The 113,895-nt window shown below is 42.8% G+C and overlaps 1 protein-coding gene across 1 annotated transcript; it reads left to right on the forward strand.

Annotated features, from left to right (window-relative positions):
* The first annotated feature begins 35,291 nt into the window (after positions 1 to 35,291).
* On the forward strand, positions 35,292 to 110,956 carry LOC118362079 (transmembrane protein 121-like). Its single transcript, XM_035742284.2, has 4 exons — positions 35,292 to 35,650; positions 104,524 to 105,570; positions 108,082 to 108,252; positions 108,569 to 110,956. Exons 2-4 carry the CDS (start codon positions 105,457 to 105,459, stop codon positions 109,250 to 109,252), a joined length of 969 nt encoding a protein of 322 aa, XP_035598177.1. The 5' UTR covers positions 35,292 to 35,650; positions 104,524 to 105,456; the 3' UTR covers positions 109,253 to 110,956.
* Positions 110,957 to 113,895: the final 2,939 nt, after the last annotated feature.

Consider the following 113,895-nt stretch of genomic DNA (forward strand, 5'->3'; position numbering starts at 1 on the left):
GTATCAAGGCCATTTTGAAGTCTGCTATGAAGATCAGAGCTGTGTTCGAATACCCATACTAACATACTTTATACAACATACTTAATGAGTATATACTACAAACTGTATACTATTAGTTAATTTTAGTATACTGTAAACAAACCGTATCCTTTTAGTTGAGTGTACTAGCGGCCTGTGTCCCGGAAGTTGATGCTGTTGCTATGCAACCTCTTGCTAGCTTGTTAGCATAACAAATTACTAGCTAAACTTCATGGTGTGTTCGTAAATTCCATCTGGAATGCCAGAGAGCTTTGGGCATTCTGTCCGTTTGTGTCCATTAGTAAATTAAATTCAGAGCGTTTCGCTCTCGGAGTATTCAGAGCCACAGTGGACGCTCTGGCCCAAGGAGTTTGGATGACCCAGCAGTCAAGCACCCAATCTAACTGGCTAACTTGCTAGCTACTTCCAGACACAATTGAGAGAACACCTCACTCTGACCATTTTACTAACCCTAGCAGAGCTGGTTAAAAAGTGTTCATGTTGTCCAGAGCGTTGGTGACTGTAACTGTGCTGCTGGCAACAATTTAACTTAAAATATTTGCCTACGTTTACTGACACTGGCCACATTCAACCGGTGTTGAGCGTTTGTAAATTCATCAGTTATTCTGCACTCTGCCTCTGGCAGTTAGAAGAGAGCACCGCTGTATGTGCTTACTTGCAGACTTGATATACAGTAGACTGACTGTAATTGGGTATCAATTGAGCATCTCTCTCACTCTTTCACTCGCTCTCTCTTTCTCACCCTTCCTTCCTTCCTTCCTTTCCTTCATTCCTTCCTTCCATTCCTTCCTTCCATCCCTCTCTGAGCTCTTTCTTTATGATGACTTTTAGGACTGTGACCAGACCAGCCACTGTATGTGCTTACTGGCAGACTGGCTGTAATTGGGGATCAGTTGTTTAAATGGCCGAAAGCTTAGACTTCACTCTCACTAATTACTAACCACTAATGGGCTCGGCTCTCACAGTGAAGTATATGTGGTCAGGGGTAGATTACTGTTATTGACTTGAAGTGCACTGATCAGAGTGCTACTGTACCACCAACAACATCTCAACATGCAGCTGAAATAGGTCATAGGAAGCCACACGCGCACACACACACACACACACACACACACACACACACACACACACACACACACACACACACACACACACACACACACACACACACACACACACACACACACAGATCAGAGAGCTTCACTAACAACATCATCTCAAGCATACAGCTTCCATAGCTCATTACAAGTCGACCAACCCCCCTGCCTTTTGGAAGCATTTCATGTCATATTTTCAGAGCTCATAACTTATAAGCACGTTTCATCCTTCATTCTCATACTGTGCTTTTCATTCCGCTATCAAGTATCCAAATTGCTCTCACAGTCTCAGAATGAGATGTTCATCCATGTTTCTCAAACTTCAAATGTTGAAGTGTTTAAGGTTAAGTTTAGGCATTAACTCCGAGACCTTATGGTTAGGCATTCATTAAAAATGGTTAAGGTAAGGGTTAAGGTTTTGGATAGGCTTAAAACAAAAATCTGAAACTACTTTTTAATTGCTGGATTTGAAATTGCAACCTTTGGAATCAGAGGCAGAGGTAGATGCTTCCTGTCCACCTCTCCCTAGCAAAACTGAAACCTACTTGAAGGTAATGTTGCGCACTGTTGCCCCTAGTGGCCGGTTTCCATATCACTCTCGACATCCTCAGACATGAATGGACGTCGAATACTGACTTATATCACGGGTGACCTGGTAGGAGTATAGAAACAGCATTAGAAATAACCATATACTTATATTCCCTGGGCACATGACTGGAGCCTGGGGGAAAAGCAAGCTCAAGAAGAAGTGTTGGCCGACACTGTTTCCAACAACAAGCACTCCATTAATGGGAGTGACAGCAGCTTACTGGGGCAGGATTTAAAAGGGAGAAGGAGCTAAAAGCTCTGTGCATTTCAATGTAACTTCCTATCTCCTATGTCTAACTTCCTATGTGTCACACATGGATACATCTCAGCAGGAGCTTGTTTCAGTACATTAATCTGTGAGCTTCTCAACATGTACGCAAACCCGTACCTTTCTAAGTAACTCTCTCCTCTCTCTCTCTCTCCCACCTCTCTCTCTTTCACCATCTCTCCCTCTCATCAGCTACCAGAATTCCTCCCCTCCTACCTTCAGCTAGATGAAAAGGCAAAAGGTAATTCCTACAAATGCATCAAGTCTAGCAGGTGCACATCAAGCAGTTACTATGGGATTAAAGTATCAGAGGTCCTCTACAGGTTTTACCCCTCTAGCCAATCAGAAGTACCTTTTAATTCAGTTTTTCTTAACTACACAAAGTAAGCAAACACACAAACAGGCCTGCATGTAACACACAGACATGCACACCCAGGGCCAGCTCCAGACATAAGCGACATAAGCAGTATTTATATAGTCCAATTCATCCCAAAGGAATTCGATGGGGTTGATGTCAGGGCTCTGTGCAGGCAAGTCAAGTTCTTCCCACCAGTCTTTGCAAACCATTTCTGTATGGACCTTGCTTTGTTATTGGTGCCATTGTCATGCTGAAACAGGAAAAGGCCTTCCCAAAACTGTTGCCACAAAGTTGAAAACACAGAATCATCTAGAATGTCATTGTTATCTGTTGCTTTACAATTTCCCTTCACTGGAACTTAGGGGCCGAACCACGAAAAACAGCCGCAGAGCATTATTCCTCTTCTCCCAAACTTTACAGTTGGCACTATGCATTGTGGCAGGTAGCGTTCTCCTGACTGCCAGATGGTGAAGCGTTATTCATCACTCCAGAGAACATATTTCCACCACTCCAGAGTTCAATGGCAGCGAGCTTTCCACCACTTCAGCCAACGCTTGTCATTGTGAATGGTGATCTTAGGCTTGTGTGCGGATGCTCGGCCATGGAAACCCATTTCCTGAAGCTCCCGACGAACAGTTGTTGTGCTGACCTTGCTTCCAGAGGCAGTTTGGAACTTTATAGTGAGTGAGGACTGAGGACAGTGCTACTCGCTTCAGCATTCGGCGGTCCCGTTTTGTGAGCTTGTGAGGCCTACCACATCGCGGCTGAGATGTTGTTGCTCCTAGACATTTCTACTTCACAATAACAGCACTTACAGTTGACGAAGCAGCTCTAGCAGGGCAGAAATGTGACGAACTGGAGAGGTGGCATCCTATGACAGTGCCACGTTAATCAATCTATACACAATACCTGTAACACTTCAGGTGTCGTAGGTGTGTGGAGTCAAACGCAGGAGACAGTGAGTGCAAAGCTGTGCGTCTTTAATAGCGCCAACGCATCCCAGGGTGCTCACAATAGTAACGGCCCCAAACACAGGGAAAGAGAATGTACAACGGAAAAGTAACGACCAGGCACTAACACGTACTTCTAACAACAGAGCTGAAGGTTACACTGCAATAATCCCGCACAACAACCAGGCGGGCCGGCTGTCTAATAAAGACAAACTAATTACTTGATTAATCATGAACAGGTGCTACCACTAAACATACAAGGAGGGAGAGGAAAAACAATCAGTGGCAGCTAATAGGCCGGTGACGACGACCGCCGAGCGCCAACCGCCCGGGAAGGGGAAACACCCTCGGTCGGACTCGTGACAGTACCCCCTCCTGACGCGCGGCTCCCGCAGCGCCGACACCGGCCTCGAGGTCGCCCGGGAGGACGAGGTGCAGGGCGATCCGGATGGAGGCGATGGAAATCCCTCAACATGGATGGATCCAAGATGTCCCTCACCGGTACCCAGCACCTCTCCTCCGGACCGTACCCCTCCCAGTCCACGAGGTACTGCAGGCCCCTCACCCGGCGTCTTGAGTCCAGAATGGCCCGGATCGTGTACGCCGGGGTCCCCTCGATGTCCAGAGGGGGGAGGGACCTCCGGTACCTCACTGTCCTGCAGGGGACCAGCTACCACCGGCCTGAGGAGAGACACATGAAACGAGGGTTAATTCGATAATAGGAAGGGAGTTGTAATCGATAACACACCTCGTTTATTCTCCTCAGGACTTTAAAGGGCCCTACACACTGCGGACCCAGCTTCCGGCAGGGCAAGCGGAGAGGTAGGTTTCGGGTCGAGAGCCAGACCCTGTCCCCGGTACAAACACGGGGCCTCACTGCGGTGGCGGTCAGCACTCCTCTTCTGCCGTCCACTCGCTTGTCGTAGAGACTCCTGGACGGCCCTCCAGGTCTCCTTGGAGCGCTGTACCCATTCCTCCACCGCAGGAGCCTCGGTCTGGCTCGGATGCCATGGTGCCAGGACCGGCTGGTATCCCAACACACACTGAAACGGGGACACGTTAGTAGAGGAGTGGCGTAGTGAGTTCTGAGCCATTTCAGCCCAGGGAATGTATCGTGCCCACTCCCCTGGCCGATCCTGGCAATACGACCGCAGAAACCTACCCACCTCCTGGTTCAATCTCTCCACCTGCCCATTACTCTCGGGGTGATAACCGGAGGTCAGGCTGACAGAGACCCCCAAGCGTTCCATGAACGCTCTCCATACCCGAGACGTGAATTGGGGGCCCCGATCAGAAACGATGTCCTCCGGCACCCCGTAGTGCCGAAAGACATGGGTAAATAATGCCTCCGCAGTCTGCAGGGCTGTAGGGATACCGGGCAACGGGAGGAGACGGCAGGACTTAGAAAACCGATCCACAATCACTAGAACCGCGGTGTTCCCCTGAGACGGCGGAAGATCGGTCAGGAAATCTATGGACAGATGTGACCATGGCCGCTGTGGAACGGGGAGGGGTTGTAGCTTCCCTCTAGGAAGGTGCCTAGGAGCCTTACTCTGAGCGCACACTGAGCAAGAGGAGACATAACCCTTAACGTCCTTAACCAACGTAGGCCACCAATACCTCCCCTGAAGGCTCCCCACTGTCCTCGTCACCCCAGGGTGACCCGAGGAGGGTAGGACGTGAGCCCACCGAATCAGCTTGTCCCGAACATCAAGCGGCACGTACCTTCGCCCCGCTGGACACTGAGGAGGCGCGGGTTCAGCCCGTAACGCCCGCTCGATGTCCGAGTCCACCTCCCATACCACTGGGGCTACCAGCTTAGAGGCGGGAAGGATGGGAGTAGGTTCGGTGGACCCATCCTCGGTGTCGTAAAGGCGGGACAGTGCGTCAGCCTTCACGTTCTGGGAGCCCGGTCTATAAGACAAAGTAAACCGGAACCGGGTGAAGAATATGGCCCACCTTGCCTGACGTGGGTTAAGTCTCCTTGCAGCCCGAATATACTCCAGATTCTGGTGGTCGGTCCAGATGAGAAAAGGGTGCTTAGCCCCCTCAAGCCAGTGTCTCCACACCTTCAGAGCTCTAACCACCGCTAGCAACTCCCGGTCCCCACATCATAGTTACGCTCCGCTGGGCTGAGCTTCCTTGAGAAGAAAGCGCAGGGGCGGAGTTTTGGTGGCGTACCCAGCGCTGTGATAGCACGGCACCCACCCCAGCCTCGGACGCGTCCACCTCCACTATGAATGCTAGAGAGGGATCCGGATGCGCCAACACGGGCGCATCAGTGAACAGCGCCTTCAACTTGTTGAATGCCCTGTCCGCCTGTGCTGACCACTGCAATCGCACCGGGCCCCCCTCAGCAGTGAGGTAATGGGAGCCGCTATCTGGCCAAAACCCGGATAAACCTCCGGTAGTAGTTGGCAAAACCCAAAAACCGCTGCACCTCCTTTACCGTGGTTGGAGTCGGCCAATTACGCACGGCCCTAATGCGTTCACCCTCCATCACCACCCCCGAGGTGGAAATGCGATATCCCAGAAAAGAGACGGCTCGTTTAGAGAACACGCATTTCTCAGCCTTGACGTATAGGTCATGCTCCAGCAGTCTTCCAAGCACTTTGCGCACCAGAGACACATGCGCGGTGTGAGTGGCCGAGTAGATCAGAATGTCATCGATATAAACAACCACCCCTGACCGCACAGGTCCCTGAGAATCTCGTCTACAAAGGATTGGAAAACGGCTGGAGCATTCTTTAACCCATACGGCATGACGAGGTACTCATAGTGGCCGGATGTAGTACTAAATGCGGTTTTCCACTCGTCTCCCTTCCGAATACGCACCAGACTATACGCGCTCCTGAGATCCAGTTTTGTGAAGAACTGCGCTCCGTGGAACGATTCCACCGCCGTAGCGATGAGAGGTAGAGGGTAACTATACCCCACTGTGATGGCGTTTAGACCTCTATAATCGATACACGGACGCAAACCTCCCTCCTTTTCCTCACAAAAAGAAACTCGAGGAGACGGGTGAAATGGAGGGCCGAATGTACCCCTGTCCCAGCGACTCCGCGACATATGTCTCCATTGCCAACGTCTCCTCCTGGGACAGCGGGTACACATGACTCTTGGGAAGCGCAGCGTCTACCTGGAGATCTATCGTACAATCCCTTCCCGGTCGATAAGGTGGTAATTTAGTCGCTTTCACTTTACTGAAAGCGATTGCCAAATCGGCATACTCGGGGGAATGCACACCGTGGAACCCTGGTCTGGACTCTCCACCGACGTGGCACCGATGGAAACTCCCAAACACCTTCCAGAACACTCCTCTGACCACCCCTGGAGAACCCCTTGTCTCCACGAAATTTTAGGATTGTGCCGGGCCAGCCAGGGAGTCCCCAGCACCACTGGAAACGCAGGCGAATCAATAATAAAAAAACTGATACGCTCCCTATGATTCCCCTGCGTCACCATGTCCAGTGGGACCGTGGTCTCCCGACCATCCCTGACCCTAATGGCCGGCTATCTAGGGAGTGCACGGGGAAAGGAGAATCTATCGGCACCAGCGGAACCCCTAACTTAAGGGCGAGTCCGCGATCCATAAAGTTCCCAGCTGCGCCTGAATCGACTAGCGCCCTATGCTGGGAAGAGGGAAAAAAGTGAAGGAAAGAGATTAAGACAAACATATGGCCAACAAGGGATTCTGGGTGAGTCTGATGCTGACTCACCTGGGGTGACCGAGAAGCGTTCCGCCTGCCATCTCTACTCCCAGACGGACCCCCAGCACCGATCAGACGTGTGTCCTCTCCGACCACAGTTGGTGCAGGGAAGGCCTCCTCCTCCGGTACCCCTCGGCGCAGCCCCTCCCAACTCCATCGGAATGGGAGCGGAGGGACTGGGTGGTGGAACGCACAGGACCCTCTCTGAACGCCAGCGGGCAGCCAGCAGATTGTCCAGTCGAATGGACATGTCAATCAGCTGATCCAGTGACAGAGTGGTGTCCCGACACGCTAACTCCCGGCGGACGTCCTCTCGGAGACCACACCTGTAGTGGTCCATAAGGGCCCTGTCGTTCCACCCAGATCCGGCTGCCAAGGTCCGGAACTCCAGCGCGTAATCCTGGGCGCTCCTCCTCTCCTGCCTGAGATGAACAAGTCGTTCTCCCACCGCTCGGCCGTCTATAGGGTGATCAAATACGGCACGGAAGCGGCAGGAAAAACTCTGGGTAGTGCTCCCGCGCTGAGTCTGGGCCATTCCAGACTGCGTTCGCCCACTCCAGAGCACGACCCGTGAGGCAGGAGATGAGGACACTCACCCTCTCCGCTCCTGAGGGAGTGGGTCTAACGGTGGCCAGGTATAGCTCCAGCTGAAGCAGAAACCCCTGGCAACCCGCCGCCGCTCCATCATAAGCCCTCGGTAGCGTCAGACGAAGGGTGCTGGAGTCGAGTGATGGGGAGACCGGAGTCGGGGTGCCGAAGGTGGAGAGAGGAGACCACTCCTCTCCCATCGGTCCATTCTCTCCATCACTTGATCCATCGCGGATCCGATCCGATGGAGAATGGTGGTGTGGTGGAGAACCCGTTCCTCCATCGATGGGAGAGGGTTGGCTGCTGCTCCTGCTGACTCCATTCGATTTGATTTAGGTGCGGGATTCTGTAACACTTCAGGTGTCGTAGGTGTGTGAGTCAAACGCAGGAGACAGTGAGTGCAAAGCTGTGCGTCTTTAATAGCGCCAACGCATCCCAGGGTGCTCACAATAGTAACGGCCCCAAACACAGGGAAAGAGAATGTACAACGGAAAAGTAACGACCAGGCACTAACACGTACTTCTAACAACAGAGCTGAAGGTTACACTGCAATAATCCCGCACAACAACCAGGCGGGCCGGCTGTCTAATAAAGACAAACTAATTACTTGATTAATCATGAACAGGTGCTACCACTAAACATACAAGGAGGGAGAGGAAAAACAATCAGTGGCAGCTAATAGGCCGGTGACGACGACCGCCGAGCGCCAACCGCCCGGGAAGGGGAAACACCCTCGGTCGGACTCGTGACAATACCACATAATGACAAAGCAAAAACAGGTTTTTATACATTTTTAATATAACATTTCCATAAATATAACATTTCCATAAGTATGGAATAAATTTTGTAATTTATTCCATACTTATGGAAATGTTATACTTATGGAAATGTTATATTAAAAATGTATAAAAACCTGTTTTTGCTTTGTCATCATGTGGTATTGTATATAGATTGATTTGTCTGGGCTCTGGCTGAGCCACTCAAGGACATTGAGAGTTGTCCTGTTGGACCCCAGTCTAAGGTTCTGAGACTGAGTATTGTCCCCCCATTGCTCAGTTTGGCTGGGCGACCAGCTCTAGGAAGAGTGTTGGGGGTTCCAAAACGTCTTCCATTTAATAATGATGGAGGCCACTGTGTTCTTGAGGACTTTCAATGCTGCAGACATTTTTTGTTCCTCTTCCCCAGATTAGTGCCACGACGCAATCCTGTCTCAGAACTCTATGGACACTCCCTTCAACCTCATGACTTTGTTTTTGCTCTGACATGCACTGTCAACTGTGGGACATTATATAGACAGGTGTGTGCCTTTCCAAATCATGTTCAATCAATTACATTTACCACAGGTGGACTCTAAGTTTTAGAAACATCTCAAGGATGATCACTGGAAACTGGATACACCTGAGCTCAATTTCGAGTCTCACAGCAAAGGGTCTGAATACTCATTTCTGTTTCTTTGGATTAGTACATTTGCAAACATTTATAAAAACCTTTTTTCATTTTGTCATTATGGGGTATTGTATGTAGATTGGTGAGGAAAACATTTATTTGAATCAATTTTAGAATACGGCTGTAACGTAACAAAATGTGTAAAAGGTCAAGGGGTCTGAATACTTTCCGAATGCACGGTATGGTAACCTGGGATATTTTGAGTACTTTTCTTCTTGGATGCTTATTTGTTTTCATTGCTTTACTGGGAGGCTGAGCAGAAGTAGAAATGCTTATGTTATGTATGTAAGTGCAGGGTGAGCTGCACACAATGGACATCCTACAAGGGCACACCGCCTCAGTGCTAACAGTATAAATCTGGTTCATAGGCACATGATTACTGCATACAATAGCTGTAGGATCAGCAGAGGCATTCAGGGCAGTTAGAGGGACATAAATGAGGTTACTTACATTGTGTCTACCAACACGCCAATGGTATAATGTACATTTGTTGAAGCATTATGACAACTCAGCATCACAATGATAGGGATTAACTGAGCTGGGCTTGGGTCATTGATAAATCATTGTTTCAACACAGCTTATTATGCTGTGAAAGGATCATGGAACCCCAAAAAATTTGGGTGGATCCCATCCTCCTTATAAAATGTGTTTTGTTTCCAAAAGGTATCGAAGTTGTCAACAAAAGTTATTTAAAATCCAGTTTCAACTGTTTAGAGCTGCCCTTCATAATGTCATTAAAACCCACATGGACTATGATAGAATGGATTGCCATGTCCTGACGTAGTACATTCAGGAGCAGCTTAGTAATGTCATTTACTCGAACTCTGGCTTAGGACATTGATTTTGCACTAGGAATGCTCATATTTCTTGCCATGGAGTTGCTCAAAATCACAGCTGGCGAGGAAATACACCTCCTCCTATGCTTCACAGGGTTCGGAGCCATTTATGGATGGGCGAGAGGCAGGATAACTTGAGCCCGTTGCTCCCGGAGCCTGGTGCAGACCTCCGACAGGCAAGGGGGCTCTCGAGCAGCTAGATGTTCTTTACCATTCGGCCATTAGATTTGTCACCAATTCTCCTCATCGGACACACCACTGCGCTCTTTATTACTCTGTAAACTGGTCATCTCTGTATACCCATCGCAAGACCCGCTGGTTGATGCTTATTTATAAAACCCTCTTAGGCCTCACTACACCCTATCTGAGATACCTACTGCAGTCCTCATCCTCCACATACAACAACCATTCTGCCAGTCACATTCTGTTAACTTCTTACTGATCATTGGGACGCTACCGTTACACCTGACCAACATCCGGTGAAATTGCAGAGCGCCAAATTCAAATGACAGAAATCGTAATATTAAATATTCATGAAAATACAAGTGTCATACATCATTTAAAATCTTAACTTCTTGTTAATCCAGCTGCTTTGTCAGATTTCAAAAAGGCTTTATGGCGAAAGCACACCCCGCACACAAAAGCATTACATACATTTTCCAACCAAGCAGATGCGTCACACTACAGCCATAATGGGAGCCACTTAGAAAAACTACAAATATTATTTTTTTAAAACAAGCCTGAAACTCTTTCTAAAGACTGTTGACATCTAGTGGAAGCCTGACATATCATATCATATCGCATGCCATATCAGTTCTGTTATACTCACAGATATTATTTTAACAGTTTTGGAACCTTTAGAGTGTTTTCTATCCAATACTACCAATATGCATATCCTAGCTTCTGGGCCAGAGTAACATGCAGTTTACTTTGGGCACCTCATTAATCCAAACTTCGAATACTGCCCCCTAGCCCGAAGAAGTTAAAGGTCCCCAAAGCACACATATCCCTGGGTCAGTAATCTTTTCTGTTTGCTGCAGCTAGCCTGCAGTGGAAAGAGTCGCAAAAAAACACTCAAACTGTACCATTTTATCTCTGTCTCTTCATTCAAAGACTCAATCATGGACACTTACTGACAGTTGTGGTTGTTGTGTGATGGAGTGTTGTTTCTACCTTCTTGGCCTAATGTTTGTACCATGTTTTGTGCTGCTGCCATGTTGTGTTGCTACCATGTTGTTGTCATGTTGTGTTTCTGCCATGCTGTATTTTCATGCGTTTCTGCCATGCTGTATTTTCATGTGTTTCTGCCATGCTGTATTTTCATGCGTTTCTGCCATGCTGTATTTTCATGTGTTTCTGCCATGCTGTATTTTCATGTGTTTCTGCCATGCTGTACTTTCATGTGTATTTTCATGTGTTTCTGCCATGCTGTATTTTCATGTGTTTCTGCCATGCTGTATTTTCATGTGTTTCTGCCATGCTGTATTTTCATTTTCTGCCATGCTGTATTTTCATGCTGCATGCTGTATTTTCATGTGTTTCTGCCATGCTGTATTTTCATGCGTTTCTGCCATGCTGTATTTTCATGTGTTTCTGCCATGCTGTATTTTCATGTGTTTCTGCCATGCTGTATTTTCATGTGTTTCTGCCATGCTGTATTTTCATGTGTTTCTGCCATGCTGTATTTTCATGTGTTTCTGCCATGCTGTATTTTCATGTGTTTCTGCCATGCTGTATTTTCATGTGTTTCTGCCATGCTGTATTTTCATGTGTTGCTGCCATGCTATGGTGTTGTCTTAGGTCTCTCTTTATATAGTGTTGTGGTGTCTCTCTTGTCGGGATGTGTGTTTTGTCCTATATTTGTAATGCATTTTACATTTTTAATCCTAGCCCCCAATGTCGTGGAAATATGAAATCAAATATTTCCCCAGATACCGGAACTACCGGAATTCAAATAGACTTTATTACAAAGTAACAAAAGCCGAGCAATTACTTGGAACAACTGATCTCTCCAGTCTCAGCTCTCTGCTGTTATACAGTTTTACCCTTACATAACAAACATGGTCACTCCTCTCTATGTAAATTATTTATACAAACATGTCTTCCCAATACATAACATGACTTGTGGCGCCTGTATTGATGAACTAAAGTACACACTCAATGGCCTTCTCAAGTTCAGGCCTATGTTGTCTATGTATGATTAACCCACGTGCGTGTCTAATAGCCTTCACAAGATCAGACATAGCCCAGAATGGTCAAGTCTGTGTTGTTCCAGCTTGGCACATTCACATAGATTCTGCTTACATTCAGTTTTTACATGTCTAACATTTAGCCCTATATTGGTCCAGTTTTATACATTCACATGGATCCAGTCTATGTTATGCTTACACAATGATTAACCCCATGTTGATTCTACTCCCTACTTCTGACAAAACAATATAGATTCTGGAAAATCCCCTTAGGTCATGGAAATTCTCCAACACCAACCCCGAAGGAAGCCCTTTTTCCTTTTGGTAGGCTGTCCCTGTAAATAATAATTTGTTCTTAACTGACTTGCCTAGTTAAATAAATGTTCAATTTAAAAATTAAAAAAAGACTGAGAAGCCCCGCTCGATCCAGAGCAGGGACGGAAGGTTGCCGGCGTCGACTTCAAAATCTTAGGAGTAGGCACTGCGGCCACAGATACAGACACCCCCAGCGACGAAGGTGCAGTAAGCTCAGGCTCCAGGATGGTGAAACTATTCATGTTTGTACCCGCTCTGGGCCTCTCGTTGGGAGTGTAGACTGCTTTGCGGGATGCCGCTGTCATTGGCTTCCACGGCTCGTGACATGCGACCACCATTGATTGCCAAAGCGACTCTGCTTTCAGATGGGGGAGCTCAGGGAAACACTGGCCAGTCAGATAACGACAAAACGACAAGGTGATGTATCCAACCAGTGTCGGAAACCATTCAGCCACCAACTTAGAAAAGATAAACATTCCACTCCGTGTTTTCCCCAGTTTCTTACATAGGCTGGCGACCTGCGTGATCAAAGAAGCCACCTCAAAGCCTATAAAACTCAGCAAGCAAACAACTGCTGCATTGGAACTCTGAGTGATCCGTTTTGTTCTGAAACAAAGCGTAGTAGATACCGTTCCTACAGCGCAGGGAACCGTTCATTCATTTCTCCAGACTCAACTGCAAAACTAATCTGGGACTAACTTCATTAACTTGTTGGCTAGCAGTTTAGTGGCTCTGTGAAGCAGGCTTCACAGTGGCTCTGTGAAGCAGGCCTGTCTGTTAAGGTGGATTATAATAGCGGTCCTAGCTATTAAACGCTAACAACGTCGCGGAATCCATGCAAAAACAAGTTTTAGTCAAAAATAGCAAACTGGGTGTTTCCAGCATACAATGATAATGTTTGCCTAGGAACTCGCTTGGTGAAGGTATAACAGTTTTGCTTCAGGTTGTTTTTTGTTAGGGGTGCCAGTTAGGTTGATTTCTCCATTTTGTTTGCGAGGAAAGTCTACACCAATACAAAGGACTCATGTAAAAGTCAGCATGGAAATAGACTTTTCACAAACCCTTAAAACATTGGAAATCATTTTTAGTAGTTCTAATAGTTATTTTGCGTTGGATGTATTACCAAAATAAATGATCCCACACATAAAATAATGTCACAACACAGTGATCTCTGGTTCCTCAAGAAAAGTCCCATTCCTCAGGCCTAAAAATAGTACATCTCGGTAAACGAGTTCAATATTTGTCCATTCTTAAAGTGTAGCGTAAAACCAGTCTCAATCAATCAATCAATCAATCAATCAATCCAATCCAACAGAGCTACAGCGAAAAAAGACCACAGAGAAACAGTGGAGATCAAATGAGATGTTAAGTCCACAGGAAGAAATAAGTGGATCCAATCCTGGTTCATTTTGAGACAAAATTATAATAACAAATACAGTCATGGGTGGTCACAATTTACATGAAAGGGCAAGGCACTCTGGGAAATTACATTGGAGGCTTAGTGGGGGCGTTAATTCAAATGTTGAAGCTTATACAACTCAAATCTGGACCCCCTACATCAGTGGTGTCAAACTCATTACATGGAGGGCCTAGTGTCTGCTGGTTTTAGTTTTTTACTTTCAATTAAGACCTTGACAACACATCCAGGTGAAGGGAGTTCCTTACTAAACAGTGACCTTAATTTAGCAATCAATTACAGGAGAGGAGCGAAAACCCGCAAATGCTCGGCCCTCCATGGAATGAGTTCGGTATATGTGCCCTACATGGTCACAGTGACTGTCGGTTTGAGTCATGACTACAAAATCACTTTTAGTAACTGTACTCAGATATGTTAAGTGCAATGGGTTTCTTCAAAAGTTTTGAAAAAGGACAGCACATTGAACTTTACAGTGTTGCTTTACAGTGTTGCATATCACGGTGACCAGGGCACCACTCTGCCGTGCTGAGCTCAGCAACATCCTAGTTGTGAATAAATAAACGCATACAGTGCCTTCAGAAACTATTCACACCTCTTGACTTTTTCCACATTTTTTGTGTTACAGGCTGAATTAAAAACGGATTAAATAGATCATTTGTGTCACACAATACCCAATAATGTCAAAGTGGAATGATGTTTTTAGAGATTCTTACAAATTAATAAAAAATGAAAAGCTGAAATGGATTGAGTCAATAAGTATTCTAATCCTTTGTTATGGCAAGCCAAATAAATCCAGGAGTAAAAGTCACAATTTGCAACAATAGTGTTTAAATTAACATGATTTTTGAAGGACTCTCTCATCTCTGTTCCCAACACATACAATTATCTGAAATGATCCCTCAGTAGAGCAATGAATTTCAAACACAGATTCAATCACAAAAACAAAGGAGGTTTTCTAATGCCTCGCAAAGAAGGGGACCTATTGGATGGATAAAAAAGCAGAAATTGAATATCCATTTGAGCATGGTGAAGTTATTAATTACACGTTGGATGGTGTATCACTATAAAGATACAGGCATCCTTCCTAACTCAGTTGCCGGAGAGGAAGGAAACCGCTCAGGGATTTCAACATGAGGCCAATGGTGACTTTAAAACAGTTACAGAGTTAAATGGCTGTGATAGGAGAAAACTGAGGATGGATCAAAAACATTGTATATACTCCACAATACTAACCTAAATTACAGTAAAAAGAAGGAAGCGTGTACAGAATAAAAATATTAAAAAATGCATCCTGTATGCAATAAGGCACTAAAGTAAAACTGAAAGAAATGTGGCAAAGAAATGAACGTAATGTCCAGAATACAAAGTGTTATGTTTGGGTCAAATCCAACACAACACATCACTGAGTAGCATTATGTGTCATGTTATGGGTATTCTTGTCACCGGCAAGGACTCAGGAGTTTCTTAGGATAAAAATAAATAGAATAGAGCAAAGCACAGCCAAAATCCTGGTTCAGTATGCCTCCAAAAATACAATGGGAGACACATTCACCTTTCAGCAGCACAATAACATAAAACACAAGGCCAAATATTTGGAGTTACTTACCAAGATTAACTTTAATTTTCCTGACTAGCCTAGTTACAGTTTTGACTTAAATCGGCTTGTAAATCCATGGCAAGACTTGAAAATGGCTGTCTAGCAATGATCAACAACCAACTGACAGAGCTTGAATAATTATTTTGAAGAATAATGTGCAAATATAGTATAATACAGGTGTGCAAAGTTGCCAAAGGTGCTTCTAACATGTATTGAATCAGGAGTGTGAATACTTATGTAAATGAGACATTTCTGTATTTCATTTTCAATACATGTAAAACATGTTTTAAATCAAATCAAATTGTATTTGTCACATGTGCCGAATACAACAGGTATAGACCATACAGTGAAATGCTTACTTACAAGCCCTTAACAAACAATACAGTTTCAAGAAAAATACCTACAAAAATAAGAAATAAAAGTAACAAATAATTCAAGAGCAGCAGCACAATAACGATAGCGAGGCTATATACAGAGTCAATGTGCGGGGGCACAGGTTAGTTGAGGTAATTGAGGTAATATGTACACGTAGGTATTAAAGTTATTAAAGTGACTATGCATAGATAATAAACAGAGAGTAGCAGCGTGAAAGGAGGGCCAATGCAAATTGTCTGGGAAGCCATTTGATTAGATGTTCCGGAGTCTTATGGCTTGGGGGTAGAAGCTGTTCAGAAGCCTCTTGGACCTAGACTTGGCGCTCCTGTACTACTTTCCGTGCGGTTTCAGAGAGAACAGTCTATGACTTGGGTGACTTGAGTCTTTGACCATTTTTTGAGCCTTCTTCTGACCGCCTGGTATAGAGGTCCTGGATGGCAGGAAGCTTGACCCCAGTGATGTACTGGGCCGTACGCACTACCCTTTGTTGTGCCTTGCTGGCGGAGGCCGAGCAGTTGCCATACCAGGCAATGATGCTCTCGGTGGTACAGCTGTAGAACCTTTTGATGATCTGAGGACCCATGCCAATTCTTTTCAGTCTCCTGAGGGGGAATATGTTTTGTCGTGCCCTCTTCACAACTGTCTTGGTGTGCTTGAACCGTGTTCGTTTGGTGGTAATGTGGACACCAAGGAACTTGAAACTCTCAGCCTGTTCCACTACAGCCTTGGCGATGAGAATGGGGGCGTGCTCAGTGCTCAGTTTTTCCTGTAGTCCACAATCATCTCCTTTGTCTTGACCTAGTTGAGGCAGAGGTTGTTGTCCTGGCACCATGCGGCCAGGTTTCTGACCTCCTCCCTATAGGCTGTCTAGCCATTGTCGGTGATCATGCCTACCACTGTTGTGTCATCTTCAAACTTAATGGTGTTGGAGTCGTGCCTGGCCATGCAGTCTTGAGTGAACATGGAGTACAGAAGGGGACCCCCTGAGGGGCCCCCGTGTTGAGGATCGTGGCGGATGTGTTGTTACCTACCCTTACCACCTGGGGGCGGCCCGTCAGGAAGTCCAGGATCCAGTTGCAGAGGGAAGTGTTTAATTTCAGGGTCCTTAGCCTAGTGATGAGCTTTGAGGGCACTATGGTGTTGAACGATGTGCTCTAGTCAAAGAATAGCATTCTCACATAGGTCCCTTTTGACCAGGTGGGAAAGGGCAGTGTGGAGTGCAATAGAGATTGCATCATCTGTGGATCTGTTGGGGCGGTATGCAAATTGGAGTTGGTTTCTGGGACAATGGTGTTGATGTGAGCCATGACCAGCCTTTCAAAGCACTTCATAGCTACAGACGTGTGTGCTACGGGTCTGTAGTCATTTAGTCCGGTTACCTTAGTGTTCTTGGACACAGGGACTATGGTGGTCTGCTTGAAACATGCTGGTATTACAGACTCAGACAGGGAGAGGTTGAACATGTCAATGAAGACACTTGCCAGTTGGTCAGCGGATGCTCTGAGTACATGTCATGGTCATCCGTCTGGCCCTGCGGCCTTGTGAATGTTGACCTGTTTAACCTCTTGCTCCTACCTGACACGCAGGCGTCCCATCTAGACATCTGGAAATGCAAATGCGCTACGCTAAATGCTAATAGTACTAGTTAAAACTCAAACGTTCATTAAAATACACATGCAGGGTATTGAATTAAGGCTACACTAGTTGTGAATCCAGGCAACAAGTCAGTTTTTAAAATGCTTTTCGCCTGGCATGAGAAGCTATTATCTGATAGCATGCAACCCCCAAAAGACTATGTTATTCATGTTGTTGTTCACAAACCGCACAAATAAAATATAAAACATTCATTACCTATTACCATCTTTTTGTTGGCACTCCTAGATGTCCCATAATAGGATTACGTGCTTTTTTCGATTAAATTGGTCCACTTTATTATCGATCAGAAGACTGTGTACATTTAGCCAATAACGTACCGAAATTAAAAGGTTGACAGAAACTTACAAAACATTCATACTTTTGTAATGCAACTTTAGGTATTAGTAAACGTTACAAGCAATCAAATTGATCACCGATCTCCTTTAGCTGTCCGTCTGGAAATAATCCATCTTTTTCTATCCGCGAATGACAGGGAAATGAGGGCCTCGTCTGTTGTCAAATAGTAGGCAAATGACAAGACTCTCAACATGTGGAATCTGACTCATTAAAGCCCCAAAATGTATTTGTCAAGGGTTCAAGTCGCGCATGGATATATTTTTCAATGTTCAGTGATCAGAATTCTCTTTTCGATGAAAGACACGTTCTGTTATAGTCATTATGATTTAAAAGTTTTATAAACAATGTCATTTTTAATCATATGATAAATACTATATTTGGTTAAGCAGCAGGGCGCTAAAATGGCAGCCAGAATGTTCAAAAAGTAGGGGGTAGGACCAGGTTAAATTTTAACATCGGTAGATAGCGTGAGACAAAGAACAGCTGATTTATGCATGTTTTGTTATTTGTCTGCAAAAACAAATGGAAAGTAGCTTAGCTCGCCTGGTATATGCCGAATAACTTTCTGCAGGCATATTATTCAAAGTTGTTCAAAATCAATGAAACATAAGATATTATAGATGACCACGGGCTTATAATACCTTATAACAGCCTAACTTCTTGTGTTGCAAATTAGTGCCCGTGTTGCCCCTGCCCACTTAGCTACATAGAAAATTCTCCAGTGTTAAAATAGCACTTACAGTATTACATTTAACAGTGGCCCATTTTCAACACAGGCCCACACTTGTTAGTGTTACATTAACACTCTGTTTAGTATAAAGCCTTATTTTCACATTTCCCAGTGCTTGGACTTTCTGTGGAATTGTAAAGTTCCCTCCCATGACCGTATTTGTTAGTGACAAAGATCTGTATGTTGCGGCCTTTATTTTATTATGTGGCCTTTGCCAAGAGAGATCCTTAGCAAATATGTCATCATTAAAATGACATGATTTAACACAATACAAGTATTTAATAAGACCTTGTCTTGTGGGCCTATGTTGGAAAATCGACATTAGGTTACACAGGCCAATTTTCTGTGCCTACAATAACTGCTTCAGCCTCAAATAGCATTCACTCTCTCCCATCCCCTAACACTCTCTTCCTGTGTGTCACATTTACTGCAGTGGTACAGGTAACTGGCGAAATAAAGGAAACACCAACAAATGTGTCTTAACAGGCCGTTGGATCACGACGAGTCACCAGAACAGATTCAATGCATTTTGGCATATATTCTACAAGTGTCCGAAACTCTATTGGAGGGAAGCGACATCATTCTTCCATAAGAAATTCCATAATTTGTTGTTTTGTTGATGGTGGTGGAAAACCCTGTCTCAGGCGCCGTTCCAGAATCTCCCATAAATGTTCAATTGGGTTGAGATCTGGTGTGACGCACGCCCGCCCCTCCCAGTGCTCCTTTGAGAACCCTCTTTCAAAGTCACAGCGATCTCTTCTTCTAGCCATGGTAGACAAAATAATGGGCAACTGGGCATTTTTATACATGACCCTAGCATGATGGTAGGTTTTAATTGCTTAACCAGCTCAGAAACCACATCTGTGTGGAAGCAACTGCTCTCAATATCATTTGTGTCCCTAATACACAGGGTTAACTCCTGTGACGAGTGAGGTCATCTGAGCTCAGGGAGATGACAGGAGTGAGTTTGTCAGATTATTACTCCAGGAGAGGAGTGAGACACACACAGAAGCTGATTCAGCAGAAGCCATTCGCTGCTCTCCACTGAACCTTTACTGTATACTACTATCGTCTCTCCCCTTCTCCACCCTCATCCTAAGCACATGCTATAAAGTACTGTATGCTCCTGTTGAACTAGTATCGCATGTAGAATCAAATCTCCTTGATTTCTCTGAGCCTGCATGGCTAACCCACCAATCGGATGTGTGAAACGGGTCACAGTCATTAGATGTTTATGGAATAAGGTATACCTGTAAATATGTCATACTATTATCACGGTTACAGTAGATATTCTCCTTTGTGTCTGTGTGAGAGAGATCTCTAAGTGTCAGTCTGTCTGTAGAGCTAGTCAGTCTGTAGCTCTGTGGCTTGTGTGGGCAACAGTATAAAATCAAATCTAAATGTATTTGTCACTCGCCGAAAACAACAGGTATCTTATCGTGGAATGCTTACTTACAAGCCCTTAACCAACAATGCAGTTAAAAAAAAAACTAGAGTTAAGAAGTGAGAGGGAGAGGTTGTTGTCCTGGCACCACACCGCCAGGTCTCTGACCTCTTCCCTATAGGTCGTCTCGTCGTTGTCGGTGATCAGGCCCTACCACTGTTGAGTTGTCAGCAAACTTAACGATGGTGTTGGAGTCGAGTTTGGCCACTGTTGGGGAATAATCAGAATTGGTTGGTAACATAGGTAAGATCTTTTAGTGTTCATCATATGTTTGTAAGTTACTTCTCATCAGAATGTTATTTTTGTATAATACTGTGGCGGGGTTGCAGTATCTGTTCTATGTCAAGACTAAGTTGTTTGGGCCGGAGAGAGGGGAGAGGTCAAGCGTGTATCTCTTGGCTCCACAATGTCTGTGTGCCAGTCAGTGTGTCTCTGTGATCTTGTCAAGATAGGATGGATTTGATATATGCCTGTTGATATGGAGGATTGGTTTATGGTTCTGAGTTTGAGAAAATAACATAGTTTAGGAGACAAAGCTGAACGATGTATTATGTCTATGCTGTCTGACTATGTGTGTTTTTTTTGCTATTAAAGGATCTCAGCTGCAATGTGTAAGGGGCTCTCAGAGAATTCATTGATAGACACTGAATTGATCTGAGAGTCACAGGGTTGTGATAGAGCTCATATAATTAAAGATGGACTTTGATAACTAACTCTGACTTGTGTGTGGTTTGCTCTCATGATTTGGTAAATAGAGGAAATTTCCACGACACCACGCAGTCGTGGGTGAACAGGGAATACAGGAGGGGATTATGTGCACAACCCTGAGGAGCCCCAGTGTTAAGGGTGTGTACGTAGACAAGTCACAGGATATCGGACAACTCCGAAGAAGGACAACAGGAGAATAGTTGTTGGAACCATTTCGGACAATCAGAGCTTTACAAGGGTGCCGTGAAAGTGCCCAACCCCCTTTCCAAGGCTGCTCCGTTCACCGAGAGATCCCCGGCAAACCCAGGCATTTCACGTAAATACTTTCATGATTTCTTACTCAAAGCGGGTGGTGGTTTGTGTGCAAAGTACATGGTTATTGTAGGTGAGAGTAGTTTCTGAATGTGGCGATGTTGTTAAGTATCTCTGTCCCTCTCCCTCTCCATCTCTTCTTTAACAAGCATCCATGTTGTTGTCATTCTGCTAGGGACCTGTTTTTAATTTAATTTAATTTTACCTTTATTTAACCAGGCAAGTCAGTTAAGAACAAATTCTTATTTTCAATGACGGCCTAGGAACAGTGGGTTAACTGCCTGTTCAGGGGCAGAACGACAGATTTTGCAGATACAGGGAGGTTACAACTGTTCAGAACGGTGATATGATACGATAGGTTATGATTAATAAGTTGACTGTTTATAGATGTGACAGGTAAAGACATTTTTTTTAGTTTAATTCAGGAGAGGGTAACTCTTCAAATGAACTCTCTCATGGTGCCCCATATCCTAATGAGTTAACTGTCACATGATTAATTTAATCAAGTAACAATTTAACACAGGCAGTTAACTAGATAAATAACATTCTTCATATTAATTCAAAGGCAAGTCACAACACCACAAACTATGTCATTGTGGTGGTACTATATAAAGGTAAAGAATCATTTTTCTTGTACCTGTGGAGAAAGGTAATATCTGGGGTACAATTATGATTTATAACTGACAAAGGAGAACTTTACATTATCCCTCTAACTATAATGATGGAATAGGGGATTGATACCCTCTCTCTCTTGTTCTCTCTTAAAGTCATTGAAAGTTATACCTTCTGGGGGTTTGTTATTCTATATGAAAATTGGGTCATACTTGTGAAAGCTTGCAACCTAAACTAAACTTGCCAGAACCAACTATGTGTGAACATCTCTACAGCAGAACCAAAGTCAACTGGGAGACAATTACTTTGAAAGTGGTGGAGTACAGCATCAGTAGGGTCTATGAGGGAGAAAGGAGAGAAAAGAGGAGTGAAGTGATATATGTTCTGCGGGGCTGCGTCCCTAATGGCACCCTATTCCCTACATAGTGCATAACTTTTAACCGCAGCTCTATGGGCCCTGGTCAAAAGTAGTGCACTATGTCGGAATAGGGTGCCATTTGGGATGGAGCTATGATATGAGAACAGCAGTGAGACGTACAATGAAGAGAAGACTTCTGAAGTTTGGCTGAAGAAGACAGGTATCATACAGTGAGAAGGGAAGTCAGAATCTGATTGAAATCAAGCTGAAACCTCACTGGAGCTCGATGGTAAATTCTGCCAGTACACAGAAGAACATTTCAAAAACAGAAATAACAGTGTGAATCAGCTCTTTAAGCAATGCACACACACACACACACACACACACACACACACACACACACACACACACACACACACACACACACACACACACACACACACACACACACACACACACACACACACACACACACACACACACACACACACACACACACACACACACACACACACACACACTAGCTGTAGTTGGCTCTCAGACAGTCTTGGATATGAGGCGGTATAGAGGAAGCTTGGCTTTAGTCTTTGATATGGTAAAGAGATCCACACTTCTGTGTTTAGAACTGCTGTGGGTGTGTTTAGAACTTCTGCACATGAAAGAGAGCCGGCAGAGAGCAAAGATGATGCACAAGCGGAGGGGCTAGAGGAGGTGAAATGGTTTACTGCTCTTGTGGTTTCTATTCTGTCAACGATACCACGTTTTCAGTACTCAGACACATTCTGTATACCAACAGACACACACAGACACACGCATGCTACGCATGAACACATACTGTCAGATACCATTCAGCGGTAGTTCACTGCAACATTGAACAGTACATGGCTCTCTCTGGGCCTGTTCCTAAGATGCCTGTCAGTCTCTTGGGTCCGTACCAGCTGGGTGCGAGAGAAAGCAGCTTCAAATCCCAGAGGCCTGGAGGCACTTGTTTTGACGCTTTTGTAGTTGGTTAGATTAGAATATAACAGTGATTCTTTTACTCTTATTCTCTTGTTTTTCAGAGATGATTATGTTCATGTATGATTATGTTAGACTTAATAGCTTTGTAACATGGTACTGTACTCAATAGCTTTGTAACATCGTACTGTACTCAATAGCTATGTTAAACAAATAAAAATATTTTCATATTTTAGATGCTTCAAAGTAGCCACCCTTTGCCTTGATGACAGCTTTGCACACTCTTGGCATTCTCTCAACCAGCTTCACCTGGTATGCTTTTCCAAAAGTCTTGAAGGACTTCCCACATATTCTGAGGACTTGTTGGCTGTTTTCCGTTCACTTTGCGGCCCAACTCATCCCAAACCATCTCAATTGGGTTAAGGTCGGGTGATTGTGGAGACCAGGTCATCTGATGCGGCACTCCATCACTGTCCTTCGTGGTCAAGGATTGTTTTGGGTCATTGACCTGTTGAAAAAAAAATCCCACTAGTCCCACTAAGTACAAACCAGATGGGATGGCGTATCGCTACATAATGCTATGGTAGCCATGCTGGTTAAGTGTGCCTTGAATTCTAAATAAATCACTGACAGTGTCGACAGCAAAACACCTCCACACCATCACACCTCCTCCTCCATGCTTCATGGTGGGAACCACACATGCAGAGATCATCCATTCACCTACTCTGCATCTCAAATAAAATGAGTAAATGTGTCCAAACTTTTGACTGTTACGGTATATACAGTTGAAGTCAGTAGTTTACATACACTTAGGTTGGAGTCATTAAAACTCGTTTTTCAACCCCTCCACAAATTTCTTGTTAACAAACTATAGTTTTGGCAAGTCAGTTAGGACATCTACTTTGTGCTTGACACAAGAAATTTGACCAAAAAGTGTTTACAGATGATTTCACTTATAATTCACTGTATCACAATTCCAGTGGGTCAAAAGTTTACATACACTAAGTTGACTGTGCCTTGAAACGGCTTGGAAAATTCCAGAAAATGATGTCATGGCTTTAGAAGCTTCTGATAGGCTAATTGACATCATTTAAGTAAATTGGAGGTGTACCTGTGGATGTATTTCAAGGCCTACCTTCAAACTCAGTGCCTCTTTGCTTGACATCATGGGAAAATCAAAATAAATCAGCCAAGACCTAAGAAAATAATTGTAGACCTCTACAAGTCTGGTTCATCCTTGGGAGCAATTTCCAAATGCCTGAAGGTACCACGTTCATCTGTACAAACAATAGTACACCATGGGACCACACAGCTGTCATACCGCTCAGAAAGGAGACGCATTCTGTCTCCTAGAGATTAACGTACTTTGGTGTGAAAGTGCAAATCAATCACAGAACAACAGCAAAGAACCTTGTGAAGATGCTGGAGGAAACAGGTACAAAGGTATCTGTATCCACAGTAAAAATGAGTCCTATTTCATCTGTAAAAATGGCCCATGGAGTTGGTGGAATAATCCTTTAATTCATTGCCATTTACTCAGCTGGGCCAGGGGTGCTTTAATTAGGTCAGGTGGAAATGTCCGACAGATCTCAACTCCCTAAAAGGAGGAAATGGCCATCGCCTGATCTCGCTGCTTTCTCTTCCTTAACTCCATCTGATCCAGAAGTTCCGTGCGTCCATGAATCCACGTAAGTCAACCGACTTTTACCTTTCATCTGAATTATCTGTGGCGATCGGGAGAGTCGGCCATTCAGTTACTGTTAATAGTTATTACCGCGGAGCGCGGCTTGGAGCGCAGCTTCAAACATATTGTGTAATGTGTATTGAAATTAATTATATGTACACATGAAGACAATTGAAAGAGTGAAATGAGAAACGTCATTGTTTGCTAACTGATTGACTTTGATCATGGAGATTATAGATTGTATAACCATTCACTGTTTGTATTCTTTCATGATTTATGATAAATAGTTATGAGCCTAAATGACTCGCGGATGATTACTATTGACTTCTTAATGAACTGGACTGTTGAATTCCATAACTTATGTTAATAATGACTGATATGATTTGATCTTTGATTATGAATTTGATTGGATACATTTTATTTGTTTCCTTTGTGATGCAGTACAGACTACTCAGTAAATATACCACTTTATGGTTAAAGGAATTCCTGCCCCAGTCTCATACATTCCTCTGTCACCTGACACATGACCACCTGTTCACCTTCACTGTCAGTCATCCTACCTGTCCAGCTACCCACACAGATTCCAATAATCTTTCATCGACATAACCTGAAAGGTCGCTCAGCAAGGAAGAAGCCACTGCTCCAAATCCACCATAAAAAGACAGACTACGGTTTGCAACTGCACATTGGGACAAGGATACTTGGTCTGAAAAAGATACTTCGTACTTGGTCTGATGAAACAAAAATAGAACTGTTTGGCCATAATTACCATTGTTATGTTTGGAGGAAACAGGGGGTGGCTTGCAATCCGAAGAACAACATCCCAACCGTGAAGCACGGGGGTGGCAGCATCATGTTATGGTGGGTGCTTTGCTGCAGGATGGACTGGTACACTTCACAAAATGGATGGCATGAGGCAGGATAATTATGTGGATATATTGAAGCAACATCTCAAGACATCAGTAAGGAAGTTAAAACTTCGTCGCAAATGTGTCTTCCAAATGGACAATGACCCCAAGCATACTTCCAAAGTTGTGACAAAATGGCTTAAGGACAACAAAGTCAAGGTATTGGAGTGGCCACCACAAAGCCCTGACCTCAATCCTGAAGAAAATTTGTGGTCAGAACTGAAAAAGCGTGTGCGAGCAAGAAGGCCTAGAAACCTGATTCAGTTACATCAGCTCTGTCAGGAGGAATGGGCCAAAATTCACCCAAATTATTGCGGGAAGCTTGTGTAAGGCTACTTGAAAAGTTTGACTCAAGTTAAACAATTGAAAGGCAATGCTACCAAATAATAATTGAGTGTATGTAAACTTCTGACCCACTGGGAATGTGATGAAAGAAATAAAAGCTGAAATCATTCTCTCTACTATTATTCTGACATTTGACATTCTTAAAATAAAGTGATGATCCTAACTGACCTAAGACAGGGAATTTTGTCTCTGATTAAATGTCAGGAATTGGGGAAAAACTGAGTTTAAATGTATTTGGCTAAGGTGTGTATGTACACTTCCTGACTTCAACTGTATATAAACAAGTTAAGAAAAAAGTAACTAAAATACATGTTTTATTATCATCTGAAACAATTATCTTCTCCTGTCTTGAATGTAGAAGCTGTATTTTGCGGTCTCCCAAAATAAACGTAATCTCTTTTTAATGAGATGTTCAGTCAGTGAATCAGGCTGTCTGTCCCCATGGTAGAGACTCTTTCTGCCATACCTGCCTTCAAACCCTTAATTATGCCCATAACTATGGAATACATTTCAAGGGCTCTATGCAACGCCCTTAAACAATTCCCTCAGGAAAGGGAAAAGTATTCCTTACAGTAAATCCTGTTTTATGCAACTGGTCACATGGTCAGAAGTAGTGAACTATAATTGGACACATCCCTTCTCTGTCCACAAACTAGGGTTTAACATAATACTGTTCTGGAAAGTTGTCAGTAAGTTAGAGCTCAAAGGAGGCTGGGGCTTCTCCCAGGAATATAACATGTAATCAAGTGTTTGTTTATGGTAATAGGTTCTCCTGAAAGACAGGAACTAGTAGCTACAAACTCTGCTAGCATGGTCTCCACTGGGAGGAGATTTATTCATACACATTTCTAGGGCCTTATAAAGAACTTGTTATGGAGAATGTGTACAGAATCACAGAATCAAGACATTAAAACCAAATTAAACAATATTTAAAAATGTATTGACTTTAGTAGAAAATGAACAAAAATGTATTGAACTTATTCGAAAGGGCCTTCATTTCAATCAAAAGACATGCATCTGTGATGCGTATTTTACTGCAACTTTCTGAAAACGGCACAGGAATGCCCTGTGTGTGTCAGTACACGCGTGGGATGCAGTGCACGTATGTGTCTACACTTTGTGTAGCCACTAGCATATCATTCAAATTATAACCATTCAAATTATAACTGTGTTCTGGCAGAGATGGAAAGGCTTTTCTTAAAACCTTCTCAATGAAATGTGAACTGCAGTGTAACCTGTGCCTACCTGGCAGAATGATATCATGATTTTCTGTATCAATCCAGGCGCCATTTGTATTGTTAACTCTGCAGTCACATGAGCGCTACAGAAACCTTGCTAACCAAACAATGGTCTCTGGCTGGTGCGCACTTGAATTAAAGGGTAACTGCTGAGGTGATTTAAGCACTGACTGTAGACTAACAACATCGAATTGTGTTGTTTTTTTATTTTAAAAAGTTTAATAGCGAAAACCAGAAAACGGGGAAAAACAACCTGGAAAAACAAAATAGAGAAAACGGAATCTCGGGTGAAAAAAAGGAATTAGGTAAAGAATAAAACACATTTTCAGAACAAGTTCCAAATCCATCAATGTTAATGATTCACTAGAAATAACATAAGGTAGAACAAAAACACAGGCGAAATAAAAATAAGAAATAAGTAGAACACGAGAAAGTAAGAAGCAACAGTGCCTTATCCTAATATGGATTCAATTCATTTTTAACCCCTCATCAATCTACACGAAATACCCCATAACAACAAACCAAAAACAGGTTTTCAGAAATGTTTTCGAAAATAAACATGAAATATTACATTTACTTAAGTTTTTTGACCCTTTATTCAGTACTTTGTTGAAGCACCTTTGGGTGTGATTACAGCCACATCTGTATTTGGGGAGTTTCTCCCATTCTTCTCTGGAGATCCTCTCAAGCTCTGTCAGTTTGTACGGGAACGTTGCTGCACAGCTATTTTCAGGTCTCTCCAGAGATGTTTTATTGGGTTCAACTCTGGGCTCTGGATGGGCCACTCAAGGAAATTCAGAAACTTGTCCCGAAGCCACTCCTTTGTTTTCTTGGCTGTGTGCTTAGGGTCGTTGTCCTGTTGGAAGGTGAATCTTTGCCCCAGTCTAAGGTCTTGAGTGCTCTGGAGCAGGCTTTCATCGAGGAGCTCTCTGCAGGCGGCCAGCTCTAGGAAGAGTCTCGGTGGTTCCAAACTTCTTCCATTTAGAAATTATGGTGGCCACTGTGTTATTGGGGACCTTTAATGCTGCAGACATCTGTGCCTCGACACAATCATGTATCGGCGCTCTAGAGACAATTTCTTCGACCTCAGGGCTTGGTTTTTGCTCTGACATGCAGGTGTGTGCCTTTCCAAATCATGTCCAATCAATTGAATTTACCACAGGAGGACTCCAATCAAGTTGTAGAAACATCTCAAGGATGATCAACGGAAACAGGATGCACCTGAGCTCAAATTTGAGTCCGATAGCAAAGGTTCTGAATACTGGTGTAATTTTAACATTTTTTTATTTGATTTGTTATTTTTATTTTTATAATTAAACCTTTATTTAACCAGGATCTCTTTTTCAAAAGTGTCCTGGCCAAGATAGGCAGCACCAAGTCATTACAAAAATTACAGACAAACAACATGAAAAACTACAAGTAATCTAGTAAAAACCATAGAATTCACAAGAGTATAACAAAATCAAAAACAGCTAATTAAAAACATTGACAGATCAGGGAATCAGTCTCAAGATCATTCACCAGTGATTTAAAAATACCAATCAGGACAATTTCTTCCAGTTTAAAAGTAATTTGTAAGGAGTTCCAAGACGATGGCCCAAAGTACATAAAAGCCCTTTTACCAAATTCAGTTCGGACATTTGGAACAGTTAGCAGGATAAAGTCTGGCGAACGAAGAGAGTACCCACCACATTTCTGAATAATAAAATGCCCAAATAAAAAGGTAGTAAACCCAAAATGGCTTTGTAAATAAAAGTATACCAGTGCCTGAGCCTACGAGTGACTAGAGAAGGACAGCCAACCCTGGTATACAAAGTGCAGTGGTGCGTGAGGGTTTTGTAGTTTAAAATAAATCTCAAAGTGCCATGGTAAAGGGTGTCAATTGATCTCAAACACTGAGCGGAAGCATTCATATATAAAATATCTCCATAGTCTGGTAAAGGCATAACTGTAGCTGATACTAGCCTCATTCTGGCTTCAAAAGAAAAACCGGCCTTATTCCTAAAATAAAATCCCAATTTCAGCTTCAATTGTTTTGTAAGTTGTTATATGCAATTTCAAAGAGAGGCCGTCATCAATTAAAATTCCAAGATATTTATGAGGTTACAGTCTCAATCTCAATGCCCTGACAGGTGAAAAGTTCAGAGGTCTATTTCTTTATTTAGAAAACACCATTAGTTTAGTTTTGTCCGTATTGAGGATAAGCTTCAATTAACACAAGGTATGTTGAATAGTATAAAAAGCATTTTGCAAGTTCTGGAAAGCTTTTGTAAGAGATGAGGGCACAACAGTAAATAACAGTAGCATCAGCATAAAAATGTTTTTAGTCAAGGGCTTGATAAAATAGAGTTAGAAAATAAAATCTCTTTTAACTGTTCACTCACAAGGGTTTCAAGTATTTTTTTTACCAGGGGTGACAGCTTTGCGATTGGCCTATAATTATTTAAAAGAGTTGGATCTCCCCCCTTTGAAAGTGGTAGGACAAATGCTGATTTCCAGATCTTTGGAATTCCATTACATTCCAGGGTTAGATTGAACAGATATGTAGGTGGTTCAGCTATGAAATCAGCTGCCAGATTTAAAAAGCAGGGATCCAAAAGATCAGGACCTGCAGGATTTCTCTGATCTAAGGATTTCAGAGCTTAATGTACCACCTGCACTGAGAATGGCAAAAAGCTAAAAGTTTGACCACCACACAGAGTTTGTCAGAGAATGAGGACACTGACTCAAACAGCCTACCAGATGATACAAAGTGCTCATTGAAACAATTCAGCATTTCAGTTTTGTCACATACAGCAACAAAGTCCTTCAATAGACATGACGGTAATTCATTAACATTACTATTACCAGACATAGATTTAATAGCCTTCAAAAACTTTCTAGGGTCATTCAGGTTATCAGTGGTAACAGACATAAATAAAAATAAGAAAATAAGAAAATAACACTTGTTTCGTAAGTGCCTAAAACTAAGCCAATCAGCATCAGAATATGATTTCTTTGCTTTAGCCCAGGCTAGATTACGGTAGTAAATAATACAAGACAGCTCATAAGAAAAACATGGATTATCCCGCCCTTTAAAACTTCTTAGGGCTGCAATCCGTTAACTGGATCGATATGACAACAGCCAGTGAAAGTTCAGGGCGCCAAATTTAAAACAGAAATTTCATAATTAAAATTCCTCAAACATACATGTATCTTATACCATTTTTAAAGGTAATCTTGTTGTTAATCCCACCACAGAGTCCGATTTCAAATAGGCTTTACAGCAAAAGCACCACAAACGATTATGTTAGGTCACCACCAACTCTCAGCCATTTTTCCAGCCAAAGAGAGGATTCACAAAAGTACAAATAGAGATAAAATGAATCACTAACCTTTGAAGATCTTCATCAGATGACACTCATAGGACTTTATGTTACACAATACATATATGTTTTGTTTGATAAAGTTCATATTTATATAAAAAAATCTCAGTATACATTGGCGCGTTACATTCACTAGTTCCAAAAACATCCGGTGGTATTGCAGAGAGCCACATCATTTTACAGAACTACTCATTATGAATGTCGATAAAACAATTGTTAGACATGGAAATACCTCTCCTTAATGCAACCGCTGTGTCAGATTTCAAAAAAACTTTACGGAAAAAGCAAACCATGCAATAATCTGAGTACGGCACTCAGAAAAAAATACATTTTATCCGCCATGTTGGAGTCAACAGAAATCAGAAATAACATTATAAATATTCCCTTACCTTTGATCTTCATCAGAATGCACTCCCAGGAACCCTAGTTCCACAATAAATGTATGTTTTGTTCGATAATGTCAATTGTTTATGTCCAAGTAGCTACTTTTGTGAGCGTGTTTAGTACACAAATCCAAACGCTCGTGCAGGTCCAGCCGAACGTCAGACGAAATCTTCAAAAAGTGATATTTCAGGTCAAAGAAACTTGTCAAACTAAGTATAGAATCAATCTTTAGGATGTTGTTATCATAAATCTTCAATAACGTTCCAACCGGAGAATTCCATTGTCTGTAGAAATACCATGGAACGCAGGTCGCTATCATGTGAAATGCGCGTGACCAGGACCTGGCTCTCTGCCAGACCACTGACTCAAAGAGCTCTCATACGGTCCCACAATTACAGTATAAGCATCATTCAAGTTTCTAAAGACTGTTGACAGTAGGCCGTTTACTCTGGGCACCTCTGCGCAGCTTTCATCCAAGCTACTCAATACTGCCCCTGCATTAACCCTGAACCTGCAGAATGGGGCATGTTTGTTTACTATTTGGAAAAAAAACCATAATGAAAGAATTTCCAGGCAGTTTCCACATCAGGGATAAGCTCAATCTTGCTCCAGTCAAAATAGAACAAATCATGAAGGAAAGCCTGCTCATTAAAACATTTCAAATTTCTCTTACAAATAAAATGTGGGTTTGTCTTAGAAACCTTAGTATTTCTAACAGCAACAACAGCACAATGATCACTTAAATCATTACAGAAAACACCAACCGCAGAATATTTATGTGGAACATTTGTCAATATCAAATCAATCAGGGTAGATTTATCTGGGCATTTAAGATTTGGGCAAGTGGGTGAGTTAATCAACTGGGTAAGATTCATAGAATTACAAAACACTTTTAAATCATCAGACGCCGGCTTTAACCAACACCAGTTGAGATCACCAATCAAGATCATTTCACTGTAAATAAGTTTAGACATAAGGTTAATGAGAAAATGCATCACCGAGATCAGAGGGGGGTCTCGCCTCCCTACCACTGAGGAAGTACAGTACCCGCTCAGCCCAGTCAAAACTGTTCGCTGCTCTGGCCCCCCAATGGTGGAACAAACTCCCCCACGACGCCAGGACAGCGGAGTCAATCACCACCTTCCGGAGACACCTGAAACCCCACCTCTTTAAGGAATACCTAGGACAGGATAAAGTAATCCTTCTCACCCCCCTTAAAAGATTTAGATGCACTATTGTAAAGTGGCTGTTCCACTGGATGTCATAAGGTGAATGCAATCACAGTTATAGAGAGACCCTTTGAAACCTCAAGGATAGAATTTCTCCACCCCCCTTAAAAGATTTAGATATTCAAAGCAAGACATTCCAACTGTTAACAAATAGCTTCAGACAGGGAATTTTTACATATATAGCCACACCCCCACCTATCTTAACTCGATCCGTGCGATAAACATTGTAACCACTTAAAACAAATATCCTTATCAAAAACAGGCTTGCTGAGCCAGGTTTCAGAAAACACAATTACATCAGTATCAGTTAATTTAGCCCAAATCCTAACCCCATCCATTTTTGACAACAGACTGCGTACATTTAATACATTTGCAAACATTTCTTTAAACTTGTTTTCACTTTGTTATTATGGTTGATTGTGTGTAGATTGATGAGGATTGTTTTTATTTAATATATTTTAGAATAACGCTGTAACATAACAAAATATGGAAAAGGGGAAGTGCATTGGGGTCTGAATACTTTTCGAATGTACACGATTAGTTCCAATACCATATTTACAATGTGCAGGGATACTGGAGTGATAGAGGTATATATGTGTAGGGGTAAGATGATTAGGCATCAGGATATAATAAACAGAGTAGCAGCTGTATAAATGATGTTTTTTTGTGTGTGTGTGTGTGTGTGTGTGTGTGTGTGTGTGTGTGTGTGTGTGTGTGTGTGATGTTTTTGTGTGTGTGTGTGTGTGTGTGTGTGTGTGTGTGTGTGTGTGTGTGTGTGTGTGTGTGTGTGTGTGTGTGTGTGTGTGTGTGTGTAGAGTCAGTATAAATGTGTATATGATATGTGTGTGTTGGAGTGTCAGTATAAATGTGTTTATGATATGTGTGTGTTGGAGTGTCAGTATGCATGGTGTTTAGAGTCCTGTGAGTGTGCATAAAGACAAAAAATGTGTTTTCAAAAATGAAAGAATACAAAGGTCAACTTAGATAGTCCATGTAACCATTGTGTTAGCTATTTAACAGTCTTACGGCTTGGGATCGAAGCTGTTCAGAACCCTGTTGATGTCAGACTTGATGCACTGGTATTGCTTGCCCGTGTGGAAGCAGATAGACTCCAGCCACCCAAGCCGTAGACTGTACTAACGATTTTCTGGCCCTTCCTTTCACACCGCTTGATATAGAGGTCCTGGATGCCAGGGAGCTTGACGCCAGTGATGCACTGGACCGTCTTTTCTGTAGCAGCCATGCAATACCAAGCAGTGATGCAGCCAGTCAAGATGCTCTCAATGGTGCAGCTGTATAATTTGTATAGTATTTTACATATTTTGCCATGAGGCTGGGAGAAAATGTTACTGTTTTAGAGCTCATGGATTCTTGAAAGACAGGACAATCTCAACTTTTTTTCCACAAATATTTGTTCTTAATATTAACAAAATGTTAAATATATATTTTGATAGACCAAAGTGTTCACTATCACACCACATAAAGGAACAACTTCCCTTTTTTATTTTTGTATAAAATGCAACTACCTGGATTTATGTCAACTCCGTTAGACACCATAAAATGCACTTATAAAATTCCCCTAACGTACATTTTAAGCTAAAATAATGCAAAACAAAAAAAAAACAATTCAACTATAATAATACAAAATCACTGCCAGACAAGGATTGTCCAGACTTTCAAGAATCCCTGAGCTAATTTCCCACTATTGTACACACTTCCTGCAATTCTTCCCCAAAGCTACGACAGTGCACGCACACACCATCACACACACACACAGAGTTAATTAGTCAGGAGGAATAATGGCTCAGGCCATGGTAATGAGCAGGAGCATTTGGGTCAACTAAGCACGTGGAGTGTTTGTGTGTATGTGTATGTCTAAGTGTGTGTGTCTGCTGCAACGAAGTGTGAGAGGGAGGGAGGGGTGGGAGAGACTGCAGCAGAGCATGAGAAATGTGACTGATGTGTAATTAAATTTGTGTGTCAGTCCATCTAAGTCCTCCACACACACACACACACGCGTGCACACCCTGCCCCGAGACAACAGAACACAAGTCAGAGCTGGCACTTTAATGAAAGGCTCAGGCTATTAGCTTGGCGTACGCATTGAGCTGAGAGTGTTTAACAAGGGTGCAGAAACATGCCTCTCTATAAACGCTGTCTGACATAAGTGGCTCTGCTGTGGGTCACTATGCTGCATACAGGGTACAGTGGAGAACACTGACACTTGCGCACACACACACACACACACATACGCACACACACATGGAACTCGCGCACACAATGTTACAGTATGTGCAGGTGATGGTAGAATACCTTTGATCTCACTGTACAAGTGGTTGAGGCTCCTTGGGCTGGGTTCTAGGATGGATGTGATGCTTTAGGCCTATACGTCTACCTTTGATAATATACTGTAGCTGTTTCTAAGAACATTCTGGTTGATGTTGTTCCTGTTACATGCTGCAGTGGCTCTGTTGGGCCGTGATGATCAATACAGAAGTTAAGATATTAAAATCCAATTCTCAACTTTGATATTGTGTAGGTTTATGAGCATTGACAATATTAATATTAAATACTTCATCTGTATCCACTAATAGGAATGTATCATATCTTGTTTGTATCTGTAGTTAGTCTCTTGCAGACCTTTCTCTGCAATTATTTATTATCAGAACATTATGCTGTGTGTGTGTGTGTGTGTGTGTGTGTGTGTGTGTGTGTGTGTGTGTGTGTGTGTGTGTGTGTGTGTGTGTCTAGAACTCTGTCCTCTCCCTGTCCCTGGGGTGTTGTGCTAGCCAACTCCTTGTGCCACAAACTGATAAATATGTTACATTATTAATGTGTTTCTCAACATAAATCCTGAAAAAGTATCCCCATTGGCTAAGTGAAGATAATTAATTTCTGTGAAAAAATACATGGGCCCCACCAATGCATTATTTACGAAGATATGCTAATCTGTGTTGCTGCTCACACACACACACTGCAGTTCCAATGAATGTCATGAGTGATAGAAATGAGCTGTCAACTACTAATGTATTTACACATACCTCGTGTGTGATGCTGTCTAATTGCGTATGTATCACTTTACTAATAAATAGAAGCATTCATCTGACAACTTCATCTTTGTCTCACTTTCAAGTTTTATGAAATTAGAAAATCCCTAAGAAAAGCCCTAAAGACAGAGAGAGAAAAAGAGAGAGAGCATGTGGAGGCTGTTGTACTACTGTCCAGGCTGGGGAGGGAGAGGGGAAAGAGCAACTGACTGAAATCTCTCAGCATAAGCAAATTGACAATAAATGAGGCTCTCCGCTGGGAGGTTGAAGGGAAGCTAGACCAGAGAGAGAGAGAGCACATCAGAGGGAAAAGAAAAAAGACCAGCGTAACTTGAATTGGACCGGCAAAGTCGGCCCCTCAGCAAGGGTGCATCTTTGCCTCTCTCCACGGTACTAACCGATTTGGGGATGAATTGTGAATTTGCCACGTTCTTATAGTCTCAGTAGTGTGTAACCATAACCGCAGCTCAGCTCACTATTTGCCTTAGCGCGGACTAAATCACCCTCCAAGCTGCCGTCTCCTGCCCCGAACGATCAGCTCCACGGACAGCGACTAGCACAGAGGTAGGACCGATGCTTTGATTTACCCTACCAAAGTCTGATAGAATTGTAACCTTTCTTTAACTGTTTGAAAATAGATATGGTGCAAGTTTAGACTGGCACATCACAGGCTATTTGACTCAGATGTGTTACTGAATAACGTTGGCTGTGAATGGAACCATATTTTAAATTACGAAATTGCTAAATCTGCATGAGGCTGTTGAGCGTTTGTAGCTGCCAGACATGCTAATGTGACGGCATAATTGTTATTTGAATCGTAGCGCTGCAGTGTTGGATTCTAAACAACTATTACAAGTTCATAAAGGGGATAGCAGATCCACTGGTTTGCAGTTGAGGTTACTTAGCACAAAAACATCACTTCAAGACGGAAATAACCCCAGCGTTTTTGTCTAATTGGTGGTTGGTATTGTTGCCAAACCAATCATTTATGATGTCTGTTTTCTAAAGTGAAAGTGCTACATTCACACAAGAAGGTGTTTACACGAACCCACTTTATTTCGGACATTAATCTATAAATGCCAGGCAGCGTGTGTGAAAGCATGAGGCTCTTCCCCTCTCTTCCACCCCACCCGGCGCAAGTCCCGCGAGGTCTTCAGCCAGCTGGCGCGCACGATCTACTTGGCATCTGACCGCCTCATCCTTATATCGCGCTGAGCCTCGCTGTGCTGCTCGAATTTGAATTCCATTCCATGTATTTTACTGAAACGTGCTTGCTTTGGTTGTCTTTGATATAGCCCCTTGTTGTCCAGATAAGAGTTTGATAGCTCCACAGTGTTCTAAACGGGATGAATGGCATCTCCATTCGTTTGCACTAACTGCACTGGCTGGGAGCCTATGGTCATTTGACTCCTGCTCTAAGCTCAGGCTGAGGTTGAGGCTGAGGTTGAGGCTGAGGCTGAGGTAGCCTACATAGTGCTGCAGTGTGTTCCCTCATCAACTCCCTACACACTGTAACCCCCACGGCAGTTTTTAGCTCAATTACTTCTAGTAAGTTGCACTCAAAGTCAATGAAAAGTAATTATTACTAAAATGTTTATGTGGCACTGGCTCAACTAAAGCCACACCAACTAAAAAAAAAATATATATATATATATATAGGATTTTTTGGAATTGTTTTTAATGTTTGTTTTTTTAATAAACATTGAGTGATTGATTGATTAAATGTTATGTTACACAAAGATACATGTATTTTTTCTAAACTAATCCAATCATTGAATTTTTGCACCCAATACTGAAATGGTTGTTCCAGTTTAAATGGCTTAGGTAGTATCATTCCACTGTACTAAACCCTGGCAGTCATTATGAATGCAGTTTGTAGATGAATACTAATTTCAGCTGTTGGCGAGCCTAACTCTGGCTAGATCAAATAGGAATTACGCATCACTTTGCAAGCCAGCATGATGTGATTTACAGTTGGGGTGCAAAATTCTGGTGTAAATTGCAGTTTTTCTGGCAACCCTGGTTTGAAGGTTACTGGAAAGTTGGTATAATTTAGCAAACCTACTGAACTATGAATCTTAGGTCACTGTGTAAGGCCTTATGATATATGTAATGGTTAAAGTATAATAATACTATTCATTTAGGATCTCACTTGGTGAAGGCCCAAAAAAACAGAACATTTACAAATTCAACAACCATGTCTCTGTCAATAACAAATACAGTCATGGGTGGTAACTAGGGTTGCAAGGGGTTGGAAACTTTCCAGTAAATTTCTGTAATTTTTCCCAAAAAATTCCATGGGAAGTTAAGCCCTGGAATTTGGGGGAATTTTGCTTAAATTCATCAAAAAAATGAGCTTTTAACAGTGAACCTTTTTGTGGGATACACATAATGCAATTCTAGGTCTTGTGGCATATTTTGGTTTAACTATCCACAATTCAATAGAATTGCAACGCTCTGCGTTGACACAGTGATGTCTTCCAGTGCACTCTTCCATCACATGGGGCGGCAGGGTAGCCTAGTGGTTAGAGCGTTGGACTAGTAACCTGAAACCCCCGAGCTGACAAGGTACAAATCTGTCGTTCTGCCCCTGAACAGGCATTTAACCCACTGTTCCTAGGCTATAATTGAAAATAAGAATTTGTTCTTAACTGACTTGCCTAGTTAAATAAAGGTCAAAAACAAAAAACAAACAAACATGTACCGCTGATTCTCAAGATCTTTCACACTAATGAGATGCTATTGCGGCTACACTATCTGAGCCATAGACTACATGCTTTCTGGTAAGTTTTGATTACAAGGTGGGGTGAATATATTTTAAATGACATACATGATTTTTTGTTAACAGCAAAGAGTGTTTAAAACATTTCTAACTTGTTCATTTCTGCTCATTAGTTTTTGCTACCATGTGGGTTTTAGCGTGCTTGAGCCTGCTAACCGAGGAGTGTTAATTCACCTGTTTCCATGCATGTTTCATTTTCAAATGGGTATCTTCCAAAGGAGTTGTTTAATCTAACTGCTTAACTATTTATCTGTACATGGAATTGTATTAGTTGTTGTTTTTTACAGGAAAATGCCACAGGTACCATCTGATTCACTGCAGCTAATGTAGAAGGAAAAGCTGTGTACATTTGCAAATACTGTGCCAAATCATATGTGAAGAATGCAACAAAGATGCAGAATCATCTGGCCAAGTGCATAAAGTTCCCTCAGCGCTCACAACAAGAAACCATTGAGAAAAGTAAAGAGAAAATGATGAATCCAACACCATATCGATAGCAACAGCTCATGGTCCTCCTGGAATCAGAAGTTTTTTTTACTCAGAGGAGGAACATAGTCAGAGAAATGCTGATGAATATCTTGCTCGAGCTGTGTATGCAACTGGTTCACCTCTGATGCTCACAGGCAATGTGTATTGGAAGAGATTTCTGAATGTTCTTCGCCCAGCATACACCCCTCCAACCAGAAATGCTTTATCTACTAATTTGCTGGATGCAGAGTTAAACAGAGTTCAAGTGAAGATCAAGCAAATCATAGAGAAAGCAGACTGCATTGCAATCATCTCTGATGGGTGGTCGAATGTTCGTGGGCAAAGAATAATTAACTACATCTCCACCCCTCAACCAGTATTCTACAAGAGCACAGACACAAGGGACAACAGACACACCAGTCTCTACATTGCAGATGAGCTGAAGGCAGTCATCAATGGCCTTGGACCAAAGATGGCCTCAATGGCCTTGGACCAACTGGTGACAGACAATGCTGCGAACATGAAGGCTGCTTGGTCTAAAGTGGAGGAGTCCTACCCTCACATGACACCCATTGGCTGTGCTGCTCATGCATTGAATCTGCTCCTCAAGGACAGCATGGCACTGAAAACAATGGATACACTCTTCAAGAGAGCCAAGAAAATGGTTAGGTATGTGAAGGATTATCAAGTTATAGCAGCAATCTACCTCATCAAACAAAGTGAGAAGAATAAGAGCACCACTTTGAACTTGTCCAGCAACACCCGTTGAGGTGGTGGTGTCATCATGTTTGACAGTCTCCAGAAGGGGAAGGAGTCTCTCCAAAAAATGGCATATCACAGCCTGCCAATTTGGACAGCCCCATCAAGAGGATCCTCCTGGATTATGTATTTTGGGAGAGAGAGGTAAGCAGCCTGAAACTCCTGGAACCTATAGCGGTAGTCATTGCTCGGATTGTGGGAGACAATTACCATCCTGTCTGATGTTCAGACTCTGCTTGCAGATGTAAGAGAAGAAATCTTTTCTGCCCTGCCTGCTTCACTGTTGCTCCAAGCAGAGGAAACTGCAGTTCTGAAATACATCAAAAGGCCTGAAGCCCATACATGCCGCAGCGTACATGTTGGACCCAAAATATGCTGGGGAGATCATCCTGTCTGGTGCTGAGATCAACAAGGACTATGTTGTCATCACTACCATGTCTCGCCACCTTGGCCTGGATGAGGGCAAGGTTTTGGCAGTCTGGTGAAGTACACATCCAAGCAAGGGCTTTGTAATATGGCAGTCGTGACAACATACAGTGGGGCAAAAAAAAGTATTTAGTCAGCCACAAATTGTGCAAGTTCTCCCACTTAAAAAGATGAGAGAGTCCTGTAATTTTCATCATCGGTACACTTCAACTATGACAGAAAAAATGAGAAAAAAAAATCCAGAAAATCACGTAGGATTTTTTATGAATTTATTTGCAAATTATGGTGGAAAATAAGTATTTTGTCAATAACAAAATTGTATCTCAATACTTTGTTATATACCCTTTGTTGGCAATGACAGAGGTCAAATGTTTTCTGTAAGTCTTCACAAGGTTTTCACACACTGTTGCTGGTATTTTGGCCCATTCCTCCATGCAGATCTCCTCTAGAGCAGTGATGTTTTGGGGCTGTTGCTGGGCAACACGGACTTTCAACTCCCTCCAAAGATTTTCTATGGGGTTGAGATCTGGAGACTGGCTAGGCCACTCCATGACCTTGAAATGCTTCTTACGAAGCCACTCCTTCGTTGCCCGGGCGGTGTGTTTGGGATCATTGTCATGCTGAAAGACCCAGCCACATTTCATCTTCAATGCCCTCGCTAATGGAAGGAGGTTTTCACTCAAAATCTCACGATACATGGCCCCATTCATTATTTCCTTTACACGGATCAGTCGTCCTGGTCACTTTGCAGAAAAACAGCCCCAAAGCATGATGTTTCCAACCCCATGCTTCACAGTAGGTATGGTGTTCTTTGGATGCAACTCAGCATTCTTTGTCCTCCAAACACGACGAGTTGAGTTTTTACCAAAAAGTTATATTTTGGTTTCATCTGACCATAGGACATTCTCCCGATCTTCTTCTGGATCCTCCAAATGCTCTCTAGCAAACTTCAGACGGGCCTGAACATGTACTGGCTTAAGCAGGGGGACACGTCTGGCACTGCAGGATTTGAGTCCCTGGCGCCGTAGTGTGTTACTGATGGTAGGCTTTGTTACTTTGGTCCCAGCTCTCTGCAGGTCATTCACTAGGTCCCCCCATGTGGTTCTGGGATTTTTGCTCACCGTTCTTGTGATCATTTTGACCCCACGGGATGAGATCTTGCGCGGAGCTCCAGATCGAGGGAGATTATCAGTGGTCTTGTATGTCTTCCATTTCCTAATAATTGCTCCCACAGTTGATTTCTTCAAACCAAGCTGCTTACCTATTGCATAATCAGTCTTGCCAGCTTGTTGCAGGTCTACAATTTTGTTTATGGTGTCCTTTGACAGCTCTTTGGTCTTGGCCATAGTGGAATTTGGAGTGTGACTGTTTGAGGTTGTGGACAGGTGTCTTTTATACTGATAACAAGTTCAAACAGGTGCCATTAATACAGGTATCGAGTGGAGGAAAGAGGAGCCTCTTAAAGAAGAAGTTACAGGTCTGTGAGAGCCAGAAATCTTGCTTGTTTGTAGGGGACCAAACACTTATTTTCCACCATACTTTGCAAATAAATTCATTAAAAATCCTACAATGTTATTTTATGGATTTTTTTTCTCATTTTGTCTGTCATAGGTTGAAGTGTACCTATGATGAAAATTACAGGCCTCTCATCTTTTTAAGTGGGAGAACTTGCACAATTGGTGGCTGACTAAATACTATTTTGCCCCACTGTATCTCATCAGCCACCTGGTGGAATGGACTTTGTGGATCTGAGGGTCTTTCCCTCGTTGCCTCCATTTTCCTCCAAATCCCACCAACATCAGCCTCCTCAGAGCGCAACTGTTCCTTATTTGGGAACACACATACCAAATCACGCAACAAGTTGACCAATACAAGCGTTGAAAAATTGTTGGCCACCCGGACAACGAGCCATCCTCAACAAAGTTGGAAAGTGACAGTGAAGATGAGGCCTCAGAGTCTGAGGTTCAAGAGGGGGACATTGAGGAGATCCAGGGAGAAGACATGGAAACCTGAGAGGAAGACAACCAACGCTTCAGTTTCTAGACAATCATTTTACAGACGTATGATGAAAATGTTTTTGGAAGATGCGATGGATCATTAGGGATCATTCAATATTCCCTTTTGTTGTTCAGTGAAATCATCCCATGTGTAGAGTCAACTCATTTAATTAAAGTTCAATTCGTAACTAAATTGTTTTTTATTTCTATTGGAAGGATTTAATCATTTGCAAATATGTCTACTTATGATAACGTCAAATGTTTATGTTTCTGTCTCCATATGATATGGTAAATATATCTAATGCAAAAAGACATCTACATTTAAATGGTATTATTATAAATGTTCATATATTCCCATACATTCCTGTTAATTCCCACGGAAAGTTTCCACCTCTGAATATTCCCCAAAATGTGCAACCCTCGTGATAACTTTATAATTCAATCGAAAAGCAAAGGCACACTCTGAAATTATTGGAGGCATGGTTTAGTGGAGGTGTTAAATGTAAGTATGCCTTACTAAAAACTGCATTTGTATCATTACTCATATGACGGTAGGTGGATTGAATTATAAAGTTACCACTGGGGTTGCACATTTTGGGGAATATTCATAGGTGGAAACTTTACTCACTATTTAAGTTTCTTAACTGAAATATTTTTAGATAACCATTTTCCTCAAAATGTTTGAGCATCCAAAACTGATCCGGTTTTACCGTGGAGCCTCCTTGCCAGAAATGTCCCCAGCCCAAGGCACATCTCATAAAATAAAGAACACACTTAAACATAGCCCTTACACTAAAACAGTATTGCAGTATTACACGTGAAGAAACTTAAATAGCTGAAGTGAGCAGTACTACCTTCAAATGAGTAATAGAAATTCTGTTTTTTTTGTAAAGTATACTTAAATTGAACACCCCCACTAAGACATGCCTCCAATACTTTTCCAGTGTGCCTTGACTCTCCGATTGAATTGTAGAGTTACCACCCATGACTGTGTTTTTTAAGAGACAGAGACATGCTTGGTGAATTCATTCATTTCAGTCTCCACCAAGTGAGTTCTTAATCATTATAATTAAACCATTGCATATATCATAAGGTGTGTCATACTGTGGCCTGGAACACATACCTTGGAGGCCTGCAAGTAGGGTTGCAAAATTCCACAAACCTTCCCAAAATGTTCAGTAAACTTCCAACCAGGATTTCTGGAATTCTCCCAGAATTTTGCAACCCTAACTGTAAATCACGGCATGCTGGCTTGCAAAGTGATGTGTAATTCCTATTGGAATCTAGCCAGTGTTAGGCCATCCAACAGCTTAAATTTGAATTCACCCACAACTTGCAATCATAATGACTGCCAGGGTTTAAAAGAATGTTAGGAAACTACCTAAGCCAATTAAACTGGGAAAAAAAACATTTCAGTAACGGGTGCAAAAATGAAATGATTGAATTAGTTTAGATTAAAAATATATATATTTGTATAGCATAACATTTAATCAATCAATCACTCAATGTATATACAAAAACACAGATATTAAAAACAATTCCAAAAATATCAAACTGCAGTAGAGCATGCTGGGGAAAAAAAGCTAATTGTTGTCATATCTTTAGAAAATTCTCATTTTGTTTTGAGTCAGTACCACAAACATTTTAGGTAATCATCATTGTCTTTGAGTTCAAAGTAGCCACCGTTGTCCTTGATTACAGCTTTGCACATTCTTGGCATTCTCTCAACTAGCTTCAAGAGGTAGTCACCTGGAATGCATTTCAATTAACATGTGTGCCTTGTTAAAAGTTCACTTGTGGAATTTCCTTCCCTCTTTAATGTGTTTGAATCAATCAGTTGTATTGTGACAAGGTAATGGTGGTATGCAAAAAATAGCCCTATTTGGTAAAATACCAAGTCCATGTTGTGGCTAGAACAGCTCAAATAAGCAAAAATAAACGTCAGTCCATTACTTTCAGACATGAAGGTCAGTCAATGCGGGAACTTTGAAAGTTTCTTCATGTGCAGTCGCAAAAACCATCAAGCCCTATGATGAAACTGACACTCATGAAGACCGCCACAGGAAAAGAAGACCCAGAGTTACCTCTACTGCAGAGGACAAGTTCATTAGAGTTACCAGCCTCAGAAATTGCAGCCCAAATAAATCATTCACAGAGTTCAAGTAACAGACACATCTCAACAAATAAAATATTATGTCACTTGTGCCGAATACAACAGGAAGCCCTTATCGTGAAATGCTTACGAACAAGCCTTTAACCAACCATGCAATTCAAGGAATATAATTAATTAAATATTTACTAAAGAAACTGAAGTAAAAAAAAAACTATAAAATCAATCAAAAAGTAACAAGAAATGTACAGGTCTCTGACCTCCCTATAGGCTGTCTCATCATTGTCGGGAATCAGGCCTACCACTGTTGTGTCAACAGCAAACTTAATGATGGTGTTGAAGTTGTGCTTGGCCATGCAGTAGTGGGTGAACAGGGGGTGGTCCAGAAGGGAGTAAGCATGCACTCCTGAGGGGACCCAGTGTTGAGGATCAGCGTGGCAGATATGTTGTTGCCTACCCTTACCACCCGGGGAGGCCCGTCAGGAAGTCCAGGATCCAATTGCAGAAGGAGGTGTTTAGTCCCATTGCCCTTAGCTTAGTGATGTGTTTTGTGGGCACTATTGTGTTGAATGCTGAGCCTAGTCAATGAACAGCATTCTCACATAGGTGTTATTTTTGTCCAGGTGGGAAAGGTCAGTGTGGAGTGCGATTGAGATTGCGACAATTGTGGATCTGTTTTTGGGCGGAATGTGAATTGGAGTGGGTCTAGGGTTTCTGGCATGATGGTGTTGATGTGAGCCATGACCAGCCTTTCAAAGCACTTCATGGCTACCGATGTGAGTGCTACAGGGCGGTAATTATTTAGGCAGGTTACCTTCACTTTCTTGGGCAGAGGGACTATGGTGGTCTGTTTGAAACATGTAGGTATTACAGACTCGGCCAGGGAAAGGTTGAAAATGTCAGTGAAGACACTTGCCAGTTGGTCCGCGCATGCTTTGAGTACACGTCCTCGTAATCCATCTGGCTCCGCGGCTTTGTGAATGTTGACCTGTTTAAAGGTCTTTCTCACATCGGCTGCGGAGAGCATGACTACAGAGGAGACTGCATGAATCAGGCCTTCATGGTTTGAATTGCTGCAAAGAAACCACTACTAAAGGACACCAATAAGAAGAAGAGACTTGCTTTGGCCAAGAAACACGAGCAATGGACATTAGACCGGTGGAAATCTGTCCTTTGGTATGATGAGTCCAAATTTGAGATTTTTGGTTTCAACCAAAAGACTGTTGGAAAAACATTTCAGTCGAAGCTGGTTGCGAGAATGCCAACTGTGCAAAACTGTCATCAAGGCAAAGGGTGGCTACTTTGAAGAATCTAAAATCTAAAATATGTTTTGATTTGTTTAACATTTTATGTTTACTACATGATTCCATATGTTATTGCATAGTTGTGATGCCTTCACTATTATTCTACATTGTAGAAAATAGTACAAATAAAGAAAAACCTTGAATGAGTCGGTGTGTCCAAACGTTTGACTGGTACTGTACATCTAAGTGCAATATGTGCTGCTCTGTTTTGGAGATATTACTAGTTACCCATTCTACAACTGACTTAAGCACTATGTTAAGGGTGTCAGTTATTTATGTTAATGTTGCAGATGATGTGTATACTGTTTAGTCATCAGCATACATGGACACACAGGCTTTATTCAAGGTCAGTGGAAGGTCAATAGTAAACACAGAAAACAATAATGGTCTAAGCCGGCTGCCCTGGGGTACACCACGCTCAATCGAATTTGCATTAAAGAGGCTTCCATTAAAGAAAACTGTCTGTGTTCTATGGCATTAGTAACTGTCCATCCAATATAAGGCAAAGGAGTGTTCCTGAGTGGCCTAGTTACAGTTTTGACATAATGCTGCAATATGTAACTTTTGGGCGACCCGACCCAATTCACAAAGAAATTTCAGTTGTATATCTGTCATTCTCATTGAAAGCAAGTCTAAGAAGAGGTAGATATGTTCTATTTGCACTATTTCTATGCTTCCCGTTTTTTAAGTTTTTGTTTTTGCGTCTTTTACTTTCAGTTTTGTACACCAGCTTCAAACAGCTGAAAAAATATATTTCTGGTTATTGAAAATATATTTCACAGCTGTTTAGATGGTGCAATGACTCTTTACACTATTGTTTAGTCACAAACTGAATAGTCTATAGACACACCCTTGCGTCAATCTAAGTAAAATCATTAAAAATCCCCATCAAAATACGTCAGTTTAAGTTACAGATATCAGTTTTTTTTTGCATGGGCTGCATCTCAATCCATCACATTCTCCTGAGTGGCTCAGTGGTCTAAAATACTGTATCTCAGTGCAAGAGGCGTCACTGCAGTACCTGGTTCATCCGGCCGAGATTGGGAGTCCAATAGGGTGGTGCACAGTGTCGTCTGGGTTTGGCCGGAGTAGGCCGTCATTGTAAATAAGAATTTGTTCTTAACTGACTTGCCTAGTTAAATAAATAAATCTGTCTACAGTGGTTCCTCCTTTAAAAGTTGCGTCATAAGAGACAGAGACATGCTTTATCTGAATAAAGGCCAAAATAATATTTGCAAAGGCCAAAACATTTATTTATATTTTTAGAGGGAGAGAAACGCTGGGCCAATTGTGCGCTGCCCTATGGGACTCCCAATCACGTTCAGATGTGATACACAAAAAAATATAGATATATTTTATCCCCCTTCCACATGTTAAAGGTTCCAATTGATCATGTTTTTTTTATCAATTAGTATATTTGAGTTAAACCACAATATTTGTTGTATTATTTGTTCTGTCTTTCCTGAAATTGCAACCAATCACGGCCGATTGTGATACAGCCAAAAATACATTTGATGATAGAATTCTCCCCCTACCCTCCTGCTAATAGCCCAGCTAATAACCATAATGGTGCTGTACAACGTGACCGTGTGTATTTGAGAGTATTTTTCAGTACGCAACAATTTGTTTACCTTCATTAGCCTACTTTGTTCCAATATTTCTGTTATTCAGTGATAAACTCAGCAAAAAGAAACGTCCTCTCACTGTCAACTGCGGTTATTTTCAGCAAACTTAACATGTGTAAATATTTGTATGAACATAACAAGATTCAACAACTGAGACATAAACTGAACAAGTTCCACAGACATGTGACTAACATAAATTGAATAATGTGTCCCTGAACAAAGAGGGGGTCAAAAGTAACAGTCTGTATCTGGCGTGGCCAACAGCTGCATTACATTAAGTACTGCAGTGCATCTCCTCCTCATGGACTGCACCAGATTTGCCCGTTCTTGCTGTGAGATGTTACCCCAATCTTCCACCAAGGCACCTGCAAGTTCCCTGACATTTCTGGGGGTAATGGCCCTAGAGCTCACACTCCGATCCAACAGGTCCCAGACGTGCTTAATGGGATTGAGATCCGGGCTCTTCGCTGGCCATGGCAGAACATTGACATTCCTGTCTTGCAGGAAATCACACACAGAACAAGAAGTATGGCTGGTGGAATTGTTATGCTGGAGTGTCAGGTCAGGATGAGCCTGTAGGAAGTGTACCACATGAGGGAGGAGGATGTCTTCCCTGAAACGCACAGCGTTGAGATTGCCTGCAATGATAACAAGCTCATTCCGATGATGCTGTGGCACACCGCCCCAGACCATGACGGACCATCCACCTCCAAATCGATCCTGCACCAGTGCACAGGCCTCGGTGTAATGCTCATTCCTTCGACAATAAACGCAAATCCGACCATCACCCTTGGTGAGACAAAACTGCGATTTTTCAGTGAACAGCACTTTTTGTCAGTCCTGTCTGGTCCAGCGACGATGGGTTTGTGCCCATAGACGACGTTGTTGCCAGTGATGTCTGGTGAGGATCTGCCTTACAACAAGCCTACAAGCCCTCAGTACAACCTATTGTGGACAGTCTGAGCACCGATGGAGGGATTGTGCGTTCCTGGTGTAAATCGGGAAGTTGTTTTTGCCATCCTGTACCTGTCCCGCAGGTGTGATGTTCGGATGTACCGATCCTGTGCAGGTGTTGTTACACGTGGTCTGCCACTGTTAGGACGATCAGCTGTCCGTCCTGTCTCCCTGTAGCGCTGTCTTAGGCGTCTCACAGTACGGACATTGCAATTTATTGCCCTGGCCACATCTGCAGTCCTCATGCCTCCTTGCAGCATGCCTAAGGTACGTTCTTGCAGATTAGCAGGGACCCTAGGCATCTTTCTTTTGGTGTTTTTCAAAGTCAGTAGAAAGGCCGCTTTAGTGTCCTAAGTTTTCATAACTGTGACCTTAATTGCCTACCGTCTAAGCTGTTAGTATCTTAATGACCATCCCACAGGTTTATGTTCATGTATTGTTTATGGTTCATTGAACAAGAATGGGAAACAGTGTTTAAACCCTTTACAATGAAGATATGTGAAGTTATTTGGATTTTTACGAATGATCTTTGAAAGACAGGGTCCTGAAAAAGGGACGTTTACTACTTAGTTTATTTATTCCACTAGTAATTCATTATGGATCCATAACTAAATACATATCTGCATTTTGAAAGAGTATTTTTATCATTATTTTTTTTACGAAAGCATAAAGGTGCTGATGAAGAAATACATTACATACAGTTTTATATGCTTTTTCCGACATTTTGCGGGTTGCATGAGGTCGCCCACACGCACTTTAAAGCATTGAAATAAAGCATTGAAAGCATTTTGAAGATAGAAGCCGCCCGCATTTGTATATTAGGCTACTGTTCAGTCTGACAAGATAACATAGCCTAATTTCTTACGTAAGGGAGAGCAGGCCATGTCCAGACTTTCTTGGTGACCTCAAGTTCTCATTAACTCTGTCTTTAATGCTTTTTCGGCTTGCATCAGTCATGAAAAGAAGCTTTAGAGACACAGTATTAATGATAAACACCTGGAGGTGCACTGGTAAGCCACATTTTGCCTTGGGATCCATCCCAGTTGGTATTCTGTGTCCACTTGTTGTATCTCTCTTCGGTTACACATCCTTGGAATAGCAGAACAGGATAACGGTCCGGATGGCCCTTGCTGTACCTGGTAAGCAGTTGGTCAAGTTCTGTTGTCAGAAGAGGAAGGGAAATGTCAGGTTGAACCGACGGCCTGATGAACCCGCCAGGTATGTTGACTCTGCCTGTCAGAGGTGGAGTTCCAGAGCTCACATGTGTGCCTGGCATGGATTGTGACTCCTTCTCATTCCTCGCCCTCTTCAACGCGTCATTCTCCATCTGACTCTCCGCCAATGCCGCCTGACTCTCTGCCAACTCTCTGCTTGAGAAAAGCAAATGTCTGAAAACCTGTTTTTAAAAATGCCTCCAGTTGTCCATCACTACTGTAAATAAAAACACAGCATCTTGTTTACATCCTGTTTACATTTTTTTTATTGGAACCACAATGTCAACCACAATGTCACAAATCATTTGTATCTACCTTTCCAATTACTTTTAGATTTACAAATGTGCGCTTTTCATGTCATATTTCGTTAAATCCAGTTTGGATTTAAACGTGCAGACAGGCACTAAGAACAGCGGGAACGTTTCCCTAGTCAGCACCATTATTAATGCAATGTCCCTTAAAGTGTTGCTCTGTGCTACCCAGGGTAGTGCTACACTCCCTTCCCCGTGCTACCCTCCCTTCCCCATGGACTAGGTCCGTCTTCTGTCCGCTGCTCTGCGGCCCGTCCCATGTCTCCAGCCCTCGTGCCTTGAACCTCGTGCACCTACCACTATCTCAGTGGATAAAGCTGGATAACTACAAGACAATCCCATTGTGCGCCACTCGGGAGCCATGACCAATATGACCAATATTTATTGTCCTGCTAGAAACGTTGTTTGCAGAATTCACAGCCTGCTACACTTGTGAAAAACAGGGTTAATAATATATCTGTGAAAATATCTAAGGGGCTTTTATATTATTCTAAATGGATTATTAATAATAATGGCTTTCTTTTAAAATTAACAATATTTTGGAGAGGATTTCATTTTCAAATTACGTAAATTGAGCGAGAAAAAGGACATTCTTGAGCATGGGGTGAGACATTGTTAGTAATTTGTTATTTTTCGAATGATATATTTCTGTTTTGAGAGAGCGAGAAATCAGAAGCCTACCATCACCTCATGGATCTCCCGGTCACAAGTATTGAACCAGCATCTGTAGCAACAAGGTTTGCACTGTTTTGCAGTGTCTTAGAACTCTGCACCACTCAGGCGCTGTACAGCCTAACTTGTCCGGAGTAGGCTACACGAAGAGCAAAATAATCCTAACATTTCCACACCCTAATTGTAGAATTAAAAACCTTAGTGTAACAACTGTTTTATTAAGTAATACTGACGAGTAGTAACAAAAAAACAAGTGTATTTTCCTGGGTGTGCGCTGCAGGACAGAGGAATAGCAATTCTTACACTATTGTTGTAAATTTAATCACCTTCTTCATCCTCATCATTCAGTTCATTGAAATTCAATTTTGAAGTCGTGCACAATTATCAGTTTATATTTGGTTTATGTCACCCATTCATTGTCAGTTAGAGATACAGTAGCGCCTTGGGACCCAATAGTATAATCAGTGCCCTAACTCGCCCTCGTGCTGGTCTGGAGCAATGAAGTAGCAGGGTACCGTACTAAACCAAAAATGACCTCAAAATCCCGCAGCATAATCGCAAAACTTTTAGTTGAGCAACCACTGTATGACGGCATTCAGCAAGTGTCATGGGACTCGTCTGAAGTTGCTAACGCTGATGTGCCGACTTTTGTCTGGAGTGTTCGAACTGTTTGGGCTGCAACTCTTACAAGTGTCAGGTAACCCATACAAACAAATGGAAGTATGGAGGTAGATTTGTGCCAACAAAAGTAAGGGCTTAAATATGTTTGTTTTTTAAACAGAGCTTTTTTTATCTCATAGATATAGGACAGACACTTCAAAACCTTATTCATCATGATGTATTTTTTCACTGTCTTTTTTTTGTTGCCATTTATGAATGAGTTATTCAATGTGTTTCTATGGGCTATTGTAGTAAAGAGCAAATTCGGGCTTAGACTTTTAGAGGTTAACCAGAAAATGCCAGAGTAATTTCTGCATATTGTACCTTTAAGGATTTCTTATTAAATAATGAATATATGCATGATCAATTAGAAAATGAGTTAAAACACTTTTTAGACTTAGATGCTGCTTAGATTAGTGGTATTTCATTCCTGTTAGACCACGTGTACTAACTCCTCAGAGATGCACATTTCATCAGATCAGTTACAACAGTAACACAGCAAAGTATTCAAAGTATTATCAGCAATTAATCAACCACTGATCCATCCAATCAAATAGCAGAGTAGCAGTCGAACTGATCCTATTGGGTGTTGAGATGATGTCAGGAGGGGGAATGTTGGTGATGTAAAGATGAGAGCTTATTCCTGTGAGTGGAGAGGCTTAGAAGATGAAGAACAGGATCATGTCTTTTGACATTGAACTCAAACTCCCCAGACACACAGAAATCAGGGGCATAGGCCCACTGAATGAGTTTGAGCAACAACAACAAAAAACACTACTGCTTTTTACCTCTCAGTGTTCCAAAAACAACATTATTTGGTATTTTTACCTAAACATGCATACACAAGCAGATTCAATTCACAGCAAGCAATGCACTGCACTGGGTTAGTCAGATTTGATGAAATATAACAGAACCGATGAACTGGAATGGCATTCACTCTCACGGGATGTGTTGCCAAAAAGAACTACCTGAAAGCCACACCCTCAAATAAACCCTTATATGACCACATTGAGGCACATGTCACTGTGCTTCTCGGGCTATATGTGCCACTGCCAATTTCATTTGTTCAGAAAACAAGACAGACAGCTCATAATCCAGTACCTTTATCACAGTCAACAAACCAATATTTTAGCTTAAAAAATGTAACATTTTCTCTCAGCCTTATGGTAAAATGTGTAAAATAGCATGAGATGAGAGATAAAACTGCTCATATTCCTCTCTGCTCCTTAGCAAAATGTGTAGAATTGCAGGAAATTAGCTGCTTTTTCTTTATAATATATACATATTTGACATATATTGCAGGAATTGCAGGAAATTAGCTGTTTTTTTAATAATATATACATATACATACATAATATATTTTTTTCTAATTTACTTACACATTTGCAGGCCCACCCACCAACGAATTTCTGGCCGCGCCACTGACACGCACACACACACACACACACACACAAACACTGAGGGTTTGGAAGCACAGGTTCTATAGGGGTGAGGTGCCTTGCTCAAAGCAGGATCACCCCTATACGCAGATATTTAATTTATATTCTGATTGATTCATTCTATACAATTTGTAGATAATAATAGCCCATAATTATAGTGACAATGTCAGCGCAGACATCTGTAAAGGCTGTTGTGGAAGGTGGAGCATTTGACTGTCCGTTCAAGTTGAGGTGGGGGGGAATGGAGGGGCAAGAGGGGTATCTCTGCCTGCTTGTCTGCCTGCTTGTCTGCCTGCTTGTCTGCCTGCTTGTCTGCCTGCTTGTCTGCCTGCTTGTCTGCCTGCTTGTCTGTCTGCCTGCTTGTCTGCCTGCTTGTCTGCCTGCTTGTCTGCCTGCTTGTCTGCCTGCCTGGACACAACCATGTGGCTCTGTCTGCCTTCAGTGTTCTACTCATAGTGGAAACTCCATTATCGCAATAACACTCTCATAGACGGACAGATCGTATATGGGGATATTGATGGACAAATTCAATATAAAAATATCAATAGCCATGATATCTCTGCTCTCCCTCTGTGAGGAGGATACACTCACATCATGTGTCCTACAGAACAACCACTGGACGGCCATGAATTCCTTTAATTCAATTAATGTACAGGACATTTTATCCAGTCTCAGGTTTGGATTCTGCTGTCACCTGCCACTAAACCATAAGCAGGTTTTTAAGAGCGAGCCAGGGGCTTTCCTGGCAATGAGCACACAATGAACTGAAAGGTAATGTGCATAATGCTCAGTAAACTGTGGAATTGGCTAAACAGATGGACCTCGTCATCATTATTCTGTTGTTTTGTCACCCTGGGCGATGGGGGCGCTGGGTTGATACAAATCCTGTTCCCTGCCATCCTGAAAAATCACCACCCCCTGGTAGGGGACACTAAACTGACACTGGGCGTTCCGGCACAGATCACAACAACAAGCGATGGGTAAAAATGACCAAATACAATGACAAAATACCATGAAGATCAATGTATCAAAATAAACTTCAAATGTATTTAGTGCTGCATAAATGGGAATGTTCATTCTACCTCATGTTCTCAAGGACATTACTGTACCCTTTCAAGGATGTATCAGGGATGCATTGAAGTGTGTGAAGGTAAAGTTGTCATGGTAACCATGTATGTACTCAGCCAGTGGGTGGGAGGTAAGAAATAGTGGAGGATATTTTCTAGGGAAGGTAAAATACACACCTGAGTTGGCAAGTTGGAGGCCCGCAGAACACTTAGAACAATATGGTAGCCAGAGATTGGATGAAGACAGAGAAGGTTATAATGTCACTGATTTCCTCTCCTTCACATTTCCTCACCTGATAATCATGATCAATATCCATACTCCCTCCTTCTCTGTCTGTCTCCAAGCTGGTCATTTATTTATCCATGAATCTCTCACTGACAACCTCACAATCAGGGATGGGCACAAATATCAAAATATAATAATAATAATAATATACAATTACTAAATCAATGATCAATGTATCAAAATAAATGACACAATACATGTATTTTGTATTTTAAAATACAGAAATGCATTTGCAACTAGAAGGGCCGAAAAGCAACAACCTTCTCAGTAAAGGTTACAGCAACGTATTACTTGCTATAAATAACAGTGATATGTTGTTGTTTATCCACCTTAGTTGAATGCACTGACTGTATGCACTCTGGATAAGAGTGTCTGCTAAATGATCAAATTGTAAACGTACATGTGAAAGTGAACATACCAAAATTAAATGCAAAGCGCACTGGGTATTATTGTTCTTGTTACGGGGCAGAGCTCATTAGAATAATACTCAGCGTGCTTTGCAACTGTCCATTTTTACAGATACAGTGCATTTGGAAAGTGTTCAGACCCATTGACTTTTTCCACATATTGTTATGTTACAGCCTTATTCTAAAATGGATTAAATTGCTTTTTTCCCTAATCAATCTACACTCAATATCCTATAATGATGAATCAAAAGCAGGTTTTTAGACATTTTTTGCAAATGTATTTAAAATAGAAAACTGAGATATCACATTTACATAAGTATTCAGACCTTTTACTCAGTACTTTGTTGAGGCAGAGATTACAGCCTTGAGTCTGGGTATGACGCTACAAGCTTGGCCCACTTTTCTCTGCAGAGCCTCTCAAGCTCAGGTTGGATGGGAGCTTCGCTGCACAGCTATTTTCAGTCACTGTTTTAGAACATTATCTCTCACTGTTTCACTGTTTAATTTTCTTACTCTCATTTTCCCATGGAACCCAGTATAGCAACATTTAAAGTAACTGTCAGGCGTTTGTAGATTTCTATGAAATAAACTCAGCAAAAAAAGAAACGTCCCTTTTTCAGGACCCTGTCTTTCAAAGATCATTCGTAAAAATCCAAATAACTTCGCAGATCTTCATTGTAAAGGGTTTAAACACTGTTTCCCATGCTTGTTCAATGAACCATAAACAATTAATGAACATGCACCTGTGTAACGGTCGTTAAGACACTAACAGCTTACAGAAGGTAGGCAATTAAGGTCACAGTTATCAAAAACTTAGGACACTAAAGTGGCCTTTCTACTGACTCTGAAAAACACCAAAAGAAAGATGCCCAGGGTCCCTGCTCATCTGTGTGAACATGCCTTAGGCATTGCTGCAAAGAGGCATGAGGACTGCAGATGTGGCCAGGGCAATAAATTGCAATGTCCGTACTGTGAGACGCCTAAGACAGCGCTACAGGGAGACAGGACGGACAGCAGACCACGTGTAGCAACACCTGCACAGGATCGGTACATCCAAACATCACACCTGCAGGACAGGTACAGGATGATAACAACAACTGCCCGAGTTACACCAGGAACGCACAATCCCTCCATCAGTGCTCAGACTGTCCGTAATAGGCTGAGAGAGGCTGGACTGAGGGCTTGTAGGCCTTCTGTAAGGCAGGTCCTCACCAGATATCACGGGCACAAACCCACCGTCGCTGGACCAAACAGGACTGGCAAAAAGTGCTCTTCACTGACGAGTCGCAGTTTTGTCTCACCAAGGGTGATGGTCGGATTCTCGTTTATCGTCGAAGGAATGAGCATTACATCAAGGCCTGTACTCTGGAGCGGGATCGATTTGGATGTGGAGGGTCCGTCATGGTCTGGGGCGGTGTGTCACAGCATCATCAGACTGCCTGCAATGACAACAAACTCAGTCTCAACTCTGTGCGTTACAGGGAAGACATCCTCCTCCCTTATGTGGTACCCTTCCTGCAGGCTCATCCTGACATGACCTTCCAGCATGACAATGCCACTAGCCATACTGCTCGTTCTGTGCGTGATTTCCTGCAAGACAGGAATGTCAGTGTTCTGCCATGTTCAGCGAAGAGCCCGGATCTCAATCCCTGGGACCTGTTGGATCGGAGGGTGAGTGCTAGGGCCAATCACCACAGACATGTCAGGGAACTTGCAGGTGCCTTGGTGGTAGAGTGGGCTAACATCTCACAGCAAGAACTGGCAAATCTGGAGCAGTCCATGAGGAGGAGATTCACTGCAGTACTTAATGCAGCTGGTGGCCACACCAGATACTGACTGTTACTTTTGATTTCCATTTCTTTTAGTCACATGTCTGTGGAACTTGTTCAGTTTATGTCTCAGTTGTTGAATCATGTTATGTTCATACAAATATTTAAACATGTTTGCTGAAAATAAACGCAGTTGACAGTGAGAGGACGTTTCTTTTTTTTGATGAGTTCATGACCTATAATTTCAATACGAGTGAAATAGTTTCCCGTCCAAAACATTGTAATTTAATATGTTAAGAAGCAGCTTTTCTGTTTTGGAATTGTGTGGGCATAGCCCAAAAACAGAATGTTGTGGGAGAATATAGTGGTCATAAAAATATGAATGTAAATTGACCACTGATTTGTCAGCTCATCCTCCTCAGCTGGATGACGTCATGCTCTTTGAGGAAATAGAAACCATATTTTAAAAGGACTGGTTGAGTTTTTTAAAGTATTTTTTCCCCCTCCAATTTATGTTCTGGCCACAAATACGAGTATAGGATGAGTCGACAACATTATTTGAGTTAACAGAATGTTAACTTTTAAAAGTGAGATTTTCACTTTTACTTTAAAACATTGAATTAAAAGACATCCTTCGCACAGATAGCAATCAGCTAGGCCAGGGGTTTTTGACCCCCAGCCATTTAATCTATTTGAACTATTTTACAGCTAGCACACCTGATTCAACTTGTTAGGTAGCTTAATCATCAAGCCTGTGAATCAGGTGAGCTAATTCAGAGCTACAACAAAATTGTGAATCGTCGGGGGGTCCCGAGGAGATGTTAGAAAACCACTGAGCCAGGCTACCTCTCACTGTGTCATTATTTTACTCTTTCACTGTCTCATTCTCAGTCCACGAATAAACGTTAACACTTTATATACTAAGCCAAGCTGAGTGAAGCCAGGCCAAGCTGTATTGTGCTGGCCTTGTTTACGCATCATCTACAGTTGATGGAACTGTGCTGGAAAGGCCAATCGGAAAATAAAATATCCAAGCCAGCACAATGTGGTTTGGGTCAGCCCTATTGTGTGAATCTGGTATCATTAACCCACTTAACCAAGTTTGGCAACATGTAAAGAAATAGTTTTGTCATAGGTAGCCAGTAAGGAATTAGTTGGTAACACTTTTTAGTAACTATCATGAATAAACTATTATGTATGTCATTATTTGTAAACATTTATTGTCACGATCGTCGTATGGAGTAGACCAAAGCGCAGCGTGGTGTGAATCCATTATTTTATTGAATGACGAAAAAACACAAAAAAACACTTAAACAAAAAAAATCAATGTGACGCTATGACAACGAGTGCAAACACAGGCAACTTCACAAAGACAATAACCCACGAAATACCCAAAGAAGATGGCTGCCTAAATATGGTTCCCAATCAGAGACAACGATAAACAGCTGCCTCTAATTGAGAACCAATCTAGGCAACCATTAGACATACATAAACACCTAGATGGTAAACAACCCCAGAAACCTACAAAACCCCGAGACAGTACAAAAACACATACATCACCCATGTCACACCCTGACCTAACCAAAATATATAAAGAAAACAAAGAATACTCCGGTCAGGGCGTTACATTTATAAACATTTGAAGTATTTATACACCTCACAAGCGAACATAATTATATAGTGTTACCAAATAGGTGTGTGATAGGTAGCAGTAGTATACGATGGATGTTTACTAATGAACTGTTATTCTGTATAGGGCTGGCGGGTCTAGTTGACCGATTTCCGATTCAGTGTGTATAGATATGCTCCGAGGCAACATGCTGCCATGATGGCTAACAGGACCACTCTCTGAATACTCAATCAATACATTCCTGTGGCTGAACTACAGCGAGAGACAAACTCCACGTGCATGCAGGGCATAGGCGCGCACACACACACACACACACACACACACACACACACACACACACACACACACACACACAGCTCAATCACAGAGATATTTTATCCCTGTATGTGTCGGGACATTGCCCATGTCGACATTAGTTCCCATGACAACAGCATCACCATCACATGCTTACCGCTCAATAGTACTGCGGTTGTGGTTCAAAATATGAATTATTTAGACAGTTTGACTGCTTTTTGGATAGTAAATGAAATAGGCACATAGTAGGGTTATTTTTTACATATGTGACCACTGCATGTAAAGCTGATCAGTGGCTCTGTGCTCTGCTGCAGGTTGCACGTGCAATGGTAAGGTACTACACCCAGACATTCTCCAAGTGATATATAGAGAGTGTGCTGACTTTCTGTTTCCAGGCCTGGTACAGTGGGATGTCAGTGGCTAATAAGAGTATCCCTACTCCCCCACCCTCCCTTCAGGCAAATCAGATCACAACTCCATTTTGCTCCTCCCTTCCTTGATGTTTTTATTTGACCTTTATTTAACTAGGCAAGTCAGTTAAGAACACATTCTTATTTTCAATGATGGTCTAGGAACAGTGGGTTAACTGCCTTGTCCAGGGGTAGAAGGACAGATTTTTACATTATCAACTCAGGGATTTGATCTTGCAACCTTTCGGTTACTAGTCCAGCACTCTTAACCACTATGCTACCTGCTGCCCCTATAGGCAGAAACTCAAACAGGAAATACCCGTGCTAAGGTCTATTCAACAATGGTCTGACAAATCGGAATCCATGCTTGTTTTGATCATGCGGACTGGGATATGTTCCGTGTAGCCTCTGAGAATAACATTGACATATACACAGTGCAGGGGGCTTCAGGGCCTTTATGATTAACAGGCAAGGGACATGGTCAAACGCATCATCGATGACCCCACACACAATCTTGCCCAATGTTTTGAGCGGCTTACTTACAGGGTCCCACTTTTCAGTAAGAATATGAGCAAGGCAAGTGTTATTCCATCAGCCATCAGGCTGCTGAATAGTGGGACATAGGAGAGATGCAGGACCAATACACGGTCGGACAGTATTGGCTGCAGAGACTTTGAATATGTGGAAATATAAACGTTTGACTTGAGTACTAACTTTCCACTTTTCCGTACTGCATTTAATATATTGTGTTGTGTTTGTGTATTTGTATGCTGACGTCACAGAATGAATTCCCATGTAAATGGACAATAATGTTGTCGTAGCGTTGGCTATCATTAAATGTGAAGACTGTATATTATCAAATCAATTTTCTATGTGTAATTGAATTAAGTGATTCAACTAATCATGTAACTTTAATTAACTAGGAAGTCGGGGCACCGCAGAAAATGTTGTTTATAGAGTGTCAATTTCCCGAATATAACTCTTCAGATATTTTCATATCTTATCAAAACAGTTACATTTACATTTACATTTAAGTCATTTAGCAGTTGCTTATTAATGAATTTTAACTGATCAGTCTCATTACTGAATGTCGCAAACCCACAGATATCTGCACAAACCCTGGCATAGAATCATGAATCAGCGATATACAAATTGGCTTAATTATTTATTTACGGACTTAATCAATCACAGAATTACATAAACACGCACACAATAGGTCATACATTGGTTACTACATGATACAAATAAAAAGTCTCTAGGAGACGAAACTGATATGACGGCTTGGTAGACAAAGGAAAGGGATTGGAGACAGTTCAAGAGCGGGAAAATCATAGAGGATAACTACACTCATAGAAATTGCTAATACCTTGAACATGAACAACCGCTCATTCGAAAAGAAATTGAAGAAATGTACATATTTACGAGTGTATGTTTTGGCTGTTCCTCTGCGATCGCCGGTCTGTCTGCTGGATGGTCGGTCGACAGAAAACCTCTGGTGTATCCACCAGAGAGCATAGTCCCTCTGAGTTGTAGGTTGTTATAATGGGTACTTCAGAGTCCAATTCGGAAATGTTCTTACATCGGATGCATATACCAGACTTATTTACCAGTATTTAAGCAAGCTGCAGTCTGAATAATTGTTCTTTATTTAGTAGATTTCTTAGCAGTTTTAATGTGGGGACCTTGTCCCTGTGTTTTTGACTCTTGTGGAGATGCCAACCATTTCAACATGTAGCTACCGCTTCATGTTTTCTGATCTTCCTAACCATTCGAGACGTCCGGTCTCTTTTACACCAAAATTTTACATTTTGTCACAGGTGGTTTTATACTCTCTGGAAGAAGTTCCATGACGCCGATGTAAATGTCTGTACTCACGGGGTCGTGACTAGTTAATCTTCATTTGAAAACCCATACTCGCATTTAGAAGGCTAACATCACATTTAATCTTTTCACAAATAGTTTCATATGTAATCATATACACTGCTCAAAAAAATAAAAGGGAACACTTAAGCAACACAATGTAACTCCAAGTCAATCACACTTCTGTGAAATCAAACTGTCCACTTAGGAAGCAACACTGATTGACAATAAATTTCACATGCTGTTGTGCAAATGGAATAGACAACAGGTGGAAATTATAGGCAATTAGCAAGACACTCCCAATAAAGGAGTGGTTCTGCAGGTGGGGACCACAGACCACTTCTCAGGTCCTATGCTTCCTGGCTGATGTTTTGGTCACTTTTCTATGCTGGCGGTGCTTTCACTCACAAGTGGCTCAGGTAGTGCAGCTCATCCAGGATGGCACATCAATGCGAGCTGTGGCAAGAAGGTTTGCTGTGTCTGTCAGCGTAGTGTCCAGAGCATGGAGGCGCTACCAGGAGACAGGCCAGTACATCAGGAGACACTGTGCAGGACGTTTTTCATTTACCAGAGAACACCAAGATTGGCAAATTCGCCACTGGCGCCCTGTGCTCTTCACAGATGAAAGCAGGTTCACACTGAGCACATGTGACAGACGTGACAGTCTGGAGACGCCGTGGAGAACATTCTGCTGCCTGCAACATCCTCCAGCATGACCGGTTTGTCAGTGGGTCAGTCATGGTGTGAGGTGGCATTTCTTTGGGGGCCGCACAGCCCTCCATGTGCTCGCCAGATGTAGCCTGACTGCCATTAGGTACCGAGATGAGATCATATGCTGGTGCGGTTGGCCCTGGGTTCCTCCTAATGCAAGACAATGCTAGACCTTATGTGGCTGGAGTGTGTCAGCAGTTCCTGCAAGAGGAAGGCATTGATGCTATGGACTGGCCCGCCCGTTCCCCAGGAGACCATCCGCCACCTCATCAGGAGCATGCCCAGGCGTTGTAGGGAGGTCATACAGGCATGTGGAGGCCACACACACTACTGAGCCTCATTTTGACTTGTTTTAAGGACATTGCATCAAAGTTGGATCAGCCTGTAGTGTTTTTTTCCACTTTAATTTTGAGTGTGACTCCAAATCCAGACCTCCATGGGTTGATACATTTGATTTCCATTGATCATTTTTGTGTGATTTTGTTGTCAGCACATTCAACTATGTAAAGAAAAAATATTTAATAAGAATATTTAATTCATGCAGATCTAGGATGTGTTATTTTAGTGTTCCCTTAATTTTTTTGAGAAGTGTATGCTTCACAACATTTAGATGTAAACCCCATAATTGAGAAGTTTATACAAACAAAGAAACAGTAATGTCTGTCTCCTGTCCTTCATGAGGTCCCCAAATGAAACACACTCGACATGATTGCCCTTAAGTGTCCATGGACCATTCTCAAAAATGTAATAATTTAATTCTCCCATTTTCGGATTAGGAGTATTGACAAGGAGAATGGCTTTGTTCTCCATAGGCTCTCTTCCTCAATACTGAGAGTTTCTACCAGGAATTTATAATCGTTTTAAAACCTGTGGTGGGAGAGAGTAAGAGGAGGGGGGCACAATATACACCCAAAATATACAAAGTAATGGCATTGTATCGTACGCACAAACATTTTGACTTCTAAATAGTATCAGATATGGGATCTTTGGCTTGTAACCATAGCGGAACCCTTTTTTGTGCTATACATAACCCTTTCCTGAAGGTTCAATAAAGAACCATGCTCATAAGGTTCTAAATCAGGGGTGTCAAACATACGGCCCGCGGGCCGGAACCGGCCCCCAAGGAGGTTCGATCAGGCCCGAAGAGTTTCTTGAGTTGGTGCCAATGATGGACACCACAACAGCCGAGGACATTTTCGGCTCTGTCGTTGCTGCATTGGACAGAGTTGGAGTGGACTGGTCCCGCGCTGTCAGCCTGGCTACAGACGGCGCGCCATCCATGGTCGGAAAGAAAGCAGGTGTCGCGACAAAGTTCAAAGACAAAGTACAAGCCCTTAATGGAGGAGATCGTTTCTGGACATTTCACTGTATTTTGCACCAGGAGGCATTGTGTTGCAAGTCGCTGAAAATGGACCACGTCATGGAGGTGGTTGTTCGCACTGTAAATTTCATCCGGTCCAGAGGTCTGAACCATCGTCAGTTTGACAAACTTCTCAGCGACAGCAACATTACCCACAGCCTGCCATACCACACTGAAGTGAGATGGTTAAGCCGAGGCGCTGTGCTGAGGCATTTCTTTGATCTACGAGAGGAAATCGGACAGTTCATGGAGAAAAAGGAAAACCGGTGTTGGAATTACAATCTCAGGAATGGCTACGGGACCTTGCATTCTTGGTTGATATTACTGAACACTTGAACAATCTGAACAAAATGTTGCAAGGCCGCAAAAAAGTTGTCACACAGTTTTCTGACAACATACATGCATTTAAGTTGAAGCTGACTTTGTGGGAGATGCAACTGGCAAATGGCAACCCTGCTCATTTCCCTGTCTGAGAGATGTGTGTGTGACCAGACCTGATGCGGACATGAAACGGTACAAAGACAAAATTGCAGGACTACTGCGGGAGTTTGAGAAACGTTTTCAGGTATTTGGTGAACTTGAGACAGAATTTTCAGTTTTTCGCTCACCTTTCACAGTTAAAGCTTCTGATCTGCCGGTCGAAATTCAGCTAGAGATAATTGATTTGCAGTGTGATGCAGATTTGAAGGGCAAATTTGCCTCTGTAGGTCTGGACAGATTTTATCAGTATCTACTACCAGGGTACCCCAAATTAACAGCCCTGGCTGCTAAAAATTTGTGCATGTTTGGGACAACCTACCTTTGTGAACAAATTTTCTCAGTGATGAATATCAATAAAACAAAAATGCGTTCAAGGCTCACAAACAAGCACTTAAATGACATTCTGAAAGTGACAGCTAGTCAGGACATGACACCTGGTGTTGATGCACTTGTACAGGCCAAAAGATGCCAAGTTTCAGGTACAAATACAAGTCCAGACTAGACTAACACCTTTAAAATGCTGCCTTAGATACTGTTTGCATTGAAAGAATACAGCTCTGTGAAGATGAATCCTTACTGTGGTGATTTAAAAAATGTGCACTTTAATGTTAGTCAGCAGCTTCAAAACAAAAGTTGTGTGATGGAATTCTACTGTTCAAAAAACTCCATAAATTTTCAGTATGTATTGTATGTGTATGTATGTTTCATGTATGAAGTTTACAGATTTACAGGACAGGCGAACACTTTCTTCATTACACATTTAAAATCACTCTCCTTAGTTTGTAAGGTGTACGCAGGGATTACGTTTAGATTTTATATGCGTATGTGTAAGTGGTTTAAAAATTCCTTTCTTTAAAAGTCTCATTTAATCTTAAAGTGCATTACTATATTTTTCAGTACCAATTAAAGTTGTGTGCCTTTGTACAATCAGTGGGATCAGTTGCAATGCATATTTGTGAATGATAAAAGTAAATTGCACATTTGTCTAAGGAAATATGAGGTGTTTCATGAAATGTTTTGTAAAAGGATAGTTCATTAAATTTCAATATTTTCCTAATGTTCTTGTGCTTCTTTACACCAAAACAAAGGAAAGACATGATATTTTGGTTATTTATAGCAGAGTATGGTATAATTTTAATGGTCCGGCCCACTTGACATCTCCCTAGGCCGTATGTGGCCCACGATGCGAAATGAGTTTGACACCCCTGTTCTAAATGGAACCTGTATGGTGCTATAAATAACAATTTCCTACGTTTTAATAATGAAACACCAAAAAAGGGTTCTACATAGCACCAGAAATGGGTTCCGCTATGGTCACAACGCTTTTTAAGGCTATATAGAACACTTTATTTAGGTACTTAATGTATTTAGTTTTTTTTTATAAAGAACTTTTTTCAATCCAAAATGTTCTTTGTAGATTCTTTTGAAGAACCATACAGTTTTTTGTTAAGGTCAGCCCTATTATATTTTTACAATTCCAGAGGTATTATTGTGTTAATTGACAAGTTGAAACAAAGGAGCTGCCTCTAAAAAAGCTTGGGGTCCCCAAGGAGGGAATTGAGAACCACTGACTCATTTAAATAAGACCTTTTGGGAGTCTTTAATAAAACACTACTACCAGCCATAGTCACATACAATATTTGATTCCATAACACAACACATTACATAAACTGGAATGACACTCTCCCTTACGGTTGCACAAAAATAACTGTACGCAAACCACACCCTAAAATATTCTAATGAGACACGTCCCCTACATTTGTATTATTACTAAAAGAGCACAGAACCCTTTTGTGACCTGTAAAGAACCATTGAAGAGCGAAAATAGTTATTTGAGTCATTATGGTTCCACATAGAACCCTTCCCAAAGAACCCTTGAAAAACCCTATTTTTCCGGGTATAGGAAAGCTGAGATGGTACATGCTACTTGTATTGGGGCTGTCCTGATCTGGCTGATGCCATGGGTTGTGTTGAAGAGAAACTAAACGTAAGAAAAAATACTGAAATATGAAGGCTTGATCTGTACTTATCCAATAAAAAAAATATTGTTTTTAGTTTTGCTACTTTGCACCCTAATGCTACATTGTGCACATGACAATGGTCTGGCACGTCCAAGGTTGAGTGACAGATGTTACAGTATTACATGTAACACTCAACTTTCCTCAGACCTGAGGTCCACAGAATCTATGGCTAAGAGGCTAATAGCGACTGCTCCTTAATGGAGGGACTGGGGGAGAGCATGGAGTTCAGTGCTGTGTGTGTGTGTGTGTGTGTGTGTGTGTGTGTGTGTGTGTGTGTGTGTGTGTGTGTGTGTGTGTGTGTGTGTGTGTGTGTGTGTGTGTGTGTGTGTGTGTGTGGGGGGGGTATGCGCACGCGTGCGCACCAGTATGTCACAACACAGCATGATACTTCAACAGAATATAGAGACTGACCTTGAATAGTGATACAGCACTGACAGAGAGATGGGGAGAGAGAGGGGAATGGGGAAAGAGAGGGGGAAAGAGAGAATGAGAGAGTGATAAAGAGAGATTAGAAAGTTAAAGAGAGGGTTTTGGTGTAAAACTTTTTTAACAATAAAAACATGTACAGTGTTTGATATTGTCCTGGCTTAGGGACTTTATGATCTAGTCTAGTTTGTGGACTCAATGCTCTCTAGTTCTTTATATCCCAATCTTTATTCCTCTCCCTGTACTGCATAAAATGGGGATGTTCATTCTACCTCATGTTCTCAAGGACATTACTCTACCTTTTCAAGGATGTATCAGGGATGCATTGAAGTGTGTGAAGGTAAAGTTGTCATGGTAACCATGTATGTACTCAGCCAGTGGGTGGGAGGTAAGAAGTAGTGGAGGATATTTTCTAGGGAAGGTAAAATACACACCTGAGTTGGCAAGTTGGAGACCGGCGGAACACTTAGAATAATATGGTAGCCGGAGATTGGATGAAGACAGAGAAGTTTATAATGTCACTGATTTCCTCTCCTTTACTAGGTGGACTGGACTCACCCTCCCCTTCTGTCGTGACCTCTCTCTCCCTCTCTCACTGACCTGATAATCATAATCAATATCTATTCTCCCTTTCTCTCACTTTCTCCAACCCTTCTGTCTGTCTCCTAGCTGGTCATTCATTTATCCATCAAGCTCTCTCTGACAACCTCACAATCAAGGATGGGCATAAATTACCAACAAAATACCATTAAAACATACCATAAAGATCAAGGTATCAACATAAACTACAAAATACTTGTATTTTGAAATGTATTTAATTCAAATATTAAAATTAAAATACTGTATTTTAAAACATAAAACACATGAAAGACATTTGTAAGTCGGTGGCCCGAACAGCAACAACTGTCACGTTCTGACCTTAGTTCTTTTGTTATGTCTTTGTTTTAGTATGGTCAGGGCATGAGTTGGGTGGGTTGTCTGTTTGTTTTTCTATGTTGTGTTTTGCGTTTGGCCTGGTATGGTTCTCAATCAGAGGCAGGTGTCGTTAGTTGTCTCTGATTGAGAATCATACTTAGGTAGCCTTTTCCCACCAGTGTTTCGTGGGTGATTATTTTCTGTTCTGTGTTTTATTTCACCGTTCAGGACTGTTTGTTTGTCGTTTTATTGTTTTTGTTTCAGTGTTCACTATTCTGGGCCCTGGGCACAGGCTGGGGAATATCGCCACCCCAAGGCAGAGAAAGCCGAGAGGTGGCATTATGAGGAGCTAGCACGGCAGCGCGGCTGGGACAAGAGGCAGCCCCAAAAATGCATTGGGGGGAGGCACATGGGGAGTGTGGCGAAGTCAGGTAGGAGACCTGCGCCAACTCCCCGTGCTTACCGTGTTATGCCGTGAGGCGCACGGTGTCCCCGGTGTGCAAGCATAGCCCGGTACGTTACATAGCAGCGCCTCGTATCGGCCGGGCTAGAGTAGGCATTAAGCCAGGTGCCATGAAACCGGCTCAGCGCATCTGGTCTCCAGTGCGTCTTCTCGGGCCGGGGTACATGGCACCAGCTCTATGTACGGTGTCCCCGGTTCGCCAGCACAGGCCAGTGCGGTCTATTCCACCTCGCCGCACTGGCCTGGCTACGGGGAGTATCCAGCCAGGTAGGGTTGTGCAGGCTCGGTGCTCGAGACCTCTTGTGCGCCTCCACGGTCTGGTCTATCCAGTGCCTCCTCCATGCACCAGCTCTCCAGTGGCAGCCCCCTGCACCAGGCTGTCTCTCCGTCTCCTCCCTACAGGTGCTCCCGCCTGCTCAGCGCTGCCAGAGTCTTCCGTCTGTCCTGAGCTGCCAGAGTCTCTCTTCTGTCCAGCGCTGCCAAAGTCTCCCTCCTGTCCAGCGCTGCCAGAGCCGCTCATCTGTCCTGAGCTGCCAGAGCCGCCCGTCTGTCCTGAGCTGCCAGAGCCGCCCGTCTGTCCTGAGCTGCCAGAGCCGCCCGTCTGTCCTGAGCTGCCAGAGCCGCCCGTCAGTCAGGAGCGGCCAGAGCCGCCTGCCAGAGCCGCCCGTCAGTCAGGAGCGGCCAGAGCCGCCTGCCAGAGCCGTTCATTACTCCGGAGCCGCCGGAGTCTCCCGCCTGTCCGGTGCTGCCGGAATCTCCCGTCCATTCGGGACCCGTGGCTAGGGTCCCCAGGACTGTTCGTTTGTCGTTTTATTGTTTTTGTTTCAGTGTTCACTATTCTTATTAAAAACCAAGATGAACACTTACCACGCTGCGCTTTTGTCCTCTCCTTCATACGACAACTGTTACAACAACCTTCTCAGTAAAGGTTACAGCAACGTATTACTTGCTATAACTGTGATATGTTGTTGTTTATCTACCTTAGTTGAATGCACTGACTGTATGCACTCTGGATAAGAGTGTCTGCTAAATGATCAAAATGTAAATGTACATGTGAACATACCAAAATGAACTGCAAAGCACACTGGGTATTATTATTGGCCTTGTTACGGTGCGGAACTCATTAGATCAACATATACATTTATATTTTGTTTATTTCACAGACGCTCTTATCACAAGTGCCATCAGACATCGGATAACAATGTAGGGGGCCACAAAAGGATGAACCGCTATATGAAAGTAACTTGTGTTCTTAAAAAATACAGTACCAGTCAAAAGTTTGGACGCACCTACTCATTCAAGGGTTTTTCTTTATTTCTACTATTTTCTACATTGTAAAATAATAATGAAGACATTAAAACTCTGAAATAATAACAAATATTTTATATTTCAGATTCTTCAAAGTAGCCACCCTTTGCCTTGATGACAGCTTTGCACATTTTTGGCATTCTCTCAACCAGCTTCATGAGGTAGTCACCTGGAATGCATTTCAATTAACAGATGTGCCTTGTTAATTTGTGGAATTTCTTTCCTTTTTAATGAGTTTGAGCCAATCAGTTGTGTTGTGACAAGGTAGGGGTGTATACAGAACATAGGCCTATTTGGTAAAAGACCAAGTCCATATTATGGCAAGAACAGCTCAAATAAGCAAAGAGAAACTACAGTCCATTATTACTTTAAGACATGAAGGTCAGTCAATCCGGAAAATGTCAAGAACTTTGAAAGTTTCTTCAAGTGAAGTCGCAAAAACCATCAAGCCCTATGATGAAACTGGCTCTCATGAGGACCGCCACAGGAAAGGAAAACCCAGAGTTACCTCTGCTTTAGAAGATACATTCATTAGCAGCTCAGATTGCACTGCATCTCAGATTGCAGCCCAAATAAATGTTTCACAGAGTTCAAGTAAGAGACACATCTCAACATCAACTGTTCAGAGGAGACCTACTAAAGGACACCAATAAGAAGATGAGACTTGCTTTGGCCAAGAAACACTGGACATTAGACAGGTGGAAATCTGTCCTTTGGTCTGGAGTTCAAATTGGAGATTACTGGTTCCAACCGCCATGTCTTTGTGAGATGCAGAGTAGATGAACGGATGATCTCCGCATGTGTGGTTTCCACCGTGAAGCATGGAGAAAGAAGTGTGATGGTGTGGAGGTGCTTTGCTGGTGACACTGTCAGGGATTTATTTAGAATTCAAGGCACACTTATCCAGCATGGCTACCACAGAATTCTGCAGCGATACGCCATCCCATATGGTTTGCTCTTATTGGGACTATCATTTGTTTTTCAGCAGGACAATGACCCAAAACACACCTCCAGTCTGTGTAAGGACTATTTGACCAAGAAGGAGTGATGGAGTGCTGCATCAGAAAGACCTTGCCTCCACAATCACCCGACCGCAACCCAATTGAGAGGGTTTTGGGTGAGTTGTATCGCAGAGTGGAAAAGCAGCCAACAAGTGCTCAGCATATGTGGGAACTCCTTCAAGACTTTTGTTAAAGCATTCCAGTTGAAGCTCATTGGGAGAATGCCAAGAATGTGCAAAGCTGTCATCAAGGCAAAGGGTGGCTACTTTGAAGAATCAGATTTTTTAAACACTTTTTTGCTTACTATATGATTATTTCATAGTTGATGTCTTAACTATTATTCTACAATGTAGAAAATAGTAAAAATAAAGAAAAACCCTTGAATGAGTAGGTGTGTCCAAACGTGGTACTGTACATTGGAGTGTACTTCAGTGTAATACAAATTATAAAATACTCTGAAGTAATTGAAATACATCTTACAGAAATACTTCCCATCTCTGCTCACAAAGGCTTCTACATTTTCCCTCTCTCTCTCGCTCTCTCTCTCTCTTCTTTCTCTTTCTCTCTCTCTCTATTTCGCTCTCTCCATCATAACCTTCCTCTCCACTCCCTTTTCTCATCATCTTCTTTATTTTTCATCACCTCGCTCAGCAACGCAGCAATCTTTCTTTTAAAGAACCAATCTCTCTCTAACTTTTCAAAGTGTGCATCTCTCTCTCTCTCTCTCTCTCTCTCTCTCTCTCTCTCTCTCTCTCTCTCTCTCTCTCTCTCTCTCTCTCTCTCTCTCTCTCTCTCTCTCTCTCTCTCTCTCTCTCTCTCTCTCTCTCTCTCTCTCTCTCTCTCTCTCTCTCTCTCGTCTGTCAGTGTCATAACTGTCACTGTCACTAGAGGACAGGAGATATCCCCCCCGTCTCCACCTCTTCCCCATCCCTCGCTCCCCTCGCCCCAGGAACAGACAGGCAGGCACAGCAGTGTCACGCTGAGATAAAGAATCGCCCTGACGTGAGCAGACTCCAAATCGTTCCTCTATCATCTCCAGCCAAAGAGACAGACAAACTAAAAAAAATTGAGAGATGAGAGGGGTGTGGGGGGTTGGAGTGGGAGAGCGGGGTTTGGAGTGGGAAAGCGGGAGAGAGCGTGAGAGAGTGAGAGAGAGCGATGTGGGATAATGGCAGAGAGAGAGGAGAGACAGAAGGGATGGAGAGACAAACAGAGAGAGTAAGAGAGAGGGATGAAAAGAGAAGGAGAGATGGAGCTTAGGGCTTAGATGTATCTGTGTGAGTGATTGTTTCTAAGTTTAACCTCCTCTCATTGTGTCTGATTCCACGCTATACCAGACAGGGAGAGAGAGTCACTGGAGGGACAGTGGCATTACAATGGGGAAATTAAATTATACATCTCTACAGTGAAACCATGGTGTCTGCATGTTAATGTCTCTGAGATTGATTTCTGAGGAGAGCGAGCCATGTCTGACAGCGCGTCTCTATGCATTGAGTCTGGATCGGCTCTGCACTCTTCGAAAAGACAGTGCTACTGCCAGCAATGATTTTAACCTAGATAAGTTACTTTTTTTAGAGTTGAAGTGTGAGAGCTGTGCATTTTTCGCCCTCAGTTGGTCGACACTAGCCAATTGAAAAGGGATAAAGTTTTAAATCATTTAAAACTTTCGTTTTTTTTCGCTCTTCTAGAGCTCCTGAGAGTTGTCAAATTAAAAGCCTTTAGACATTTAACTCCCCCCGTCTTTCAGCTTCGTCCTAACGGGGAGGCTTGTTTGACCCTGCTGCTCCACAGGGCTCCACAGGGCTGAGATGAGAGACGAGGGGGAGTGAAGCATCTTCACCTGCCTGTAGGCCTGCAGGGAGTCTTTGATCCCCTGCTGAGAACTGGCAGATTGGATGTGTGATATCTCACAGTGGGAAGGCAGGAGTACACAGCACCTCACCATCTCCTACTCAACTAGAAAGCAATAGAGAGGAGAGGAGAGGAGAGGAGAGGAGAGGAAGAAAATTATAGACAGATGTTTTGTTTGAGAAAATGAGAGATAGGGTAATGTAGAGAGAGTGGTTGTGGAAGGATCAGATAAAGATAATGAAAAAAACAACATGACAGACAATGGAGAGAGGTGCACAGAGATACTTGAATTTTCACACGCTTAAGATTTCAACACCGACTATCTGTTAAGGAAGCACATCATCTCCCTACAGACCACCAAAGGCTTTATACCCGTAGGGGTCACAGGGGCACGTGCCCCCTCAGATTTGTCGCTTATTAAAGAAGAAAATAAACATGTTTTGGGGTTATTGTTTCTCTGTAATACTACTAGCCACCTAGCACTGTTATGAAGTTAGCTTTAGCTAGCTTTAATCAAGTTGAAGTAGCTAGCCTGCCTAACTATCTTACATTTACATTTAAGTCATTTAGCAGACGCTCTTATCCAGAGCGACTTACAAATTGGTGCATTCACCTTATGACATCCAGTGGAACAGCCACTTTACAATAGTGCATCTAAATCTTTTAAGGGGGGTGAGAAGGATTACTTTATCCTATCCTAGGTATTCCTTAAAGAGGTGGGGTTTCAGGTGTCTCCGGAAGGTGGTGATTGACTCCGCTGTCCTGGCGTCGTGGGGGAGTTTGTTCCACCATTGGGGGGCCAGAGCAGCGAACAGTTTTGACTGGGCTGAGCGGGAACTGTACTTCCTCAGTGGTAGGGAGGCGAGCAGGCCAGAGGTGGATGAACGCAGTGCCCTTGTTTGGGTGTAGGGCCTGATCAGAGCCTGGAGGTACTGAGGTGCCGTTCCCCTCACAGCTCCGTAGGCAAGCATCTTAGATGGCTTGCCTTGTGGCAAGGTTGGAAGACTTTAGAAAAGCAGGTAATTACTAAATGTACTGAATAAGACTCACATTCCTTTCAATCTTTTACCCAATTTTTTAGCATAGATGCAAAGAAGCATATTTAGTTTCTTTAAAAAATGTTTTTTTTAATTAAACAGTCAGGAAGATACAGACAGCTCGGGAGGTATTCTTAGATAATGATTATGGCTCTAAGAAAAAGCTGTTTCAAGTGTTTACCTTTCGATACAGGGGCCCGAGCCCCCCTCGGGACTATACCGAGGGGGCTATAGATTTTTGATGCCCCTGCAGAAAACACAAGGCTATTCAATCATTACTCATTCCTATCTGGGGTTTATTCATCCCTCTCTCATCCCTCTACCATATCTGTATTTAAGATTTCCTTTCCTCTTTCTCTCCTGTCGCCTTGCTGTTATCATCTCCTGTGTCTCTTGTATTTCCTGTTCCATCTCCCAGCACTACTTGGCACACACACACACACACACACACACACACACACACACACACACACACACACATCTTCAAAGCTTTATTCAGCATGGCACTGCAGGGATCCTGCCACTTAAGTGGTGCACTTGTCGTGTCTCTACATTCCAGGGGTAAACAGCTTCATTTAGAAGAACAAGTTAAAATGTTTAGAGCCCTTAATTTACAATAGGTGGGTAAGACAATTGGTTATTTTTCTAAATTAACTGAAAAGTGTTTCAACCAACACTTGACAGATGTGGAAGTTGTTATTTTTACATTTAAAAAAATTCTTTATTTAACTGGGCAAGTTCATTAAAAACAAATTCTTATTTACAACGGCGGCCTACCTGAACGACGCTGGGCCAATTGTGCGCCGCCCTATGGGACTCCCAAATCACGACCGGATGTGATACAGCCTGGATCGAACCAGGGACTGTAGTGATGGATGAAAACTATTTTCTTTGCCGCAGGGAAGCAGCTTGTTAGGAAGATGTTTTGTCATGAAGACACAGATGAATTGGCTTCGTTGATGAATTGGATGAATTGGCTTCATTGACTATGGATGCATCCTATTCGGTACCCTATTACCTATATTTTAGTGCACTACCTTTACCAAGTCCCATAGGGCCCTATGTAGGGAATAGGGTGCCATTTAGGACGCACCCTTGGCCTCACTGTAACACTAGGGGAGAATTAACACTCAAACTGATGCTGTACACACTGATGACTAAAGGGACTAGAAGGACACGAACAGAAACACTGAGACAGGTGTACTCATTAGGAAGGCTGCTGTGTCACTCTTCTGAACACCTTGCCAAATGTGTTACCACTTACCAGTGAAGACCTGACTCTTTCTAACACAGCTGTGTGTGTGCGTGCGGTCGCGCGTGTGTGATCGTCTGTCTATGTGTGTGGTGTTTATCAGAGGGATTTTTCACAGCTTCGGCTGGCACTAGTTTTTGGCGTGGTCTCCCTCATTTCTTCTCCCTCCATCCCTCCATCCCCTGCCTCTGGCTACAGTGACAAAGTCATCCCCGGGCCTGCCTGGTGGAGCAGCCAAACAGACTTGGCCAGAGCCCAACAGGGCCTTATCTTAATTATCTGTCCATATGATAAGACTGTGTCCATTAATCCTCATAAGTGACTCAATATGGTGCATTTTGGCTGGAACAGGCCCCACAAGCAATCCTTTTGGCTGGAACAGGCCCCGCAAGCAATCATTTTGGCTGGAACCAAAAGGCCAGGACCGCATCCCAAATGGCACCCTATTTCCTTAATAGTGCACTACTTTTGACCGGCGCTTTGTATTCTACAAAGGGTAGTGCACTATAAAATGGAATAGGGCGCCATATCAGACACAGACACTGTCCCAGCTCTCCTCACTACAGAGACAGGGTTTGTCATTAGGGCAGCTTTTATATACCAGCTACAATAAAGAAAAGGCCGTAGATGAGGGCTTGATGGCATGATGAATGGGTTGTAATCATAGAAGAGGAAGAGATGGATAAAATGGGCTGATTTTGTTCTCTCTTTCTGATCTGTTTCCGCTCTACTTGGGAATAGTGCTGTAGCATAATGAATAAGCCAGACACAAATTGATCTATGAAACACAAACAGCTGGGTTTCTTTTCAATGGCGTAATTCATCATCGTAAAGGCCCCTTTTCTTCACCACAATCATTGATGTTATGTCCTCATGTATAATAACAGCAAAGAACAGCTGATGTTTACCTTTTCCCCCATATCCTAACAGGTGATGCACTTTCTTCTTTTAAATACAAGTAGAATTTTATGTGCAGTGCATTCGGGAAAGCATTTTAGTCCCCTTTTTCCACATTGTTACGATACAGCCTTATTCTGAAATGGATTCAATTGTGTTTTTCCCTCATCAATCTACACACAATACGCCATAATGACGAAGCAAAAACTGAAATATCACATTTAAGTATTCAGACCCTTTACTTAGTACTTTGCTGAAGCACCTTTTGGCAGCGATTACAGCTGCAAGTCTTCTTGGGTATGACGCAACAAACCTGGGACACCTGTTTTTGGGGAGTTTCCCCCCATTCTTCTCTGCAGATCCTATCATGCTCAATCTGGTTGAATGGGGAGTGTTACTGCACAGGTATTTTCAGGTCTCTCCAGAGATGATCGATCGTTTTAAGTCCAGGCTCTGGCTGGGCCCCTCAAGGACATTCGACATAAGGCTGTAGCGTAACAAAATGTGGAAAAAGTCAAGGGGTCTGAATACTTTCCAAATAATGCACTGTATTTTGTCCAATAGATGACACAGTCCTATCCAGCATAGTGTTGTTCAATGGTTTGGTGTCCTGTTCAGCCTGTGTCCTGTCCAGCTCCAAAAGAGTTCATAGACATACATTTAATTCAGTCGCACACTACTTCAGACTTGAAATATGTCCTTACTGTCCAATCCAAAGTAGTGTTCTGTCATGAACCGGCTCAAAGCCCGTAACAAAAGGGAGACAATGTGGAGATAAGGAGTAACAAGATATATATTAAATAAAGTAAACTAAGTACAATATACAATGGTGTGTGTAATCAGTAGTGTAAGTGAGTGTTTTGCATGCATGAATGTGATAATGCAGGGTGTTGAAAGGTGCCAAAGCAAACAACCAAAAACCGCCAAGATGCACAACAAAAATCTATAAAGGTGTCTCCATGGAGAGAGCCTCCTCCATGAATGGGGAAGTGGTGTATTTATCCTGGGAGACACCAGGCCCAGGTGTTTCCCATGTAGCTGACGACCCTCCCAACTCCGCCCACCGGCATCCTAATAAGGAAACAAGAACAAAGAGAGAATACGACAGCCAGAGTGGGAGGGTCGTCACATTCCCCCCCATAAAACCGGGGGGAACATACCTCTGCGTCCCCAAATTGACACAGCCTCTGCGTCCCCAAATTTATGAGGGGTTACGTGTTCACACTTCCACTTGCCCCAGCCAACCTCCTCCCCAGACCTCAGCAACCTTTACGCACAGGAAGCAACGTTTAAGAGGAAAGAAGAACACAAGACCAGGAGGGAACAGACAGGAAAGATAGAACATGAAAACACCAAACAATGGCCAGTCACGTAAACATTCAGGAACAGGGCACAAAAGAGACCGCATCAGCTACAAACTCCAATGAAAAGAACATCAGGGTCCTTCATTTTTTCAACAACTCCCAACGATTCATAGTCACTTCCCGACGTAACATAATTTCACTCATTTCAATCATTCAACCTTGTAGTGTTCAGCGATCTTCAACAGCTGTTCTTTAGTACATAATTCTAACAGTTCCTCTGATGGAAAGTGAATGAACTCGTCTACATAAGACGCCATAGTCATAAGTAAATAATCTTGCTCAACCCCTCTGCTGAGCACATCAGACCTCAACCAGAGAAATGACAATCACCCTGAGCACCACAGAAGAGAGATGAGATACGGAGCTTCCCCAAAACCTACAATAACTCAACCCTAGTCTTCGTGCATATTTGCGGTGGGAATTTACACACTGTAGCCTGCTGGCAAGGAAATAAAACTCCCCAGCATGCTGGCAAATTCCACCAAGCCACGAATGTGCACCCGAGACAACTTCTCAGTCCACAGACACCACACAAAAATAACAAACATTTATCCATGCCCAGCATATTCCAAAAATGAAACACGTCGCTACCCCTATCAGGGGAAAAAGGCTATAGCTCCGGGTAGCAAGTTCCACTATCCTACCCAAATCTCCCAACCGAGGTACACAGCCGATTTATTCACATCCTCAGACCAATGTCCCAACAGCAAGTAGAACAAGAGTTTCCAGGCTGGGCAGGGCCTGGAAACTAACCATTATACTCTCTCCAACGCAGCACACAAACCAAACGAAACAAAGGCAACCAATACTGGGCCTATCAAACTCAAACAAGCAAAATATACAAACCAAACACATACAGAATTTAACATACCTCCACATTCTCCCCAACCCATACTTTCTAAGATCCAGGACGAGCTCCCACTTGTCACGAACCGGCTCAAAGCCCGTAACAAAAGGGAGACAACGTGGAGATAAGGAGTAACAAAATATATATTTATTAAATAAAAGTAAACTAAGTACAATATACAATGGTGTGTGTAATCAGTAGTGTAAGTGAGTGTTTTGCATGCACCATCTCCCTCCTGTCTGGCGCCACCTGTGGCCCATACACCACCACTAATCTAAATTTACAATCCCTTATCGTGACATCCACCCCCATAGCCCTCCCCTGCATCACCACAAAAGAACCCTCCACTTTTACCTCCCTGTGCCCACACAAAATCCCTACCCCCGATGAGTGCACCCCCCAATACCCCAAACCGACTCCCCCTTGTCCCACTCCCTCTTAAACCTACTAACATCCCCTCCATCCCTCAGGTGAACCTCATATAAAAAACAAAAATGTGTGCTGACGAGCCACACCCGTGGCACGCCTTAGGCTCGTCACAATCCTTCGCCTCGTGCTCCCCAGATCCACAATCTGCACTTTCTTGTGCTGCACGAGTCGAGGATGTGGCTGTAGGCCATACAGCGCCTGCAAAATGGTGGCTGACGTGCATAAAACAACGTCCCCCTGTCAGCCCCCAGGGAGAACATAGCAGGAGGATGAAGGTAGACACCATGTCCCTTTGGGTCCTCCCTGAGGAGGGCCTGGAAGCCTCTCCTCCCATTCCAAAACCCAAGGGAGTCTTTGAGGTGCCTTGTTGAGGAGATGTTATCCATGCATCTCCCCAGAAAGGCCCTCACCTCCTCATCCTTAACGTATGGGTTGTAAATGTTGACAGTTACAACCCTAAAGTTGTTCCTCGTCAGGCTTGTTATTTCATAGTGGCACATCGGCCTCTCACCTCCCACTGCTCTTGCCCTTCTCAGGATATCATCGTGTTTCTCCTCTGTATTTAGTGCCACGTCGTATGCTCCCTCCAACGAGTTGCCTTGGAAGCAAAATACGTCCTTCACCGTCAGCTTTAGAATCCCCATCAAGATTGTCCTTCCAAAAGTTTCCCGTCCTAAAGTCCCCAACTCCTTTTCCTTCCAAGCAAACCGAATCGTGTTGGCCAGCCCAATCCCAGGGACCGACCGTGTTCTCTTCCAAAACAAGGAAAAAAATCAAATCCAAAGTGACCGAGAAACTGAAGCTAAATATATACTGCAGACACAGGCAATTAACACATAGACAATAAACCACCAAGATACCCAACAAAAATCTAGAAAGGTGTCTGCATGGAGAGAGTCTCTTCCATGAATGGGGAAGTGGTGTATTTATCCTGAGACACACCAGGCCCAGGTGTTTCCCATGTAGCTGACGACCCTCCCAACTCCGCCCACCGGCATCCTAATAAGGAAACAAGAACAACGAGAGAATACGTCAGACAGAGTGGGAGGGTCGTCACAGTTCCAACTTCAATGTGTTTGTGATCCGTCATCCTGCTCAGTTCCAGTCAGCTATGATGACTCCACAGGGACCAGTAGCTCATGTTTCTGTTGCCAAACTTAATTAACAGCCTGATAGGATTATTGGAGGACTCCTGCTGATCCCACAGATCATATCTTGCTCTGTCTGATTGTATTTTATCCCCAGGGACTTGTCTGGCCCACCAACCAACCGCTTGAGCCCTATATGCTGCCTATTACACTGGGCTGTGTCCAAAATGACATCCTCTTCCCTACATAGCTCACACATTTTGACCAGATCTCTATGGGCCCTGGTCAAAAGTATTGCACTATATAGTGAATAGTGTGCCATTCGGCGAGGAGCCTTGAAGGATAGGGGATTATTGACCCCTGTTTCATCAGGTGTTTAGTCAAACACAATCATTGACTTCTGGAACAATATGGGGTGAGAAGGGCGGAAGACCGGTCCCCTGTGGGAGGGCAAGGGGGGGGTGCTTTTGGAGGAGTAAAAATATAGGAAAGGGAAGTGTGGGATTGAAGTTTAGTGCAAGGGAGTGAGAATAATATAAATATATATATAAATAATAGATGCCATTTAGCAGACACTTTTATCCAAGCGGCAGGCTCTATTAACTGAGCTATAATGGACCACAGGAAAGAAGACAGGAGAGTGCAGAGGAAGAGAGGAGGAAGAAGGTATGACTAAGTGTAACCGGTATGAAATGGCTAGCTTGATAGCGGCATGCGCTAGTAGCGTTTCATTCAGTGACGTCACTCGCTCTGAGGCCTTGAAGTAGTTGCTTCAGAGGGTACCTGATTCAAGCCCAGGGTGCAGGGCAAGGAGAGGGAGGAAAGCATCTCTGTTACATTGATGCTATTGACCTGGATCACGGGTTGCTGTGGAGAAGGAGGAGGTCAAAGTGGGGTGGGTGTAACCAGTGTGAAATGGCTAGCTAGTTAGCGGTGCGTCACCCACTCTGAGACCTTGAAGTAGTTGGCTTTTGTGGAGCGATAGGTAATGATGCTTCGAGGGTGATTGTGTGCAGAGGGCACCTGGTTCAAGCCCAGGTTGGGGCGAGGCGAGGGACAGAAGCAATACTGTTACATAAGGAACATAAAGGAGAATATTAAGTGTATGTGACAGAGAAAGAACTGTAAAGCCTTGTTCAAATTGGCAGATTGAAGTGACCAAGATCCACATGGAATCAGATATTTCAAGAAACATTTCAAACCACCTACAGAGGTGGTTTGAAATCAGGTACAAATCTGATCCCTGGTCATGTGCTTGTGTCTGATTTATTTGCCCTTAAGTGACTTTTTTTACTGTCAGTATTCCAAAACGGATTTGGAAAACAAAACTGATTTTGAGCATTAAGGCCTGCAAGGCTCAAGTGAAACAGTCCCTACTTACAGTAAATTACCCATAGGCTTAGGGATGGAACTAAAGCATTTTGGGTAATAGCCAGTCAGGCAAGTAGGCTGCATTTCCTGCGCAGGTGACATTCTACTAGTATGGGTATCAGACCTGTTTTTGCTATCATTCCACTCATGTTTTACATATGGCAAGAAGTGGCAAGGAGTGGAATGATAGCACAAAAAGGTCTGGTCCGTACTCATCGCCCTATGTAGAGCCTTAAAGTTGCCGTACCAAGCGGTGATACAGCCAGCCAAGATGTTCTCAATGGTGCAGCTGTAGAACTTTTATAGGATCTGAGGGACCATGCCTAAGGGGGAAGAGGGCCCATGCCTCAGCCTCCTGAGGTGGAGGAGTTACTATCGTGCCCTCTTCAGCGGTGTCGGTGTGTGGACCATGTTAATTCCTTAGTGCTGTGGACACCGAGGATCTTGAAGCTCTCTACCCACTCCACTACAGCCCCATCGATGGGGGGTGCTTTCCCTGTAGTTCCTTGTAATCCACGATCAGCTCCTTTGTCATGCTGACGTTGAGGGAGACGTTGTTGTCCTGGCACTACACAGCCAGGTCTCTGACTTCCTCCCTATAAGCTGCCTCGTTGTCGTATGTGATCAGTCCTACTACCGTTGTGTTGTCAAGAAACTTGATGATGGTGTTGGAGTCGTGCATGCCCACGCAGTTGTGGATTAACAGAGAATACATGAGGGGATTAAGCACACACCCCTGGAGGGCCCAGGTGTTGATGATCAGTGTGGCAGATGAGTTGTTACATAGCCTGGCTCCGGCGCATCAGGAAGTTCCAGGATCCAGTTGCAGAGGGATGTGTTCAGTCCCAGGGTCCTGAGCTTGGTGATGAGTTTGGAAGGGACTATGGTGTTGAATGCTGAGCTATAGGCAATGAACAGCATTCTTACATACAGTAGGTATTCCTTTTGTCCAGGTGGGTGAGGGCAGTGTGGAGTGCAATAGAGATTGCGCCATCTGTGGATCAGTTGGGGTATCTAGGGTGTCTGGGATGATGGTGTTGATGTGAGCCATGACCAGCATTTCAAAGCATTTCATGGCTATACAGTAAATGTGAGTACTACGGGGCGATAGTCATTTCGGCAGATTACCTTTTGCATTTTTGACTATGGTGGTCTGTTTTAAACAAGACTGGGTCAGGTATAGGTTGTAAATGTCAGTGTAGACACTTGCCAGTTGGTCCGCTCATGCTCTGAGTACGCTTCCTGGTATTCCGTCTGCCCTCACCCACCTGGACAAAAGGAATACCTTGCGAATGTTAATCTGTTTAAAGGTCTTACTCACATCAGGTACGGAAAAAGAGGTTACACAGTCGTCTGGAACAGCTGGTGCGCTCATGCACAGTTTATTGTTTATTCCCTCGAACTGAGCATAGGTTTAAGTTTTGAATTTAATTTTTATGAAAACATTTAGATTTCATTTTCATATTATTTCATTTTAGTTTTTGTTTTAAGGACAGAAAGTAGCCTATGTGCAGGAGACTAGGAGACATTTACAGTGCCTTCAGAAAGTATTCATACCCCTCGATTAATCCACATTTTGTTGTGTTACAGCCTGAATTCAAAATTGATTACATAAATTATTTTCTCACCCATCTACACACAATATTCCATAATGACAAAGTGAACACGTTTCACAACATTTTTGCTAAATTATTGAAAATGAAATACAGAAATGTCTCATTTACATAAGTATTCACACCCCTCAGTCAATACTTTGTAGAAGGCGGCGATTACAGATTTGAGTCGCCTTGGGTATGTCTGTATCAGTGATTGCCCATCAGGTGTGTTGTCGCGGTCCTTTTTACAAACTCCAGGTGTGTTGTCGCGGTCCTTTTTACAAACTCCAGGTGTGTTGTCGCGGTCCTTTTTACAAACTCCAGGTGTGTTGTCGCGGTCCTTTTTACAAACTCCAGGTGTGTTGTCGCGGTCCTTTTTACAAACTCCAGGTGTGTTGTCGCGGTCCTTTTTACAAACTCCAGGTGTGTTGTCGCGGTCCTTTTTACAAACTCCAGGTGTGTTGTCGCGGTCCTTTTTACAAACTCCAGGTGTGTTGTCGCGGGCCTTTTTACAAACTCCAGGTGTGTTGTCGTGTCATGCCCTGGCCTTAGTTATCTTTGTTTTCTTTATTATTTTGGTTAGGTCAGGGTGTGACATGTGGGATTCATGTGCTTTGTCTTGTCTAGGGGTTTTTGTATTTTTATGGGGCTGTTTCCTTTCTAGGTAGTTTTGTATGTTTATGGGGCTGGGTACCTTTCTAGGTAGTTTTGTATGTTTATGGTTGCCTAGATTGGTTCTCAATTAGAGGCAGCTGTCTATCGTTGTCTCTGATTGGGAACCATATTTAGGCAGCCATATTCTTTGGGTATTTTGTGGGTGATTGTTTCCTGTGTCAGTGTTTGTGCCACATGGGACTGTTTTCACGGTTCTTGTTTTGTAGTTGTGTGCATGTTTGAGTTTTCCTATTAAAACCATGGACACTTACCACGCCGCATATTGGTCCTCCAATCCTTCTCACCTCTCTTCTTCAGACGAAGAGGAGGAAAACCGTGACATGTCGTGTGCCTTTTTCTCAGGAGTGTCTTCCGTCTGGCCACTCTCCCATAAATTCCCAAATTGGTGAAGTGCTGAATAGACTATTGTCCTTCTGGCAGGTTCTCCCATCTCAGCCAAGGAACTCTGTTGTCCTCCCTGACCAAGGTCCTTCTTGCTCAGTTTGGTCGGACGGCCAGCTCTAGGCAGAAACTGTGTAGTTCCATATTTTTTACATTTCCCAATGATGGAGACCACTGTGCTCTTGGAAACGTTCAACCCGCTAGAAATGGTTGTATACCCTTCCCCAAATATGTCCCATCACAATTCTATCTCAGAGATCTACGGACAGTTCCTTTGACTTCATGTTATAGTTTCTGCTCTGACATGCACTGAAAACATTTGGTGTGTACAATTGGTTAGAGAGAGGTCTCAAATATCACTTTCATTTGTATCCCCTCTTCTGCCTGTAGCTTTAATATCTCTGCATCCTGTTTAAGTCAGGTCTTTGGTCACGTTCCCATGGGTCAACCAAAAATGCCTTTAAGATAGGTTGACAAATAGTGTCTCCAACTAGCCAGGCGTTGGCTGCATGGTGCAGTTGGCAGAGGTGGGACTGAGTCACTACTATTCAAGTCACATTCAAGTCTCAAGTCACATGGTCTCAAGTAGAGTGCCAAGTAGAACGGATTGATTCTCGAGTCAAGTCCAAGTCTTGCGTTCTGAGAGCAAGTCTAGTCGAGTTGTCACAAGTATTTGTTTTTACAGCCAATTCATTATTTTGTCTATAACACGTTTTGATTATGTAATAATTCACTTTGGCAACTAATTCCAAATGCAAGGTTCCGAATTCGTCAGACAAAGTTCCGCCTTCATTCATTTTCAACAGGGGCATGCGGAGCAAGGCACAGGGGATTGTGGAGAGGTGAGCAGCGAGAAGCCAATAAGTGGAGTGGTAGAAAAAGTTCAGTTCTACTTTATGCAAATTTATGCAAATTGCACACAACAACCACTTTTTTTATTTAAGCAAAACCAAAAAAAGATGGAGGAAAACCAATCATCGCTGCTTCTGGTTTTCCAATTCTATATGATGTCGCTTTGCTAGAATACAAAGACAAAATCAGGTCAATGGCATAGATGAGGATTGCAGAGATGTTTTGGTGTTGATGGTGGGTGCACAGCAACGTTTGCTTGTGCTGCTAGCTAGCTATGAACATCAATCAACCTAAACCTCATAAACTGTGATCAAAGCCACCTTTTGTGAATGTGTTGACGAAATTAAATTGTGCAAATCTCTCTTCACCCACGATCAACACTAACAGTCTCTGCAATCCTCCATGTAGAATGAACACACGCTCCACGAGCCCCATTTGTTTTCCTTTTTGGCATTTTTTATTAGCCTATAAATTGTCAGCTGCTTATTTTCATGTACAGTGCTGTATTTAGAATACAAGTGTTGGATTTGTATTAAACCATTTAATGTCAGAAAAATGATGGAGAAAATCTGGCTTATGGTTATCCTCATATACATTATCTATCATTTTAAATTGAGAACATATATCTGCTTCAAATGTACAATGACAAGGGGTACATTTCACATGCCCTTGAGGCCAGTAATCCCATCATACAGTAGTAGTCCTATGGCTGCATTGGTGATGCATGCCGTCATAATAAGCTGCAAAATGGTTTCACATGGCTGATATCCTGAGACAGAGTGAATTTGGAAACTCTGGAGACTCTGTCTCAGGATATCAGCCATACATTACAATTACACAGCCCTGACTATTATCTCTACGTCTGTCTTCATAGTTTTCCTCTCTAAAAACTGGAACTGGAGAATCTTTTCATAATGTCCTCCCACAACCTGTCCTATCTAATTAGTACACCTACTGTCTTTACTGACAGCTAGAGCAGCAAATCCTTTCACCCTCTTCCATTGTTGTTATCTACAAATGCAGTTAGAGTGAGTTTTTAACTTACAATGATAAATGAGCTTACATCAGCTAATATGAAGTTAGCTAGCTGATGATATTTCACTTAGCTATAGTATATCAAGTAAAGTTGGTTAGCTAGCTAGCAGCTCATTAGCCTACACACAGTGGCCTGCTTGTAGCCAACAATTTGTTGACTTACTTGAATAGGTTCACGCCTACGCCCACGCACCACTCCCATGAAGCGGACAATCTTTTGGAGCGAAGCCGTTGTCAAGCGAAGGTGCCGGTTCTAGTCACGGCATAGCATAAGGCCTACATGTATGCAGTGGAGGTTGCAGGATCAGGTGGAAAGCACGGTCTGTCTGCACCGCATGCTATCACTTTGGAGGGCTGCCTGGATGCAGAATGCACGTTGCCAACTGGGTAGGCTTTTTCTACCTTAGAAACACCGTCATTAATTTGCCAGAATATGCTACATCTTCATCCCATAATATTGAAGGCAGCGTGATGTTGGAGCTATCTTTAGACATATAGCCAGTAGCCACCCAAAATTGCTAAGTAGCCTATTATTGTTCCGGCAACGTTGCCTCCGTAGTAGATGGCTTAACAGTCTATTTCATGGATAATATCAACATGGCCTACTCTGTTTTTGTCAGACCAAACTGTAGAAAATAAAGCAAGTGCTTTCCGGTCTCTGATCTCTGGATATGACTTCCGGCAAAATGGTGGACTGAGCGGCTGCCATAGTCTGAAAAACCTCTTCAAAAATAATGTCATTTATTTTTACCCCCACTAAACAGTTGAAATCAACAGTCTAACAATGTCAAACCAAGAAAATGATCTAATGAAAAGCATGAGCTGGCGCACACCCTGAGAAAATGATTTAGTGTAGAGGTGCTGACTAATGGTGAAAAAACTGTATTCTGATAAAAACAGAGAGAGTCACACAGAGAGAGCGTCTATATGTGTAATCACCCAGTAATGCTTTTTTTTTTACCCAATAAAATGAAAATATAAAATGAAAATGAAACAGAGATGGAGCAAGTTCAGAAAGAGCCCATGGAAAGTCCTAGATCCACATCTCAGGTGGAGCATGAGCTAGTGATAAACAGAGCCGTGACGAGGCGAGCGATTTCCCCACCTATGACACCGACTAAAGGAGCCCACGTTCGGAAATGGACTAAACCTAATGAACCCAGTCATCCTCCGCTACTGTGTTGGCTGCCATCGCCGCTCTCTTGGACAGACTTGATACACAATAAAAAAAGATGGAAGATCTTGGTTACCAGATGACACAGAAGTGTGTGTTGATTGCCAGTCTTACCAAGGCAATGGAGTTCAATGCAGTGGAGGTGAAGGAATGTAAGCAGAAAGTCTCTGCTTTGGAAAAACAGGTGTCTACCTTATGTACAGAAGTCAACGAGCTCAAGGAGAGGTCGAGAGTGCAGGACCGGTACAAAAGACTGTGGAACCTGAGAGTCAAACGAATGAGGGAGAAAATGAATGAAAACATCAGGGAGGACGTGGTACAGCTCCTCAGAAGAGTAGTCTCAGAATGGTCACAGAAAATGGACGAGTATGCGGATGTAGCCGATGTGAAATGGCTAGCTAGTTAGCGGTGGTGTGCAATAAAATGCAAATTGGAGTGTTTCTAGGGTTTCTGGGATAATGGTTTTGATGTGAGCCATGACCAGCCTTTCAAAGCCTTTCATGGCTACAGACGTGAGTGCAACGGGTCGGTAGTCATTTAGGCAGGTTGCCTTAGATTCCTTGGGCACAGGGACTATGGTGGTCTGCTTGAAACATGGTGGTATTACAGACTCCGACAGGGAGTGGTTGAAAATGTCAGTGAAGACACTTGCCAGTTGGTCAGCGCATGCTCGGAGTACACATCCTGGTAATCCGAGAAATTGTCAAGAAACTGAAGATCTCATACAACGCTATGTACTACTCCATTCACAGAACAGTGCAAACTGCCGCTAACCAGAATAGAAAGAGGAGTGGGAGGCCCCGGTGCACAACTGATCAAGAAGACAAGTACATTAGAGTGTCTACTTTGAGAAACAGACGCCTCACAAGTTCTCAACTGGCAGCTTCATTAAATAGCACCCACAATACAATGTCTCAACGTCAACAGTGAAGAGGCGACTCTGGTATGCTAGCCTTCTAGGCAGAGTTCCTCTGTCCAGTGTCTGTGTTCTTTTGCCCATCTTAATATTTTATTTTTATTGGCCAGTCTGAGATATGTATTTTTCTTTGTGATTGGGTCAATACTGGGTCCCCACAAGGGTGTGTGCTCAGCCCCTTCCTGTATTCCCTGTTCACCCATGACTGCATGGCCAAGCACGCCTCCAACTCAATCATCAAGTTTGCAGACAACACAGCAGTAGTAGGCTTGATTACCAACGATGACGAGACAGCCTACAGGGAGGAGGTGAGGGCTCTGGGAGTGTGGTGCCTGGAAAACAACCTCTCACTCAACATCAACAAAACAAAGGAGATTATTGTGGACTTCAGGAAACAGCAGAGGGTGCACTCCCCTATCTACATCGACGGGACCGCAGTGGAGAAGGTAGAAAGCTTCAAGTTCCTTGGCATACACATCACTGACAAACTGAAATGGACAACCCACACAGATAATGTGGTGAAGAAGGCACAACAGAGCCTCTTCAACCTCAGGACGCTAAAGAAATTTGGCTTGTCAACTAAACCCCTCACAAATGTTTACAGATACACTATAGAAAGCATCCTGTCGGCTGTATGGTGCTGTCTGCCCAACGCATTACCGGGGGCAAACTACCCGCCCTCCAGGACACCTACAGCACCCGATGTCACACGAATGCCAACAAGATCATCAAGGACATCAACCACCCAAGCCACTACCTGTTCACCCCAACTATCATCTAGAAGGCGAGGTCAGTACAGGTGCATCAAAAATGGGACCAAGGGACTGAAAAACAGCTTCTATCTCAAGGCCATCAGACTGTTAAAACAGCCATCACTAGCACATTAGAGGCTGCTCCCTATAGGCATAGACTAGGAATCACGAGTTTGGAGGGTACTATGGTATTAAATGCTGAGCTGTAGTCAATGAACAGCATTCTTACGTAGGTATTCCTCTTGTACAGATGGGATAGGGCAGTGTGCAGTGTGATGGCGATTGCATCGTCAGTGGACCTATTGGGGCGGTAAGAAAATTGGAGTGGGTCTAGGGTATCATGTAGGGTGGAGATGATATGCTCCTTTTACGCCACTGCCGGAGCTAGAAGCACAAGCATTCTACTACACCCGCAATAACCTCTGCTAACTACGTGTATGTAACCAATTCGATTTGATTTGAAAATCTCTAAAAACCTGCTTTTGCTTTGTCATTATGGGGTATTGTGTGTAGCTTGATTGGGAGGGAGGGGGGGAAATCATCCATTTTAGAAAAGGGCTGTAAACGTAACAAAATATAGTACAAATCAAAAAAGTTACTCACTATCACAATTTAAATTACATCACTGCCATTGATCAATACATAAAGAGTAATTTAAGAAGCCTTAATTAGAAACCTCTTTCGCCACCCTGTAGACTAGATGTCTTAGTCATACATTTCTGGAATATTGTCAGGCATTACATGCATTTTAGCAAAGATACAAATGTCTCTACATTTATTCTAAACACAATTTATGTATTATTGATGTTTGACAAAGAGTATATCCCTTCACATGTGAAGCTGGGATACAGTGCCTTTAGAAAGTATTCGTACCCCTTGACTTTTGACACATTTCTTTCTGTTACAAAGTGGAATAAAATGGATTTAATTGTCATTTTTTGTCAACGATCACACAAAATACTATGTCATGTCAAAGTGGAATGTCAAACAATTCTAACATTTTCCGAAAATTTATGGAAAATTATACACTAATACACACTGAGTATACAAAACATTATGAACACCTGCTCTTTCATGACATAGACTGACCAGGTGAATCCAGGTGAAAGCTATGATCCCTTATTGATGTCACTTGTTTAATCCACTTCAATCGGTGTAGATGAAGGGGAGGAGACAGGTTAAAGAAGGAGGTTTAAGCCTTGGGACAATTGAGACTGTGGATTGTGTATGTTTGCCATTCAGAAAGCAGTTTTCCTTTAGGATTTTGCCTGTCCTTAGCTGTATTCTGTTTCTTTTTATCCTACACTCCCTAGTCCTTGCCGATGACAAGCATACACATAATGCAGCCAATACCATGCTTGAAAATATGAAGAGTGGTACTGTACTCAGTGATGTGTTGTGTTGGATTTGCCTCAAACATAACACTTTGCATTCAGGACAAAAAAAAGCTCATTTCTTTGCCACATTTTTTGTAGTATAACTTTAGTGCTTTGTCGCAAACAGGATGCAATTATTTGAGAGAAAAAAAGCCTGTACAAGCATCCTTCTTTTCACTCTGTCATATATATTAGTATTGTGGAGTAACTACAATTTTGGTGATCTATCCTCAGTTATCTCCTATCACAGCCATTCAACTCTGAAAACTCTCCTTGGCATCATGTTGAAATCCCTTAGCGGTTGACTTCCTCTCCGGCCACTTAGGTTAGTTAGGAAAGGCACCTGTATCTTTGTAGTGACTGGGTGTATTGATACACCATCCAAAGTATAATTAATAACTGCACCATGTTCAGAGGGATATTTAATGTCTGCTTTCTTTTTTACCCATCTACCAATAGGTGCCCTTCTTTGCGAACCATTGGAAAACCTCCCTGGTCTTTGTGGATGAATCTGTGCTTGAAATTCACTGCTCAACCCGAGGGGACCCTTTTGTACAGATGCAGTAAATGTGTGGGGTACAGAGATGGGGTAGTCATTTAAAAAATAAGATTAAACACTATAATTGAACACAGAGTGAGTCGATGCAACTTATTATGTGACTTGTTAAGCACATTTTGACTCCTGAACTTATAACAAAAGGGTTGAATATTTATTCACTTAATTTGTAAAGATTTCTGAAAATATAATTCCACTTTGACTTTATGGGGTATTGTGTGTAGATCAGTAACACAACATCTCAATTGAACCCATTTTAAATGCAGGCTGTAACACAACAAAATGAGGGAAAAGTCAAGGGGTGGGAATACATTCTGAAGGCAGTGTATGATAGATGTGTGATGAGAGCTTTCGTATCCAAGCAGATGTTTTGCCATAATGGCAAAAAGGTATGGCTGCGTATCAAGTAGGGTAGAGTTTGAAGTGGCAAAGGTCATGGAGGTACAGCAGGTCTCCTACATAGAGGCACGCAAAATAGTTGCAGGATTGAGTGGAGCTGAAGATACGACAGTGGATTGCACCCCAGACTGTGGATATTCAGAGGGTCATTCAACAGTTGATGGACACTGACATGCTGATCATGAAGAAGGTGGATTTCGTGGCGTTTATTGCCCAGGTGATTAATTGTAACTCCCCAAGCAAACAAGAAGTCCAAGAAGCTGTCCATAATTGTATCTGCGACTGAAAAGTTCTTGGGTCTCCTGGCCGAAACATTGCAAGGAAAAAGTTGCTCTTCCTTCTCAGGCCTCAGAGCCTGTAGGGTTCAGAGTTGACATTTGAATCTGACTAAGGAAGTACATGGATTTGTGTATTTGTTTCTTTGTCTTTTGTTAATTATTTAGGAACAATATGTGTGTATCCACTTTTTTTTTTTAAATCTCATGCTGTATACAGTGGGTGTCGGCATGCACCTTTTAATGTATGTTTGTGGACCGCCATAATACCATAGAAGAAGAAAAAGATGGCTTTATGGACACGTCTTCCACGTTTACCCTGGAAGTGTTTGTGCATGCATCCGCAATGTAAGATGGGGCGTTTATTGATGGGGATTGTTTATGATGATTAATGCATGCTACTGAAACCTTGCTGGTGTTGCCTATCTTGTTACATTTGTGACATATTTGTTTTGGTCGCCAGTGGTAGCATTGTGTACCTGTTTAACTAATACATATCGTCTTGCCATTTAATGTCATATTGCATGGTTGTGTTTAGTATTATGAGTATGTGGTGCATCTTAATCATGCTGAGAGAGAGTGTGTTATATGCCAGCTAAAATGAGTAGAATATTCTAAATGGCCTGGTGCATATGCGCACTTGATTTATGGCCTGTCAGATTAGATCTCTACCTGCCTGCAGAGCGAGGGTCAGTATTTAGCCTCTCTCTCTCTGCTGAGGTGTTTACATCTTGTTTGTAGTAATGTGTGAATAGGTCAATGTTCCTGTAATGCTATGCTATCTAGGCTATATACAGTTCCTGTTGTAATTGCTGCATTTCCAGTGTTACTATTATGTATATTCTATTTCCTTTTTAGATTAAGTGTGTGTGTGGTGATGATGTCGATCAACAAAGTCCTGAACTTAGAAGCTTCCCTACTGTTCTTGCATGACAGCCTGTAACGAGTCAGAACCTTAACAATCAGCATTAAGTACATAGCTGGTGAGAGCACCCAAAGCCAATCGCTCTGTGTGTGTGTGTGTGTGTGTGTGTGTGTGTGTGTGTGTGTGTGTGTGTGTGTGTGTGTGTGTGTGTGTGTGTGTGTGTGTGTGTGTGTGTGTGTGTGTGTGTGTGTGTGTGTGTGTGTGTGTGTGTGTGTGTGTGTGTGTGTGCGTGAGCCCCACAACCACTTGAACAGACACACAACATCAGTCTGACCTATTCAGAGTGGCTCCATTGACACGTGTGTGACTGAAATCCCCAAGTGTTTGGTCTACTCTTGCGGCATTCAAATCAACCACTACACTCACACACACCACAGTGTCTTTTAAGAATGCATGAGCGATGAAACATTGAACAGCAATTACCATCTAAAGACATTTTAGGAGGTAGAAGAGAGTCTGTTATGTGCTCATTGAAAATATATGACTGTCTGCATCGGGACGTGGAATGCAAATGATCCCTAACGTTGACAGTTTAAGGAACACTGTTTGCGTTGAGAAACTGTCGAGTTGGTTCTTCTTCGTGGTCCTTCTGTAGCTCAGTTGGTAGAGCATGGCGCTTGTAACGCCAGGGTAGTGGGTTCGATTCCCGGGACCACCCATACGTAGAATGTGTGCACACATGACTGTAAGTCGCTTTGGATAAAAGCGTCTGCTAAATGGCATTTTTTTTTTTTTTTTTTTTTTTTGCATGGCCTGTTTATATGGACGCCTTTAAAGGTGAAAATACAGTAGTATATTGATTCAATTCAATAAACTGTCTGATGCTTTTAAAAGTCAAATAACATGGCTGACTCATCACAGATGAGACGACACGCACATGTGCATACGTGGGTGTGTGAAAATTGGTTCGCCGGATAAATCGATGAGTTCAATAACGTTTTGACAGCACCCTTTTTGATTTGAATGAAACCTCTATACATACATATGTGCCCTTTGTGGGAGTGTTCAGGAAGTAACTTTCTGAACCTGAACTCTAAAACAATCAACAGATAATGGTGCCTTTTCCATACCCCTCCATACCATGAGTTATCGATGTCTTCATCACTGGAAAAGATAAACGGTTGAGATTGATGTAATTTAGATGCTTACAAACTATTTGATCACTTGGGGAAAACATTTTCTTTTAATGTATTACTTTTTTAAGTTATAAAGCTTGCCAGACCAAATTCACAAAGAAATGTGAGTTATACATCTGTCGTTCTCACTGAAAGCAAGTCTAAGAAGTGGTAGATCTGTTCTATGTAAACTTTTTCTTTGCTTTCAGTTACTTTCAGTTTTGTATACCAGCTTCAAACAGCTGAAAATACATTATTTCTGGTTATTGAAAAGATATTTCACACCGGTTTAGATGGTACAATGATGCTCTGCACTATATACAATGGTTGTTTTGTCACATAAACTGAAATCAAATTTATCCAACCAGGAAATGGCAGAGAGATTTCTGCATATTGCACCTTTAACATCAATTATCTAAAAATGCATAAACACCGTTTTTTTTTATTTTTATATTTGCATAATTTTATTTAGACCCTGATTTACATAATCTAAGGTTGAGACACAACATGCTCTTGATTACATGGAATAAATTGTAATAACATAATACAAATCATTTGAAAAAGATAGTTGGTGGTCCACACATCAGAGAATATTGATTTGAATGGGAATATGTGTTATAAATTATACTGTCAATCCTCCATATTATAGGATAGGTCCATTCTCTGAATTATATTTCTATACTTTAAATGACACCCACCCTGTATTCAAGATCATGTTTTGCCTCAACCGATGGTTTGCACAACATGTGAAATAGAGTCTAAGCTAAAACGTATGTGAATATGAAAAACATCTGAGTTCATTTGTTTTTTGGATCATTTACGTTAAGGTTTAAAAATGACAGAATCATTTTTTCAAAAACTATTAAAACAGTTTGACAACACTGTCAGCTTTTAAATGATATCAAACTCAACCGTTTATATTTTCCAGTGATGAAGTCATGGATGCCTCATGGTACGGTGGGTTATACAAAATGCAGTGCATTTGGAAAGTATTCAGACCCCTTGACTTTTTACACTTTACACATTCAGCCTTAATCTAAATTGATTAAATAAATACAAATCCTCATCAATTGAAACACAATACACATAAAGACAAGGCGAAAACAGGTGTAACCCTCTCACCAGGCTCGAATTTGACTCTCACGATATTGACTTATGTGGAGTATCCCAACAGCATGGGATGTTAGGTGAGAAGGACATCTCCAATATCTATTGTAAACTATCTAGGGTGATGACAACTAGGGTATTAACTTCAGATGGAATGATTAAAGATTTTTTTGTATAAGGATATACTTTCCCATGCATTAAATTAAATTGAAATCGTAAATGACTCCACTAAGGCAACATACATAAGGTTCAAGGTTCAAATCACAATCAAATCAAAGTTTATTTGTCACGTGCACCGAATACAACAGGTGTAGAACTTACAGTGAAATGCTTACTTACAGGCTCTAACCAATAGTGCGAAAAAAGGTATGTGTGTATGTAAGTAAAGAAATAAAACAACAGTAAAAAGACATTTGAAAATAACAGTAGCAAGGCTATATACAGACACCGGTTAGTCAGGCTTATTTAGGTAGTATGTGCATGTAGGTATGGTTAAAGTGACTATGATGAACAGAGAGTAGCAGTAGCGTAAAAATAGGGGATGGCGGGTGATGGACACGATGCAGATAACCCGGTTAGCCGATATGCAGGAGCACTGGTTGGTCGGGCCAATTGAGATAGTATGTACATGAATGTATAGTTAAAGTGACTATGCATATATGATAAACAGAGAGCAGCAGCGTAAAAGAGGGGTTGGGGGGGCACACAATGCAAATAGTTTGGGTAACCTTTTGGTTACCTGTTCAGGAGTCTTATGGCTTGGGGGTAAAAACTATTGAGAAGCCTTTTTGTCCTAGACTTGGCACTCAGGTACCGCTTGCTATGCGGTAGTAGAGAGAACAGTCTATGACTGGGGTGGCTGGAGTCTTTGACAATTTTTAGGGCCTTCCTCTGACACCCCCTGGTGTAGAGGTCCTGGATGGCAGGCAGCTTTGCCCCAGTGATGTATTGGGCCGTACGCACTACCCTCTGAAGTGCCTTGCGGTCGGAGGCCGAGCAATTGCCGTACCAGGCAGGGATGCAACCGGTCAGTTTGCTCTCGATGTTGCAACTGTAGAACCTTTTGAGGATCTCAGGACCCATTCCAAATCTTTATAGTTTCCTGAGGGAGAATGGGCTTTGTCTCACCCTCTTCACTGTATTGGTGTGTTTGGACCATTCTAGTTTGTTGTTGATGTGGACACCAAGGAATTTGAAGCTCTCAACCTGCTCCACTACAGCCCCGTCGATGAGAATGGGGGCGTGCTTGGTGCTCCTTTTCCTGTAGTCCAAAATCATCATAACCAACGTCTTGGTTACGTTGAGGGATAGGTTGTTATTCTGGCACCACCCGGCCAGGTCTCTGACCCCCTCCCTATAGGCTCGTCATTGTCGGTGATCAGGCCCAGGTTCCTTAGCTTAGTGATGAGCTTTGAGGGTACTATGGTGTTGAACGCTGAGCTGTAGTCAATGAATAGCATTATCACATAGGTGTTCCTTTTGTCCATTTGGGAAAGGGCAGTTTGGGGGGCAATAGAGATTGCATCATCTGTGGATCTGTTTGGGCGGTATGCAAATTGGAGTGGGTCTAGGGTTTCTGGGATAATGGTGTTGATGTGAGCCATTACCAGCCTTTCAAAGCACTTCATGGCTACGGACGTGAGTGCTACGGGTCTATAGTTATTTAGGCAGGTTACCTTTGTGTTCTTGGGCACAGGGACTATGGTGGTCTGCTTGAAACATGTTGGTTTTACAGACTCAATCAGGGACATGTTGAAAATGTCAGTGAAGACACCTGCCAGCTGGTCCGCACATGCCCAGAGCACACGTCCTGGTAATCCGTCTGGCCCTGTGGCCTTGTGTATGTTGACCTGTTTAAAGGCCTTACTCACATCGGCTACGGAGTGCATGATCACACAGTCGTCCGGAACAGCTGATGCCCTCATCATGCATGCCTCAGTGTTGCTTGCCTCGAAGCGAGCATAGAAGTGTATTTAGCTCGTCTGGTAGGCTCGTGTCACCGGGCAGCTCGCGGCTGTGCTTCCCTTTGTAGTCTGTAATAGTTTGCAAGCCCTGCCACATCAGACGAGTGTGAGTCCTGTAGTTTAGCATCTGCTTCATCTGACCACTTTTTTATAGACCGAGTCACTGGTGCTTCCTGCTTTCATTTTTGCTTGTAAGCAGGAATCAGGAGGATAGAGTTGTGGTCGGATTTACCAAATGGAGGGCGAGGGAGAGCTTTGTATGCTTCTCTGTGTGTGGGGTACAGGTGATCTAGAATTGTTTTCCCTTTGGTTACACATTTAGCATGTTGATAGAGATTTGGTAGAACTGATTTAAGCCATTTCTTCTGGCGCCATTTTGTCATCAAAGCACCACATCAAAATAAAAAAAAAATAATAATCCCCAATGAGCCGTGCACAACCCCTGTCCAAATGATTTCAAGCTTACTTAACCCCTTTGTGCACGTTGGACCTCAAAAAAAATTATAACACACATAAATACCCGAAGCACCCCACCGTTGTGGTTACTCACTACTCGTAGATACTCCCTCAGTGAAGTATGGCAGTTCCTTGCAGGTTTCCTCACAAGATCCACAGCAAGCACAGGTATCAATGCAGACAGTATTCTTTAGCAGTAACTAATATCCCATGGGAACATGAACTCATTAATCTTCCCCAAGCAATTCTCTCTCTGTGTCACACGATGCTAGGCTAACCTCAAGGCTGTCAAATACCTCCAAGATGAGATGGTAGCTTCAGTCTTTACTAAGTCTTTCTTAACCTATCTGGGAACGGGGTTCTGCTAACCCCTTGCCTACAGCCAATGAAATTGCAGGGCGCCAAATTCAATCAGAAATCTCATAAATCAAATTCCTCAGACATACAAGTATTAGGCATAATTTTAAAGATAAAAGTATTGTTAATCAAGCCACATTTCAAAAAGGCTTTACAGCGAAAGCTCCAGAAACGATTATGTTAGGTCAGAGCCAAGTCACAGAAAAACACAGCCATTTTTCCAGCCAAAGAGAGGAGTCACAAAAAGCAGAAATAGAGATAAATGAATCACTAACCTTTGATGATCTTCAACAGATGACACTCATAGGACTTCATGTTACACAATACATGTATGTTTTGTTCGATAAAGTTCATATTTATATAAAACAAATCTCAGTTTACATTGGCGCGTTACGTTCAGTAGTTCCAAAACATCCGGTGATTTTGCAGAGAGCCACATCAATTTACAGAAATACTCATAATAAACATTGATAAAAGATACAAATCTTATGCACGGAATTGTAGATACACTTCTCCTCAATGCAACCACTGTGTCAGATTTCAAAACAACTTTACGGAAAAAGCACACCATGCTATAATCTGCGCTCAGCGCTCAGAGACAGATATCTGCCATGTTGTGTAGTCAACAGAAGTCAGAAATAGCATTATGAATATTCACTTAATCTTCATCAGAATGCACTCCCAAGAATCCCAGTTCCACAATAAATGTTTGTTTTTGTTTGATACTAATACTATGTATATCTTAGCTTCTGGGACTGAGTAGCAGGCAATTTACTCTGGGCACCTTATTCATTTCCTATGCGACTTGAAATTGAGCTCAGGTGCATCCTGTGTCCATTGATCATCCTTGAGATGTGTCTACAACTTGATTGGAGTACACCTATGGTAAATTAAATTGATTGGATTTGATTTGGAAAACACACCTGTCTATATAAGGTCTTACAGTCGACAGTGCATGTCAGAGCAAAAACCAAGCCATGAGTTCGACGGAATTGTCTGTAGAGCTCCAAGACAGGATTGTATCAAGGCACAGATCTGGGGAAGGGTACTAAAACATTTCTGCAGAATTAAAGTTCCCTAAGAACACAGTCGCCTCCATCATTCTTAAATTGAAGAAGTTTGGAACCACCAAGACTCTTCATAGAGCTGGCCGCTCAGTCAAACTGAGCAATCGGGAGAGAAGTGACTTGGTCAGGAAGGTGACCAAGAACCCGATGGTCACTTTGACAGAGCTCTAGAGTTCGTCTGTCGGGAGAACCTTCCAGAAGGACAACTATCTCTGCAGCACTCCACCAATCAGGCCTTCATGATAGTGAGCCAGACGGAAGCCTCTCCTCAGTAAAAGGCACATGACAGCCCGCTTGGAGTTTGCAAAAAGGAACCTGAAGGACTCTCAGACCATGAGAAACAAGATTCTCTGGTCTGATGAAACCAAGATTGAACTCTTTGGCATGTATGTCAAGTGTCACGTCTGGAGGAAACCTGGCACCATCCCTACAGTGAAGCATGGTGGTGGCAGCATCATGCTGTGGGGATGTTTTATAGAGGCAGGGACTGAGGGAAAGATGAACAGAGAAAAGTACAGGGAGATCCTTGATGAAAACCTGCTCCAGAGCACTCAGGACTTCACACTGGGGCAAAGGTTCACCTTCCAACGGGACAATGACCCAAAGCACACAGCCAAGACAACACAGGAGTGGCTTTGGTCTCTGAAGTCTCTGAATATCCTTGAGTGGTCCAGCCAGAGCCCGGACTTGAACCCAATCCAACATCTCTGAACAGACCTTAAAATAGCTGTGCAGCGACACTCCCTATCCAACCTGACAGAGCTTGATAGGATCTGCAGAGAATAATAGGAGAAACTCCCCAAATACAGGTGTGCCAAGCTTGTAACATCATACCCAATAAAACTCCAACAGTGTACGGAGTTAAAGGGTCTGAATCCTTATGTAAATGTGATTTTTCAGGTGTTTATTTTTAATACATTTGCCACTGTTTTTGCTTTGTTATTATGGGGTATTGTGTGTAGATTGATTAGGGTGGGGGGAAACCATTTAATACATTTGTGAATAGGGCTGTTACGTAACAAAATGTGGAATGTCAAGGGGTCTGAATACTTTTCGAAGGCACTGTAAGTCAGATTTGTGCGTATTTTGTCATTCAGGTCAAAAGCGTCACATTCTGACCACTTCTTCCATGGACAAACATGTATGGAAAGTTTTGTATAAATCAAAAGGGATTCTGTCAAAAAGTGATTGAATTCAAATGGATTTACCCTGCTAGACGCTATATACTGCTCTGCCACATCCTCTCTCTGACCCCCGTGTGTCCTGCCATTTTAATTAAACTGGTGATTTAAAACTTTGGCCCAAAAACCCTCACAACACATCACAGTACTAGAGAGAGAAAGGGAGATGTCAACCCACTAAAGCGGATTAACACAGGAATGTATTTGCAATTCAGCTAAATGGAAATTTCACAGGATACATATATGCTGTGTGTGTGTGTGTATCCACTGCATTCTGTATATGTGGTTATCTTTATGGCATTAATAAAAGTCATACTAATGCCCTCTTCTTTAACCATGTGAGATCACAGGAGTTTAGACACAGCAGCCCACAAGCAATGATTTATATAAACAGCAGAATATTGATAGCGGTGTGTTGAAGCCACTTTACCTCCATCTTGGCACTCCCCCACCAGTTTAAAAAAAAATATTTTGAAAGCTATAGAAATGTATTTATGTTCATGTTTGCCACATTTATACTATTACAGACACCTTAAAATGCATACTTTTTGATTACGTCATGTTTTGAGTATATTATGTGAGCTAAAAATACATTTATACAATGAAAATAAAATAATAGATAAAAACATTTTACATTTACATTTAAGTCATTTAGCAGACGCTCTTATCCAGAGCGACTTACAAATTGGTGCATACACCTTATGACATCCAGTGGAACAGCCACTTGCATCTAAATCTTTTTTTTTTTTGGGGGGGGGTGAGAAGGATTACTTACCCTTACTTACCCTATCCTAGGTATTCCTTGAAGAGGTGGGGTTTCAGGTGTCTCCGGAAGGTGGTGATTGACTCCGCTGTCCTGGCGTCGTGAGGGAGTCTGTTCCACCATTGGGGGGCCAGAGCAGCGAACAGTTTTGACTGGGCTGAGCGGGAACTGTACTTCCTCAGTGGTAGGGAGGCGAGCAGGCCAGAGGTGGATGACCACAGTGCCCTTGTTTGGGTGTAGGGCCTGATCAGAGCCTGGAGGTACTGAGGTGCCGTTCCCCTCACAGCTCATTTTACCATTTTCCTTAAAGTATGTTTATTTTAGATGACTAAAGTTGCTGTCCTCACTACAGTAACAAACAGACAAAAGTAAATACATGTAATTTTGTAATTTCATTGAAATAATGTAGAATCCCATTCATTTCTATGGAGGACTGCTCCAACCGGTGGCTTCAAAGCCTTCAATGGCCAATACACAGGGCCGGCATTGTGGCCCCGGCCTGTCCTACCATACATCCTTCCCCATCCAAATACAATTTTGAAATGTTATTTATTATTATTTATTTGACCAAGAAGCGGGCCCGCAGTAAGACGCATCAATCTTAGACAAATCATCCAAGCAAGTGAAACAGCGCCCCTCTGTCTCAGTATGTGTAGACCATGTATCTGATGCTGTCTGGACAAAAATAGTATGGCATGTCATACTCTTTTTGGCCAGACAACATCAGATACATGGACTACACACACTGAGACAGAGGGGCGCAGTTTCGCTCGCTCGGATGCTTTCTCTGGTGAGATAGTTTCAGCAGAGAGGAACAGGCAAAGCGAGAGGGCTTACTCTCACCAGAATCTGTCCAGAATAAGCCCAATGCGTTTCTGTGGGCTTAATATGCAGACCTAAGCGTGTCACCTGCATTCCTTCCTTTGGGACAACAACTCCCGGAGACATGAGCATCTAGTCATTATATACAGGTCTCTGGTTTCAAGCAGCCAATTGGAAAGGAATGTTGGTGTTTGCACAGGGCACTGTTCAGATGCTGGCTTCCCCTAAAGTAAATGGATGTTTTGCCAAAATTATATAATTACTCATGTCTAAATAAAATCATTCAAATACTTTACCAGAGATCATGACTTAGCAACAGAGGAACATTAGCTTCTTTTAAAAAAATGTCTGTGGATGGTTTCAAATCACAAGCAAGAAGCCGGAGGTCAATAAGCAGCTCGGCCTATTGCCACGCGGGCTTCCCAATAGGTATAGGCCTCGCTGATTATTGACTTGCAGCTGTCAGTGAAAAGCATCTAAAATATGTGTGAAGATAACGTGTCTTGAATATAATTAAAAATGTTGAGACAAGAAGAAGGGGAGGGGTGTGTGGCTCGGATATAGCACGACTCTCTCCAGAATGCATGCACTCAGCTCTCCATGTTCATTGTTTCATTTTGTGAATTGTTTGCCTTTTGATTGTTCATTTTTGATCAATTCCTCATTATATATGTCACCAGTAGGCCTAGTAGATGCACCGTTAATCCCTGTCATTTGGTTACATTCATTTCTGTTAATGCGTGTATTAATTACAGTCATTTTACCATTCTCATTTTCGAAGTGGAAACAATGTTTGCAGAGAAATAAGTTGTATTATTTAACGAGTTTTGTAAAAAAAAAATGTAATTGTCTTTTGTTTGGAGTGCTCCATATGACCGATGAGGATGGGTCTGGGAGCGCACGGCCCTGAGCATACATAGAAGTACATGGCGTGCTGCGCACAAATGTAGAAAAGTGCCTATTTGGGGATGTCTGATTTCTGACTGTTTTAACTCACCACGTTCACCACAAATGAGCTGAGCTTTCAGTACTTTTTTATTCACCTCACACAGGAAGTCAATTAATTCAGTTTTTTAACATCTATTGCGAATGCTAATAGTTCCTCACACGTGACATCTTCCTTTAGTCTGTACTGGGTCTGAAATTCCGATGTATGCAGATGATACATTTTTTTAAATGTATTATTCTTCATACACTAGGTCAATTTACCCGAGATGGCATAGCAGTTCAGACGTCTTTTGTCCTCGTCTTGTCGTGTCCTGTATATATATATATATTTACAACTTTTTTTCACATACATTTTATTTTTATTTTCCATCAACTCATCTTCAAAACACTCTCCTGCAACCCACCTCACCAATTTATATTTATAAATAAGTATTATTTACCTGAAATCTGCAATCCTCCAAGAAGCTAGCCAGAAACCAACCAGAAGCTAGCCAGGAGCTAGCTAGAAGCTAATCAGAAGCTAGTTCAGAAGCTAGTTAGCTTCTTTACTGGCAAATAGTTAGTATTCAGCTAACCACGGTTTGTGGTCATCAGCTATCCTTTAGCTCGAAAATCTATCGCCAGTTTTTGTACGGCGCAGCTCGGAACGGAGCATACCGGACCAATTTTTTTCTCCATGTCCTTGGATTTCAACTGCTCTCTGGACATTCATTCCCGGATCTCACAGCTAGCTAGCTGCTATCCGTGTGTCTATCTGCTCTCGTCGATTCCGGAGCAAACATCAATTACTCCGGAGCTAACCAGCTCCGTCAATCACTCCTGAGCTCCGTCAATCACTCCTGGGCTGCAGTCACCTATCCGGACCCGTTTTACTGCCTACGCGGAGCCCCACCGGGCCTTCACAACTGGACTGCCGACGTTATCTACCCGAAGGAGATCCGGCTGGCTCCTCCGTCGTGACGTTACCTGAACGCCCATCTGCGGCCTGCTAACCGTTAGCTGTCTTACCGGCTGCTCTCAGAATAGACAATCGGACAATTTATTTATTTTTATTATTATTATGTTTCTTCTTGGGCCTCTATAACTATATCTATTGTTTTTATTTTATTTTTGTTGTTGTGTGATTTGGACTAATCCCCTCTACCACGAGGAACCCCACTAATCTACTGACGGAACGCAAGAGGTGGCTAACAACAGACCTCCATCCTATGCTAGCTTGCTACCGATGTCCTGGCTAGCTGTCTAAATCGCTGTGACCCCCAAACCAACCACTCCACTCACTGGACTCTTTTGATCACTCGACTAAGGATGCCTCTCCTTAATGTCAATATGTCTTGTCCATTGCTGTTCTGGTTAGTGTTTATTGGCTTATTTCACTGTAGCGCCTCTAGTCCTGCTCACTATACTATCCAATTTATTAGTTCCACCACCCACACATGCAATGACATCTCCTGGTTTCAATGATGTTTCTAGAGACAATATCTCTCTCTTCATCACTCAATACCTAGGTTTACCTCCACTGTATTCACATCCTACCATACCTTTGTCTGTACATTATACCTGGATGCTATTTTATCGCCCCCAGAAACCTCCTTTTACTCTCTGTTCCAGACGTTCTAGACGACCAATTCTTATTTATTTTAGCCGTACCCTTATTCTTCTCCTCCTATGTTCCTCTGGCGATGTAGAGGTGAATCCAGGCCCTGCAGTGCCTAGCTCCACTCCTATTACCCAGGCGCTCTCTTTTGATGACTTCTGTAACCGTAATAGCCTTGGTTTCATGCATGTTAACATTAGAAGCCTCCTCCCTAAGTTTGTTCTATTCACTGCTTTAGCACACTCTGCCAACCCGGATGTTCTAGCTGTGTCTGAATCCTGGCTTAGGAAGACCACCAAAAATTCTGACATTTTAATTCCAAATTACAACAAAAGGGGGCGGTGTTGCAATCTACTGCAAAGATAGCCTGCAGAGTTCTGTCCTACTAACCAGGTCTGTACCCAAACAATTTGAACTTCTACTTTTAAAAATCCACCTCTCTAAAAACAAGTCTCTCACCGTTGCCGCCTGCTATAGACCACCCTCTGCCCCCAGCTGTGCTCTGGACACCATATGTGAACTGATTGCCCCCATCTATCTTCAGAGCTCGTGCTGCTAGGCAACCTAAATTGGAACATTCTTAACACCCCAGCCATCCTACAATCTAAACTTGATGCCCTCAATCTCACTCAAATTATCAATGAACCTACCAGGTACCCCCCCAAAGCCTTAAACACGGGCACCCTCATAGATATCATCCTAACCAACTTCCCCTCTAAATACACCTCTGCTGTCTTCAACCAAGATCTCAGCAATCACTGCCTCATTGCCTGCATCCGTAATGGGTCAGCGGTCAAACGACCTCCACTCATCACTGTAAAACGCTCCCTGAAACACTTCAGCGAGCAGGCCTTTCTAATCGACCTGGCCGGGGTATCCTGGAAGGATATTGATCTCATCCCGTCAGTAGAGGATGCCTGGATATTTTTTTTAAATGCCTTCCTAACCATCTTAAATAAACATGCCCCATTCAAGAAATTTAGAACCAGGAACAGATATAGCTCATGGTTCTCCCCAGACCTGACTGCCCTTAACCAACACAAAAACATCCTATGGCGTTCTGCATTAGCATCGAACAGCCCCCGTGATATGCAGCTGTTCAGGGAAGCTAGAAACCGTTATACACAGGCAGTTAGAAAAGCCAAGGCTAGGTTTTTCAAGCAGAAATTTGCTTCCTGCAATACTAACTCAAAAAAGTTCTGGGACACTGTAAAGTCCATGGAGAATAAGAACACCTCCTCCCAGCTGCCCACTGCACTGAAGATAGGAAACACTGTCACCACTGATAAATCACCATAATTGAGAATTTCAATAAGCATTTTTCTACGGCTGGCCATGCTTTCCACCTGGCTACTCCTACCCCGGTCAACAACACTGCACCCCCAACAGCAACTCGCCCAAGCCTTCCCCATTTCTCCTTCTCCCAAATCCATTCAGCTGATGTTCTGAAAGAGCTGAAAAATCTGGACCCCTACAAATCAGCCGGGCTAGACAATCTGGACCCTTTCTTTCTAAAATGATCTGCCAAAATTGTTGCCACCCCTATTACTAGCCTGTTCAACCTCTCTTTCGTGTCGTCTGAGATTCCCAAAGATTGGAAAGCAGCTGTGGTCATCCCCCTCTTCAAAGGGGGGGACACTCTTGACCCAAACTGCTACAGACCTATATCTATCCTACCATGCCTTTCTAAGGTCTTCGAAAGCCAAGTCAACAAACAGATTACCGACCATTTCGAATCTCACCATACCTTCTCTGCTATGCAATCTGGTTTCAGAGCTGGTCATGGGTGCACCTCAGCCACGCTCAAGGTCCTAAACGATATCTTAACCGCCATCGATAAGAAACATTACTGTGCAGCCGTATTCATTGATCTGGCCAAGGCTTTCGACTCTGTCAACCACCACATCCTCATCGGCAGACTCGACAGCCTTGGTTTCTCAAATGATTGCCTCGCCTGGTTCACCAACTACTTCTCTGATAGAGTTCAGTGTGTCAAATCGGAGGGTCTGCTGTCCGGACCTCTGGCAGTCTCTATGGGGGTGCCACAGGGTTCAATTCTTGGACCGACTCTCTTCTCTGTATACATCAATGAGGTCGCTCTTGCTGCTGGTGAGTCCCTGATCCACCTCTACGCAGACGACACCATTCTGTATACTTCCGGCCCTTCTTTGGACACTGTGTTAACAACCCTCCAGGCAAGCTTCAATGCCATACAACTCTCCTTCCGTGGCCTCCAATTGCTCTTAAATACAAGTAAAACTAAATGCATGCTCTTCAACCGATCGCTACCTGCACCTACCCGCCTGTCCAACATCACTACTCTGGACGGCTCTGACTTAGAATACGTGGACAACTACAAATACTTAGGTGTCTGGTTAGACTGTAAACTCTCCTTCCAGACCCATATCAAATATCTCCAATCCAAAGTTACATCTAGAATTGGCTTCCTATTTCGCAACAAAGCATCCTTCACTCATGCTGCCAAACATACCCTTGTAAAACTGACCATCCTACCAATCCTCGACTTTGGCGATGTCATTTACAAAATAGCCTCCAATACCCTACTCAACAAATTGGATGCAGTCTATCACAGTGCAATCCGTTTTGTCACTAAAGCCCCATATACTACCCACCATTGCGACCTGTACGCTTTCGTTGGCTGGCCCTCGCTTCATACTCGTCGCCAAACCCACTGGCTCCATGTCATCTACAAGACCCTGCTAGGTAAAGTCCCCCCTTATCTCAGCTCGCTGGTCACCATAGCATCTCCCACCTGTAGCACACGCTCCAGCAGGTATATCTCTCTAGTCACCCCCAAAACCAATTCTTTCTTTGGCCGCCTCTCCTTCCAGTTCTCTGCTGCCAATGACTGGAACGAACTACAAAAATCTCTGAAACTGGAAACACTTATCTCCCTCACTAGCTTTAAGCACCAACTGTCAGAGCATCTTACAGATTACTGCACCTGTACATAGCCCACCTATAATTTAGCCCAAACAACTACCTCTTTCCCAACTGTATTTAATTTATTTATTTATTTTGCTCCTTTGCACCCCATAATTTTTATTTCTACTTTGCACATTCTTCCATTGCAAAACTACCATTCCAGTGTTTTACTTGCTATATTGTATTTATTTTGCCACCATGGCCTTTTTTGCCTTTACCTCCCTTCTCACCTAATTTGCTCACATTGTATATAGACTTGTTTATACTGTATTATTGACTGTATGTTTGTTTTACTCCATGTGTAACTCTGTGTCGTTGTATCTGTCGAACTGCTTTGCTTTATCTTGGCCAGGTCGCAATTGTAAATGAGAACTTGTTCTCAACTTGCCTACCTGGTTAAATAAAGGTGAAAAAAAAAAAAGTTGAAAAATCTTTCCAACACTCTCCTGGCCTCCATAATCAACAAACCTCGTGAAAATAGCATGATCTGAGGAACCCATATTTCCAGGGAAAACATCATACAATACCTGTACAGTTTTCCCTGGTGTGTCAATGTGTCCATATAGCAGAGGCTGAGGCTCTCGCGTTTGTTGAATTTTAACTTTGAGATTTTTATATTTTATTCACATTTTTATGATTAACCACGTGACAATGATTTTGAGAAACTAAAATTTTATTATTGAAATTAAACTGTTCCACGAAAAAAAAATGAAAATCATAACTGGCACACAGATCGGTAGAAATGTAGAATAAATTGTACACTTCCCCAAACTTGAAACTCACAAGTTCTGTGAAAAAAATAAAATGCCCATCCAACTGATTAGTTCTGGCACCAGCCCTGCCAATACATAGCATCAGCAATCCAGGGTTTATATACATAATTGGCTACAACACAGTTTGTGCTAAGCTAAACCCTTTTTCTCTTCTCTCTTCCGCAGACTGAGAGAGGAGAAACAATTCCTCTGGCGTATCACAGGAACTACACATCACTCTCAGAGGTCCGTCTCATCAACAGTGGGTGGAACTCCATCCTCTCCTCATTGGTAGAACCACTTTAGAAGACCTTTCCCTGATACCTTTGGAAAATTGAAGCAAGCACTCACATTATCTTCAGCAAATGTACTGTTGTTGTTGTTGTACTATGCTAGTCCATGCTGCTAAAATATGCTGACTCACATGATCAGTTGACACAAATGACGTGGTCCTTCCATGAGGATTCGGCCACTACAAAGTCTGCAACTGAAGATATATGGTTTTGTCATTTTCCTATGGAGCAATAAACCCCAACTGCTATATTACTGAGCGGATTCCAGGGTTATGGAGCCTCAGAGGTGTGTTGTGAGTCCTTGATCACAGCAGTAGCACATTAGACTCAATGGAACTGCGCTGAGAGAGTGGATGCACCAGTCTGTATGGCTTAAACAGACCATAATATATCAATGCAATTCTCCTAACCTGGATTCGTTCCATTGCCCTCCTGGTCCTAAGAGTGTTGTCTTTCTCAAACGGATCGATGGGGGACCCATTGCGTCATACTAAGGAGTGGGAGTGCATTTTCTCAATAATGTAAAAAAAAAAATGGAATGTATTTGTTACCCTAATAGGGATTGATCAGGTACACTTGACATTTTCCCCTAAAATAACTCAATAAGAAAACTGTAAAGTAGGACTACAAGTGCAGTTGGACTACAAGTGCAATATAACTACAAGAGCACTAGGACTACAAGCGTAATAGGATTACAAAAAAAGTGTAATAGGACTACAACAGGTCCATTGTACCTGATGCAATAGGACAACAAATGCAGTAGAACATCACTTTTTTTGTAGGACTACAACAGGAAGTTCAGTTCAGCAGAACTACATTGCCCACCATGGTGTTGCCGCAGCCAGACAAACGCCACGTGTGCCTGACCACCATGGTGATCATGACCAGCATGGCCTTCATGGACGCCTATCTGGTAGAGCAGAACCAGGGGCCCAGGAAGGTAAGAGGCCATTTAGTTTTTATCCTTTTTAAATCTGTTGGGTCCGTGCCCCTGCTCAGACGCTTTTATTGCACAGTCGAAGTTGCCCCTCCCTCGCATGCTTGCCTCACCTGGGACAACTTTAGAGATTCCTGTTTTTCTCCAGTCAAAGTACTACAATAGCTACACGGCTGTTGACAACCAAAGCAGCCATGACTGCAGTTGTTTAACATAGAAGTCAACCTATTTCCTGTAGCCTCAAAATTATTCAATTTTTTGTTTCATGTGATAAAGTTTATTTTCGATTTCTACTTCAAATGGAGCAGACTTTATTAGTAATATTAAATCATTTGAAATAATGTCAATCAAATAAGTTGACTCACCCACATAAGCGTTAACCTGGGTGCACATGTATCAACTTTGTGCTAATAGCTATGGCTAATGGCTTCTATCTGAGCGCGTGATAATTGTCTACAATTCACACCTCCCATATAGATGGCAATAATTAGCACAACTCCGCCAGGCACCTCTTTCCCTCCAACCATTTTGTTGTTCTTTGAGCAGAATTGCTCCATGATTTTTTGGAACAACTGGGACACTTCTTTCGGCTATGAACCCAGTGTGAACTGGCAGGAATTAGCCCATTGGTTGTTGCGTCGCTTCGCCTGAGCAGGGGAACACAACTACTGGGCGCGTTCCTCTTCCCAGGCTTTTCTGACACTTGCCAGATCTTACAACGCCTGGAGAGGTCCAGTATTTTACTTATAAGCTAAACACATCATATGTTATAGCAATCTGTCAGTCGATGACGTAGCACCTAAAGTAACATATCATACTAAATGGAGTGGCACGGATTTAGTAAATATAACATGTTTGGTTGATCAGCCTGGTCTCAGAGCAAAACATGTTATATTTACTAAATCCGTGCCACTCCATTTAGTATGATATGTTACTTTACGTTGGGTTGCATTACATTTGCTTATGTAAATCCTGAACACTCAAATTAAGATCATAGGTTACGTTTGGTATGACAGTAGGTTACTTAAGGCAAAAACGAAAGGAGGGTGGTTGATCGGGGTGGTTGGGTAGATGTATAATGCAAAAGTCTAGAGACGCAAAGGTTGCATGTTTGAATCTCATCACAGACAACATTAGCAACTTTGCAATTACTTACTACTTTTTAGCTACTTTGCAACTAATTACCATGTTAGCTAACGCTTCCCCTAACTCTAACCCTAACCTTAACCCTAACTTTAACCCATAACCTAACATAGCATATCATACTAAAGCACTCAATCGTAATAAATCATACTAAGCAGTCAAACATAATATATCATACTAAATAAAAGAGTTGAACGTAATATGTCATACTAAAGCAGTTGAATGTAGCATATCATACTAAACAGTCGATAACGATACAGGGTCGAGGCCCAGATGCAGTCATGGGAGGCAGATGGTTTGAGTCTCTAAAATGTATTATAAACAAGGGGCAGGCAAGAGACAGGTCGTGGACAGGCAAAATATCATAAACCAGGTCAGAGTCCAGGAGGTACAAAGTGGCAGGCAGGCTTGAGGTCAAGGCAGGCTGAATGGTCAGGCAGGCAGGCTCAGTGTCAGGTCAGAACCGGGAGGACTAGAAAAACAGAGATATGGAAAAAGCAAGAGCACGGAAAAACACGCTGGTTGACTTGAAAAACAAGATGAGCCGGCAACAGACAAACAGATAAAACAGGTATAAATACACAGGGGATGACGAGGAAGATGAGAAACACATTTAGGGGGTAGAGACAAGCACAAAGACCAACGGATCAGGGTGTGACAGTCGAACGTAGCATATCATACTAAAGCAGTCGAACATGGCTAAAGGAGTTGAACGTAGCATATCATACCAAAGCAGTCAAACGTAATATATCATACTAAAGCAGTCAAACGTAATATATCATACTAAAGCAGTCAAACGTAATATATCATACTAAAGCAGTCAAACGTAATATATCATACTAAAGCAGTCAAACGTAATATATCATACTAAAGCAGTCAAACGTAATATATCATACTAAAGCAGTCAAACGTAATATATCATACTAAAGCAGTCAAACGTAATATATCATACTAAAACGTTCAAGACGTAGGATACTATACGTCCTACAATTCGTATTATATTGTGAGACTGCTATTACATTGGTAGGCCAGTGTAATGTAACCTAACGTAAATGAACAAACCATGGCACGGGTTTCAGTAAAATGTGTGTTTGACTAGGTTGGGATGATGCATGCAGTGTCTGAGCAGGGGAATGCTCACTATTAAGTCCAACAGTAGCTGCACCAATCACAGACTGTAGCTTTGAATTACACTTAAAAAAAACATTGTTTTTTTACTTAGTGATTTTACTGTTTTGTACATCCTTTGTGGTTTGACATCTCTTTCCTTGTCTCTCAATTTTATTTCCTTTAATGTATTGTTTAACTGTAACAACTGTGTTACAATTTTAAATGCGCGTTGCGTAAATAAAGTATTGTATGTATTTGTAGATCGGAGTGTGCATCATCGTGCTGGTGGGAGACATCTGTTTCCTCATCGTGCTGCGCTACGTGGCAGTGTGGGTCGGGGCTGAGGTGAAGACCGCCAAACGCGGCTACGCCATGATACTCTGGTTCCTCTACATCTTCGTCCTGGAGATCAAGCTCTACTTCGTCTTCCAGGTAGGTAACCTAGACGTTAGACCGGTAGGCCAGAAACCAGAGGGTTGCCGGTTTGAATCCTAGCACCGACTATGGAAAATCTGGTGGGGAGCGGGCCGGTAACCAGAGGGTTGCTGGCATCAGTATCCCATATACAGTACCATCTCCTTCCATTGCTCCCTTGAGCAGGATATTTAACCCCTAAGCTGCTCCAGAGACGCTGTACTGTGGCTAACCCTGGTGTATCTATGTCTTGTCAGGGGGGGGATACTCACAGAGATATTTGAAAAATACACGTTTCAATGTGTGACAATAAAGTATATCTTATATCTTATAGAACTACAAGGCGGACAGGAAAAGCCTGGAGACGGTGGCCCGGAAGGCTCTAACCTTACTCCTCTCCGTGTGCGTCCCGGGGCTATACTTGGTCCTGGTGGCTCTGGACAGCATGGAATACGTGAGGACCTTCAGGAAAAAGGAGGACATGCGGGGGAAGCTGTTCTGGGTGGCCCTGGACCTGCTGGATGTTCTGGACATCCAGGCCAACCTGTGGGAGCCCCAACGGACCGGCCTGCCCATCTGGGCCGAGGGACTGATGTTTTTCTACTGCTACATCCTGCTCCTAACCCTGCCCTGCGTCTCCCTCTCTGAGATCAGTGTCCAGGGGGAGCACGTCTCGCCCCAGAAGATGATGCTGTACCCTGTTCTTAGTCTAGTTACTATAAACATAGTCACCATCTTGATCCGCGGGGTTAACATGGTGCTGTTCCAGGATAGTAGGGTGTCTACCATCTTTATAGGGAAGAATGTGGTGGCTATAGCCACAAAAGCCTGTACGTTCCTGGAATATAAGAGGCAGGTGAAGGAGTTCCCTCCACGGGACCCTAGCATGGCAGGTATAGCCCTGGAGCTGCATCAAGGGAACTCTGTGGGTCATAGCCACGGGCACAACCAGACCCTGCCCAATGCCACCACTAGCCTCTCTGACGAACCATCACCGACCGAGGTCATAGACACATGACCCTCGCCCATGGATAGTTAGATGCTTTTCACACTATAATGTCGACCGGATCCATATTGTGACGGCTCTGATATTTACCTTTTACATTGTGCTTACCAGCACGGGTTCAGCAACTACCATCGCAGTACAGCTTGGCTTAGCTTGGCTCAGTAGTGTGAAAAGGGTGGTAAGTGTCTGACCCTGAGCTCAGCTAGACTGGACTAGACTTCTCAGAGCTCAGCTAGACTGGACTAGACTTCTCAGAGCTCAGCTAGACTGGACTAGACTTCTCAGAGCTCAGCTAGACTGGACTAGACTTCTCAGAGCTCAGCTAGACTGGACTAGACTTCTCAGAGCTCAGCTAGACTGGACTAGACATCTCAGAGCTCAGTATGACCTCAACCAAGACTGTTCCGGTCCTACGGAGTGGCAGAAAGAAACGACACGTTTCACTGAGACCACTCCAGCTCAGGAAAACGGCCCAGCGCCTTGCCAGCCAGCCTCCCAGATGAACTGATGAGATCATTCTGATGAAGACTGATGTGTTTGTCTATTCTATGATGTGTGTTTCTATACTTCTCTATGGTGGACTAACAGACAGACGGACACATAGAGTTGACCTCAGAGACAAAAACCCAACCCAGCTCAGCAGATATGAGCTCATAGTCTACCTGTTAACCATACCTGGGTTCAAATACTATTTGAAACCATGTCAACTACTTTATCTGGACTTGATTGAGCTTGCCTGACACAATGGAACGGATGGAATAGTAGCAAGAGTGAAAACCACACTCGCCTGGCACTCCAGGCAGACTAGAGCAAAAACCTAAAAGTGTATTTTTAAATTCAAGTAGTATTTGAAGCTGTAAACGCTGTCTTTTTTGACTCTTTGGAGTTTTTGTATTTCCAAGGCAATGTTTTTACGTGATGGTGTACCGCTGTAATTCTCGTTGTCATTTTAAAGATATCTATCTATATACATATAGCCACTGTCATTGAAGTGGTATTCATTTGAGGATTCCTGTCCTCTGCGAGAGAATTGCAGAGCAAGAATTGGTAGAGGGGAAACAAAGAGGCAGAGGGAAGGTATGTGGGGTTGGAGGAGGAAGCAAGAGAGAGATGGAGGGAAGGTGAGCGTGGGAGGAAAATGGTTGTGGAGATGGGCAGTGTGTGTGTGTGTGTGTGTGTGTGTGTGTGTGTGTGTGTGTGTGTGTGTGTGTGTGTGTGTGTGTGTGTGTGTGTGTGTGTGTGTGTGTGTGTGTGTGTGTGTGTGTGTGTGTGTGTGTGTGTGTGTGTGTGTGTGTGTGTGGGAGGATGGAAAGGGGTGGAGAGATGGAGGTGTAAGCCTCTCAGAAGGGGATGTCCCTGGTACTGTGTGGATTTTGAAGTATGAGACCAGACCATATGCACAGTGTCCATATTAGGACAGCCTTAGAGTCACAAGACGTTAGTGTCAGACACCAGGGCCTGTATGTGTCAAGCGTCTCAGAGGAGGAGTGCTGATCTAGGAGAAGGGTTTGCCTTGTAAACCATAATTAATAAGAGGCGGAACCTGATCCTAGTTCAGAACTCCGACTCTGAGATACTTTGTGAATATGGGCCCTGACTATATTAACTCCTTGTGACTCAGAGGCTGTAATAACAGGTGATTTACAGACCTGTCTGCTTCACTGAGCTCAGCAATATCTGTCGATGGAAGAATAAAGAAGGTTCACAGGACCTATAGTTTCTCAATGTGTCTGAGTCTGTGTGCCTATTCAGCGGTATACTTGTGTGTACTGTGTGTGTGTGTGTGTGTGTGTGTTGGCGTGCATGCTGCGTGTTTTGTTTGTGTGTAATACACACATCATATAAACCATACCTAAAAGAGTACCATGAGAAAAGATATCCTATACTATTCGTATGCTCTCTCTTCCACGGGAAACATGCATCATCTGTTGCATGAAACATGAAAGGCCGAGCTCACAAACAACACGCTCACAATACCAAATATGTGTTTAGCCGAGAGATACAGCGCACGCAGTGTTTACTTGTCATTCTGATCAAGGAAAACAGGATATTTCCAGTGGCTTGGCCCTGGTATTACTGTGCATCTGCTATCTGTGATGGATGACAACATAGCAACACGCAATATCACCAGTCTGCATGACTGACGAGCTCTAAATCTGAATTTTACGGGGACCACTAATCTCACTCTGCCCCTGCCTGTGGTATTAACGTCTATAGTATAGACACATGCATTTACCCACTGGCTCCCATACTTTTCACTACACCATATGTGTAGGCTATAGGACCCAGGTTATACAGTACCATGCCCAATAAGATTCTCAACTCTTAATACTTAGTACAGTAAATTACTCTTTGGCTGCTGTGGCCCAGGAGTATGAAATGGACAACCAGCGCCCGCTATACAGTAGAGAGAGAACAGATGACTGCAACAAGAGAGGACATAGAAGAAACGATAGAGAAGCAGCATCAGTGGAGGAGAATCAGTGGGATGCAGAAAGCAATTTAGCGTCTGCTGATTGGGTGGGTCTGCCAGGTAGCGCCGCTGGATCCGGTGATAAATAATAGTCTCTGTGAGCCTGTGTCTGCTCATCCATCACATCACGGCAGAGCACAGGCCGGGTCTCTGGGTCACTTGCTGATTCTGATACTGTGGCCACTTCCCCCTGGACAATGAGGAGGCAATACAGGAGGTCCGAGTGTATCGTTTTAAAGTAAAAGCCCTGCACACACATAAACGTACACACATGCACACACTCAGACACACATACACTACATGACCAGAAGACCATTTTTCCTCCTCCACCAAACTTTACAGTTGGCACTATGCATTGGGGCAGGTAGTGTTCTCCTGACATATGCCAAGTCCAGATTAGACCGTCGGACTGCTAGATGGTGAAGTGTGATTCATCACTCCAGAGAATGCGTTTCCACTGCTCCAGAGTCCAATGGTGGCGAGCTTTACGCCACTCCAGCCAATGCTTGGCATTGCACATTTTGATCTTAGGCTTGTGTGTGGCTGCTTGGCCATAGGCCTACTACTTCATGGCTGAGCTGTTGTTGCTCCTAGACTTTTCCACTCACAATAACAGCACTTACAGTTGATCTGAGAAGCTCTAGCAGGGCAGAAATTGACCAACTGACTTGTTGGAAAGGTGGCATAGCATGCCACGTTGAAGTAACTGAGCTCTTTAGTTGGGCCATTCTACTGCCAATGTTTGTTTATGGAGATTGCATGGCGGTGTGCTCTATTTTATACACCTGTCAGCAACAGATGTGGCTGAAATAGCCAAATCCACAAAATTGAAAGGCTGTCCACATACTTTTGAATATATAGTGTACAAACAAACCCACATACACATGTACACACATTGACATACATGGCTCATCATCGTTGAATGATATCTCTCTTCTCATTATAGCTTACCTAAGTCACACGTCTGCCTCTATTGTCAGGAGCACATGTAAAACATGATTATAAACATTATGGGGTGAGAGAGAGAAAGGTAGAGAAAGAGAGTGAGAGAGGAAGAAAGAGAGAGACCAGCTGAGAGAAAGCGGGGGGAGTGAGAGAAAGAGAAAGAGGCCAGCTGAGAGAGAGGATGAGAGAGAGTCAGCCATAAAGTATAACACAGATAGAAAGAAGAGAGAGAGACAAAGCCCGGCCAAGGAACAGATATATATATATATATATATATAGAGAGAGAGAGAGAGAGAGAGAGAGAGAGAGAGAGACAGATAGAGAGAAAGACACAGACAGACAGATAGATAGACAGAGGGAGAGAGAGAGAGCGATGGAGAGAGAGAAAGACAGACAGACAGAGAGAGAGAGAGAGAGAGAGACAGAGACAAAAGAGTGAAAAGATTAACTAATAAATCACAGGTCTGTCACATCATCAAATTAATGGCCCACTCGCCGTAAGTAATGGGGTCAGGCTGGTGTATTTAGCTGTGGCCCCATTTATTTTCTCAGCCATAAGTTTATTCAAATATTCAATTTTAAACACATCATAACTCAGGGTGTTGGGGGAATTGATCATCATCTGCAGTCCAAGGTCTTGGCTAAGGGTCTGTGCCCCCGAAGACACACACACACACACACACACACGTACACATGTACATATACACACCACCACCTTCCTTCATCACCCTGCAGATTTGACTACCTCTCCTTTGAAGTCTGTCTCTTTCTCTCCGCCGGTGTGAATGATGCCATCACTATACTGTTTATCAGGTTTTGGGGGTGAAATCCATTTCAATTCAGGCCGAGATTCAATTTGAGGCGCTTTGTCGAGCGCTGTCGGGCAATGCGCTTTTTAAAGGCAATATATCCCCGCATGAGTGGAGATCCCGTTCACGATACACGCTGCAGATGTCGGCTCAATCGGAAAGTACCTTCAAATGAAACACCCTGCAACCCAAATGAATCCATTCAAGAAGTAAACAGAAATGACAATTGTTTTTCAATTTACCCTACCTCTGCTGTACATGATACCTTCCACCAGAGGGCATCAGTTTGTGGCGTAAGATAAAAAAAACTATAAAATGACTGTTTGACAAAAATAAACTAGAACACAAACATAGAGGAACGACAACCATATTAATACAAGACACGATCACTTATTTGCTTTATTTCACACTCATTAATATTAACAATG

The sequence above is a fragment of the Oncorhynchus keta genome, chromosome 29 (genome assembly GCF_023373465.1).
Source record: "Oncorhynchus keta strain PuntledgeMale-10-30-2019 chromosome 29, Oket_V2, whole genome shotgun sequence".
NCBI lineage: Eukaryota > Metazoa > Chordata > Actinopteri > Salmoniformes > Salmonidae > Oncorhynchus > Oncorhynchus keta.

Excerpts from the sequence above, each read along its gene's own strand:
- LOC118362079 (XM_035742284.2), top strand. The coding sequence starts at position 105,457 with ATGGTGTTGCCGCAGCCAGACAAACGCCACGTGTGCCTGACCACCATG. Across the intron at positions 105,571-108,081 it reads AGAACCAGGGGCCCAGGAAG|ATCGGAGTGTGCATCATCGT; the intron begins GTAAGAGGCCAT and ends ATGTATTTGTAG. Across the intron at positions 108,253-108,568 it reads AGCTCTACTTCGTCTTCCAG|AACTACAAGGCGGACAGGAA; the intron begins GTAGGTAACCTA and ends TATATCTTATAG.